This window comes from Leptodactylus fuscus, chromosome 1 (assembly GCF_031893055.1).
Source record: "Leptodactylus fuscus isolate aLepFus1 chromosome 1, aLepFus1.hap2, whole genome shotgun sequence".
In the NCBI taxonomy this organism is placed as follows: domain Eukaryota; kingdom Metazoa; phylum Chordata; class Amphibia; order Anura; family Leptodactylidae; genus Leptodactylus; species Leptodactylus fuscus.
This window is the reverse complement of record NC_134265.1, coordinates 218,373,086-218,517,264: the sequence shown is the minus strand read 5'-3', so window position 1 is coordinate 218,517,264 and position 144,179 is coordinate 218,373,086. Positions and strand designations below refer to the sequence as shown.

The 144,179-nt window shown below is 44.6% G+C and overlaps 2 protein-coding genes across 2 annotated transcripts; both read left to right on the top strand.

The window, feature by feature from the left end:
- Positions 1-59,079: 59,079 nt before the first annotated feature.
- IFI30 (IFI30 lysosomal thiol reductase) lies at positions 59,080-97,831 on the top strand. Its single transcript, XM_075283667.1, has 7 exons — positions 59,080-59,210; positions 72,477-72,671; positions 74,951-75,025; positions 79,988-80,083; positions 81,423-81,575; positions 94,388-94,456; positions 96,686-97,831. The coding sequence occupies exons 1-7, from the start codon at positions 59,094-59,096 to the stop codon at positions 96,755-96,757; spliced, it is 777 nt and encodes a 258-aa protein (XP_075139768.1). The 5' UTR covers positions 59,080-59,093; the 3' UTR covers positions 96,758-97,831.
- Positions 97,832-109,987: 12,156 nt separating this feature from the next.
- MPV17L2 (MPV17 mitochondrial inner membrane protein like 2) lies at positions 109,988-141,052 on the top strand. The gene is made up of 6 exons (XM_075283673.1): positions 109,988-110,058; positions 121,391-121,647; positions 128,749-128,910; positions 132,631-132,707; positions 132,793-132,921; positions 140,302-141,052. The coding sequence occupies exons 2-6, from the start codon at positions 121,461-121,463 to the stop codon at positions 140,410-140,412; spliced, it is 666 nt and encodes a 221-aa protein (XP_075139774.1). The 5' UTR covers positions 109,988-110,058; positions 121,391-121,460; the 3' UTR covers positions 140,413-141,052.
- Positions 141,053-144,179: the final 3,127 nt, after the last annotated feature.

The window sequence follows — 144,179 nt, the reverse complement described above, 5'->3', positions numbered from 1 at the left end:
CCTCTTTTCTCTCTCCTTATCACCTTCTTTCTCCTCCTTCCCCCCTCTTGTACTGCTCCCTATTGTCGTTTCCGCTTTATGATGGTATATTTCCTGTGTTTAACTAAGTATCCTGATGTTCTCGGGACATTTGTTAGTCCTGTTACTGTCTGTTTTATTTTCCCCTTGCAAATTCTTTAATAAAAAAATATTAAAAAAACAAACAAACAAAAAAATAGACACACAGAAATCACTCCAATAACTGCTAAGGGTATATTGGTGTATTTATTAACCGATCACTAGCACTAACACACCTTTTATAAAAAAGAAAAAAAGATTTTCTGCCCCTTTAGCCCGGGGCCCTATGGGCCGAAAACGCCGTGATTTGGCCACAGCGGAAATACTTAGGTAAAAATTGCGGTGTTTTACATTACTTGCAAAGTGGATGGGATTCATGTGAATCCCATGCCCACTTTGTGGAAAAAATCGCAGTGTGGACACTGTCGCGGTTTTGAAAATTGCAGCATGTCAGTTATATCTACAGAAACGCCGGCGGCTTTCCCATAGATATAATTGTAACAAAGTCCGCGGAGGAAAACTGTTCAAACTTTCTGTTCAAAGCGCTGTGGGAAGAATCATGCTGCGCTTTAGCGCGGCGGTTCCGGCCGGTGGGGCCTTAGGCTAAGGCCCCATGTTTTGGAAGCTCAGCTTTTTTTTGTTTCAGATTTTGTTGCAGTTTTTTTGTGCCAAAGCCAGGAGTGGATTGAGCAGAAGGTAGACTTATAAGTACTTTATATATTTCCCATTCCTATTGTAGCCATTCTTGTCTTTAGCTAAAAAAAAAACCTCAACAAAAATCTGTGTTTCCGCATCACGGGGCCTTAGCCTTAATGAGTTTTAAAGATGACTGCTGGGAAGCCGTCTCCTGTCCAGTTTTGCCAGAGCTGAGGACCGAAACCTGGCAGAATGACACAGGGCGGACACAGGCACAAGTTTTTTAGACCAGCATTGTCCCAAAATGGTTTGTGTAAGCCCAGCTTTACACATGAGATGGCTATTTGCTCACAGCTATTTTAGACACCTGGACCAGAAACAAGGACATGTTGTTCGTTTCTATGGGAATGGAGAAGAGAGGCCTTTTACACAAGCATTTGTAGGAATGCTTTTTACCCATCAATGGGTCATACAAGGCTGGATTCACGAGGCGTTTGTTTTGTGGAAGAACAGCATGTAGTTATTAATTGCAGTAATGTCTATTATATGATGTTATGCAATGAAAGTCTGCCATGAGATTTTGCAGCAACGGCCTCTAAGCTCACTGGGATACATTCAATGCACATTAATATACATTGCAGCCCTATAGCAATGACCAGAATGTCTGCCTCTCTGTTGTGCAAAGCCAGCTAAGGCGACCGTTCATTCCAATTTTCAGCAGGACCAAGAGTTGACATGGACAGTAAAAAATGTCTGCAAAACTCCCAGCACTAGAATGAACATTTATAGTGTTACCCCTTGTCTATATATAATGCCCAAGTCCCACCACACCAACCAGCATCAGTTCTTACTGTATTTGCATCTTAAACTGTAACACAAATGAGTTATATATGAGCAGTATAACAGGAGGGAAAAGGAATGCACTTAGACTTGGTTCACATCTGCGTTCGGTATTCCATTCGGGGAGTCTGCTTGGGAACCCCCCAAACGGAATACCAAACGCATTAAAAAGTGGTGAGCAATGAAAGCACACGGTTCCCATAGACTATAATTAGAGATGAGCGAACAGTGTTCTATCGAACTCATGTTCGATCGGATATTAGGCTGTTCGGCATGTTCGAATCGAATCGAACACCGCGTGGTAAAGTGCGCCATTACTCGATTCCCCTCCCACCTTCCCTGGCGCCTTTTTTGCTCCAATAACAGCGCAGGGTAGGTGGGACAGGAACTACGACACCGGTGACGTTGAGAAAAGTAGGCAAAACCCATTGGCTGCCGAAAACATGTGACCTCTAATTTAAAAGAACAGCGCCGCCCAGGTTCGCGTCATTCTGAGCTTGCAATTCACCGAGGACGGAGGTTTCCGTCCAGCTAGCTAGGGCTTAGATTCTGGGTAGGCAGGGACAGGCTAGGATAGGAAGGAGAAGACAACCACAACAGCTCTTATAAGAGCTAAATTCCAGGGAGAAGCTTGTCAGTGTAACGTGGCACTGACGGGCTCAATCGCCGCAACCCAGCTTTCCCAGGATCCTGAATGGAATACACTGTCAGTGTATTCCCGTATACCCGATATATACCCCGATACCCGTTCCAACGGTGTGCCCCCCCACCTTCACCCCAGAAATACCCTGCAAGTCCCCTAGCAATAGAATTGGGGCTATATACACCCACAATTTTTACTACTGGTATACAGTGCCATTGTCTGACTGGGAATTCAAAGAATATATTGGGGTTATAAATACCCTCATTTCTTGCTACTGCCATATAGTGCCAGTTTCTGACTGGTAATTCAAAGAATATATTGGGGTTACGTGCACCCACAATTTTTACTACTGGTATACAGTGCCATTGTCTGACTGGGAATTCAAAGAATATATTGGGAATACAAATACCCTCATTTCTTGCTACTGCCATATAGTGCCAGTGTCTGACTGGGAATTCAAAGAATATATTGGGGTTACGTGCACCCACAATTTTTACTACTGGTATACAGTGCCATTGTCTGACTGGAAATTCAAAGAATATATTGGGAATACAAATACCCTCATTTCTTGCTACTGCCATATAGTGCCAGTTTCTGACTGGTAATTCAAAGAATATATTGGGGTTACGTGCACCCACAATTTTTACTACTGGTATACAGTGCCATTGTCTGACTGGGAATTCAAAGAATATATTGGGGTTATAAATACCCTCATTTCTTGCTACTGCCATATAGTGCCAGTTTCTGACTGGTAATTCAAAGAATATATTGGGGTTACGTGCACCCACAATTTTTACTACTGGTATACAGTGCCATTGTCTGACTGGGAATTCAAAGAATATATTGGGGTTATAAATACCCTCATTTCTTGCTACTGGTATATAGTGCCATTGTCTGACTGGGAATTCAAAGAATATATTGGGAATACAAATACCCTCATTTCTTGCTACTGCCATATAGTGCCAGTGTCTGACTGGGAATTCAAAGAATATATTGGGGTTACGTGCACCCACAATTTTTACTACTGGTATACAGTGCCATTGTCTGACTGGGAATTCAAAGAATATATTGGGAATACAAATACCCTCATTTCTTGCTACTGCCATATAGTGCCAGTTTCTGACTGGTAATTCAAAGAATATATTGGGGTTACGTGCACCCACAATTTTTACTACTGGTATACAGTGCCATTGTCTGACTGGGAATTCAAAGAATATATTGGGAATACAAATACCCTCATTTCTTGCTACTGCCATATAGTGCCAGTGTCTGACTGGTAATTCAAAGAATATATTGGGGTTACGTGCACCCACAATTTTTACTACTGGTATACAGTGCCATTGTCTGACTGGGAATTCAAAGAATATATTGGGGTTACGTGCACCCACAATTTTTACTACTGGTATACAGTGCCATTGTCTGACTGGGAATTCAAAGAATATATTGGGAATACAAATACCCTCATTTCTTGCTACTGCCATATAGTGCCAGTGTCTGACTGGGAATTCAAAGAATATATTGGGGTTACGTGCACCCACAATTTTTACTACTGGTATACAGTGCCATTGTCTGACTGGGAATTCAAAGAATATATTGGGAATACAAATACCCTCATTTCTTGCTACTGCCATATAGTGCCAGTTTCTGACTGGTAATTCAAAGAATATATTGGGGTTACGTGCACCCACAATTTTTACTACTGGTATACAGTGCCATTGTCTGACTGGGAATTCAAAGAATATATTGGGAATACAAATACCCTCATTTCTTGCTACTGCCATATAGTGCCAGTTTCTGACTGGTAATTCAAAGAATATATTGGGGTTACGTGCACCCACAATTTTTACTACTGGTATACAGTGCCATTGTCTGACTGGGAATTCAAAGAATATATTGGGAATACAAATACCCTCGTTTCTTGCTACTGCCATATAGTGCCAGTGTCTGACTGGGAATTCAAAGAATATATTGGGGTTACGTGCACCCACAATTTTTACTACTGGTATACAGTGCCATTGTCTGACTGGGAATTCAAAGAATATATTGGGGTTATAAATACCCTCATTTCTTGCTACTGCCATATAGTGCCAGTTTCTGACTGGTAATTCAAAGAATATATTGGGGTTACGTGCACCCACAATTTTTACTACTGGTATACAGTGCCATTGTCTGACTGGGAATTCAAAGAATATATTGGGAATACAAATACCCTCATTTCTTGCTACTGCCATATAGTGCCAGTGTCTGACTGGGAATTCAAAGAATATATTGGGGTTACGTGCACCCACAATTTTTACTACTGGTATACAGTGCCATTGTCTGACTGGGAATTCAAAGAATATATTGGGAATACAAATACCCTCATTTCTTGCTACTGCCATATAGTGCCAGTTTCTGACTGGTAATTCAAAGAATATATTGGGGTTACGTGCACCCACAATTTTTACTACTGGTATACAGTGCCATTGTCTGACTGGGAATTCAAAGAATATATTGGGAATACAAATACCCTTATTTCTTGCTACTGCCATATAGTGCCAGTTTCTGACTGGTAATTCAAAGAATATATTGGGGTTACGTGCACCCACAATTTTTACTACTGGTATACAGTGCCATTGTCTGACTGGGAATTCAAAGAATATATTGGGAATACAAATACCCTCATTTCTTGCTACTGCCATATAGTGCCAGTTTCTGACTGGTAATTCAAAGAATATATTGGGGTTACGTGCACCCACAATTTTTACTACTGGTATACAGTGCCAATTTCTAACTAGGAATTCAAAATGCGCAAGGCTCCCGGAAAGGGACGTGGACGAGGCCGTGGGCGAGGTCGGGGGAATGGTTCTGGGGAGCAAGGTAGCAGTGAAGCCACAGGGCGTCCCGTGCCTACTCCTGTGGGGCAGCAAGCATTGCGCCACTCCACAGTGCCAGGGTTGCTTGCCACATTAACTAAACTGCAGGGTACAAACCTTAGTAGGCCCGAGAACCAGGAACAGGTCTTGCAATGGCTGTCAGAGAACGCTTACAGCACATTGTCCAGCAGCCAGTCAGACTCTGCCTCCTCTCCTCCTATTACCCAACAGTCTTGTCTTCCTTCCTCCCAAAATTCCGAAGCTTTACAGAACAATAACCCAAACTGGCCCTGCTCCCCAGAGCTGTTCTCCGCTCCTTTCATTGTCCCTCAACCTGCCTCTCCACGTCACGATTCCACGAACCTAACAGAGGAGCATCTGTGTCCAGATGCTCAAACACTAGAGTCTCCTCCATCTCCGTTCGATTTGGTGGTGGATGACCAGCAACCCACCCTCATCGACGATGATGTGACGCAGTTGCCGTCAGGGCATCCAGTTGACCGGCGCATTGTGCGGGAGGAGGAGATGAGACAGGAGTTGGAAGAGGAAGTGGTGGATGATGAGGACACTGACCCGACCTGGACAGGGGGGATGTCAAGCGGGGAAAGTAGTGTGGATGTTGAGGCAGGTGCAGCACCAAAAAGGGTAGCTAGAGGCAGAGGCAGAGGTCAGCAGCTTAGGCGAAGCCAGGCCACACCCGGAATCTCCCAAGATGTTCCAGTTCGTACCCAGCCCCGAAAAACTCCCACCTCGAGGGCACGTTTCTCGAAGGTGTGGAGTTTTTTCAAGGAATGCGCCGAGGACAGATATAGTGTTGTCTGCACAATTTGCCTCTCGAAATTGATTAGGGGCTCTGAGAAGAGCAACCTGTCCACCACTTCAATGCGCCGTCATTTGGAATCCAAGCACTGGAATCAGTGGCAGGCAGCAACGGCAGGACAAAGGCCGCCTGCCGTTCACGCCACTGCCACTGCCTCTGCCACTGCCTCTGCCTCTGCCACTGCCACTGCTGACTGTGCTGGCGATGCACTCCAGAGGACGAGCCAGGACACCACTTCATCTGCCTCCGCCACTTTGTTGACTTCTACCTCATCCTCCCCTGGTCCTGTCTTATCTCCTTCTCCTGCACCATCAAAGGCACCATCAGGCGTTTCTTTACAACAACCCACCATCTCTCAGACATTGGAGCGGCGGCAGAAATACACTGCTAACCACCCACACGCGCAAGCCTTGAACGCCAACATCGCTAAACTGCTGGCCCAGGAGATGTTGGCGTTCCGGCTTGTTGAAACTCCCGCCTTCCTGGACCTGATGGCAACTGCGGCACCTCGCTATGCCGTCCCTAGCCGTCACTACTTCTCCCGGTGTGCCGTCCCCGCCTTGCACCAGCACGTGTCACTCAACATCAGGCGGGCCCTTAGTTCCGCGCTTTGCACAAAAGTCCACTTGACCACCGACGCGTGGACAAGTGCATGCGGACAGGGACGCTACATTTCACTGACGGCACACTGGGTGAATGTAGTTGAGGCTGGGACTGCTTCCCAATCTGGCCCGGTGTACCTCGTCTCCCCGCCTAACATTCCTGGCAGGGACACGAGAAGAACACCCCCCTCCTCCTCCTCCTCTACCGCCTCCTCCTCCGCCACCGCCTCCTCCTCCGCCACCGCCTCCTCCTCCGCTGTTAGATTGACCCCAGCTACGAGTTGGAAACGTTGCAGCACTGGCGTTGGTAGACGTCAGCAGGCTGTGCTGAAGCTGATCAGCTTGGGGGACAGACAGCACACTGCCTCCGAGGTGAGGGATGCCCTCCTCGATGAGACGGCAATATGGTTTGAGCCGCTGCACCTGGGCCCAGGCATGGTCGTTTGTGATAACGGCCGGAACCTGGTAGCAGCTCTGGAGCTTGCCGGACTCCAACATGTTCCATGCCTGGCCCACGTCTTCAACCTAGTGGTGCAACGTTTCCTAAAGAGCTACCCCAATGTTCCAGAGCTACTGGTGAAAGTGCGGCGCATGTGCGCCCACTTTCGCAAGTCGACAGTAGCCGCTGCTAGCTTAAAATCTCTCCAGCAACGCCTGCATGTGCCACAACACCGGCTTTTGTGCGACGTCCCCACACGCTGGAACTCAACGTTTCAGATGTTGAATAGAGTGGTTGAGCAGCAGAGACCTTTGATGGAATACCAGCTACAAAACCCTAGGGTGCCACAAAGTCAGCTGCCTCAGTTTCACATCCATGAGTGGCCATGGATGAGAGACCTTTGTGACATCCTACGGGTCTTTGAGGAGTCCACAAGGAGGGTGAGCTCTGAGGATGCGATGGTGAGCCTTACAATCCCGCTCTTGTGTGTTCTGAGAGAATCCCTGATTGACATCAGGGATAACTCAGATCACACAGAGGAGTCAGGGATAGCATCCGATCCGTCACAGCTGGAGAGTAGGTCCACACATCTGTCCGCTTCACTGCGTTTAATGGAGGAGGAGGAGGAGGAGGAGGAGGAAGAAGAGTTGTCCGATGATGTGATGGTGATACAGGAGGCTTCCGGGCAACTTCGAATCGTCCCATTGTTGCAGCGCGGATGGGTAGACATGGAGGATGAGGAGGAAATGGAGATTGAACTTTCCGGTGGGGCCAGAGGAGTCATGCCAACTAACACTGTGGCAGACATGGCTGAGTTCATGTTGGGGTGCTTTACAACCGACAAGCGTATTGTCAAAATCATGGAGGACAACCAGTACTGGATCTTTGCTATCCTTGACCCCCGGTATAAAAACAACATCTCGTCTTTTATTCCGGTAGAGGGGAGGGCCAATCGCATCAATGCTTGCCACAGGCAATTGGTGCAGAATATGATGGAGATGTTTCCAGCATGTGACGTTGGCGGCAGGGAGGGCAGTTCCTCCAGTAGGCAACCAAGTTCTCACCGGTCCACACAAACGAGGGGCACACTGTCTAAGGTCTGGGACACCTTGATGGCACCCCCTCGCCAAAGTGCCGCCACGGAGGGTCCTAGTGTCACCAGGCGTGAGAAGTATAGGCGCATGTTGCGGGAATACCTTTCGACCACAGCCCTGTCCTCTCCGACCCCTCTGCGCCCTACACGTATTGGGTGTCGAAGTTGGACCTGTGGCTTGAACTTGCCCTATATGCCTTGGAGGTGCTGTCCTGTCCTGCCGCCAGCGTCCTATCTGAGAGGGTGTTCAGTGCAGCCGGTGGCATCATCACTGACAAGCGCACCCGTCTGTCAGCTGAGAGTGCCGACCGGCTCACTTTGATAAAAATGAACCACCACTGGGTAGAGCCGTCATTTTTGTGCCCACCTGTGTAAAGCACCCCAACATGAAACTCCATGTCTGTACTCAACCTCTCCAATTCCTCCGCATCCTCATACTCATCCACCATAAGCGTTGCACAATTCTGCTAATACTAGGCTCCCTCCACCCTGATTTCCCCCAACTCTGCTGGTTAGAGGCTCCCTCCACCCTGATTTCCACCAACTCTGCTGGTTAGAGGCTCCCTCCACCATGAATTTGCCCAAACTGGGCTGTTTAGAGGCTCCCTCCACCATGAATTGGTCCAAACTGGGGTTTTTAGAGGCTCCCTCCACCATGAATTGGTCCAAACTGGGCTGTTTAGCGGCTCCCTCCACCATTAATTGGTCCAAACTGGGCTGGTTAGAGGCTCCCTCCACCATGAATTTGCCCAAACTGGGCTGTTTAGAGGCTCCCTCCACCATGAATTTGCCCAAACTGGGCTGGTTAGAGGCTCCCTCCACCATGAATTGGTCCAAACTGGGGTTTTTAGAGGCTCCCTCCACCATGAATTGGTCCAAACTTGGCTGTTTAGAGGCTCCCTCCACCATTAATTGGTCCAAACTGGGCTGGTTAGAGGCTCCCTCCACCATGAATTGGTCCAAACTGGGTTTTTTAGAGGCTCCCTCCACCATGAATTGGTCCAAACTGGGGTTTTTAGAGGCTCCCTCCACCATGAATTGGTCCAAACTGGGCTGTTTAGCGGCTCCCTCCACCATTAATTGGTCCAAACTGGGCTGGTTAGAGGCTCCCTCTACCATGAATTTGCCCAAACTGGGCTGTTTAGAGGCTCCCTCCACCATGAATTTGCCCAAACTGGGCTGGTTAGAGGCTCCCTCCACCATGAATTGGTCCAAACTGGGGTTTTTAGAGGCTCCCTCCACCATGAATTGGTCCAAACTTGGCTGTTTAGAGGCTCCCTCCACCATTAATTGGTCCAAACTGGGCTGGTTAGAGGCTCCCTCCACCATGAATTGGTCCAAACTGTGTTTTTTAGAGGCTCCCTCCACCATGAATTTGCCCAAACTGGGCTGTTTAGAGGCTCCCTCCACCATGAATTGGTCCAAACTGGGCTGGTTAGAGGCTCCCTCCACCATGAATTTCCCAAAACTTGGCTGTTTAGAGGCTCCCTCCACCATTAATTGGTCCAAACTGGGCTGGTTAGAGGCTCCCTCCACCATGAATTTGCCCAAACTGGGCTGTTTAGAGGCTCCCTCCACCATGAATTGGTCCAAACTGGGTTTTTTAGAGGCTCCCTCCACCATGAATTGGTCCAAACTGGGCTGTTTAGAGGCTCCCTCCACCATGAATTTGCCCAAACTGGGCTGGTTAGAGGCTCCCTCCACCATGAATTGGTCCAAACTGGGCTGGTTAGAGGCTCCCTCCACCATGAATTTGCCCAAACTGGGCTGTTTAGAGGCTCCCTCCACCATGAATTGGTCCAAACTGGGTTTTTTAGAGGCTCCCTCCACCATGAATTGGTCCAAACTGGGCTGTTTAGCGGCTCCCTCCACCATTAATTGGTCCAAACTGGGCTGGTTAGAGGCTCCCTCCACCATGAATTTGCCCAAACTGGGCTGTTTAGAGGCTCCCTCCACCATGAATTTGCCCAAACTGGGCTGGTTAGAGGCTCCCTCCACCATGAATTGGTCCAAACTGGGGTTTTTAGAGGCTCCCTCCACCATGAATTGGTCCAAACTTGGCTGTTTAGAGGCTCCCTCCACCATTAATTGGTCCAAACTGGGCTGGTTAGAGGCTCCCTCCACCATGAATTGGTCCAAACTGGGTTTTTTTAGAGGCTCCCTCCACCATGAATTGGTCCAAACTGGGGTTTTTAGAGGCTCCCTCCACCATGAATTGGTCCAAACTGGGCTGTTTAGCGGCTCCCTCCACCATTAATTGGTCCAAACTGGGCTGGTTAGAGGCTCCCTCCACCATGAATTTGCCCAAACTGGGCTGTTTAGAGGCTCCCTCCACCATGAATTTGCCCAAACTGGGCTGGTTAGAGGCTCCCTCCACCATGAATTGGTCCAAACTGGGGTTTTTAGAGGCTCCCTCCACCATGAATTGGTCCAAACTTGGCTGTTTAGAGGCTCCCTCCACCATTAATTGGTCCAAACTGGGCTGGTTAGAGGCTCCCTCCACCATGAATTGGTCCAAACTGGGTTTTTTAGAGGCTCCCTCCACCATGAATTGGTCCAAACTGGGGTTTTTAGAGGCTCCCTCCACCATGAATTGGTCCAAACTGGGCTGTTTAGCGGCTCCCTCCACCATTAATTGGTCCAAACTGGGCTGGTTAGAGGCTCCCTCCACCATGAATTTGCCCAAACTGGGCTGTTTAGAGGCTCCCTTCACCATGAATTTGCCCAAACTGGGCTGGTTAGAGGCTCCCTCCACCATGAATTGGTCCAAACTGGGGTTTTTAGAGGCTCCCTCCACCATGAATTGGTCCAAACTTGGCTGTTTAGAGGCTCCCTCCACCATTAATTGGTCCAAACTGGGCTGGTTAGAGGCTCCCTCCACCATGAATTGGTCCAAACTGGGTTTTTTAGAGGCTCCCTCCACCATGAATTTGCCCAAACTGGGCTGTTTAGAGGCTCCCTCCACCATTAATTGGTCCAAACTGGGCTGGTTAGAGGCTCCCTCCACCATGAATTGGTCCAAACTGGGCTGGTTAGAGGCTCCCTCCACCATGAATTTCCCAAAACTTGGCTGTTTAGAGGCTCCCTCCACCATTAATTGGTCCAAACTGGGCTGGTTAGAGGCTCCCTCCACCATGAATTTGCCCAAACTGGGCTGTTTAGAGGCTCCCTGCACCATGAATTGGTCCAAACTGGGTTTTTTAGAGGCTCCCTCCACCATGAATTGGTCCAAACTGGGCTGTTTAGAGGCTCCCTCCACCATGAATTTGCCCAAACTGGGCTGGTTAGAGGCTCCCTCCACCATGAATTGGTCCAAACTGGGTTTTTTAGAGGCTCCCTCCACCATGAATTTGCCCAAACTGGGCTGGTTAGAGGCTCCCTCCACCATGAATTGGTCCAAACTGGGTTTTTTAGAGGCTCCCTCCACCATGAATTTGCCCAAACTGGGCTGGTTAGAGGCTCCCTCCACCATGAATTGGTCCAAACTGGGGTTTTTAGAGGCTCCCTCCACCATGAATTGGTCCAAACTTGGCTGTTTAGAGGCTCCCTCCACCATGAATTGGTCCAAACTGGGCTGGTTAGAGGCTCCCTCCACCATGAATTGGTCCAAACTGGGTTTTTTTAGAGGCTCCCTCCACCATGAATTGGTCCAAACTGGGGTTTTTAGAGGCTCCCTCCACCATGAATTGGTCCAAACTGGGCTGTTTAGCGGCTCCCTCCACCATTAATTGGTCCAAACTGGGCTGGTTAGAGGCTCCCTCCACCATGAATTTGCCCAAACTGGGCTGTTTAGAGGCTCCCTCCACCATGAATTTGCCCAAACTGGGCTGGTTAGAGGCTCCCTCCACCATGAATTGGTCCAAACTGGGGTTTTTAGAGGCTCCCTCCACCATGAATTGGTCCAAACTTGGCTGTTTAGAGGCTCCCTCCACCATTAATTGGTCCAAACTGGGCTGGTTAGAGGCTCCCTCCACCATGAATTGGTCCAAACTGGGTTTTTTAGAGGCTCCCTCCACCATGAATTGGTCCAAACTGGGGTTTTTAGAGGCTCCCTCCACCATGAATTGGTCCAAACTGGGCTGTTTAGCGGCTCCCTCCACCATTAATTGGTCCAAACTGGGCTGGTTAGAGGCTCCCTCCACCATGAATTTGCCCAAACTGGGCTGTTTAGAGGCTCCCTCCACCATGAATTTGCCCAAACTGGGCTGGTTAGAGGCTCCCTCCACCATGAATTGGTCCAAACTGGGGTTTTTAGAGGCTCCCTCCACCATGAATTGGTCCAAACTTGGCTGTTTAGAGGCTCCCTCCACCATTAATTGGTCCAAACTGGGCTGGTTAGAGGCTCCCTCCACCATGAATTGGTCCAAACTGGGTTTTTTAGAGGCTCCCTCCACCATGAATTTGCCCAAACTGGGCTGTTTAGAGGCTCCCTCCACCATGAATTGGTCCAAACTGGGCTGGTTAGAGGCTCCCTCCACCATGAATTTCCCAAAACTTGGCTGTTTAGAGGCTCCCTCCACCATTAATTGGTCCAAACTGGGCTGGTTAGAGGCTCCCTCCACCATGAATTTGCCCAAACTGGGCTGTTTAGAGGCTCCCTCCACCATGAATTGGTCCAAACTGGGTTTTTTAGAGGCTCCCTCCACCATGAATTGGTCCAAACTGGGCTGTTTAGAGGCTCCCTCCACCATGAATTTGCCCAAACTGGGCTGGTTAGAGGCTCCCTCCACCATGAATTGGTCCAAACTGGGCTGGTTAGAGGCTCCCTCCACCATGAATTTGCCCAAACTGGGCTGTTTAGAGGCTCCCTCCACCATGAATTGGTCCAAACTGGGTTTTTTAGAGGCTCCCTCCACCATGAATTGGTCCAAACTGGGCTGTTTAGAGGCTCCCTCCACCATGAATTTGCCCAAACTGGGCTGGTTAGAGGCTCCCTCCACCATTAATTGGTCCAAACTGGGCTGGTTAGAGGCTCCCTCCACCATGAATTTGCCCAAACTGGGCAGTTTAGAGGCTCCCTCCACCATGAATTTGCCCAAACTGGGCTGTTTAGAGGCTCCCTCCACCATGAATTTGCCCAAACTGGGCTGGTTAGAGGCTCCCTCCACCATGAATTGGTCCAAACTGGGTTTTTTAGAGGCTCCCTCCACCATGAATTTGCCCAAACTGGGCTGGTTAGAGGCTCCCTCCACCATGAATTGGTCCAAACTGGGTTTTTTAGAGGCTCCCTCCACCATGAATTTGCCCACACTGGGCTGGTTAGAGGCTCCCTCCACCATGAATTGGTCCAAACTGGGGTTTTTAGAGGCTCCCTCCACCATGAATTTGCCCAAACTGGGGTGTTTAGAGGCTCCCTCCACCATGAATTTGCCCAAACTCTGCTGGTTAGAGGCTCAATCCACCCTGATTTTCAAAACAAATGTTGGTGCCAACCTCAACTTACTACAAGGGCCAAATTCACTGCTGGTGACAAGCTCTCCTCACTGCAAGTGCCAAATACACATGTTTCAAGGTGTTTTCCTACTGTCTGAGAGGTGGTATTGAGTGTGTAAAGTGTGTAGTTGTTAGGCTGTGATGTTGGGGTAATAGAGGGTCTTTGGTGTGTTAGATGCCCCCAGACATGCTTCCCCTGCTGTCCCAGTGTCATTCCAGAGGTGTTGGCATCATTTCCTGGGGTGTCATAGTGGACTTGGTGACCCTCCAGACACGGATTTGGGTTTCCCCCTTAACGAGTATCTGTTCCCCATAGACTATAATGGGGTTCGAAACCCATTCGAACACACGAACATTGAGCGGCTGTTCGAATCGAATTTCGAACCTCGAACATTTTAGTGTTCGCTCATCTCTAACTATAATTGGTCCGTGTGTTTGTCATTGTCAACCTGATCCTTTCTTCAGTGAGCAGGAAATGACATTATCATCTCTGTCCAAAAATCCACTAAATCCAGCACTGTGCCCAAATGCAGGTAACAGGTGAGTCTTGTGCCACATTGTGTGTCTTCTCCTTACAGAAAAATCTGAATGTCAATGAAACAATAGTGAAAATAAGTGAATAAAAACAGAAATAGAATAATGATAATAGTAATAATAAAATAATGAGACCAAGGCGTTATCATAAAACCAGTATATCAAGCTGCTTGTAGCTGGCATACAGTTCATGCATTATTTATATCAGAAAACTGGCGTTAGAAATCCGCATGTCTCACCACACCCTCATGTCAGAAAGTGGCGAGGACTGTGTAGAAAAGCCGGTTGCAAACGTTTTGTCAGAGATGATATTTAGAACGTGTCAGATTCTTGCTTTGCAGCTTTTTTTACACCACAAAACTGTCACTAATGAAATAGGTATTGCAGAATCGATTATTGGTACATATCAATTGCCTGCCACTAAAGTCTCACATGCCTACAATAGAAATGTCTGTATATGGGTTCTTTCTGCCCATTTACAGACCCCCATACCAACAAATGACAGGTGATGTGCGACTAAGCAAAATGGTGACACTTGTTTTCAGGTGTTAGGGCCCCTTCACACAACGTAAGCGCGCCGCTCATTTAGACACATATACACGTGTCCAAGCGCGGTGCTTCAAAACAGAGCCCATTGATTTCAATGAGAAGTGCGCGTATATCGGCATATACGCACACTTCCCATTGAAATCAATGGGCTCTGTTTTGAAGCGCCGCGCTCGGACACGTGTATACGTGTCTAAATGAGCGGCGCGCTTACGTTGTGTGAAGGGGCCCTTATAGTGGTGATGTAAGTCAGGCAAAGTGCACATATTTACTATTATCATACATCGGAACATGCAGGGATTATATTGTAACTACATACGGGGTGAACCTGGCCTCTCGGATGCCTGAGGTAACCTATACAAAGATGCCTCCCCCCCTTCCCCCGATGATCTTTGGTTCCATGATGGAGCCTCCTAATTAGAATTGTAGGCCATGCCTTCTGTTTGCATATAAAAAAAATCCCCTTATTTGGGACACGTTCAGTATATCACCTCCTTTACTGGCCCACATAGTATACTATCCCCTTTACTGGACCTCACAGTGTTTTACACACTTTATTGGCCCACACAGTATATTGTCCACTTCACTGGTCATCACACAATATATTGCCCTCTTTCCTGCCCCCATAGTACTGTGTATTGTCCCCTCTACTGGTCCCTACACAGGTGAGTCGAGGAAAAATAACACACATACTTACCTTGCCTCATCTCTCCTGGCCTCCTTAAAGAGGACCTTTCACCGATTTGGGCACAGGCGGTTCTATATACTACTGAATTCGGCACACTGTCAGCTTTCCCGATCTGTGCCCCGGGTAAAGAGCTATCGGTCCTGGTACTGTAGCTCTTTACAGTCAGAAGGGCGTTTCTAACAGTCTGTCAGGTACGTCCTTCTCCACAGCAGCGCCTATCGCGCTGTACAGTGTGTGCGGGGAGGAACGCCCCCTCCCTCTGCTCACAGTGCTCATCCATAGACTAGTATTATCAGGAGGGGAGGGTGGAGTTTCTCCCTGCTCACACAGTACAGCGCGATAGGCGCTGCTGTGGAGAAGGACGTACAGTCCTATGAAAAAGTTTGGGCACCCCTATTAATCTTAATCATTTTTAGTTCTAAATATTTTGGTGTTTGCAACAGCCATTTCAGTTTGATATATCTAATAACTGATGGACACAGTAATATTTCAGGATTGAAATGAGGTTTATTGTACTAACAGAAAATGCGCAATATGCATTAAACCAAAATTTGACCGGTGCAAAAATATGGGCACCTCAACAGAAAAGTGACATTAATATTTAGTACATCCTCCTTTTGCAAAGATAACAGCCTCTAGTTGCTTCCTGTAGCTTTTAATCAGTTCCTTGATCCTGGATGAAGGTATTTTGGACCATTTCTTTCTACAAAACAATTCAAGTTCAGTTAAGTTTGATGGTCGCCGAACATGGACAGCCCGCTCTCAAATGATCTGAAAACAAAGATTGTTCAACATAGTTGTTCAGGGGAAGGATACAAAACGTTGTCTCAGAGATTTAACCTGTCAGTTTCCACTGTGAGGAACATAGTAAGGAAATGGAAGACCACAGGGACAGTTCTTGTTAAGCCCAGAAGTGGCAGGCCAAGAAAAATATCAGAAAGGCAGAGAAGAAGAATGGTGAGAACAGTCAAGGACAATCCACAGACCACCTCCAAAGAGCTGCAGCATCATCTTGCTGCAGATGGTGTCACTGTGCATCGGTCAACTATACAGCGCACTTTGCACAAATAGAAGCTGTATGGGAGAGTGATGAGAAAGAAGCCGTTTCTGCACGTACGCCACAAATAGAGTTGCCTGAGGTATGAAAACACATTTGGACAAGGCAGCTTCATTTTGGAAACAAAAATTGAGTTGTTTGGTTATAAAAAAAAAGGCGTTATGCATGGCGTCCAAAAAGAAACAGCATTCCAAGAAAAACACATGCTACCCACTGTAAAATTTGGTGGAGGTTCCATCATGCTTTGGGGCTGTGTGGCCAATGCCGGCATCGGGAATCTTGTTAAAGTTGAGGGTCGCATGGATTCCACTCAGTATCAGCAGATTCTTGAGAATAATGTTCAAGAATCAGTGACGAAGTTGAAGTTACGCCGGGGATGGATATTTCAGCAAGACAATGATCCAAAACACCGCTCCAAATCCTCAGGCATTCATGCAGAGGAACAATTACAATGTTCTGGAATGGCCATCCCAGTCCCCAGACCTGAATATCATTGAACATCTGTGGGATGATTTGAAGCGGGCTGTCCATGCTCGGCGACCATCTAACTTAACTGAACTTGAATTGTTTGTCCAAAATACCTTTATCCAGGATCCAGGAACTGATTAAAAGCTACAGGAAGCGACTAGAGGCTGTTATCTTTGCAAAAGGAGGATCTACTAAATATTAATGTCACTTTTCTGTTGAGGTGCCCATACTTTTGCACCGGTCAAATTTTGGTTTAATGCATATTGCGCATTTTCTGTTAGTACAATAAACCTCATTTCAATCCTGAAATATTACTGTGTCCATCAGTTATTAGATATATCAAACTGAAATGGCTGTTGCAAATACCAAAATATTTAGAACTAAAAATGATTAAGATTAATAGGGGTGCCCAAACTTTTTCATAGGACTGTACCTGAGTGACTGTCAGGAACGCCCTTCTGACTGTAAAGAGCTACAATACCGGGACCGATAGCTCTTTATCCGGGGCACAGATCGGGAAAGCCGGCTTTCCAGCAGTATATAGAACTGTCTGTGCCCCAAACCATGAAAGGTCCTCTTTAACAGCATCCTATGTCCTCTTCAGGCCACCGTACAACATGACTGGGTGACCACTGATGCCTGTAATGGGGCCTTAGTGGTGACATAGGGGCCCTGGAAGAGACCTGAATAGGACACCTGAGGACCCCCACATGCCAAGGAGCTGTGAGTGTAACAGTTGTTGCTTTTACTCACCTTCCCTGGTGCCGCAAAACTTCTGCCGCTACTACTATTATATACTATATTATATACTACAACTACTATTTGATTATAGGTAGCGGGTGATAACCAAATTACCAATACCTGCTCCTTTGGCATCTGGTGGCTATGGAGACCAGATCGGACAGAAGTGGGGATCACTGAAAAAATATCAGCCACTATCTGTTGGAATAAACCGATAAGTAGTGGTTGATTAGAAAAATGACAACCCTCAGTTTGTGCCGCTTGAGGCTGTTGCCTCAAGTTGCCTCATGACAGATTGAGCCCTGCCTACATAAAATGTAGAAAAATTAAGAGAACTACCCTGTCTCATATAACAATAAAGCATCTATGCTCCAAAAAAAGAAAAAAATGAGCTACTAGCCTAATACATTAAAAAAAAAATCACCTTATAGAATTTCCACAAAAAGATTTGTTTTGTATTCCGTCCATAGATTTATTTCTGGTTGAATAAGTTTGACATGAAACAGAGTTTAAAGAGGACCTTTCACCATTTTTCCCACCGGCAGTTCTATATACTGCCGGAAAGCTGACAGTGCGCTGAGTTCAGCGCACTGTCGGCTTTCCCGATCTGTGCCCGGTGTGAAGAGCTTACGGTCCGGTACCGTAGCTCTTCTATGGTCAGAAGGGCGTTTCTGACACTTAGCCAGAGACATCCTTCTTCACAGCACAGCCAATCGCGCTGTGCTGTGTGAGCCGGGAGGAACGCCCCCTCCATCTGCTCGCAGTACTCGTCTATAGACGAGCATTATCAGGGAGGGGGAGTTCCTCCCGGCTCTCACAGCACAGCGCGATTGGCTGTGCTGTGAAGAAGGACGTCTCTGGCTAACTGTCAGGAACGCCCTTCTGACCATAGAAGAGCTACGGTACCGGACCGTAAGCTCTTCACACCGGGCACAGATCGGGAAAGCCGACAGTGCGCTGAACTCAGCGCACTGTCAGCTTTCCGGCAGTATATAGAACTGCCTGTCGGCAAAATGGTGAAAGGTCCTCTTTAAATTGGCTTAATATATATTGTAGAACTGTCAGGGCTCCTAGGACTCTATTTAGCCCATTTCTGGGAAAATGGATGGTAAGCAGTCGATACAACCATACACTGCGCTTTTGTTTTTTTTTTTGTTTTTTTTTTTAAACACTTCATAGCATTTAACCGGTTAAGGACCAGGTCTAAAAGTGCATTAAGGACACAAACTCATTTTTCAAAACTGACGTGTCATTTTATATGGAAATAACTTTGAGACACTATAACTTACACAAGTGATTTTGAGATTGTTTTTTCATGACACATTATACTTCATGTTAGTGGTAAACATTGATCAAAATTTTTGTATTTATTTTTAAAAAATTGGGAAATTTGATGGTAAATTGCAATTTTCAAAATGTGAAATTCTCTGCTTTTCAGGCCGATAGTCATACCTCCCAAATACATGAATAAATATTATCTCCCATATCTCTACTTTTAATTGTCTTTTAATTTATTTTGGATGTTAGAAGGCTTTGAAGTGTAACAGCGATTTTCCAGATTTACAAGAAAATTTCCCAAACTCTTTTTTTAGGGACACTTCAGTTCTGAAGGGGATTATAAAGGCCTATATAATAGAAACCCCCCATAAGGCACCATATTTTTAAAACTGCACATTTTTAAAACTGTACCCCTCAAATAATTCAAAACAGCGTTTGGGAAGTTTGTTAACCCTTTAAGCATTTCACAAGAATTAAAAGAATATAGAGATGAAATTTAGGGGTTTCATTTTTATCCAATAATATATTCATTTATGCCTAAAATTAACACATTCACAAAGGGTTAAAGGAGAAAATGCATCTCACAGTTTGTTATGCAATTTCTCCCGGGCACAGAAATACCCCACATGTGAGTGTAAACTGATTTTTGGACACACGGCAGCGCATGGAAGAGAAGGAGCGACACTTGGCATATGAAAAGCAGAATTTGTGGGAATAGTTTTCAGGTGCCATGTCTCATTTGCAAAGCCCCTAAAGTACCAAAACAATAAAAAACCGTAAAAAGTGACCCCATTTTGGAAACTACACCCCTCACAGAATTTATCAGGATGTGTAATGAGCATTCCTTATCATCACACCAGCAGCACAATGTGGGGCTATTTCTGCCCCTGTGTGAGGGTAGGACAGGCAGAATTTTTAATTAGCAATTAAATATACAATGCTTGACTAGGCCCTATATGAGGGCAAGATACACCCCCCCCCCCCCCCGTGTGTTTTTTTCTGTCTTGTGAACTAAGGGCAGGTGGGGAGGACTCTTGTCCTCCTAGGGGCCGGGGTCAAGGCTAGGTACTTTTCCTTACCTTTTTACCCATTCCTGATTGCAGGGGTCCGGCCTCTTCTACTTTCTCTACAGATTCTTCTCTCTCCTGTGGAAGAGAGGAGGTTGGTTTAGGCCCTCTAGGTGGGCTTTATCGCTTACTTACCCTAGGTTTGGCCTAGTCGGTCCTGATGCGGGTGCTCTTCCACGCCCCCTTCGGCCATGATGTTGTGGCTGGCTGGTGGGCGGGTGCCCTCTGTCGGTTTGGCTTCGCCCCTTCCAGCCGGGCCATGTTTGTGTGACCTGGCCGGCTTACAAGGGGCGGGTGCGCTCTGGTGCTAACCCCGCCCCTCCCAGCCGCTCCATCTTACGGTGGCCGGCCTTTGTTCTGGGCGGGTGTGCACTGTCATCATAGCCCCGCCCCGTCTGGCCACGCCATGTTTGTGTGGCCTGGCCGGCTTACAAGGGGCAGGTGCGCTCTGGCGCTAATCCCCGCCTCTCCCAGCCGCGCCATCTTGCGGTGGCCAGCCTTTGTTCTGGACGGGTGTGCTCTGTCAGCGTAGTAACGCCCCTTCCGGCCACCCCATATTGGTGTGGCCTGGCTGGCCTTACTCTGGGCGGGTGAGCCTTTATGCCTCGCCCCCCCCCCCCCCCAGAATGTCTGGCCGGAACTTGCATCCTTCTTCCCTGTGTCGGGGGGGGAGATTTGCAGGTTGCGCACTTCTGGTTTTCTGGGAAAGTGTGTTTTTCTGCGTTTTTCGACGGATTATTGGGCCCCTAGAGGCGAGCTCCACTCCACCAACCTCTTGGAGGTAAGCAGGGCTGGTGCTCCTTTGTGTCTTAAGAGTAGAGGAGTTTTGTCCTGCGGCAGCGGTAGTCCAGCCCACTTCCGGGCAGGCTGTTTAAAAGGGGCAGAGTCTGGTCACTCTGGGCCTTACTAGCCTGCTAGTGAGGTTCCTAGTGGTTTTGGTTTCTAGATGTTATACCTGTTACCACAGCTATTGGTTTGTGTTTCCACCAAATTTCCTGTTATTGCCGCAGAAGTCTGCTGTTCGATTCATTCCGTAAGTAAGGTCTTACAGTCGTTTTGTTGCCTGTGGTCTAGACCTAAGGTCTTATTTTCTCCGTAGAGTCGAGTGGCACTAGCGACTTCCTAATGTCGTCTACTACCCCTGTGGACGACCACAGAGGACCGAAATCATCTTCTAAGAGGAGACATTTATCTTGCGCAGATTGCGATGTACCTCTTCCTGATGGTAAGATGTGTTTTCATCCTCTGCAGTATTAGGTGATGGCGAGGAACATGGAAACTGAGTTTTCTTTATGTTTCAGAATACCAGTGGTCCCGCTGCTGCAGTTTCAGAGGTCCTCCTCCTGAGGATGTGTCCTCTCGAGACGTTATGCTCTGGGTGAAGGACATTGTGGTGAGTTCACCTGAGGTTTTTATTCGTTCCTCTACAAAAAACAAAACAAAAAAAATAATAAAAAATAACGGATAATGGTATCCTCCCCTTTGTTTTTTCCTAGGAGGATTCTCTGAAGGGCTTTAAGGAGTCCTTTTCTCGGAGAGGAATTCATTATCCCTGCCACCCCTTGAGCGACTGCAGGTGGAGGATCTGTCTCTTCAGATGAAGAGGATTCAAATTGCAGCAGACCGTTGTTCCCCACGGACAAAATGGGACGGCTGCTGAAGTCCATCCGGTCAGGCGACCAGGATGTTGAAGGGGAAGCCTCCCCATCCACCTCTGGAGGTCTGAGGGCCTTTCATGTGGATGCAGCTTTGGTCAAGCTGATGCAAGCTGAATGGAGACTTCCCAAGAGAGTTCACCTCAACACCAGAGTGTTCAAGACCCTGTACCCTATTCCTCCAGCCCAGATGGATCTCTGGGGATTCCCTCCTAAAGTGGATCTGGCAGTCGCCAAGCTCTCTCGGCGTATAGTGGTACCTCTGGACCGACATGTGGGCGGGACCCTGAAGAAATGCTATTCTGCGGCCTCTGTCCAAGCCTCCGTGGCTATAGCCTCTACATCAGTAGCAGATAGCATTCGCTCTCGCCTTGCCAAACTCGAGTGGGACATTGACTCCGGGGTCCCTAGCAACGTCTTGCTATTGTCCATGTCCTCCCTGTTTCTGGATGCTGACTTCATGGGCGAAGCATCCCGCCAACAGCTTAGTATTGCCTCCAAGACCATGGCTCTCTCCACAGCAGCGAGAATACCCCTCTGGCTCAAGCCCTGTAGGGCGGACTCATCATCCAAGTTCGTGCTATGTGCACTGCCGTTTGAGCCTGGAAGGCTGTTTGGGCGTGGATTGGATGAATTGATGGAGGGCCTCGCAGATATCCAGGGGAAGTCCTTACCTCAGGCTTCCAGAAGTAGATGGCCCTCTGGTAGGGGGCATGGGTCCACTCGCCCAAGGACCCAATCCCAGTGGCGCACAAGAACCCATCAGCGAGGCTAAGGTCGTGGTCGCTCCAGAGAGAACCCCAAAAAGAAGTCAAGTTTTTGACAGGAGGCCGCTCCCTGTGGCCGATGGTCCTGTGAGAGGTCGTGTCTCTCAGTTCCTGTCCGTGTGGCGCACTCATACTCAAGACCAGTGGGTGCTGCAAGTCGTAGAGCAAGGGTATGCGATCAAATTTTTCCAGCTTCCTCCCGATCGCTTCATTTCGACTTGCCCCTTGCCTATGGAGCGTCAGACTATCTTGGAAACATCTATCCTCAAGTACATCAAGAAAGGAGCCTTAGAAAAGGTCACTGCTTCGGAGGAAGGAGTAGTGGTCTACTCTCCAGTTTTCCTTGTGCCAAAAGCATCAGGAGGCTGGAGAATAATCATAGATCTCAGATACTTGAACCACTTCATAAGAAAAAAGCGCTTCAGGATGGAGTCTATCGACTTGGTAACCTCCTTTCTCCAGCGAGGCGAGGTCATGGCTACTCTAGACCTCAAAGACGCATACTTGCATATACCCATCTTCCGGCCACACAGGAAGTATCTTCAGATTACCATCCAGATTTCTGGTCACAGGGAGCATTAACAGTTTGCCGCCCTACCTTTCAGCATATCTTCCACTCCTCACACCTTTACCAAGGTGGTGGCTCCCGTCGCTGCCGCCCTCAGACTCCAAGGTCTGTTCATCGTTCCCTATCTAGACGACTGACTCATAAAAGCTCAGTCACCTCAAGTCCTCCTGCAGCATCTGCAGTTAGCCATCTCCTTCCTCAGAGGTTAGGCTGGCTAATCAATTGGGAAAAGTCTGAGGTAATTCCCTCCGCCCGGAGGAAGTTTCTAGGGTTCCTGCTGGACTCAGAGACCCTACAGATCTCTCTATCCATCCATCGTAGGCTGAGGATAGATTTTGTTGGGGTATTACCGTATCAGGAGAATGGTCCCTCAATCCAGAGGTGTTCCAGCAGATTGTCCAGAGATGGGGTCTCCCAGAGGTCGACCTCATTGCGACCCGACTCAATGCCAAGGTGGAGAAATTCTGTTTGCTGTAGGAGGTTCAGGCTGGTTTACATATTCCCTCCAATTCCCATCGTACCCAGGGTATTGATGAAGATAAGACAGGACCAAGTCCAGGCGATTGCCATAATACCATTCTGGCCGAAAAGGACTTGGTTTGCCCAGCTCATACAGATGAGTCGCGGTGACTACTGGAGGCTTCCCCCTCTCCCAGACCTGGTCACTCAAGGAGGTCTGAGATGCCAGGATCTGGTGAGATTCAACCTCACAGCCTGGAGGTTGACCGTCCCTATTGCTAGATAGTGGACTGTCAGAGGCCGTTTGGAACATTCTTGCCTATGTCAATGCAGAGTCCACAAACAAGAATTACCAAAGGATCTGGATGATCTTCAGAGTTTGGTGTAATGGACGGGACGTCTCCCTTTCCAACCCTCCTGTTGAAGTCATCTTGGAGTTTTTGCAGAACGGCCTCCTTCCACTCTGAAGGTACGTGTGGCCACTTTGTCCGCCTATCTGAGGAGGCGTCTATCTCAACACCCTTTGGTATCTGCATTCCTAAAGGGAGCCATGAGAATCAAACCCTTGGTGTCAGCCCCTGTTCAACAGTGGGACCTCGGAACTGTCCTTTCAGCCCTTTGCAACTCTCCATTTGCTAAGTTGATTTAAAATTTCTGGCCTACAAAACTGCCTTCCTATTGGCGATTACCTCGGCCAAGCGAGTTGGTGAACTCCAGGCCCTGTAATCAGAGGAGCCTTACACCTCTTTTTTCGAGGACAGGGTCCAATTGCGGGTTTTACCCAAGTTGCCTTCTGTCTCAAACTTAAACCAACTAATTTCATTACCGATCTTTTTTCTGGCCCTTTCCTCTCCTGAGGACCAGAGGCTCCATACTTTGGATGTGGTCCGTTGCCTGCGGATCTATTTGGAACGAACAAAGTCATTTAGAAGGTCAGAGAACCTTCTTTGTGAACTTCGCTGGGAGGTTCAGAGGTCTTAAAGCCTCTAAACCCTCTATCTCCCGGTGGGTAAGGGAGGACATTAAAATGGCTTTTTCTTCTCAAGCATGCCTTAGGGCACACTCCACGAGGGCAGACGCGACATCATGGGCAGAGCAAAGGTCAGTGCCCTTGGAACATATATCTGTGTGGCGGCCTCCTGGTCCTCCCATTCCACGTTTGTAAAGCACTACAGACTTAGCTCACGTGCTTCGGACACTGCTGCCTTCAGGCGGTCGGTCTTGGGCGCTGTAAGTTGAGGAAACCCTCCCTAAGGGGATTACTTGACATCTCCCCACTTTGTGCTGCTGGTGTGACGATAGGGAATCGTTGATTATGTAGATAATCTGTTTTCCCTTAGTCATAACAGCAGCACAAGGCTTCCCTCCCTATAATTGTTGTTATCGTTATTGTACTTTTGTATTAACAGACGGGGGAAGGGGGAGGTCTCTTGTCCTCTTATAGGGCCTAGTCAAGCATTGTATAATTAATTGCTAATTAAAAAATTCTGCCTGTCCTACCAGCACACAGGGGCAGAAATACCCCACTTTGTGCTGCTGTTATGACTAAGAGAAAACAGATTATCTACATAATCAACGATTAGTATGCGAAGTGGGATTGCACAGTGGATGGTGAAAAGTGAATACAAAGCTGTGTGGGGTACATTGGGTACACAAATTCCCTACTATGTCCCCAATAGCTCCTATGACTAGGGAGGGTCACTCTGGGGTCATTTTTAGTTTATTTTTCCTTATAAGCTGTAAATCTGGAGTGTCCCATGATATACGCTCACACAGTTTATAGATTCTCTTTCTGCTGCAGCCAGTTGTGTTTTAATGATTTTGCGATTTTTGAGGGGTTTTGTCTTCACATTGCTAGATGCTATATTTTCTTTATTTTTCTGGTGACGTGGCCATATAAGGGCTTGTTGTTTGTGGGATGAGATGTATTTTGTAATGACACCATTTTTGGGTGCCTACATCTTATTGAATACATTTTATTAACTTTTTTTTAGCTGGATTTAAAAAAAAATAACCAATTCTGGTATTGCGTTGTAGCTTTTAAATTTTTCTCCATTCAGTGTACAGTATAAGTAACATGTGACCTTTATTCTGCGGGTCGCTACAATTACGGTGATACCTCATTTATATTATTTTTTTATGCGAAACAAATTCTGCAGAACAAAAACACATTTGGGGACATAAATCAATGTTTTTTGCATCGCCATCTTCTGAGAGGCGTAATATTTATATTTTTTGGTTGACAGTGTTGTTTGAGGGCTTATTTTTTGCGGGACAATCTGTTCTTTTTATTGGTACTGTTGTGGGGTACATATGACTTTTTGATTATTTTTATAGCATATTTTTTAAGGTGAGATGGCTAAAAATCACTACTTCTGGCGTTTTTTTTCTGGGTTTTCTTTACGACGTTCACCATGTACATTAAATATTAGTTCAATTTTATTGTACAGGTTGTTATAGACGTGGCAATACCAAATTTGCATTGTTTTTAATAATTTTTTGTGCTTTTTTTATATAATTCATTTTCTATACGAAAAAGGGATTTTTAGGGCTTTATAACATTATTAAATTTTTTCATACACTTTTTTTTCACTTTTTTTTTTTTTTTTACTTTTTCATGTGTCCCTATTATAGATTACAAGACACAAGCCTGCTCATGTCCTGTAATCTATAGAGGAAGTGAGCTGATGCAGACGCTTCGGCTCACTTCCTCTTCTCACTGGCAAGATCAAACAGGTACTGGGATAGGGGCATCAGGCAGCCTGGGGTCACTAGCCATCTTACTGATACTGGCACCCCCTGATCTCACCATGGGGGGTGCCGGGGGGGGGGGGGACGACACATTTACTTGGTGGAACCGTTTGGATCCCGCAGTCATGTTTAACATCACCATCCAAGGGGTTAAAACGTTATCGAGGCCAGTGTTGGGTGTTAGTAACTTTTTTATTTTTATGTGTATGGAGCTGGATAAGGCGTCTTCTTATATGGGACAATATGATTTTTTTATTGAGGTCATTTTGGGGAAGGTCTGATTTGACCACTTTTTATTCCATTTTTGTGTAGTAGACAAAAACTTTTTTAAAAAAAAAAAAAACCCCAAAAACCAGCTATTTGGCCAATTAGTTTTTTTCCCCCCTGCTACACTGTTCACCGTATGGGATAGATATTTTAATAATTTGGGCATTTTTGTGCATGGGGGATACCTAATGTGTTTATGTTTATTATTGTTTGTTTATTTTTATATGTGATCTAGGGAAAGGGGGTGATTTATTTGTTTGTTTGTTTGTTTTTTTAAATACTTTTAAAAACTTTTTTTTCTTCTTTTACTTTTATTATCAGACCCTTTAGATGCCACAGACAAACACAACCACGACAACTTAAGTGCATAAGTGCAATGGGCGTCAACTTTGTTTGGTCACCACTCTCCAGAATGTCATCAGAGGGTGGCGATTGGTTGTCATGACAGTCGGGAGCAAAGTGAAGCCTAGGCTTGTCAGCCTGTGATTAGGCCTCAATTGTCACACAGGTCATATTGGCGTCATTCTGCACCAATGAAACTGGTGTGACCCTTGTAATCACTTTAGGTCCAATCACAAACCTCAGTGGTCTCTGATGTCATTTGTGACCTCTTTGAGACCAGAAAAGGTCTGAATATTGGCACGGAAGCCCAGGAGAGATGAATACCACGGTTTTTAATATTTAATCATCACCCCTGGGCTTCCGCTCATTATACTCTGGGGTGTAAAGAGACCCCAAAGTGCAAGGTTAGGCACGGAGGTATGGATGATTTGAAATAACAGTTACACACTCATTTTTCAACGAAACTCAAATTTTATTTTTTCCATGTGTAGCTTGGATGTTGCCATTACAAAAATCAAAGAAAAAAAAAAAAAAGAAATTAAAACATTGATTATGTACGAAAAATTACATATCTTAAATGGCGACCGTTTTTGTCCATACACTCCTGTAGATGTTGTGAGAAGATGTCCAATATCCTCTGAATCGGTCCAACATGCGAAGAGCACGAGCATGTCGTATGGCTGAATGTTGAGTGCTGCAGTTCCGGGTCTCAAAGAACCTGTTCGTTTAAAGTTATTCACCCACTTCATTATCATGTCAAATTTCGGAACACAACCATGACGGCCAACATTGAAATGATTCCGGAAACGTCTCTGTGTTTGAATGACAGAACGGCCCGTTTCAATAAAGATGTTGTACACGAACACACGATGCTCTATCGACCATGTCTCCATTGCTACTAAAATGGCAGCTCCTGACGAGCAGATACCCCCACTGTTTATCCATCAAGGTTATCCCCACCTTGCGTGGCGCCCCGTTCAAATCATCCATACCTCCCTGCCTAACCCTGTATAATAATGGCTTGTTTGCACTGATGTGCAGTAATAGAGAAGCTTGAGACTCCCAGAGAGCATTATACTGTGTTATGCTAGGTTCACACCTGCGTTCATCTGTCCGTTCTGAGCTTTCCGTCTTCTGCATGCCAGAAGTCGGAAAGCTCAGACTGGGTCCGGCCGTGAGCGGCGGTGAGCGTTTTAGGCTCTCCGCCGCGAAACCGGATTTTTTAATCCGGACACAGAGTACTGCATGTCCGACTCTGTGTCCGGATTATAAAACCCGGTTTCACGGCGGGGAGCCTAAAACGCTCACCGCCGCTCACGGCCGGACAGCTTTCTCACCCATTCCAATGAATGGGTGAGAGACTCCTGCAGGTTTCCGTCTCCTGCCTCTGTTTTAGGCAGGAAACGGAAACCTGAACTACGGAGTGCACAACGCAGATGTGAACGAGCCCTTAGAGGGGGCCACTAGGGAGCATTATACTGTTTGTGTGTGTATGTAGCACAGGAAGAATTAACTTGTGTGGGAACCAAGGGACAGGAAACTGTAATATATGCTGGGAAAAGGGGAGTGGGCACAAATGTATAACTTTGCGCATTCAGTCAGCTTTACCATTGTGCTTATTATCACATCACTGCATTACCTATCCCAGTACAGTGAAATCTGTGCGTTATTATTTATTATTATATTTCATTCTTATGATTCTATATTTATTGTGCATGTGCAATATCCCTATTTATTATCGCTTTCCTTTGCCATTACTGTATGAATTTATTCTTGCACAACAATGCTATTTTTATTTATCCATTGATATGACTCTGCTGTAACCTGTGACATTAAGATATATATATTCTTCTGTGACATGATTGTTACCATAAAGAAAGTAACTGTCAATTTAGTTGCTCTAATGCTTGAGCTTTATTACATTATAAATGATGAAACGTTTCGGTCAGTACATTCTGGCCTTCATCAGTCATCTGAAATATCACATAATGATAGCAAAATCAGAACAATGAGCTGAAAATTATCCAAGCAAAAGAAATCACAGAAATTTATAACAAGACTAGAAACCAATTATACATAATAGAAATAAGACTTTTTTTAACCTCTTCATGCAAAATCACATACATGTACTGTATGTGATTGGGTGTGAAGGGGGGTGTGGAGAGAGCTAATAGAGCTAAGCTCTCGCCATACACAGCGGGTATCAGCTGCTATATTCATTATAGAGAATAAGTCATTATAGAGTTCCAGTTTCAACGTGTTTGGTCCAAAAAATAAATTGATGAGCAAAATTTGCGAGGTTCACCCAACAAATATTCTCAATGCCAAACCCTCAGGTACTTGGCAATCTGCTGCCTGATGCGAGATACTCTTCTCGCCTGACGACATGTATGACCCTGCATACACTCCATGTATCTATTGGTTACCGTAAAAGCAGAGATGTTCTCAACTCGCAAGCACCAATATGGAGTCTGACAAGGCATGTTTTTTCTTTCTGTGTGAACAAAGTTTCATCAGAAATCAGTATCATACTGACGTACAATAAAGGATTTTGAACTTAGATTTATCCAATGTATTCTCATGGCAAATGAATGAAATGATACTTAAACCGACTCTTCAGCGTTTGTTCTTTTTGTTTTTACTTTTAGCTATACAAGGTAGACATCGAAGTAAGTTGAGGAAGAAGAATTGGGGGAGCGGAAACTTTGATGAGGTCACTAGAGATGGGCGAAACTCTCAAGACTCATTTCATATTCGTGTTCGGCAGCTTGGGTCCCTGATTCTTTTTGGGTCAAACAAGTTTACCACTAAACACACCTTAAATTGGCTGTACATATTGTAGAACACTCTTAGGGCGCAGTCACATGGAGGAAAATGGCGCTGAATTTGGTGTGGAAGCTGCGTCAGATTCAGCACACAAAAATAAAGCTTCCCATTGACTTCAATGGGTTCCTTTTTCTGGTAAACTCTGTTGGGGACATCAAAGGGTCCTCATTAATAAAATATGTTGCAGGGTTCCAAATTAAATAATTAACAGGCCTAGATGGACTACAGTCATTCTTCTAGGCCTGGAGAACTGATTAAGACACAAGATGGTGGTGTATCAAAAGAGTTCTGATTTATTGTTACAGATAGGCGATATTTATACAGACAAAAGCAGGTTGGACTTAGAACATACCAGGATTGGATGTGGAGTGTTGACATATTACACTCCAACAGGAAGCTACCCCCCTACAGTCACTGTATACAGTATGTGTATCTCAAGGCTCAGAAGATAATTACACATCAAAGGCTTTTTTGTCACTTCTTGGGTCTAACTTTCAGTGTTCTATAGACATCCTGTTTTACATACTCTTGACACAAAGGTGCAGCTCTGAAGTCGATCAGCTAGATAAGGATTCATTAGCATTCCATTTCCTGGTAGCCCATAGCATCTCCATGTTAATTAGTCTAACCAATTCCTTTTTGAGACAACCCACTTATCTTTGCTAGAGAAAGAGTTATGACAAAATACAAGATAGAGGATATGATTTTAACAACTCTATTGGGAGACTTTTTTTTGGAGGCTGATTTTGAGGTGGATTCAGCCTCAAAATCAGCACCAAAAAACTCAGTGTGCACTGACTCTGGTTTCTAGGAACCTATTTATGTACTTTCTAGCTCTAAAGGACAAACACAGCCAAAGTTATATCAATGTGAACGTGACATTACTATACTCTGGGGTCTCCTCATTCCATCTCAAAATCTGCCTCAAAAAAGGCCTCCCTATTTTACCATACATTTTGATAGGAGTCAGGAGCAGATTTTTGACCAGGGGCGGATCCAGGGCCGGGCGAGCGGCCCCGCGGCGCTGCCGGGACCTAACAAAATGGTCCCGGTCGGCATGTCCCGATTCCAACTGAGGTCAGCGTTAAAGCAGGAGCTGACAGCTCCTGCTTTAAACGCCTATGTATTCAGCGCATCGGCGGTAGGACGCCGATGAGCTGAATGCATAGGCGTTTAAAGCCGGAGCTGTCACAGCTCAGCTCCTGCTTTAACGCTGAGCTCCGGCCTCCGTCATTTGTAGCCGCGATGTGATGACGTCATCACATCGCAGCTACAATATGTGTATGAGGGAGAGAGCTGCGAGGGAACGAGGAATGGTGAGTGTGTGTGTGTGTTTGTTTGAGAACAGCATGACACTGGGGCAGATGGAGGGGGAGAACGGCATGACACTGGGACAGATAGAGGGGGGGAACAGCATGACACTGGGGCAGATGGAGGGGGGGAACAGCATGACACTGGGGCAGATGGAGGGGGGGGAGAACAGCATGACACTGGGGCAGATGGAGGGGGAGAACGGCATGACACTGGGGCAGATGGAGGGGGAGAACGGCATGACACTGGGGCAGATGAAGGGGGGGAATGGCATGACACTGGGGCAGATGAAGGGGGGAGAACAGCATGGCACTGGGACAGATAGAGGGGGAGAATGGCATGACACTGGGGCAGATGGAGGGGAGAACGGCATGGCATGGGACAGATAGAGGGGGAGAATGGCATGACACTGGGGCAGATGGAGGGGGAGAACGGCATGGCACTGGGACAGATAGAGGGGGAGAATGGCATGACACTGGGGCAGATGGAGGGGGAGAACAGCATGACACTGGGGCAGATGAAGGGGGGAATGGCATGACACTGGGGCAGATGAAGGGGGGGGAACGGCATGACACTGGGACAGATGGAGGGGGGAGAACAGCATGACACTGGGGCAGATGGAGGGGGAGAACAGCATGACACTGGGGCAGATGGAGTGGGGAGAACGGCATGACACTGGGGCAAATGAAGCGGGGGAGAACAGCATGACACTTGGGCAAATGAAGGGGGGGAGAACAGCATGACTCTGGGGCAGATGAAGGGGGGGAGAACAGCATGACACTGGGGCAGATGAAGGGGGGAGAACGGCATGACACTGGGGCAGATGGAGGGGAGAATGGCATGACACTGGGGCAAATGAAGGGGGGGGAACGGCATGACACTGAAACAGATGAAGGGGGGATGGCATGACACTGGGGCAGATGAAGGGGGGGAGAATGGCATGACATTGGGGCAGATGAAGGGGGAGAACGGCATGACACTGGGGCAGAGACGGGGGGAAATGAAACTATGGGCAGATAAAGGGGGAGAATGGCATGAAACTGGGGACAGAGATAGAGGGGGGGGACATGAAACTAGGGGTAGATGAAGGGTGTATATGAAAATGGGGGAGAGATGGAGGGGGGGACATATAATTTATGGGTGACTGTAGGAGGATTATACTGTGTGGAATCACATGAAAATTGAATTAGAATGGGTGGAGTCAACATAAAAGTGGGCGGGGCCTAATTTGCTGTGGCGCGCTGAGCGCGCCACACGTTTTGTTCCCTCTATCTAGTCTTCAACAGTTGGGAAGTACAGGTTAGAAGTGCGAGACCCCCCCAGTAAGTAGGGCCCCGCCAAAGTCAATTGCCCAGGGCCCCACAAACCCTGGATCCGCCACTGTTTTTGACTCTTGCTGATTTTTCAGCTAGAGGTAAAAAGAAGCGTAATGACCGATCTTCAGGTGAATTCTGCCTTGGATTCAAACCCAATTCAAATTAATGGGAGGCAGAACAAAACATTTGTTTGTTTTTTGGGTTTTTTTTTGCAGTGGTATTCTGCTGCTGTTTTTGCAAAAACCGCTGCAAAATACCTTTAGCATTTTTTTCCTGCCTCCCAATAATCTTTGCAAGGTGAAATCTGCTGTAATATACAGTCCTATGAAAAAGTTTGGGCACCCCTATTAATCTTAATCATTTTTAGTTCTAAATATTTTGGTGTTTGCAACAGCCATTTCAGTTTGATATATCTAATAACTGATGGACACAGTAATATTTCAGGATTGAAATGAGGTTTATTGTACTAACAGAAAATGCGCAATATGCATTAAACCAAAATTTGACCGGTGCAAAAATATGGGCACCTCAACAGAAAAGTGACATTAATATTTAGTACATCCTCCTTTTGCAAAGATAACAGCCTCTAGTCGCTTCCTGTAGCTTTTAATCAGTTCCTGGATCCTGGATGAAGGTATTTTGGACCATTTCTTTCTACAAAACAATTCAAGTTCAGTTAAGTTTGATGGTCGCCGAACATGGACAGCCCGCTCTCAAATGATCTGAAAACAAAGATTGTTCAACATAGTTGTTCAGGGGAAGGATACAAAACGTTGTCTCAGAGATTTAACCTGTCAGTTTCCACTGTGAGGAACATAGTAAGGAAATGGAAGACCACAGGGACAGTTCTTGTTAAGCCCAGAAGTGGCAGGCCAAGAAAAATATCAGAAAGGCAGAAAAGAATTGTGAGAACAGTCAAGGACAATCCACAGACCACCTCCAAAGAGCTGCAGCATCATCTTGCTGCAGATGGTGTCACTGTGCATCGGTCAACTATACAGCGCACTTTGCACAAATAGAAGCTGTATGGGAGAGTGATGAGAAAGAAGCCGTTTCTGCACGTACGCCACAAATAGAGTTGCCTGAGGTATGAAAAAGCACATTTGGACAAGGCAGCTTCATTTTGGAAACAAAAATTGAGTTGTTTGGTTATAAAAAAAGGCGTTATGCATGGCGTCCAAAAAGAAACAGCATTCCAAGAAAAACACATGCTACCCACTGTAAAATTTGGTGGAGGTTCCATCATGCTTTGGGGCTGTGTGGCCAATGCCGGCATCGGGAATCTTGTTAAAGTTGAGGGTCGCATGGATTCCACTCAGTATCAGCAGATTCTTGAGAATAATGTTCAAGAATCAGTGACGAAGTTGAAGTTACGCCGGGGATGGATATTTCAGCAAGACAATGATCCAAAACACTGCTCCAAATCCTCAGGCATTCATGCAGAGGAACAATTACAATGTTCTGGAATGGCCATCCCAGTCCCCAGACCTGAATATCATTGAACATCTGTGGGATGATTTGAAGCGGGCTGTCCATGCTCGGCGACCATCAAACTTAACTGAACTTGAATTGTTTGTCCAAAATACCTTTATCCAGGATCCAGGAACTGATTAAAAGCTACAGGAAGCGACTAGAGGCTGTTATCTTTGCAAAAGGAGGATCTACTAAATATTAATGTCACTTTTCTGTTGAGGTGCCCATACTTTTGCACCGGTCAAATTTTGGTTTAATGCATATTGCGCATTTTCTGTTAGTACAATAAACCTCATTTCAATCCTGAAATATTACTGTGTCCATCAGTTATTAGATATATCAAACTGAAATGGCTGTTGCAAATACCAAAATATTTAGAACTAAAAATGATTAAGATTAATAGGGGTGCCCAAACTTTTTCATAGGACTGTAGATTATGACACTTCTTTTTTCCTCTACTTTTTTCAGTTACTGGCTCCTATTAAAATGAATGGGAAAATGTGGAGGTGTTTTTTTAAAAATGCGGAATACACCTTAAAAATCAGCCTGCAAAAATCCTTGTGTGAACTTACACTAAGGTCTTCTTATGTCTGAACATGTGTCCTGTGGTTTGTTCTACAGAATATGCTGCCAATATACAAATAAAAAAAACGGATGTATATAGATTATGTCATAAGAAAAAAAAGGGATGGAAGCTATTTTTATTTTGCGTTTTTTGTAATATTTACTGTGGAAATAGATAACCTAGCCAACAATTTGCATTTTTTTTGTTGCATCTACTAAATAGTTAAAAATGTGATGTGACTGAGCCCTAATAATTAACTTCACTTGAAGGCTCCACGTTGCAGAAACGCAGATTTTTTTTTTTTTGCAGTTTTTTGAACCAAAGCTAAGACTGACTACAAAAAGGAATGGGAAATATATAGGATGCTCTTACACTTCTCCCTTCTGTTCAATCCATCCAAAATCTGGAACAAAAAAAAGCTGCATTTTCACAACGTGGGGCCTTAGCCTAGCATACAAGGAAAAACCTTACATGTAAGGTTTGGCTTTGGTCTCCCACTTTGACCACAGGTCTATTTAGATAAGCATGTATTACATCACATGACCTACTATCTGAAAATGTTCTGCAATTGAGTTTGTTCACTGCTGTTTTTATCTTAAGACTAACACAAACACCTTACAGTTTGTTACTAGAGACATCCTCTATTTCACAATAATACACGTGAAGTTTCGATCTTTCATTTGTAAATGTTCCCACAAACAGATACTGATGAACCAAGAAGGTATCATATTTATTTTTTCACTTTTTGTAATGCTTGATCTGTAGTATCTGGTCATCCATTGCTTTCCAAAGCTACTGACAGGTAAACTTGTATAATATTGCAAGAACATAGGAAGGAGGGAATTATCAAAGCATAACTACACATATTTACCATTCAGCAGTTTGGGTGAATTTTACCTGAGGAATTGTACGCTTTTCAGTGTGAGCCTATGAAATACGACTAGCTGGTGTCACTGTGTGCATACTACTGCCAGTACTGTTATTGTATCGATTTCATAAGTCATTTACAGCAACCGGGTGGGGGAACCATGGCTGCTGTTCTAGAGAAGAACTGCATTTCTCATTTATTTTTCATGCTCTGTGTAAGGGCCATGCACACAATGTAACGTGGCGCTGATTCTGACATGTAAACTCGAGTCAGAGTCAGCGCTGCAAATCAGAATCCCATTGAGTTCAATGGGTTCCATCTTACGCGCGCTACACATTGAAATCAATGGGATTCTGATTTGCAGCGCTGACTCTGACACGAGTTTACATGTCATAATCAGCGCCGCATTACACCGTGTGCACGGGCCCTAACAGACCATGGTATGTGGACCCACGGTGCCACCTAATCGATTTAGCGTTGGGCCACTGCTAAGGCCTTTATCTCAGTAGCTTCCTCAGTTTTCACCCTATAACACCTGTATGGGAATCCAGCCTTCACTGTCAGGAGGTTACCAGGTTGCTACATCTTTATGTGGCTTGGTAGTTGTTGGAGGTGCATGAACATCAGGCAGAGCATGATCAGATACAAGGCCAAGGTCTCTGGTAAGCAGGAGGCCAAAATTCCCAAGTGGGCTGGACCAAGAGCAGCAGCAGGAATAAATATACATAATCTTGGAACCGCACAGTGTGAACCAGAGATAAGTCACTGAGTATGCCGAAGGACATGGTATGCCAGCGAGCGCAGAGCGCCAGCATTCCACTTTGTATGATATAACAGAAAGAAGGGCAAGAAATATTATGGACGGTGTCATATAGAGAATTATTTATTATTTATTGGTTTCTTTTTTTGTTTGGATTCTGGCTTTAGTGCTCCTTTAACCCTTTTCTTGCCAAGCACGTAGCTCTACGTCCTCCCAGGGTGTTCCCTGTCGTCCGTACCAGCGGCACAATGTGGGGTATTTCTGCCCCTGTGTGCTGGTAGGACAGGCGGATTTTTAATTAGCCAATCAAAATGCGTGGCTGGCCCTATAAGAGGGCACAAGAACCTCCCCTCTGCGTGTTTTTTTCTGTCCTGTGTGGACAGAGGACAGGTGGGAGGACTTGTGTCCTCTTATTGGGCTCTATAGAGTTACTTACCCTTTTGAGCTCAGTTCTTAGTTTTTCCCTTCAGGGCCCTTCTTGATTGGAGTCTATCCTCTGGCCCTGTTGAAGGAAATGGTGTTATTAGCCTGCGTTGGCTTTTTTACCCTACTCTCCCTCCCCCCCTCCCTTCTTCCTCCCTCCTCCCCTCCTCTAGGCTTACCTGTCAGCCTGCTTGCGAACCTGCGAGGTTCGTCTCACGCCGCATCCCCGTCCTCCGGCTGCTCCGCTGACACTTAGCTGCTTCAGGGGCGCAGCGGCAGCCGGAACTAAGTTCCCGGCATTGTGTTGCTGCGTCCGCGCTGGCCGGGTGCACACTTCCGGTTGGAAGCCGGAAGTCTAGCGGCACCATTACAAATGCTGGCGCTGACACATGCAGGCCCCGGCAGCGCTTTGGCAGCGTATTCGGGCCAGGAATTGGCCTCAGGAGGTGGAAGTAGGTGCCCCTTGTTGGGGCTTGCTAAGGAGGGGGACTCTTTTCTTGCCAAACCCCTTTGGGATTTAACTTGGGGTTAAACTTTGGGAGCTGTAGCTCCTCCCATTTCCGGCCGGCGGGGTTAAAAGTCTGGCCGGCCAGTTATTTGATACCTTCGGTTCCTAAGTGCACTGAAGGCTGTGCATTGTGGTTGCTTAACCCCGAAAGCTCCAGTTTTTGCGCTTCTAACCTTGGTTTGTCACCTTGCTGTCCGGTCTCTGGACCTGGTAAGATCTACCCTTTTATATTTGGTAGGATGTCTTGGTGACAAGGTTGCATGGTCTGTTGTCTCTCTCTAGGATATGTCATCCTCTACTACCCCCCCGGGGGATTATAGGAGGAAAACTACCGCTAAAAGGAAGCATCTTTCCTGTTTTGACTGCGACACGCCGCTCCCTGATGGTAGGTAGCGGCTTAAAGGGTTATCCCCTTCGGGGTACTACCGGTCCTATAACCCGCCTATTATTTTTAGGCTACGAATGGGCCCGTTGTCGCGGTTGCAGAGGCCCTCCACCTGAGGAGCCCTCTCCTAGAGATATGATGGCCTGGGTCAAGGAGATGGTGAGTTTGGGCATTGCTCGGGTAAAAATAATTCCCTTGCTTGTACTCTCCTTTTATTTTTTGCAGGATGATTCCCTTAAAGGCATACAGTCTACCTTGTCTCAGCTCACCAAGAGACCATGCACTGAGCATCGTTCCTCGTCCCTCCCTCCCCTGGAACATCTACGGGTGGCAGAGGATGATTCCTCCGAGGACGACTCAGTAGTTTCCAGCAGACCTGTGTTCCACTATGAACAAACAGGCAGGCTGCTGAAGTTCATCCGGTCTACAGTGGGCCGAGATGTTGACGGGGAAGCCTCCACGTCTGCCTCTGGGGGACATATTGCCTTCCATGCGGACGCCACGCTGACCGACCTCATGGGGCAGCAGTGGAAGCAGCCAGAAAAGGGACATTCACTGTCCAGGATCTTTAAGACCTTGTTCCCTATGGATTCGGCTCAATGGGATTCCTGGGGGCCTCCCCCGAAGGTGGATCTAGCTGTGGCGAAGTTGTCTCGTAGAACCTTGGTGCCCCTTGAAGATGAATCAAATCTTCAGGATCCTCTGGATCGTAGGGCTGACGCCACATTGAAGAAGGTTTACTCTGCTTCCTCTGCCCAAGCTTCTGTAGCCATAGCCTCTACCACTGTGGGCGATTTTCTACGTAACCGCCTAGCCACCTTGGAGCGGGATATTGATTCCGGCGTGGACAGGGATGACATCTTGGCTTCCATGAAGAATATTCATAGGGCTGCAGATTTTTTGGCAGAGTCTTCCCGCCATCAGTTAAAAATTTCAGCCAAATCGATGGCATTGTCTACTGCGGCCCGTAGACCCCTGTGGCTAAAGCCTTGGCGGGCAGACTTCGCATCCAAAGCTGCTCTCTGCGCTCTCCCCTTTGAGCCAGGAAGAGTGTTTGGCCAAGGCTTAGATACCATCATGGAGGGATTAGCAGAAGGTAAGGGGAAGTCCTTACCTCAAGCATCCAGGGGCAGACGTGCCCCCTCTAGAGGCAGAGGTTCTGCCTCTAATTATAGACGCCCGGCTCAGCAAAGGCGTCCCAGATATCGTCCTAGGGGAACTGGACGAGGCGCTTCCAGGGAAGACGCCAAGAGGAAGCCGGACGCGGGGCAGCTCCCTGTGGCCCCCCTTCCTGTGGGAGGACGTCTGTCTGCTTTCTTCAGAGCATGGGTCACCCATATTCAAGATCCATGGGTGTTAAAAATTATACAGCACGGGTATCTTATCGATTTTCACCTTCCACCTCCAGATCGGTTTGTTGCCACCAGAACCCTTCCACCTTCTCAACAGGCCAGTCTAGAGGCCTCGGTCGCCGAGTATGTTATCAAAGGCGCCCTAGAGAAGGTCCCAGCCTCAGACCTCGGTCGGGGAGTTTACTCCCCCGTCTTTCTGGTCCCCAAAGTCACCGGGGGCTGGAGAATGATAATAGACCTGAGGTACCTCAATCGCTTTATCAGGAAGAGGTCATTTCGTATGGAAACCGTGGATTCCGTGACTGCTTTTCTCCAGCCAGGAGATGTGATGGTTACCCTCGACCTGAAGGACGCCTACCTTCATGTCCCTATTGCTCGTTCCCACAGAAGATTCCTCAGGATTGCCGTTTCTATGGCTGGCCACAGGGAGCACTTTCAATTTACAGCTCTGCCGTTCGGGATCACATCCGCCCCCCTGGTATTTACCAAGGTGATCGCTCCGGTCGCCGCGGCCCTAAGACTGCAGGGTCTCTTCATCATTCCTTACCTAGACGACTGGCTACTGAAAGCTCAGTCTCCTGCTGCTCTCCTCCAGCAGCTCAACCTTGCCATCAGCTTCCTACAAGAGTTAGGATGGATCATCAACTGGGAGAAGTCCGAAATCGTTCCATCCACACGGAGGAAATTCCTCGGGTTCATAGTGGATTCAGAAGCGATGCAGATCTTCCTCTCCAGCCCAAGGAGGGAAAGGATCCAGGCCAGTGCACGTTTTCTATTGCACACCCGGCAGGTAACTATCCGCACCGCCATGAGAGTCCTCGGCCTAATGTCATCCTCGGCCAGAGCAGTCCCTTGGGCTTTAGGGCATTTGCGTCCCCTGCAGATGGAAGTGTTGAGAACCTGGAACCGGTCTCCACGGGGACTGCACAAGAAGATCTGCCTTTCTCCCGCTACCCGTCTTTCCCTCAGATGGTGGATACACCTGAAAGACGGAAGGTCCACGGTCCCGACATTGTGGACCCTGTTGACAACAGATGCATCCCAGTGAGGATGGGGAGCCCATTGCCAGGACAAGACTGTACAAGGACGATGGAGATGTCCGGAGCTGGGGTCTTCCAATCTCAAGGAACTCAGAGCTGTGTACCTGGTCCTAGTACACTTTGCCCCGGAATTGAAAGGCAAGTCTGTCAAGATCAGGTCAGACAACATGACGGTGGTAGTCTACATAAACAAGCAAGGGGGCACCAGGTCACCAACCTTACTGAGAGAGACGAATCTCATATTCACCTGGGCAGAGAAGAATCTGGTCCAGTTATCCGCTGTTCACATAAAGGGCTCCCTGAACATAGTAGCGGATCATCTGAGTCGGGGTATTACCGTATCAGGAGAATGGTCTCTCAATCCAGACGTATTCCAACAGATTGTCCAGAGATGGGGTCTCCCGGAGGTCGATCTTATGGCTACCCGACTCAATGCCAAGGTAGGGACCTTCTGCTCTCTATACCAGGAGGACAATCCCTTGGCAGTGGATGCCCTGTCCATCCCATGGAGGTTCAGGCTGTTTTACATATTCCCTCCAATTCCAATCATACCGAAGGTATTGATCAAAATAAGACAGGACCAAGCCTCGGGAATAGCCATAATCCCGTTCTGGCCAAAAAGGGCTTGGTTTGCTCAGCTCATACAAATGAGTCAGGGCATATATTGGAGGCTTCCCCCTCTCCCAGACCTGGTAACCCAAGGAGAGCTGAGATGCCAGGATCTGAGGAGACTCAACCTGACAGCCTGGAGGTTGACCAGTCCCTATTGAGGAATAGAGGACTGTCACAAGCCGTCTTGAAGACCCTATCCAGTGCCAGAGCGGATTCGACTAACAGGAATTACCGTCGAATTGGTAACATCTTTAATGCCTGGTGTCTGCAGCATCAAGTGGACTCCACTGATCCCCCGACGGAGGCGATCCTGGACTTCCTTCAAGACGGACTAGACAGAGGTCTTGCTGCGGCCACACTCAAAGTACACGTAGCGGCCCTGTCCGCCTATCTGGGGAGGCGTTTGTCTCAGGATCCTTTAGTGAGCACCTTTATTAAAGGAGCAACTAGGCTGAGACTGGTGGTGAACACCCCTGTCCACCAATGGGACCTTATTCCGGTCCTGAACGCTCTTTGTGACCAACCATTCGAACCCCTGGAGGAAATCTCCCTTAAGTTACTGACCGGCAAAATGGCACTGCTATTGGCAGTTACGACTGCCAAAAGAGTTAGTGAACTACAGGCCTTATCTGCTGAAGAGCCATATACTATTTTCTTTTCGGACCATGTGCAGCTTAGGTTCCTCCCAGGGTTTCGTCCCAAGATTCCATCCGCTGCAAATAGGAACCAAACAATTTCCCTTTCAGTATTTTGTCCTTCCCCCTCTTCACCTGAAGAGGAAAGATGGCACAAGCTGGATGTAGTCAGATGCCTGCAAATTTACCTGCAGCGCACTCGCCCTTTTAGGCAGGCCGAAAACCTGTTAATCAGCTATACAGGGAAAAATAAGGGCGCCAAAGCCGCTAAGGCTACGATATCCCGCTGGGTTTCCGAGACTATAAAGGTCACCTACACCGCCCAAGGGCTGCTGGCCCCATCTTTTCTTCATGCCCACTCAACCAGGGCAGTGTCCACCTCTCGGGCAGAGAGGTCTGCGTTGTCTTTAGATCAAATATGTGCAGCTGCCTCCTGGGCATCTGAGTCCACCTTCATTCGGCATTACCGCCTGAAGGACCGGGTGGCAGATTCCTCTGCCTTTGCCCAGACCATTTTAAGCTCGGTCATGGAATAATCCCGCCCATCTTGGGGCCTACTTGCTATATCCCCACATTGTGCCGCTGGTACGGACGACAGGGAACAAGTGATTATGAAGATAATCTTGTTTCCCTTAGTCCTAACAGCGGCACAAGATTTCCCACCCTGGGAATCATATCTTATGTATAAAATTGTGTATAAATATGGAGGTACTTTTGTATCAACACGCAGAGGGGAGGTTCTTGTGCCCTCTTATAGGGCCAGCCACGCATTTTGATTGGCTAATTAAAAATCCGCCTGTCCTACCAGCACACAGGGCAAGAAATACCCCACATTGTGCCGCTGTTAGGACTAAGGGAAACAAGATTATCTTCATAATCACTTGTTACTTTCCTAACCGAGGACGTAGCTGCTACATCCTTACTTCTAATGCCCATATCTCTGGACTCATTTGGCCTATGAAGATAATTTTAGATTAATTTTAAAGATGATAATCTCATCTTTAAAATTATACCAAGTTCTTCACGTTAACCATTACTGTGCCAAAGCGATTCACTGTTGAAAATGCTATTGGGGATTTAGATGTCATTGAAGATCTCAATTCCTGACAGCATTTTTAACAGCAATTCGCTAAAAATCTGTAAGGGCTATTATGAAGATCTTGGTGTAATTTTAAAGATGAGATTCTCATCTTTAAAATGAATCTAAAATTATCTTCATAGGCCAAACGAGTCCAGAGATACAGGACTTTAAAATGTCCCCCCACCTCCTGTCTCGAGAAGCATTAGTGAAACAGGAAGGGGGGAGGAGGAGCATCTGCAGCTGGCACAGATACACAGACAGAGAAGCATTTTCTATGATCTTTGCACTACCTGTATGTGACCCTAGGAGGGGGGGAGAAGGGATTCAGTCCCTATTTCCCCCCTCCTGTCAATCAGAGCGCATACTATACTTTTGCTGTCTGTTTGTCACATACAGGTATTATATAATTCCCCCTGAGCTTTACTAGTGGGGGTATTCTTATGTTATACCTCCTGAACACAACCAGGAAGGTTATTGGCGCTGTGAGCCAGACATTTACCATTGTCCAGGTCGTAGTGCCAAAAAAAAAAGTCGCACCAAACACTTGCACATCACATACAAAGTCATGAATAAAGTTTACGTTTCACCCAATCCCTGTCCTGTCTTTACCTGAGCTTTCTAGAGTAACATACACTCACTGGCCACTTTATTAGGTACACCATGCTAGTAACGGGTTGGACCCCCTTTTGCCTTCAGAACTGCCTCAATTCTTCATGGCATAGATTCAACAAGGTGCTGGAAGCATTCCTCAGAGATTTTGGTCCATATTGACATGATGGCATCACACAGTTGCCGCAGATTTGTCGGGGCTGCACATCCATGATGCGAATCCCCCGTTCCACCACATCCCAAAGATGCTCTATTGGATTGAGATCTGGTGACTGTGGAGGCCATTGGAGTACAGTGAACTCATTGTCATGTTCAAGAAACCAGTCTGAGATGATTCCAGCTTTATGACATGGCGCATTATCCTGCTGAAAGTAGCCATCAGATGTTGGGTACATTGTGGTCATAAAGGGATGGACATGGTCAGCAACAATACTCAGGTAGACTTTGGCGTTGCAACGATGCTCAATTGGTACCAAGGGGCCCAAAGAGTGCCAAGAAAATATTCCCCACACCATGACACCACCACCACCAGCCTGAACCGTTGATACAAGGCAGGATGGATCCATGCTTTCATGTTGTTGACGCCAAATTCCGACCCTACCATCCGAATGTCGCAGCAGAAATCGAGACTCATCAGACCAGGCAACGTTTTTCCAATCTTCAATTGTCCAATTTCGATGAGCTTGTGCAAATTGTAGCCTCAGTTTCCTGTTCTTAGCTGAAAGGAGTGGCACCCGGTGTGGTCTTCTGCTGCTGTAGCCCATCTGCCTCAAAGTTCGACGTACTGTGCGTTCAGAGATGCTCTTCTGGCTACCTTGGTTGTAACGGGTGGCTATTTGAGTCACTGTTGCCTTTCTATCAGCTCGAACCAGTCTGGCCATTCTCCTCTGACCTCTGGCATCAACAACGCATTTCCGCCCACAGAACTGCCGCTCACTGGATGTTTTTTCTTTTTCGGACCATTCTCTGTAAACCCTAGAGATGGTTGTGCGTGAAAATCCCAGTAGATCAGCAGTTTCTGAAATACTCAGACCAGCCCTTCTGGCACCAACAACCATGCCACGTTCAAAGGCACTCAAATCACCTTTCTTCCCCATACTGATGCTCGGTTTGAACTGCAGGAGATTGTCTTGACCATGTCTACATGCCTAAATGCACTGAGTTGCCGCCATGTGATTGGCTGATTAGAAATTAAGTGTTAACGAGCAGTTGGACAGGTGTACCTAATAAAGTGGCCGGTGAGTGTACGTCTCTAGTGATGTCCATTACACACTAAAATAATAGTAATAATGATTATCACTAGAGATGAACGTATAGATTGCTAAAATTTTTATAGGGGGATGGAAAATAATATTTTTATGTAAAGTCCTATTTAATTTGCATGCACAAAATGGGTTGGCACATTTCTGTGATTTTGTCGTTTCTTTAACACCCGCCCCTGTAAACATATACATGTGTGGTATGTATGAACTCCTCATATCTTGCAGTTTTTTGGACAGTACATTGTGTTTGCAGAAAGGGATTGCTTGAGCTGCACTTTAGTGGCAAATTTGAATTTTTGTGCAATTCTTGCTAGCAATCTCTGTTTGCCGCAACATTGCATGAAGGTGGTTGTATATATGAACTATTAAATTGTGTTTTTATATACGGTATGCTGTGCAATCTCAAAAAAGTTAGATTTTGGTATCACAGTCACAGTTTGGTAGGTGCAGTATAGCTTTTTAACATATTAGTGAATAACAGCAAAATCCTGCCTTTCTTCTGTATTAGTGTTTTTGAGAGTCCGAGCTCTTGTTATAGTTGATGTTTGCGGTACACATAGTATATATATATATATATATATATCTATATATATATTATGTCTACACCTTAAGCTAGTATTTTAAATGTATTTTGTATGTGAATCTGAGATTGAACATGAGTTTTAGGTGCAAATATGTGTTTTAGTTCATTTTTTCAAAAAATGTTTTGTGTGTGTCACAAAGTTGCATGAAGGTGGATGTGGCTATTGATGACCCATTGAGACATATGTAATCTTCAGGTTGTCTACTTTCAAAAAATATATAGGGTTTAGGGGTCCACTTGCTTTTCATGGTGTGTAATCCCTACATTTTATAGGATGATACTTTTTTTAGCATTTCCAGTTGCAAAGCAGATTTTTGTTCCTTCCAGTTCTGGTGATTTTCTGAAGACACGTGCATGGGGGTGCAAGCCATAGTGATATGAATTAACTTTGCACATGTTGAATTCTTATTTTTAGGAGGTTTTGTGCATATAATTTATTGTTTGGTTTCCACTTTTAACAGCTAATATAAATTTATTTGCATTTTTTCATAAAACATTCACTTTAAGTCAAAATTGCATGAAGGTGCCTGTTCGTATACAGTACCAAGTGGCATTCTGGCAATGCTGCAGGTGTCTACTTTAAGAAAAATATAGGTATGGGGGGTTGGATGCTTTTTTTAATTTGCAATTTAGCCTTGATTTATCCATCTCAAAATTGTCAAAATTGCTCTGGCTACTGGAGGTGCAAAATTTCCAGAGACCCTTGGCAGTGAAAAGGTTAAGGTGTTTCTATTAAAGGGATTTTCCAGGCAAAAAATGAATTTTAAAAAAGGTCAGTTAGTGCTATTAATAAGTTAGAAAGAGGAGAGTAAGGGTCCATTCACAAGGAGGAAAATGCAGAGGGATTTGGTGTGGAATTTCACACGCTGAAAAAAAGCCTCCCATTGACTTGAGTGGATTACTTGCTAGCAGAAAAAGGAACCCATTAAAGTCAATGGGAGGCTTTTTTTTCAGCGCTGAAATTCCACACCAAATTCCTCTGCATTTTCCTCCGTGTGAATGGACCCTCAAAGAGTCAAACACAGTAATACCTTATCACAATAGTCAAGCCACTTCTAGAAGACTAAAGTCTATAAATCAAAAGGCTGCGAACAAAAATTTCCCTATAAGTCTGAACTTCTTTAAAAACATCAGCAAATATATGCAGGGTGCAGGAAGCAAAGAGAAAAAAAAATGGGGGACTGGGGAGGGGTGGACATGTAGACTTAATCCACTTCCAAATAGGCATCTCTAGACTGATAAATTGAAATATATGTGCAGGTGAATGTGAATATCACACAGGGCATTACTGACTGTAATTACTCCAGAAACCAAGTAGTTAGCGGGAAATAGTTTTGAACTCTCTGTTTGATGTGAGAAGGAAGTAATTGTGTAAATGAAGACAAATTGTTAAAAAAAAGCATTTGATTGCAATTTCTTTCTAAAAGATGTGTCCATCCGATCCATTATTAACCAAAAATTATTAATGAGTGGGAATATTGGTAGCTAGCTTTGTAATGCAGTGTTGCAGGCTGCTGCTGAGATATTGAAAAGTAGCTTTTTACTACTAATATGGTACTAATGGGTGCCGTTGTGAGAGATGTGTCCAAAGAGGGCCCAGGCAAGGGTGGGCTCAATGGCGTATACATCCTGCAATAGTGTGGACCCATTTCCAAAACACTTGTAGGACAGGCCCATAAGCAATGGGAATGGTCAGCCTCAGCCTCTCCACATCTGGTACAGGAAGACGTAGGATAATAATGTACAATTAACATTTGTTAAGTATTTTTTGAAATTTTTCATAGTAGGCGACTAAAGAGGGTTGGCCTTAAAGGGGTTGTCCCATCACAAGGATCCTATCTATACTGCTAGTTTATGTGGATTTAAGACTTTTCCTATATACACTGCTTTTTCAAAACTGCTTTGTTTGGCCGCTATCTTAATTTATTCACTTCATTGTTTACACTCCGTTTCTATAGCCCTTGGGATTATCTTCTCATTTGTCAAGTGATGTAGCTGCCTGCTCTCAGGGGGGGAGGGAGGGGCTGGGAGCAGCTCTGAGCTGTTTGTGTCTTTTAAGTAGCGGAGTTTCTCAAATAGGGGAGGTGAAAGCTTTGGGATTTCTGTGCTCTTTTCAGTTGGTTTAATTGGATTTGGCTGATAAGGGCTGAGATAGGGAGTCCGTTACCTCTGTATGTAATGCAAACTGACTCAAATCCAGCTCTGCTACATCAGCTTCACACTGTGGTAATTCATTTACAACCAATCCCATGCAAGTGAAACCCCGCCCACCTATGTGCCGAGAAAAGCAGGAAGTGAAGAGAGAACAACAGCCTGCAGGTAAGTGAACAAGCGTCATGGGAATACCCCTTTAAATTCCATCATAGACCACAAGGTAAGTTGGTGGTACTCCACCGATACACATCATCCACACCCTTAAACTACCACCATTACTCTGGCTCCAGCAGTAATACTTCAACAGACAGTAGACCCAGTCGTATTTATAAAATATTAATGAAGAAAATCAGGGTGGGAAGATATATTTTCCCCAGTGGAAAGCTCCAATTCCTAGTCCATTTCTGTCCTTAGGACTAAGGTGCTGATTAATCACAGCACCTGCAGCATCTTCACAAAAAGATGCTTTCTTGGGCGTTGAAGGGTACTCAGAGTTGAACAGGATTGTGGAGGAGTACAGTCTGGGACTCAATACAGGAAAATCTATGTTAGTTAGAGCTATTAAAGCTGAAGAAGGCTGTTGTTTTCTGTTGGTTTTGGACTGTGAAATTGTTTCTATCAGTTGTGAACCTGCTTTGCCTACCACTACTGATGCTAATCCCCACAGTCTCCCAACGAAGACATGCACCACCAGATAGGTGGGTTCCAGGCACAAGAAGACCTCCAGACACCGGTATCCAGATGAAGTCCCAAGTAGTTCCCACAACCTGGTGATCTAAGTTTACTTGTGTTTAAAAATTTAACAATTAAAGGGGTATTCCTAACTCACCTGTTCACCAACTTGCAGGCTATGTGCTTTGTTCACTTCCTGTTTTTTTTTTTTTGGTAAATTGGTGGGTGGGGTTTCACTTACTGTCTCACAGGCAAAGCCAGCTCTGCTTAGCTCTCTTCATAGCAGTTCATGTTTGCAGTCAGTAATAAAGGATGGTTGTAAATAAATTAGCACAGTATCACTGGAAGATGCACAATATGAAGCTGATGTAGCAGAGCTGGATTTGATAGGTGATGAGAATCCCAAATTTACATACTACAGGACCAAGAGTCAGCTTGCAATAAACTCAGTTTTAGGTTTGTGTTACATACAGAGGTAACAGACTCCCTGTCTCAGCCCTTATCAGCAAAATTCAATTAGCCGACCTGATAACTGGAAGAGGGAGATAAACTGCTCAGAAATACAAGCTCGCTCCCAAGTCCCGAGCACTCAGCTCCCCCTTCCCTCCTGAGAGCAGGGAGCTACGTCACTTGTCCTGGGCGGGGAGATAAGACTGTCCCCAGGTCCGTGGTTATGGAAACACAGTGTAAACAATGAAGTGAATAATCTCAGATAGCGGCCAAACAAAGCAGTTTTGCTGAAGCAATGTATTTAGGAAAAGTCTTAAATCCACATAAGCTAGTAGTATAGGTAGGATCCTTGAGATGGGACATCCCCTTTAATAAAATACCTTCTTCAAGAACATTTTTTCTATTGTTTTGAGTGCTGTAATAATTCTCTATATAAATTTAAATATGGTAACTTAAAACCTTAAACTCTTCCTGCAGAGATCCTGAGGAGAACTGCAGGTTTATAGTGTACTTTTTGAAGGGTTTCCTAGTGATTTGCATCCCCAGCCAGGTGATATAGTGAGTTTGCAGTTGGTTGACGTGGACCAGTTAGTTATAGGGCTTTTGATTTGTCAACACTTAAATTGGACATCATAGAGCAGAGATATTAGACAAGCCTGTGGCCTAGAGACAAAGATTGAAAGTCATCCATGAAGGCCATAATCCAGACTTCCTGTGGACCAAATAAAATGCCTTTACACCTGACGATTGCTTTGCACGCTCGTTCAGATGTCCTAGGCCCCTTGGAGCCCAGATTTGGTTGGCCCTCTATACCGACAATTTGCTTCTGTACGTTACTCAACCCCGTGTCTCTTTTCCAGCTATCCTGGATGAGTTTCGCCGTTTTGGCGACGTCTTTAATTCTAAAGTCAACCTGACGAAAAGTGAGGCCTTTAATGTATCGCTTCCGCAATCAGTGGTGGCGCACCTCGCTGCGAGCTTTCCCTTTAAATGGCAATCCTGCTGTATTACATATTTGGGTGTTCAGGTTCCCTCCGATCCATCTGACCTGGTTGCCCTGAACTACCTTCCTTTGCTTGAAAGAACTAAGGCTGACCTGAAGACCTACGGGTCCCTTGACTTGTCTTGATTTGGCCATATTAATGCCCTGAAAATGGACGTGCTCCCTAGGCTCCTTTATCTGTTCCAAACACTTCCAGTCCCGGTCCCCTGGCGTTACTTTATGACTTTGCAGTTGATGTTCAGTAGGTTCGTTTGGGGGCCCTCCTGAACTAGGCTTAAGTTTCGCTCTCTTACTCGTCGTAAGGTTTGTGGGGGGGGGGGGGGGGGGGACTCCCTGATCCTTTCTTGTATTACCATTCCGCAGTCCTGCTCCGTCTTTTCAATTGGCGGTTCAGGGCCACTGACAAGCAGTGGGTCTTGATAGAGGTGGAACTTCTGTCTGCCACCCTTGCTTCCTTACCGTGGATTCCCTCTCACTGCCGGCCTTCTCCTGCCCTTCCTTCCTTGCTCTCTTCACACTTCCTAGCGATTTGGGATAGGCTTCATCAGTTGTCGTCTTTGGCTAGGGTTCCTGGTCCCCTGACCCCTCTTTTTCGGAATGCCATATTCCCTCCTGGTCAGTTGGCCCGTCGCTTTCTTTGCTGGTCTGTTGACGATGACATTAATAATAATAATAATAATAATACATTTTATTTATATAGCGCCAACATATTCCGCAGCGCTGTACATCAGGCTCGGCTCTATCTCAGGGTCCTCCCCATTCCCATCTCTCGAGCAATTTGGTGCTTCCTCTTCGGGGTCTCATCCTTTCTCCGCAAGTTTTCCTTGCAATCTGTTCTCGCCGCTGCCCTAACTGCCTTAGAGACAGCATTGCGCCAGCCGGAAGCGCCCCCTAGGGCTCTTTCGCTTCTTTACGATGTTCTCTTGACTGCCTTTACCCCAGGTCTTCCCCCTTTACTAGAGCTTGGGATTCCGATTTAGGTCTGCATCTGTCTGCTGATGATTGGGCCCGCTCCTTCCTGTTCGTCCATAAACTGTCGCTGCCATGTAGCGCCCAAGAGAAGAACTTCAAACTTCTGTCTCAATGGTACCACTGTCCGACCCTCTTGCATCGTATCTACCCCTCCATCCCGGACGTGTGTTGGCGCTGTGGTTCTGCAGTGGGATCCTTCCTCCATATCTGTTGGGAATGTAGTAGGGGGCCAGGCATTCTGGTCTTCAGTCTTTTCTGTCTATTCGAAGGTCAGTGGTCGTTCTATGTCTCCCTCTCCCCAAGCGGCTCTCCTTTCTTTGATTCCCGGGAAAATATCCAAAGTCAAGGGGCGACTTGTTGCGCCATTTTCTCATGGCCGCTAGGACGGTCATACCCTGCCATTGGCGCAGCCCCGTGGTGCCTTCCCTAATAGAGTGGCTACAGGAGCTCCTTCTCATCCGATGAATGGAGGCTCTGGTTGCTGAGGACTCTGCGGATTCCTCTAAATTTGAAGCCCTCTGGCGGCCGTGGGTCATATTTCAGGAAACTCTGGAATTTGCTTCCCTGTTTGGCCTCTGACGGCGCTCCGTCTGTCTTTCAGCTCTTGCCTACCCTGGTCCCTCGTCCCTCTTCCCTTTGTGTTCTGTCTTCTTTTCTTTGTGTCCCCCTCCTTGTCCTGCTCTCTTCTGCTGGTCCTTTTTCTATTCCCTGTTCTCATTTTGTCTTTCCATGTGTTTTCTTTATTTGACTTGGTTACTCCTGTTTCTGTGCTTGAGGGTCTCTGTGTATATTGTCGGTTTGGACGCTATTGGCCTCCAGCCTTCACTCTGTTTATATTTTGGCCTTTGCCTCTCATGCGTCTGTTATGTTTTACTTTGTTCTAAAAATTTCCATTAAAACCTGATTACACCTAAAATGCCTTTAACCCCTTAGCGACCCTTGACGTAACTGTACGTCATGGGTCGCATGGGGATGTATAGAGCGAGCTCACACGCTGAGCTCGCTCCATACACGGCAGATGCCGGCTGTATCATACAGCCAGGACCTGCCAATAACAGCAGCGGTCGGTGCCCGAGCCGATCGCTGCTGTTAACCCTTTACACACTGCGGTCAAACGCGACCGCAGCGTGTAAACAGCGCAGGCGGCATGGGCGCCGCCATGTTTCCCCGATCGCCGCCCTCCTGAACGTCACATGAGGGCGGTGATCGGTTGCTATGACAGCCGGAAGCCTATTGAAGGCTTCCAGGCTTGTCTCTGCATGAGATCTATTAGACGATGCCAGAGGCATCGTCTAATAGAAGTGCTGGGATTCTGCTATTCACTGCAGTACTGTAGTATTGCAGTGAATAGTATGAGCAATCAGACCCCCTAGGTTTCAAGGTACCTAAGGGGTCTGATCATAAATGTAACAGAAGAAAAAAAAAAGTTTTTAAAAGTATTAAAAAAATAAAAAAAATATAAAAGTTCAAATCACCCCCCTTTCCCTAGATTAGCTATAAAAGTAATTAAAGAACATTAAACATAAACATATTAGGTATCCCCGCGCTCCAAAATGCCCAAACTATTAGAATATTAAAACATTTATCCCGTACTGCGAACGGCGTAGCGGCAAAAAAAATAAAAACAGCCAAAAAGCGTTTTTTTCAACACTTTGCCTCCTATAAAAAATTGAATAAAAAGTGATCAAACCATCAGATCTTTCCCCAAATGGTATCAATAGAAACGTCATCTTGTCCCGCATAAAAAGACACCACAACCAGCTCCATACATGGAAATATGAAAAAGTTACAGGTGTTAGAACATGATGACACAAAAAAATTTTTCTATTTTGCAAAGTTTATCATTTTTTTAAAAGTATCAAAACATTTCAAATACTATATAAATTTGGTATCACCGCGTTCGTACTGACACGTAGAACACAGGTAACATGTCATTTGTACCAAACAGTGAACGCTGTAAAAATTAAACCCATAAGAAAATGGCGCAAATGCATTTTTTCTCCAATTGCACCTCATTCTGAATTTTTTTCCAGCTTCCCAGTACATTGCACAGCATATTGAATGATGCCATTACAAAGTACAATTTGTCCCGCAAACAATAAGCCATCATGTGACTCTGTGAACTGAAAAATGAAAAAGTTATGGCTCTTGAAATGTGAGGAGGGAAAAACGAAAATGCGAAACCAAAAAATGGCCTGGTCCTTAAGGGGTTAAAGCTTCCTAAAGGTGGAGCTGCCATATCCATGGTTAGAAGACTAAGGTGAAGAGGAGGGAGGATAGAGGGCAACCCTGGAATTTCCCCCTCCTAAGACTGTTGACCAACAATTTATTCATAGGGTGACACAGTAAGTATGCATTTAGTGCAAAAAGGTATCCTTATATTCCATACTTCTTAGGAAAGTGTTCAACAACTGGTAAGAAATGGATTCAAACGCTTTCTCAGCATCTAAACTAAGAAACATGGTGGTTGGGAATTTACGTTGTTTGGGCTGAACTGTCGTTTGAGCCCCAATTGTGGAGTGTTGACTAAAAATGTGAGGGTTCAGTAGCCTAGACAGGAATGTATGCTATCTATCTATCTATCTATCTATCTATCTATCTATCTATCTATCTATGTATCCATCTATCTCCTATCTATCTATCTCCTATCTATCTATCTATCTATCTATCTATCCATCTATCTCCTATCTATCTATCTATCCATCTATCTATCTATCTATCTATCTATCTACTATCTATCTATCTATCTATCTATCTATCTATCTCCTATCTATCTATCTATCTATCTATCTATCTATCTATCTATCTATCTCCTATCTATCTATCTATCATCTCCTCTATCTATCTATCTATCTATCTATCTATCTATGTATCTCCTATCTATCTACCTATCTATCTATCTCCTACCTATCTATCTATCTATCTATCTATCTATCTATCTATCTATCTCCTATCAATCTATCCATCTACCTATCTCCTATCTATCTAATCTATCATCTATCTATCTATCTCCTATCTATCTATCTATCTATCTATCTCCTATCTATCTATCTATCTATCTATCTATCTATCTATCTATCTCTTATCTATCTATCTATCTATCTATCCATCCATCCATCCATCTATCTATATATCTATCTCCTATCTATCTATCTATCTATCTATCTATCTATCTATCTATCTATCTATCTCCTATCTATCTATCTATCTATCTATATCCTATCTATCTATATCCTATCTATCTATCTATATCCTATCTATCTATCTATCTATCTATCTATCTATCTATCTATCTATCTATATACTAGCTGGTACCCGCGACTTCGTCTGCGGTGATTGTAGAAGTGGGTAAATACAGGGGCGGGTAAGGTTTTCGTAGTGTGTATAAGGTAAGGGATATGAAATGTAACTTTGTATCTTGTTTTTGCTGTAATTCTGAGAATATGTGAGACTTTTGTGTTGAAGTTAATTTGTATTTCAGCTGTTATACGGTGTTCTGAGAAACTGTACATAGTGTCTTTGGGACAGAGGTATTTTAAGTGAATATACTTCGATATACGCCATTGTATGATTTGTTATTTTCCGCCAGTACATGTAAGTTTTAGGCACAGGATACTCTTGAGCAAGCCACATAAAGTTGTCCATGTGAGAAGCATGGTGTGGCTAAATGTATCCCTGCTACTTTCAGCGTTTGTCCTTGGGATTTATTAATGGTCATTGTAAAAGCCAATTTAAGGGGAAATTGTAGTCGTTTGAATTGAAATGGGAAATTGGAATGCGTGGGGTTAACACACTGTCACCTTTAGCTGCTCCTGTAAGAATAGTGGCTTCAATCATATTTGTTCCTAGTTGTGTGACACGTAGCCTCGTGCCATTACACAATCGGGGTGCATCCAGATTACGCATGAGTAGAACAGGGATGCCAATCTTCAGTTCTAGTTTATGTGAAGGCACGCCGGGTAATTCTAAGGTGGGCAGTAAGGCAGATTGGTGACATTATTATCGACCGTTACGTGTTCGTGGTGTGTTGAAACGGTACATCGGTGACTTTGGCTCATAAAACTGCAGCAGAATTTGCAACCAAAATGCTGTGTTAACGCAATGTGGTGCTTCAGCCTCAGGCCTCCTGCAAACAAATGGCACGGATATGGTTTTCACTGACCTATAGATGAAAAATAAATTGACAGGGCTGCAAATATGTAAAGGTGTAGGGAAGGTATAGGACATATATAGGACCTGCTCTATATTTTACAGCTCAATTTGTCCCGGACACACAGCCGCAAAAACAGGATCTATGTGTATGGGCCCATTGAAATGTACAGGACCAATTGTAGATAAAAGTCTGGCCCTGTGCATGACAGTTTAGTAACTCCATGCGCCTCTTATTAATAGCAATTAACCCCATCATGTCCCTCACATTAACCCTTGTGTAAGAGTTACTGATATGTGAGAGACTTGGAGGTAATAATTAAGTATCTTCATTATTGAGGTTTTTTATTAGTACCTCCATATGTCTCACATATTAGTAACCTTTATATGGGGCACACAGGGATAAATATAAGGGACATGATGGGGTTTATTCCTATTAATGTGAGGCACATGGAGTTACTAACACTAAACTAATAACCCCAAATGCCTGACATTAATGAGAATAGGAACTAAAGGAAGGGACCTTTGTGTTTCTTGCTTTCACTTTGCTAGCAGCTTTCTCTCCTCCTCAGGGAACCTTTGCAGGGTGCAGATGGCAGGAGCTATCACTATAGCAGGCAGAGACCTGAGCGATTAAGCTCCACCCCCTGGGTTTCCTGCACCCCTCTCATTGGAGGGCAGTGAGAGAAGGGGAGTGTCCTTATGCCTCATCTCTAGCAGAGCACTGAAGGGACACTCCGACTTTATTTAACTCTTGCAGGTCCTGTGCTGCTGGCGTGCCAGTGAAATATGGCAGGAGTGCCACTCTTGGTACGTGTGCCAGGGGTTGCAGACCTCTGCTGTAGAGGGTAATATGAATTTTGTGGCTTGCTATGGTCCAAAGTGTGTGAGATTGCAGAGATAGTGATGTGAGTTTGGGTTTTGTGGGAGTCCTGGGAAAAACGTATGTGCGCTATTGTGACGAAAAGTAGCCTATTGCGCAATCCAGTGTAGTAACTATGTTTGTGGAAAATTTCAGCCAAATCGGTGGAGCGGGTTTTGCGTGATTGACCGCCAAACATCCGAACATCCAAAATCACAAACCCACAAACATTTCACATTTATAATATTAATAGGATATCTATCTATCTATCTATCTATCTATCTATCTATCTATCTATCTATCTATCTATATCCTATCTATCTATCTATCTATCATCTCCTATCTATCTATCTATCTATCTATCTATCTATCTATCTATCTCCTATCTATCTATTTATCTATCTATCTATCTATCTATCTATCTATCTATCTCCTATCTATCTATCTATCTATCTATCTATCTCCTATCTATCTATCTATCTATCTATCTATCTCCTATCTATCTATCTATCTATCTATCTATCTCCTATCTATCTATCTATCTATCTATCTATCTATCTATCTATCTATCCATTTATCTCCTATCTATCCATCTATCTGCTATCTATCTATCTATCTATCTATCTATCTATCTATCTATCTATCTAGAATCTTGGTAAGATTTTTTTTATAATCCATGTTAGAAGGGATATGGGGTACTATTAACACTTGTATCTTTTAGAACATTTTTACTTTGCGGCATTATTCAACACCTGCTTAAAACTATTGCACAGTACTGTATTTTGAGTAATTTACTATAAAACTCACTCCCCAGACAATAAAGGGACTTCCACATTAAAATAACATGCAGGAAATTTCAGTTCTGCATACTTATTTAAAGAGGAACTGAATGTTATATTTCTACTGAAGTTTACGTGGTGTTTTTTTTTACCACATTAGGCAGATGTTAGCATGATTTTACAATAATTCAATTTACAGGATGTTCACAATGTTGCAAAATTTTAGACTGGGCTTATTTTTTCAGATCAATGGTGTTTTGGAGATTTTGACTCTTATCTTTCAGGCTGCATTGTAGTCTCTGTAGGAGAATCTGTCCCATATTCTGCCTAAAATCGTTGAAGAGAAAGTACTGCAAGGAGGACTTTTCTCTCAGTCGGCTTCAGTATAAAACTGGCAGAAACCAGGCGGACCCCATTATGGGGTCCAGGGGTGTCTGCAGGTAACCGTTTTTTAAGCGAACAGTCTCAGCCTTTCGGGTCCACAAGCAGACTTGAATGATGGAAAGCTCAACAATAGTTGAACCTAGTGTAAGGGGAATACTTGAAGCCAGGAAGACTGCATCTACAACCATAACTGCATTGAATATAGCTCCAGGATAAGGCAATGCAGCCCACAGATGAATGTAAGCAATGAAAATTGAAATTGAAGTTTTAGTGCCTTTCATTCTTTTGATCATGGCAGAAGAATTTTTGAAGCATTTTTTATAAAAGTTTATCAAAATCATGTGAAAATTGTAAACAGCAGATGTGCATGATTTTTGATAACATCATGGTCACATGACAAAAGGTTATAGGGAGAGCATAGCAAAGGGGTACAGTGTAGTTATTTCTGGTAGGGCCCATAGTTTTGAAGTCACATGGCCACATTGAAAGAGGAGGGAACCCCTTACCCCTATGGCAGCACTAAAGCACTATGGAAGGCTACTGCCATGGAGAAAAATAATTAGACTGAGAAGTCTGAGAAAGAGGGGTCGGCATGGAGAGCAGTCAAGGTGTGAAAGAGAAGCTTCCTCCAAGAAAGAAAGCACCTGATAAATGAGCAAGGGACTATTATTGGGAGCAAACTTTTCTAGAAGCACTTGTTGTTGCTGATAATATTCTTTATTATATGTCTGTCTAATAGGGCTTTAACCCTTTCCAACATCTGCTGTAATAATACAGTGGATGTTGGGTCTTTAAATATGGTGGCTGCTCAGGAGCTGATATTATACAGGCACATTGTCAATAGTGATAATGGCATCTACAGAGTTGTTTACTATTGTGACTCCTCTCATCGGTTCCCTGTGGCACAATCAAAGAAGCCAATATGCTACTGAGGCAACCCAAGACCTGATCAAGGTTCCCAGATGCTCTGTCCTTACTTGTCCATCAGGTCCTGCCTTGAGCCACATGCTGACAGCCAGAATACACTATTCTATCAGGGATCAAAAGATCCCAAGATCTAATCCCCTAATGAGACTTAAAAAAAAAAAAAAATTAAGATTTTGTGTAAATACAGCCATATTCTTTATTATGCAAAGAAAATTATAAGATTGAAATGTTCAACATTTCAGCTGTAATCAATTTTTATTAATTTTTCAGAAAAACAGGATAAGCGCACAACTCAAAGAGAAAACGGTGCGTATCACATAACAAGACGTGCAAATAGATGTGAAAGTCCAATACGGGTAAAAAAAAAAAAAAAAAAAAAAGGAGGTGGAAGAAAGACAAAACAAAGAAAAAAAAAAGGGGGGGGGGAACGACCAACTTTACCCATATTGGGTAAGATGAGTAAACCACTACATTTCTTCAAAATCTGCAATAGCCGCTCAGATCCAAGTTCTCAATCACACATTAGACATATGCAATTTTCCTCCACGTATGTAATAAGTCCTCAGACACAAGACATTCTCCTTGAATTTTGCAAGACTTGAGCAATTCTCCACCAAGTATGCAATAACCTCTCAATCAAAAGCGACAACATTCCAAGTATGTGATAATTGCTTAGAAATTCTCTTCCAAGTATGCAGTTACCTTTCAAGCAAGCGATTTTTTTCCATGTACATTTACCTGAGGGGTAATCACCTACTTGGAGAAGGTACACGAGTGTCTAAGGAGTTATTGCATATTTGGTGGGTTTACCTGGAGTACTCTTGTATAAGTGGTTATTACATAGCTGGAATAATATCACTTGTAACTGAAAACTTGTCACATGCTTGGCAGAGCACTGCATGTATCTGAGGAGTTGTGAGTAGTTCATACTTGGAGGAAAATCATTCATGTCTGAGGAATTATGGCATAGTTGGTGGGAAATATCTTGTATCTGTATGGTTATTGCATACTTGAATTGCTTCTGGCTGAGGGCTTATCACATACTTGGAGGATAATTCCTTGTGATTCAGGATATTCTTGAGGCGATATGGCATAATTGGTGAAGAATCACTTCTGTGGGTGAGTTTATGGTGTACTTGGTGAAGAATTTTAGCAGAAACGTGAGTAGTGTTTTCACTATATATTTAAAGAGGTTGTCCAGGCAACAGTTATATATTTTGCAAAAAAGTAGAAAAAGGTGGCATTGCTAATTCTCGAACCAATGGCTCACCATTGTCTGTAATATATCAAACAACAAACCTTAATATGGGACTTGACAATTGTCTTTGCCACTAGTGTGGTGGTGCTCAGCAACCCAAAGTATAAGTAGACACAGCAGGAAAAAGAACAAAAACAGGAGGGCACTCACCACATGGCAGAGAAGGCACACAAGGCTTGAGAAAGCGCTTTGGAGAGCGTGAAACGGCTGTTGCCTTTTTGCCTATGATGCTATTGCTCCCTCCCTGGAAATATTTTTAATGCACTTTAAATAAAGGACTGTGTTTTTAAGAAGATATTCTGCCATGTGGTGAGTGCCCTCCCATTTGTGTTCTTTTTTCCTGCTATAGTTATATATTTTGTAAAAGCTCGGGGGAGGTGAAATTTTTTTTAAAAAAATCATACTCTCCTTTCCCGGGTGCTCCGTTGTCCTCCCAGCGTAGTCCAATCCTGCTGCTCTAACATCATTTCAAAGTGAAACTGTTTGCCATCTTTGACATCCCGTATCCCTTCCACTGAAGTCGCTGATCGGCCTCATCGGTCACGTGACTGTTTTACAGTTTCAGACTGAGGCCTCACATCGTGAAAATTCAGCTTTTTTTTGTTGCCGATGCGTTTTTTTGTTGCTGCGGGGTTTTTTTTTTTTTTAGCCAAAGCTAAGAATGACTGCAAAAGGAATGGGAAATAAATAGGAAGTTCTTATACTTCTACCTTCTGGTCAATACACTCCTGGCTTTGGCTCAAAAAAACACAACAAAAGAAGCTGTGTTTTTGCAACGTGGGGCATCAGCCTCACTGCGTTTTTTTCTGCTGTTATTTTAGCTGCGGTTTGCTACAAGGAGCCTTATTCACATGCCTGTGAAAATCATGGACAGCGTTCCATTCTGCTTATTTTCTGGTTGTGTTCTAGCCATGGTAATAGAGTTTCTTCAGATGATCAAATATGCGCGCCCAAAAACAGATGTGTAAATAAGGTCTTAGGTTGTACTACTTGAGACTGTTATAGTAAAACAAACTGTATGATTCCTATTTAGCATGAGTGAACTGTTTAGTATGGCTAAATTCTGGTGAAGCGTCACAAGTGGAACATAAATCCCTGTTATCTCCATAGAATGAGATGAGCCTCTTTCATTCTGGATACAGACTGTATTTTTTACAAAGTGTAACGTGGGAGGATCAGGAAGTGACTGAGATTGCAGGGAGTGGTCTTGTGTGTATAAGTAAGTTACTTCTAGTTTCCTCAGCAGACGCTGCAGTTTACAGAACACAATGAAATCCGCTGTCATTCTCTTGACTTTGTACTTTGCAGGTGCTTACTCTCAGCAGTCATGCGACCACCCTCCAAAAGACTGGTGCAGCTCCTGGGAGATTGCTAAAGCCTGTAAGGTGAGACAAATACCTTGACTTTAATACTACTTAGTACTTGCTTTACTTGTTCCTCTCAGCTACATTTACTTTCACATTACTGTTTAACTTTCCATATACATTGCTACTGCACACTACATGGAGAGTCATATACAGGACATTCCCCATACGTCCAACACAGCAGCACAACAGATGGGGTATTCCTGCCCCTGCGTGCAATCAGGACAGGTGGAACTTTTACTCAATCAAAGAACCTCCCCTATAAGAGGTCACCAGACCTCCCCCTCCTCGTGTTTTTTTCTGTCCTGCGGACAGGGACAGGTGGTGAGGAGGCCTGTGGCCTCCTCCGGGATCGGAAGAAGGTGGCTGTTAGCTCCTTCTTCTTTCCCTTTCTTTCCTTCTCTTTCTTTCCTTCTGAGAGAAAGATTTAGGTTTTGTCTTACCTGCTTTGCAGGGTGTCTGATGGTTCAGCTGTGCGCAGCTCATTCACTGCCCAATAAGGTAAGCTGAGTCCTAGCTTTCCTCTGTGTTTTCTGAAAACTAAAAGCACTGATACTTTTTGCTATGGGCACTCTATTATGTCGATTGTATGTCTATTGCAATGGCCTGTATGTACCTGTCTGTGTTACAGTCAGGCATGGAATTTTTGTGGGAGCCTTGCTTCCCTTCATGCTTAGTGCATAGTGTAGCACTTATGTCTATTGCAGTAGCCGGTATGTACCTGTCTGTGTTAGTCTGGCATGGAATTTGTGTGGGAGCCTTGCTTCCCTTCATGCTTAGTGCATAGTGTGAGCACTCATTTCTATTGCAATGGCCTGTCTGTGTTACAGTCAGGCATGGAATTTGGGTGGAGCCTTTGCTCCATTCATGCATAGTGCATAGTGTAGCACTTATGTCTATTGCAGTGGTGTGTATGTACCTGTCTGTGTTACAGGCAGGCATGGAATTTGTGTGAGAGCCTTGCTTCCCTTCATGCTTGGTGCATAGTGTGAGCACTCATTTCTATTGCAATGGCCTGTCTGTGTTACAGTCAGGCATGGAATTTGTGTGAAGCCTTTGCTCCCTTCATGCTTAGTGCATAGTGTGAGCACTTATGTCTATTACTGTGGCCTGTAGGTGCCTAGCTGTGTTACAGTTCACAGGCATGGAATTTGTGTGTCAGCTTCTGCTCCCTTTATGCTTAGTGCATAGTTGTGCATGTCTATTGCGATGCCCTGTGCGATTGTTATGGCTTTACCGCACCTATCTGGCCGGATCTTCCCGCTGCCCTAAAGCGCAGCTAATGGGAACTGCAGCCTATGAGATGGCAGTGAGTTATCCAGCAACTCCCACAGCTCTGGTGAGGTAAGCTAAGGTGCACCAAGACTACTTTTGTGAGTGAACAAGTCCCTTTAAAAAAAAAAAAAAAAAGGGGAGTTTTTTTCGTGTTGCTGTCTGTAAGGAAACAGACTTTTATGTTAAGTGCACCGGGTCTAGAGTTCTATACTGTTCGTACTCTACCCGAAGGCTAGATCTGCCTTCTCCATCTGTGCCATCTGCCTGTGGGCTGCCTGACTAACGCCTACTGTGTCGGCGTCACTACAAATTTGATCATTGGGGTCGTCCCCCAAGAGTCGATATGGCTGTCTCTAAATTATCGAGGCGCACGTTAGTGCCATCAGAAGATGGCTCAAATCTCCAGGAGGCGATATACAGGCGTGCAGAGGGTTCCCTGCACCGAATTTATACTGCAGCATCTGCGCAGGCCTCCGTGGGAGTTCAACAGGAGAAGTCGTTCAGTTCCTGCGAGGTAATATATCTATTCTGTGTAGAGATATCTATACAGGTGTTCCCTGTGATGATCTTCTGGCGTTCCTATCCTCCACCTCCGTAGCAGTGGATTATTTGGCAGAAGCAGGTTTGTATCAAGTGAAGATTGCGGCGAAGGCTATCTCATTAGCCACGGCCGCAAAACGCCCCCTGTGGATGAAGCCCTGGAGGGCTGATAGTACTTCCAAATACTACTTGTGCGCACTTCCGTTTGAGCCGGGCAGGCTCTTTTGGAAAGAGCTGGATACCATTATGGAGGTATAAATTGACACACCATCCGAGAGCCTGAGAAGGAGAAAACTACCTTCTGACGTCTACTCCCCCCTCCCCTGGTATCCGCTTTGCCAGTGGAAGGTCGACTTTCCCACTTCTCGGTGGCATGGAGCCGTCACATTCAGGACCCATGGGGCCTCCAGCTCGTGTATTCGAGCTACAAAATAAAGTTCACATCTCACCCACCCGACAAATTTGTGTAAACCCGCGTTTTGTGTTCAAAAGCAGATCCTTCTGGAGAATGCTGTTCAGGGATACCTGGACAAAGGCGCTCTAGAGCCAGTGCCTGGCAGAGCAATCGACCGGATTTTACTCTCCAGTGTTTTTGGGACCCAAAACATCGGGAGTCAGAGAATGGTGGTCGATTAAGATTTCTCAACCAATACGTCCTCAAGACCCGTTTCCGGATGGGAACTATCAGGTCAGTGACACCTTTTCTGCACCGAGGAGACAGGTTTGTCACCCTAGATTTAAGGGACGCATATTTATACGTCCCGATATTTCCGCCACACAGAAGGTTCTTGAGGATCGGGGTTGTGCTGAACGGTACTCTGTGTCATCTGCAGTTCACAGCTCTTCCGTTTGGAATATCCTCGGCCCCCCACACCTTTACAAAGGTCGTGGCCCCGGTCGTTGCAGCTCTTCGGCTCCAAGGTATATTCATCATACCGTACCTAGACGATTGGCTGTTAAAGGCCCACTCAACAGAGGTTCTCGCGGCCCACCTAAGGATCACTATCGCCTTCCTAGAAGAGTTAGGCGGGCTGATCAATGGTCAAAACTCGGCAGTCGTCCCCACCACCAGAATCCAGTTCTTGGGTTCATTGTGGACTCTCAGAAGATGGAGATATCTCTCCCTCACAGTCAGAAGGAGTAGATTTGTCGGGCGTTGCAACATCTGGCGGATACGCGGGAGGTTCGGGTAAGAACCTCAATGAAGGTCCTAGGTTTAATGTCAGCAGCTGCAGATGCAGTTCCATGGGCACTAGAGCATATGCGTCCACTACAGAGCGAGATCCTCAAGGTTTGGAGTCGCAGCCCCTCAGGGCTGAAGAAGCCTATCCAGTTGTCCATCAGTACCCGTCGATCACTGCAATGGTGGTCCCTATTGAAGGACGGGATGTCCACGGTCCAGCCCGACTGGACCCTGTTGACAACGGATGCCTCCTTCCATGGCTGGGGAGCGCATCGGGGGGAGACCCTGGCACAAGGGACATGGAGCCGACTGGAGACTGCTCAGTCATCGAATTGGCGCGAGTCTGCGCAGTGAATTGAACCCTGCTATACTTCACCCAGGATCTACGCGGCAAGGCGGTCAGAGTCAGGACGGACAACGTCACGGTGGTCCTCTACCTGAACAAGCAGGGAGGGATGAGGTCCCCTCCCTCTTCAAGCTAACAGATCAGATTTTTTTCCTGGGCTGAGGAAAATCTAAGCCACCTCAGTGCGGTGCACATAAGGGGACATCTGAACGTGCTGGCAGACCAGCTCAGCAGGGGAGAAGCAGTGTCGGGCGAGTGGTCCCTCAACCAGGAGGTCTTTCGTCAGTTGACTCGGATGAGGGGTCTCCCCGAGGTGGATCTGATGGCCACCCAGTACAATGCCAAGGTGGAGAGGGTCTGTTCCCTCTACCAGGAGGACAACCCCTTGGCAGTAGATGCCCTATCAATACCTTGGAGGTTCAGGCTGGCATACATCTTCCCTCCACTTCCCATGGTTTCGAAGGTATTGGCCAAGATCAGTCAAGACCAGGTATGGGTGATTGCCATCATACCGTTCTGGCCAAAAAGGGCATGATTTACCCACCTCATACAGATGAGTCGAGGGAATTACTGGAGGCTTCCACTTCTTCACAACCTGGTAACCCGAAACAAGTGGCTATGCCAGGACCTGAAGAGGTTCAACCTGACAGCCTGGAGGTTGACCACACCCTATACGGACATGGGGGATTGTCACAGGCCATGCAGACAACACTGGCCTGCTCAAGGGCAGATTCTATGAATAGAAGCTACATGAGGATTGGCAGAATTTACCAGCAATGGTGCACAGAGAATCAACGTGCAATACCAGTTATGGAGACGGTATTGGAGTTTTGGTAAAGCGGGCTGGAGAAAGCCCTCACCCCGGTGACATTAAAAGTGCATGTAGCTGCCCTTTCAGCCGTATTAGGGATAAGATTGTCTCAAGATTCGTTGGTAAGTTAATCCTTAAGAGGGGCCGGTGGCTCCGACCCGCAATCCAAGTCCTAATCCCCCAATGGGATTTAGCTACGGTACTGCAGGGGCTCTGTGGGCCCCCCTTTGAACCACTACAAGACATAGGACTAAAGTTCCTCTTCTGCAAAGTGGAATTCCTCTTAGCCGTCACATCAGCTAAGCGTACTGGAGAACTGCAGGCTTTAGCAGCCTCTGAGCCGTATTTACTATTCTTCCAGACAGGGTACAATTAAGATATCTCCCGGGATTTATTCCAAAAAGTCCCGTCGACCCAGAAAACCTTTCTGGTAAGTCTTTTCAGAAAATACAAGGGGTGTAGAGCCTTGAAGGCAACATTGGCGAGATGGATCAAGGAGGCCATCTCTCAAGCATTCAGTACTCAGGGCCTACTTCCGCCTGAGTTTTAAGGGCACATTCTAGTTGTGCAGTTGCCACGACATGTGGGGAGAGATATTCCATCTCCCTGGACCAGATTTGTGCGGCAGCGACCTGGAGTTCTCGCTTAACTTTTGTGAGACATGATAGGTTGGACGATTTTAGCGCGGAGGCGGCTGCCTTCGGTCGCTCGGTATTGACATCAGTTTGTCAGGAAGTCCCACCCTAGGGGGGGGTTTCTTGCTACCTCCCCATCTGTTGTGCTGCTGTGTTGGACGTATGGGGAATGGAGGATTATGTAGATAATCTGTTTTCCCATAGTCCAAACAGCAGCACAAAGCTCCCTCCCTGTATGTTTGGCTTGTTAATTTTCTGAAGGGTTTGGAAATCTCTACTTTAGAACTAACACGAGGAGGGGGAGGTCTGGTGACCTCTTATAGGGGAGGTTCTTTGATTGAGTAAAAGTTCCACCTGTCCTGATTGCACGCAGGGGCAGGAATACCCCATCTGTTGTGCTGCTGTTTGGACTATGGGAAAACAGATTATCTACATAATCCTCCATTATTATATAGAAAATATAAGACTTTGTAGATTTTCTGAAATTTGCAGTTCAGCAACATGCAGATAACTCTTTTCCTGTGTAATAAACAGTGCCCATAGTTACATTTATTTATCTGTTAAAATCCCATACGCAAAAAAAACAGAAAGGTAATAGGAGTTTTCTTAGTGTCTGTTACTAATCCATCCTAAGAACAATGGGGGTCAATGGGGATATACATGTGTCCATTTTATCTGTTTTGATAGAAAAACAGACCAATACAAGCGAATGGGATTGTCTTTAACAACATAAGTGAGCAAAAGAGAGGTGAGTCCCACTAAATGGACTGTATCCTGATACAAAAAAAAAATTAAAACAAAAATTAAAAAAAAAAAAAAAAAAAGCTGAATTTACCACAAAGGAAAAACTAGATACTCAATTAAAACTTAATTTTTAATAAATTATTATAAAAAACCTAATCTGGGTCTCGACATCTAAGTGAATCTAAAATATAAGGCTATTGTGATCAGACTCCAAATAGGCTACTGTCACTATAGGTTGACAGGGTTCGGGGTTGACAGACGGATATATCCACAGTGTGTGCCAGAAGTCATATGCAAATTTGCAGCCTTTCAAGATGTTGTAACAAGTGGTTGGAGATTAGCGTAGTCTATTGGTCGCTAGTCTCTGACCAATGACCTGTACGGTCCTTCTTATATTATTACTGACCACTGAATCCTTAATGATTGCATCAGTTTGAGAAGGGCGTACTCCTGTCCATTAATGTAAATATATGATCAAGTAAATAGTTCCTATGTCAAAGAGCTAGATCACCAATAGAGAATATAGTTTGTGCCACTATATACAGAATAGGTGAGTCCAACACGTTTTCCCAGGTATTAATATAGCTGAATCATCAGGGGAAGCACAGATGTGAACTGCATGGTAATCCTTACTAAAATGTTCCCACCAGTTTTTAGTTGTGCTAAAGGAGTTACGTAAGCTAAACTTTAACCAGTCTTCCTCATTATGATCCGTCACTCACTAACCAAATTTGTTTATTGGAAATCCCCTGACCTGATTCTGGAGCACTCACTCATGTGACAATACGCTGTTCCAGGTCTTTCTGTGTAATGACAGCACATGTGACTGAAGGTTGTGTTTTCCACTCCCCATTAGTGTTGGGTTGTCAATGATAACCTACTGTGTCTCCACTCTAAGAAGTTATGTGTAAGGAAGGAGATGACAGTGTTACAAGGGAGGATTGTGGATGTGGAACCTTGAAGTTTTCCTGTGTACGCTGCATGACTAACTGCATCCTCCTACCTGTTATTACAGAGGAGGCACCAGTAGCTTAAAGGGGCTCTATCAGCAAAATCATGCTGATAGAGCCCCACATATGCGTGAATAGCCTTTAAAAAGGCTATTCAGGCACCGTAAATGTTATATTAAACTACCCCCCCCCCCCCCGTTTTAAAATAAAACTCGAAAAAAGAATGTGATCTACTTACGGATCGTGCACGCTGGGCGGGCATTCAGGGTGCGCCATCTTCTTCATCCACGCCTCCTCTTCCTCCGATCCTGTCCTCCTCCGGCGCTTGTGAATGGACATTGATAAAAAAAAATGGTCTGGGTGAATGCGCAGTAGCCGTAGTAGAAGCCGCATGCTACTGCGCATGCGCCCAGGCCATTTTTTCATATCAATGTCAGTTCGCGAGCGTCGGAGGAGGACGGGATCGGAGGACATCGGAGGAAGAAGAGGCGTGGATGAAGAAGAAGACACACCCTGAATGCCCGCCCAGCGTGCACGATCCATAAGTAGATCATATTCTTTTTTTAGGGTTTTATTTTAAAACGGTGGTGGTGGGGGGGGTAGTTTAATATAACTTTTACGGTGCCTGAATAGCCTTTTTAAAGGCTATTCACGCATATGTTGGGCTCTATCAGCATGATTTTGCTGATAGAGCCTCTTTAACAGTGTCATATGAGTAAAGCTACATTCACACGGATGTCACGCTACAGTATTAAATTCAATGTCAGTGAATGGGGGCTATTCACATGATTGTTATTTTGATGGTCTGTTGTAATGGACCATCAAAATATAGGTGATGTTTACACTCAAATTTATGGGAGGATCCATGAAAACAGGTGCAGCTGGGGTACAAGACAGCCTTAAAGGGATTCTATCATTAGAATCCCTTTTTCAGGTAATATCACATTGGAATAGCCTTAAGAAGGCTATTCGTCCCCTACCTTTATACTTCTGCTCCGTGCCGCCATTCATGAGCATACTGCGCTTGTAAGAGGCAACAGTAAAATGGCCGAACAGACATGTGCCATCATCTTTGCCCGAAGCCCAATGGAGGAGCCGACCGCGCATGCGCGGAATTTAGATTCCGAATGTAGGCTTGCTGGAAGAAGACTACATGAAGGACGCGGCGGAGAGGTGCGGCTGTAGAAGAAGGAGGCGTCACTGTTGAGTCTTTTGGCAGCACAGGGGGCACCCTCTGTGCTGTTTGAGCACAGGGGAAACGCCTCCTGTGCTGTCTGGAGACTCATTTGCATACTGGGAAAAACTGGAATATCAACGGAATGGCAGCGTGAAGCAGAAATATAAAGGTAGGGGATGAATAGCCTTTCTTAAGGCTATTACACGTGGTACTACCTGAAAAAGGGATTCTAATGATGGAATCCCTTTTAAAAAATGTATATTCTTCAAGGCACCTCAGTAGTCTGAATTTAGTCTAATCTAATCAGACTGCCACACATTTAGCCCAATGGCATGGAAAGGGGGGGGGGGGGGCATGCACCATAGAACTACCTTAGACAAAGGCCCCATATTAAGCAAAACCCATCCACACACTGTAGAAACAAACGCACAGCGCAGTGTCTTTTTGCTGCAGGTTTTGAGCATGTAGCATGTCAATTATTGTTGTGCACAAAGGTTGAAAGCAGAGACCCACCGCTAGCGGTTTGCAATGGACATCCAACAGTGGTTGTGACACGTGGGGCCTTAGCATTAAGATGTTTATAGACCTCCAATAGCTGTGGATGAAAGACTTGTTCATCCAACAGCTATTTTTACTAACTCCTCAGCTCAGCTGAATATGCCTAGAGAATAAGTCCATTCCAAAAACTTCTGGTGGATATGAACCTTCCAGAATGGGTCTGGTAAAATTCAACATGTCTGATCCTTCCTTCTCCAAATACCATCGGTTGATGCAGAAGCTGGAGGCAAACAGACACACAAGATGGGTGGTTGAATTGTGGGATGAGGCGAGGTGTAGATAAGGTAAGAATTCTTGCAGACCCACAAACACATTTTTTAAGATTTTAGTGGAAAGGAGAAGTGGTTAAAAAGAAGGTAGTAAACACTAAGATCTTGACCAGAGGAATAATGTTTCTTCCTCTTTGTGCTATCAGTAAAACATGGGCCGAAGAATAAGTCAAGCTACATTCATACAACTGTGAATAACGGTCGTGTGATGTCTTTTCTTTTTTAACTGATGTCAAACGGCAACATTAAATGCTATGCTATGCTATTGCTGCCTATTCACATGACAATTATTTTGATGCTTCATTGGAATGGACTGTCAAAATATAGGTCATGTTCTATTTACCCCCAAATGTATATAGGATATTTGAAATTGGGTGGCCCTTGGGTGCAAAGTGGCTGTTAAAAATGGAGGTTTTTCACAGCTGTTTTCAGCCTACTCGTGTGACTATAGCCTTGCAACACCGGTTAATTCAACAAACCAATGTGTGTTGCCTCAGTCTTCTAGGAGATTTAGGCATTTAAATAGCCACAAGATATGCCATAGATGTCTAAACGGTCAGGGAAACATCAGGAGACACTACAACATAAAGCGTTATCTCCATCAAAGTCCATAAGAGTTAGAGAAGCAGCAAATACTAATAAAAATGTGATTTGTTGGCTATTACAACCCCGTACTCTTCTCAAATCCAAGCAGGTATGGCTCACTGGAAAATTGTGGCTGCACATGGAGCCAACATACTGTAACTTCCATTGAATGGGGTTCAGTGAAAATGGTAATATTAGAGACCATACTGTGCATTCTGAAGACTGAGATTTTGGACAGTAGATAGTAATGTGCGTGTGAATATGAAAGCAAAGCCCCACTGCCACTATTTTACAATTCGTCTCAGTGTCTCTGCTTCTGGAGGACTTGTACATGACAAACGGCTGTAAGTTAGAGGTAAATGACACAACCATTAGCCAGCAGTTAATGTAATAGTGAACATATCCTTTTTCTGTCAAAATGAAATGTTGTTACCTCTCCCCCCCAAAAAAAAAATCCACTTTTAACCTGTGTACAAGTGTTGAGTACATCCAGTGTGTGGCGGTGCCTGATGAAGCAACCATTTTTATCTTTAGCTGCCACCCAGCACCAGCAGGTTCTGATACCACAGGCAAAAACAGGTGCTCTAAGAGGCACAGGTCATTTACATAGGGATTAAGATTGCACTTTGACTCTAAAAACAGGTATGTCCAGTAAGCCATTATAGCCCCTACAACAGCATTTAAGTAGTTTACCAGTGGTGTTGGTAGATTCTAGAGCTGAGCAAGTACTGTTCGGATCAGCCGATCCGAACAGCACGCTCGCATAGAAATGAATGGACGTAGCCGGCACGCGGGGGGTTAAGCGGCCGGCCGCCGTCAAAGCAGAAGTACCAGGTGCTTCCATTCATTTCTATGGAGCGTGCTGTTCGGATCGGCTGATCCAAACAGTACTCGCTCATCTCTAGTAGATTCCCTTTAAGAATTTAAGAGGATGTTTCAATTCCGTTTCAGCTGACTTGTAAAGTGGCCAAGGTGCTTTCCCAGTAACTGGTTTGGAAAGTCCTTTCATTTCAGCTGGATATTATTTTGTGGTAACAGCAAAACCACTCAGCCAGCAATGATATCCAGCCGAAATAAATCTATAGCTGCATCCAGGCACACATTACATTACTTCCTTCTGTTGGTTTCTGTTTTCCATGGCATTCACCTTGTGGATTAAGTAATGTTTTTATTGGCAATCGTCCAAAAAAGAAGCATGCGCGGCACGCCCTAATTCATCCTTCAGTTATTCAGTAACAACAAAATGGAGGTGTTGAAAAGAACCTAATAGGGGGTGCATACTCCTTTAAGAAATCCATACAACAGTGCAAAAAGAGGAAAGAGGGGGCACTCACCAGGATCTGTAAAAAAGAGTCCACTTTATTCCAAACAATGTATAAAATAGCAAACATAAGAAAAGAGGCACGTAAATAGCGTCAGGCGATGATCGTTTCGCACACTAAGCACTTTTTGTAGCCAGGTCAACTTTTAGTTTTATTATAAATATAAGTATGTTTTGTTTGTTTTTTTTACATAATTATATAGGAATAGAGAATTTGGGCTTTTCTTTTTTAGTCCCTAAACTAGAAGTATAGTGGAAACCTTCTAAAAGTGACCCCTCAAGGAATTTATCAGGGGGTATAGTGAGCATTTTGACCCACAGCTGCTTCACCGATTTTATTAACATTGAAACGTGAAAGCTAAAAATGGCTAAAATATAATTTTATCCCCAACTTCTTAATTTTCACAAGGGGGTAAACGAGAAAAAGCACCACTCAATTTCCCCTGGACACAGAAATACCTCATATGTGGTCATAATCTGTTGTATGGGTACATGGTGGGGCTCAGAATAGAAAGAGTGCTACGGTGTTTCCCCGAAAATAAGAAAGTGTCTTATATAAAATTTTGGTCCTAAAGATGCGCTATGTCTTATTTTCAGGGGATGTCTTATTTTATTTTTGTGTGCTGCTGCCACCACTGCGCTACGCTGAGATGTCTTTGCTGCACAATGTCTTTGCTGTATGATGTCCTTCCTGTATGAAGAAAAATATTGCAGCCGGCTGAACGCTGTGTGCGGTGCTCCGTGTGCACAGGATAACCGGCTGCTGCCTCTGCTGTGATACCGTACGTTGCATCCACTGTTCCTGTGGGATGAGCTGGGAGAGTGGACCCCTCCGCCACATACAATGCTTAGTGCAGTGGTTCTTAACCAGGGTTCGATCGAACCCTAGGCCCTATGCACGGTTCATTTTGTGTACCAGTAAAAAAACCATATACCTATGTCTTGAATTTGGAAATAAATCATATTTGATTTATCACTAAAGAAGGGTTCGGTGAATGTGCATATGAAACTGGTGGGTTCGGTACCTCAAACAAGGTTAAGAACCACTGGCTTAGTGTATGCACAGCGGGCATCTCCCAGCTCATACTACAGCAGCAGGAATAGTGGATACAACGTATCGCAGCATCGTCAGAAGCCGGCATACCTGCGCACACGAACATCGCACAGTGTTCAGCCGGCAATGTTTTTCTTCATACAATCTATGCACAGAAAGATTATTATTATTGGGAGATGTCTTACTTTCAGGGGATGCCTTATATTAGGCAATTCAAAAAAAACTCTACTATGTCTTACTTTTGTAGGATGACTTATTTTCGGGGAAATAGGGTATTTGGCACTTTGAGGGCAGATTTTGCTGGAATGGTTTTTGGGTGCCAAGTCGCATTTCCAGAGCCCCAAGGATACCAGTATCATGGAAATGCTAAAGTGACCTCATTTTGGAAACTACATCCCTCACAGAATTTATCAAGGGGTATTACTATTATTTTGTAGCCCATTCCAGCCTTGTACAGGTCTATGATCTTGTCCCTGACATTCTTAGACATCTCTTTGGTCTTGCCCATATTGAAGAGGTTAGAGTCTGACTGATTAATGGAGTCTGTGGACAGGAGTCTTTTATACGGGTGACAATATAAGACAGCTGTCTTTAATACAGGTAAGGAGATGATTAGGAGCGTCTAACTGGTCTGTAGGAGCCAGAACTCTTAATGGTCGGTAGGGAATCAAAATGCAAAAATATTTATAAAATTTATTCCATTTTCTGGATTTTATTTCTGATATTCTCACTCTCACTGTTAAAATTAACCTACCCTTAAAATTATAGACTGTTGAGGTCTTTGTCAGTGGACAAAATCAGCAAGGGATCAAATTATTGTTTCCTTCACTGTATGTGTTGGGTTCCTATTGGTCCTGAATATAATTGGTGGTGGCAGCATATATGTGAGGTGCATGGTCTGTATTGGGGTGTGATTTATGCTCAATTTGCAGCCTGGAGAAGGATGAAGATAGAGTGTAAAGTAAAGTAAATTAACCCCTAGCAGTGGCACCCAAGTCCTGTGCAGGATGGTACATATGTAAAAGAAATATATAAAGATGTTTATATAAATACATTTTAAGGTAATATTAAACCTAAATTTACAGCAAGCTACTACCCTTAGGACCCTTTTTTTTTTAACAGTGTTAGTCATTTTCATTGGTGTACAAAAAAACAGCACAAGTCAATGCAAGTAAAAACAGCATGTGTAATGAAACCGGCAAGCTCTGATCAAAATGTTTGGTTTCAAGAAAATTAAGTGTTTGGGAAGCCTTCACACGGAGTTTATGCTCCGTTCATTCTGAACGTAAACTCATTCAGAATGAGCAGCGTTAAAACAGATCCCATTGATTTCTATGGGTGCCAGCATACGTGCGCTCCCCATTGAAATCAATGGGAGGCTTTTTTACCTATTGCTTTCAATGTGACACGCGCGTATGACATTGAAAGCAATAGGTTAAAAAAAAATAAAAAAGCCTCCCATTGATTTCAGTGGGGAGCGCGCGTATGCTGGCACCCATAGAAATCAATGGGATCTGTTTTAACGCCGCTCATTCTAAACGAGTTTACGTTCAGAATGAGCGGAGTGTAAACTCTGTGTGAAGGCTCCCTAAATGGGAATAAAAACTAAACTGTGTAAAACCACTCCTGGTCTTGGCTCCAAAAACTTAATCAAGAATTCTGAAAATGTGTTCTAGCCATTGATGTCCTTTGTGCTCACATAGTAAAGTACAGCTTTAAATGAAAGTTATAGTGTATCACTGTAAAGAGGAACAAGACAAGAATGCATTTGTTATTCTAATCAATATCAATGATAACTGTTCATGGGAGTGTGACCAATATGTGTTGTTAAATTTGCAGGTAGAACAACAGTGCATTGACTATTATTCTCACAAGGACCTTAAAAAGAGCAATGAACCACCTGTACAGGTTGAAGTCTACTATGAGAGCTATTGTGGAGGTTGCCGCAAATTTGTTCTTCTTCAACTCTTCCCAACTTGGCTAATGTTGAATGATATTATGAATGTTACACTGGTGCCTTATGGTAATGCACAGGTGAGATCTATACCTATATTTTGGGTTAAATTATGTTTCACAACCAAAGTTTCAATGGAAATCCATATGCTAGAAAAATTTGTATATCATATACAGTATATAAGTCAGTAATACTTTATATTTGCAGTGTTAAAGGGGCTCTATCATTGAGAAAAGTCATTTTTAACTAAACATATACTTGCATAGCCTTTAGAAAGGCTATTTCACACGTACCTTTTGTATGCAAATCGCGTCAGTAGTTTTTGAATGAGCCCATTTTTATTCATATGCTAATTAGCTTCCAGCGAAATTGTTGGCTGTTTGAGCCAACTAATAACACACAACTAAAGTCCACAATGACGTCATTCATATTTGACAGAACATTACCAGATAGATTGTTTGTCCTTTGCAAGATGTTATCTAAAATGTCTGGCCAGATTGAATGACTGTAGTAGTTGATACGGGCTAAAATGTGTATGGTTACCTTTGTAATATGAGGAATCACCACATATGATGGCTTTCTCAACAGCTGCTCAACAATCACTCCAGCAGAGATGTAACTACCGGGGTAGCAGCAGTAGCCGCTACCACAGGGCCCTTTTTTTTTTTTTTAATAGGCCGCTACCTGCTGGAGTAACCCCAGCAGGTAACAGGCTTTATTTACTTACTGAACCTCACTCTTGCTCACAGTTGCCTGCAGGAGCGAGGGTCGGTAAAACCACAGACCAGCAAACCCCACAAACACTGCTATCATTAAACTTGGAGGTCTTTTCAGACCCCCGAGTATAATGATCGGAGGGCCAGGAGAGTTGAGGGAACATAAAAAACACTGTTACTTACCTCTCCTGTGCTCCAGGCCTGTTTGGTGATGTCATGTGGCCCAGAACAGCATCATTATGCATTGCGACGCCGGCCTGGGTCAGGTGATGTCTGGTCCAACATTGAAGAGATCTGCAGGGAGTGCACCGGAGCCCAGGAATGGTAAGAAACATTTTTTTTTATGTTTGTATCCTCCCCTGGGTCTCCGATCATTATACTCCGGGGTCTGAAAAGACCCCGGAGTATAATAAATGTCCATTGGTGGTCCACAATGGGACATAATAGTATGTGCAGGGGCCACTTCAAATGTGCACCTTGGAGCCCCGCCATTTCTAGTTACGCCACTGCACCCCAGGTCTATGTAAGGTATACAGTCTCCTTTAGTTTGTGTATAGGTAGAGAAAGCTGGGCCACACTATCTAAAGGTAACCAGACCCCTGGAAGGACTACTTTGGAGGTGGCTAGGTTGTGGAGATAGAGTTGTTGGAGTCAAGTATGGCACTAGAGCCTTATCATAACTGGGTATCCTCTCAAGTCAAATGCTGGGAATACTACAGAGTTGGAGACTGCTAACTCCATTCGAAAGCTGCAAAATTTAGAGTTTGTTGATTCAATTTTAATTCCCAGCGTTTGACTTGAGAGGATACCCAGTTATGATAAGGCACTAGTGCCATACTTGACTCCAACAACTCTATCTCCACAACCCAGCCTCTGGATCCCTCCATCTGGGCTGCAGCACATATATGATGAGACGCACGCCTCTTCATAAAGGGCGTGCACCGATGTGGGGCTATGCACTGGAGGGGAAATGTACGCTAGCTCATAGCTGATGTACATTTCCCACATCATTTATGCATTGGAAGTTGTTTAAAGGTAGTTGTTTTTGAGGGATTCACTTTATAAAAAAGACAACCAGATACCCTATACCAGGTCTAGATATGGGTGAAATTCACAAATCAAACGAATCAACTAAATAATGTGAACTGTTAAAATGTAATATTTTATTATGGGTACATGGCCCTGTGTTAATTCATTTTATAGCCAGACAGATGGCTGTAAACCACATCACTTACAAAAAAAAAAAAAAAAAAGTTTACTAATTCCTGAAGCAGATTTTTTCAGCCTGCAAAAAACTGAGTTGGGGTTTCCATTCTTCGGGCACGCTTGGAGAGCTGAAAAACGGAAACCCAATCCACTTAAAAAGTGGTTACTCATGGACCCCATAGACTATAATAGGGTCTCCGCCGGGTTTCCGCTCGAAAAATGCGGAGCAGGACTTTTCTTTCTGCATTTTTCAAGTAAAATGAGGGATAGAAACCCCAAACGGAAATCTATCACAGATGTGAACCCAGTCTAAGGAGGACTAGGATACAAACACGTGTGTGTGTGTGTGTGTGTGTGTGTGTGTGTGTGTGTGTGTGTGTGTGTGTGTGTGTATACTTGATTTATATACATGATTTGGATTTGTTTCTATTTCTTAGGAGAAAAACGTTTCTGGAAAATGGGAGTTTACATGTCAGCATGGACCAGATGAATGCTATGTAAACACAGTAGAGGTATGTATATTAGTATAAACATGCCAGCCCATTGGTACAAAACTGGGAGCCATAAGTTGCAGTTACAATTAATTAACATTTTAGTTTTTGGCAGGTTCTTCCGACCCATGCATGTCGTCAACTCTACTAAGTATTAGAATTTGTGAAGTGTAGAAAAGTAGGGAAAAGAAAGTGACATACTGTATGCTATAAGAAGCAGTTGTTGCTGTTTTACACGACAAGTACAATACATACATTTACTAAACAACTAGTATCAAAGATAATGCTTAAAGACATTTAGAAGTATAAGAAACCTGTGTCAGTGCTTTACATTGCTAATAAATTGGATTTATATACCCTATTAAAACATTATTGGCACAATGTTAAATATGCTTTTCTGGTTGTGGTGATGCTTCTGCTGTGAAAATATGTTATTATTAGAGATGAGCGAACACTAAAATGTTCGAGGTTCGAAATTCGATTCGAACAGCCGCTCACTGTTCGAGTGTTCGAACGGGTTTCGAACCCCATTATAGTCTATGGGAAACATATACTCGTTAAGGGGGAAACCCAAATCCGTGTCTGGAGGGTCACCAAGTCCACTATCACACCACAGGAAATGATAACAACACCCTGGAATGACACTGGGACCAGCAGGGGAAGCATGTCTGGGGGCATAAAAGTCACTTTATTTAATGGAAATCCTTGTCAGCTTGCGATTTTCGCAAGCTAACTTTTCCCCATAGAAATGCATTGGCCAGCGCTGATTGGCCAGAGTACGGAATTCGACCAATCAGCGCTGGCTCTGCTGGAGGAGACGGAGTCTAAGATCGCTCCACACCAGTCTCCATTCAGGTCCGACCTTAGACTCCGCCTCCTCCGGCAGAGCCAGCGCTGATTGGCCGAAGGCTGGCCAATGCATTCCTATTGATAGCAGTGCTGAGCCAGTTCTGCTCAACTACACCGTGTGCCGGTCAGCCCATCTGATATAGCAGAGCCGAGTGTGGATTCCTATATCCACACTCGGCTCTGCTACATCACACACTCGGCTCTGCTATATCAGATGGGCTGACCGGCACACGGTGTAGTTGAGCAGAACTGGCTCAGCACTGCTACCAATAGGAATGCATTGGCCAGCCTTCGGCCAATCAGCGCTGGCTCTGCCGGAAGAGGCAGAGTCAAAGGTCGGACCTGAATGGAGACTGGTGTGGAGCGATCTTAGACTCCGCCTCCTCCAGCAGAGCCAGCGCTGATTGGTCGAATTCCGTACTCTGACCAATCAGCGCTGGCCAATGCATTCCTATGGATTCCTATATCCACACTCGGCTCTGCTACATCACACACTCGGCTCTGCTATATCAGATGGGCTGACCGGCACATCAGATGTAGCAGAGCCGAGTGTGCACACTCGGCTCTGCTACATCACACACTCGGCTCTGCCGGTCAGCCCATCTGCTATAGCAGAGCTCTGCCGGTCAGCCCATCTGATATAGCAGAGCCGAGTGTGCACACTCGGCTCTGCTACATCTGATGTAGCAGAGACGAGTGTGCACACTCGGCTCTGCTATATCTGATGTAGCAGAGACGAGTGTGCACACTCGGCTCTGCTACATCTGATGGGCTGACCGGCACACGGTGTAGTTGAGCAGAACTGGCTCAGCACTGCTATCAATAGGAATGCATTGGCCAGCCTTCGGCCAATCAGCGCTGGCTCTGCCGGAGGAGGCGGAGTCTAAGGTCGGACCTGAATGGAGACTGGTGTGGAGCGATCTTAGACTCCGCCTCCTCCAGCAGAGCCAGCGCTGATTGGTCGAGTTCCGTACTCTGGCCAATCAGCGCTGTCCAATGCATTCCTATTGGAAAAAGTTTATGTCACAAAAATCACAATTACACACCCGATAGAGCCCCAAAAAGTTATTTTTAATAACATTCCTACCTAAATAAAGGTTATCCCTAGCTATCCCTGCCTGTACAGCTATCCCTGTCTCTTAGTCACAAAGTTCACATTCTCATATGACCCGGATTTGAAATCCACTATTCGTCTAAAATGGAGGTCATCTGATTTCGGCAGCCAATGACTTTTTCCGATTTTTTTCGATGCCTCCTGTGTCGTAGTTCCTGTCCCACCTCCCCTGCGCTGTTATTGGTGCAAAAAAAGCGCCAGGGAAGGTGGGAGGGGAATCAAATTTTTTTGGAGTTTGCCACGTGATGTTCGATTCGAATCGAACACATCGAACAGCCTGATATCCGATCGAACATGTGTTCGATAGAACACTGTTCGCTCATCTCTAGTTATTATGCAAATTATATTTTTCTCTGATTTAGCCAAAAAGTTGAGGCAATTGACAGTAAGAGGAAAGTTCAAATATTCAACTGTTAGAGTATAAATCAAATAAAAAAAAAAAAAATCAATACCCACTGTTCCAAATTATTATGCACAACAGCGTTTCTAAACATTTTTTAGGTTGTAAGGAACTGAACATGATCATTTATTGAATTAGCAGCATTAAGTGGTCATATTTACTGAAATAAAGAGTGATTTTAATCAAAAACTTAACAGGCCAAGTTACATGTTAACATAAGCCCCTTCTTTGATATCACCTTCGCAAATCTTGCATCCATTAAAGTAGTGAGTTTTTGGATTGTTTCTGCTTAAATTTCTTTGCAGGATGTCAGAATCGCCTCTCAGAACTTCTGTATTGAGATTACATAGTTATATAGTTGATGAGGTTGGATAAAGACATTAGTCCATCAAGTCCAACCTATAACCCTACAATCCCTACAGTGTTGATCCAGGGGAAGGCAAAAAACCCCATGAGGCTCATGATCAGGAGAGGTTGGTGGCAACACCACGAGTTTCTCTCCTTTTATGCCCATAGCAGTCAATGGCTCAGAGGTATTCTTTGCTGCATGAGATGGTGCATAGTCATGTATGAAGATGATTTTGCTACATAAGACACAGTTCTTTCTTCTTTTAGTATCAGAAAAAGAAGAAAGTAGTCAAAAACCCTATATACTTTGCAGAGGCCATTTTCACACCTTTAGAGGTCATTAAAGGGGCCTACCAGCTCTCCCCTATGTGATACCATCTCAAAACATGTCACCACTACCTTCTTTTTGGGGCATGGTGACCATTCACCAACCATCTACTATTTCATCTATCTGGACTATCCAGGGTTGCATAGCACTCAGTAAACAAGACTGTTTCAAAATTAATCTCCATGTATGTCTGCACCCACTGCAACCATTTCTGCTTGTGAGCACAGTTTAGGGTTAGCCAAATGGTAAGTTTTTGCACATCTGCAAGCCTCTGGAGGACCCTACACCTTTACGTTCATTGGACTCCATAGGCACCAGCAGCTTCAAACACCTGTTCGCTGTTTTGTAAGAGTATTTCCAAAATCCAGGGTCCATTCACATGGAGGAAAATGGCGCTTTATTTGATGCTTTATTGTGAATCAGGCAGTATATCAACTGGATCACTACATAAGGTGAAAGTGTAGATAATAACACGGCCAGAAGATAAGTATCTCATATGTCAAGGTGAAAAAAAAGAAAAATACTGCCTGGTTTACAATAGGCTTTTTACTGGGGAAGGTGTTTAGTGAACCAAGTCATTTATGCGCTACCTTACTCTGGTAAGAGTGTCCCTTTCCGCTAATGATTATGTGTTTTGGTTCCCTCCTTTGCTGATGCTATATCCTAGGTTCAAGATTATGTATGTATGTATGTATTAAAATATACACTGTCATCTTATGACCTGTAACGGCATTCCCATTAATATGATCGTGATACTTAGTGCGATCTCTATTTACTATGTACCGAGATGGTAGAGTCCCCATGAGTGTGGGCTCCGCTTTTTTAGTATAGGTCTATAGCGTATAACTGTGTAGATGGTTTCATGCCACCAGCAGGTTAGTGGGCTTGGTTATAGCGGGGGCTTGTCCTGTCCCACTTCCCTATAGGCAGAGAGCCTGCGCTTTGACGTTTGGTGGTTACCCTGCCCTGATGCTTACTGGCCTTATGGATCAGCTGTTTGTGTAGAATGCCAGATTATTCTCCCCTATTCTATATACCTCTGATGACATTTCTGACAGTCATTTTTAGAAACGCATTCGATGATAGAATTTAGCAGTTTCATAGACTCTGCTAGATAGGACTTTTGTCCAGCTATTAAGACACCACCACATATTCTATGCACAGGTTTTGGTGCAGTGTAGCGTCTTAAGGTCAAGGAGTCATCATTCTATTGCCCTGAATATTTATTTATCTCAAGACTCTGTTGGCTGATGTCCCTTGGGGGAATAGAACCCACTTGTCTATTTATCTTGTTGGTGGGTTCTATTTTAGTAGGGTTGATCTATGCTGAATGGAAAGGATGGTTTTCCATTTGTGATTAGGACAGGTGCATGTTTTGACCCTTTGTGTGTCTGTATTTTTTGTGGCCGAGTGACCCTAGTTTTTTCTACATTCTTTTAATTGTATCAATAAAGAATTCTATTTTATACGTACCTTTTGGTTAGGATTTAGCCACCCTATCCCTTCTATTTCGGAAATCAGAGTACTTGGAGAAAACTCATGGAAACTCAGGGAGAACATACAAACTCCTTGCAGATGTTGTCTTTGGTCGAATTCAAACCTAGGACTCCAGTGGTGAAAGGCTGCATTGCTAACCACTGAGCCACCATGCTGGCCTTACTGTAATGGGAATGGGACAGTATGTTGCTAGGAAGGAGGGACTCCTAGCCTCATAGATAACTATACTGATAGGAGTCACACTCCTGGTAGGCCAGAAAATCCGGAAAAGACACTGACCTAGTAAACATTTTTCTCCAATATAAACCTGGAGGACACAATTTCCGTTGTGTAAACTAAAACTTTTTTACACGTGATATTACACAAAATCTACCAACATGTATTTGAACAGTCCGCACCGTTTACATCAATTTTTAACTTTGTAAATGTTGTCCTTTATATTTCTAGGCCTGTGTTATGCATCATCTGAAGAACATAGAAAGCTATTTTTTAGTTATTTCCTGCATTGAATTTTCCTCTAATTTGACAAGTGCTCTGGAGCCAGTAAGTAAAAATTAAATTCTAACCATTCCTTGTTCATTTGATAATAAGTGTGCAAAAACACGTTATTGGGTAAATAAAAAAGACAAACAAAAAGTCTGCATGATGGTTTTGTCTTCAGTGTAATATGTATCAGGTCAATTTTAGTATTTGGAATGTCAGTGCACATTAAAAGGCCTGCCAGACTTTTTTTCTCCTTCTGATGCGCCACTTGCACCCAGTCAATTTCCATTATGAACAATTTTTCCAAAAGTAAACAGATAGAAGGGATGGAGGGGGACTATTCAACTAGATGTGTAGTCATAAAATTCTCGACCCTACTCCAAAACTGCTGTATTCATGGACAGAACCATAAACAACAGTACAAATTTGCCTCAGTTGGTCCACACGTAATCCATTCCTGACATCTGGCAGATGTTGAGTATTTAAATATGGCAGCCACTCAGGAGCTGAGCGGCCACCAGGTATCTGCTGTATTATACAGTAGAGACCAAGCCCTATTTCATTCAATCAGTGCCCTTACTGATTATGGCAACTAAGGCTCCCACCACCTTGGTCAGCTATGCCATAAATTTGCAATGCATTAGCATTGTAATACATTACATTACATTAGTGTGCAGATCCCCAGTAAAAAAAAACCCCACTGTTTGCAAATGTACGGTCTACAAAAATGTTCGCCTCTATTACAAAATTTGAATAAAAAAAAGAGATCAAAGCAAGAGACATTCCACAAAATAATATCTAAAAAGTACATCTAGCCCTGCAAGAAAGATACTCTATGCAGTCTATAAATGGAAATATAAAAGGTCAACTCAAGGAAATGTTTTAATTTTTTATTTTTCTATTAAAAATGTTTGGCTTTTTTTTTAAATTATAGAATCCCTTTAAACGTTCAAATCACCTCCTTTCCCTAGAATACATATAAAAGTAGAATGTTACTGTGAAACACATTATATACATTAGGTATCCCTGTGTCCAAAAATGCCTGGTCTACAAACTTATAAAAATATTTTCCCATATGGTGAATGCATTTTGAGGGGGAAGGGGGGGGGGGGATAAAAAAAAAAAATCAAAAGTGCCAAACCACCATGTTTTTTTCACTGCTTCACCTCTAATAAAAATTTGAATAAAAGTGATCAGAGCAATAGACATTCTCTAAAATATTAAAAACTAAGAAGTAGCCCTGGCCCCGCCCTATGCATCCCCATACACGGAAGTATAAAAAGTTACAGGTGTCAGAATATGGTGGCATTTACAAAAATGTTTTTTTTTTTGCTAGATTTTGGAATTTTGTTAAGGGGTTAAAATGTAAATTCTCTATCTATGATATACTCTGTTACAGTGCCTTGCAGCATATGAACCTGAACTGGCAGTCAAAACTGTAATGGACTGTGTGAACGGTGACCTTGGTAACAAACTTATGCACCAGAATGCCATGAAGACAGATGCGCTAAATCCTCCACATGAGTATGTCCCATGGGTGGTTATTAATGGGGTAAGTGTGAAACTTTTTGGTTTTGTACTGTATATTATAAAAAAGATAAATAAATTAGAAAAAGTGTAATGTAATGTTTGAGTTTGTGCCAGGTATGGCTTAAAGCAAAACTAAGCTTTTGAACAAATTTTGTAATACTTTTTTGTAATACCGTATATATTCGGGTCATTACGGTAATACAGTAGTTACAGACCCGGCATACAGACATGGGGGTTGGTGCCGGGCCGCAGCATTGCCATGCTCCTGGCAGAAGTATCGGGGCCTTCTAGCAGAAGTACCGTAAGTACCTGTAGTTTGAAATGAACAGCATCGTCATGGCGATGCTGCGGCCCGGCACCCGCCCCGGTGTCTGTATGCCGGGTCTGTAACTACGGTAGCTGTAGTCTGCTCCAGAGCAGTCGCCTTTAGAATTGGCACCTCCACTGTAACTCTTACAGTGGTAATGGCGGAGTTACAGTGGAAATGCCCTCCGCTGCGGGGAAGCAGCAGGCGCCGCCATGCCGCTGGAGAGAGGAGAGATCGAACGCGACCGCACTCTCAAATGCGGCCCTGAAGCGCTGAGGGAGATCCCCGGCCTCTGGAGCTGAAGGGGAGATCCCCGGCTGCCAGCAGGAGCACGTACCTGGAGGAAGACCTCGGCTGTCGGATCTGAAGGGGAACTGTCGTCGGCAGAAGCGCTGAGGGGAAATCCAGGCAGCCGAGTCTGCCGGGGATTCCCCTCAGTGCTTTTGCCGGTGGCCGGCCACAGTTCCCCTAGTAGTTTTAACTACCGTATATACTCGAGTATAAGCCAAATTTTTCAGCACAGTTCTTGTGCTGAAAAAGCCCCCCTCGGCTTATACTCGGCTTATACTCGTCAGCAGAAAAACAAAAAAAATTTTTTTTTAGGGGGGGGGGGGGGGGAGTCTATGACCAGCTGCAATATCAATGTATAGAATCTCCCATAAAATAGTGGAGAAAAAAAGAAACTTAAAAAAAAAAATTAAAGTTGTAAATCACTCCTTTCCCTAGAATACATACAAAAGTAGAAAATTACTGTCAAACACATACACATTAGGTATACCTGTGTCTGAGTGCCCGGTCTACTAAATATAAGGTATCTGCAGTGCTTCTCTTCCATCGGGAAGAGGTTAATAGGAGCACTGCAGATACCCTATATTCAGCCAGACTGAATTCCAAGTGGGGGAAAAAAATCCCAGTCCTCAAACTCAGGGTAGGGGCAGACAGACAACCAAAACACCCCCTCCCCTTTCCCAGCATCTACTACACCCAAAAACTCAGACAATTTTAATTTTTGAAATTTTCCAGTAGCTGCTGCATTTCCCCCCTAGGCTTATACTCGAGTCAATAAGTTTTCCCAGTTTTTTGTGGTAAAATTAGGGGCCTCGGTTTATATTCGGGTCGGCTTATACTCGAGTATATATGGTATATTATGAAGAGACCACAGAGTATATGACTGGTTTGTTAGTGACAAACTTCCCAAGTTTTGGGTTTGGGTTGCCCTTGAGAAATTCCTTGGAGGGATGTAGTTAATAATAAATTTTATTTCTATAGCGCAAACATATTCCGCAGCGCTGTACAATTAGTAGGGTTCAAATACAGACAGAAAAATACATTACAAGAAAAGTCATTTCATACAATGGAACTGAGGGCCCTGCTCGCAAGAGCTTACAATATAGGAGGTAGAGGAGGTGACACAAGAGGTAGCAGGGGTGGCATTGCCTATACAGTGGTCAGACAATTTTGTAATAGAGGTTACTGTCATTACACAAACATAAAACTTTGAGCCGTCACCAGTCTTGTCCTTTAACATGTGGATGGTGCTTGGACATATAGAGTTAGCCTGAAATGGCATCATACCGTGGGGTAATGTGGGAGCTGGAACAGAGGAGGGTTAAATTTTGGGGATTCTAATGACAGTACGGAAGGGTTTACACTAAGAATTGTGATAGGCCTGTCTGAAAAGATGTGTTTTTAATTTGCGCTTGAAGCTGTAGAAATTGGGAGTTAATCGGATTGTCTGGGATAGAGCATTCCAGAGAAGTAGTGCAGCTCGGGAGAAGTCTTGTATACGAGCGTGGGAGGTTCTGATGATAGAGGAGGTAAGTTTTAGGTCATTGAGTGAGCGGAGAACACGGGTTGGGCGGCAGACAGAGATGAGGGAGGAAATGTAGGGAGGTGCAGCATTATGGTGAGCCTTGTGGATGAGAGTGATAACTTATATTTTATTCTATAATGAATAGGCAGCCAATGTAGCGACTGGCACAGACCAGAGGCATCGCTGTAGCGTCTAGCCTGATAGATGAGCCTGGCCGCTGCATTCAGAATAGATTGAAGAGGGGAGAGTTTAGTAAGGGGAAGACCAATTAGTAAGGAGTTACAGTAGTCAAGGCGAGAATGAATCAGAGAGACAATAAGTGTCTGGAGGTGACACAAGCATGCAAGTGATTCAATATGGGAAGTGAAGGAAAGGTCTGCGTCAAACATGACCCCGAGGCAGCGGGCATGCTGCCTAGGAGTTATAGTAAGGCCGGAGACTGCAATGGATATATCAGGGACAGATCTATTAGATGGTGGAAACAGCAGTAGTTCAGTTTTAGAGAGATTTAGTTTCAGATAGAGCGAAGACATGATATTTGAGACAGCAGAAAGACAGTCAGTGGTGTTCTGTATTAGTGCAGGGGTGTCATCGCGAGAAGATGTGTATAATTGGGTGTCATCATCATAAAGATGGTACCGGAAGCCAAATCTGGTGATGGTTTGTCCAATGGGGGCTGTGTAGAGAGAGAAGAGCAGGGGGCCTAGGACCGAGCCCTGAGGAACCCCAACAGCAAGGGAAAGAGGGGAAGAAACAGAGCCCGCAAATGATACACTGAAAGTGCTTTCTGAGAGATAAGAGGAGAACCAGGAGAGCGCAGTGTCGTTGAGGCCGACTGAGCAGAGCATAGTGAGGAGAAGTTGATGATCAACAGTGTCAAAAGCTGCAGAGAGGTCCAGAAGAATAAGAAGAGAGAAGTCACTGTTGGATTTAACCATTAGGAAATAATTGGAGACTTTTTTGAGGTCCGTGTCAGTAGAGTGCAGAGCGCAGAAGCCAGATTGTAATGGGTCAAGCAGAGAGTTAGCAGAGAGATAGCGGATTAAACGAGAATAGACCAGGCGTTCCAAGATTTTAGAAATGAAGGGGAGGTTAGAGACGGGTCTATAGTTAGCAGCACAGGACGGGTCCAGGGAGGGTTTTTCAATAGCGGGGTTATAACAGCATGCTTGAAGGAGGATGGGAAGATTCCAGAGGAGAGACAGAGGTTAAATATTTTAGTACGGTAAGTCGTGACTGCAGGCGACAGAGACTGGAGAAGGTGTGAGGGGAAGGGGTCACTACTGCAGGTTGTAGGACGAGATGAAGAAAGTAGCTGAGAGACTTCCTTTTCTGTAACAGTTTCAAAAGATGAGAATGGACAGTCTGAAGTGCGGTTGGTGAGGGGATCATTGCTATGGTAGGTGATGGGATCAATGCCACCTGGGGCTTGGGCAGTAATTTCCTGACGGATCTTATCAATTTTATCATGGAAATAAGTGGCCAGGTCATCAGCACTAAGGTCTGTGAATGGCATTTCCACCTTGGGTGTGAGTAAGGAGTGAAAAGTTTCAAAAAGCCTTTTAGGGTTGCTGGAGAGAGAAGAGATGAGAGCCGTGAAATAGTCTTGTTTGGCAAGGTAAAGGGCAGAACTATTTGTTTTAAGCATATAGTTTTGTAGTTTACAAAATGGGGTAATTTTAGATATTTTAAGGGCTTTTCAAATGAGACATGGCACCCATAAACTATTCCATTTCCCTTCTGAGCCCATACTGCAGTTTACAGACATGTTTTTATTTTGTTTGAATAATAAATTGTGGTGTGCATCTTCTCCTTTAAGCCCTTGTAGAAATGAGAAATTGGGGCTAAAGCAACATTTTATTTCCAAAAATGTAATTTTTAATTTTCACTGCCCAATCTTAATATATTCTATGAAACGTCTGTGTAATTAGTACTAACTATACAACTTTCTAAGTTCTTTGAGGGGTCTAGTTTGCAAAATAAGGTCACTTTTTAGAGGGTTCCAGTGTACTGGAACTTTAGGGGCTCTGTAAATGAGATATGGCATCTGAAAACAATTCCAGCAAAATCGGTCCTCCTTTTGCGCTCTGATGTACAAACATTAGTGTACATCCACCCGTTACCATACCCCAGAGAAATTTAATAACATACTTTGGAATGCTTTTTCTCTTTTAACCTAATATATAGACATTTACAAGTATCTTACCAACAGGTCCATAAAAATGAGGTTTGGAAATTGTCTTCAACGTTTGGAAAATTGCTTTTAAACTCAACAATTTAAAGAACATTTTAAAAATGAAGCAGAAACATACTCATTAAAATTTGTCAACCCCTTCCCAACATCCACCGTACTAGTACTACTAGTACGGCGGATGCCAGGGGGCCGCCTGGGAGCAGGGCATCCACCATAGTCGCCTGGTGTTTGCTGTTTCATACAGCAGACACCATGCGTTAATGCCCACGGTCCGTGACCGCACCGATCATGGGCATTAACCCTTCTGGCGCCTCAGTCAAAGCTGACCGAGGCGCCATTTTCCCAGGGCTCCGTGGCCAACGTCACGTTGCCATGACAGCTGAGATCCTCGGGCTGTCTGCAATGCTTTTCTTTAACAGGTTACTCTACGATTTTTTGCAATGTATTGTAATGCATTAGCATTGTAATACATTGCATTAGTGATCAGACCCCCTGGGAACACATATAAAAGTAGTTAAATACTGTGAAACACATACACATTAGATATCCCTGTGTCTGAAAACGCTCTACAAATCTATAAAAATATTTTTCCTATACGGTAAACGCTGTAGCGGGAAAAAAATTCAAAAGCCATTTCACGGTTTTGCCTCTGATAAAAATTTCAATAAAAAGTGATCAAAGCATTACCCCAAAATGGTATAACTGAAAATAACATCTGGTCCTGCAAAAAGAGACGCTCTATGCATCCCTGTACACAGAAATATAAAAAAGTTACGGGTGTGAGAATATGGCGACTTTTAGGAAAAAAAAATTTTTTTGGAAGTTTTGGATTTTTGTTATAGCTCTGGGAGTGGAAAAATAAAACAGTTATGGGGTTTGGCAGTGGGAGGGGGGAGGAGTCAAAGACGAAAAATGAAAATCGAAAAATACCCTTGGCGGGAAGGGGTTAATTTAGATGAATGAACATCTGAAAAGCAGAGCATTTAAAAAATTTAAATAAATAAATGCAGCCAACATTTACCACTAAAGTGTAACAAAAATCAATCTCAACAATATTTCAACATAAAGTGAGAAAAACAACTGAATTCTTGTGCAAATGAGGCAACAAAGTACAAAGGGGTTGGGCTTTCAACTGCCTGCTTTACCCCATGCAGTGACCTTCTTTGTGGTTATATCAGCAAAACATATTTTGGGAATGGTTTTAACAAGCAGGAGCACAGGGACAGAATTGCCAGGGTGTGCGAGAATCAGAGGGCCATGCTCCTATACTTATCTTTCAGTTCACCACATTTGCAGTCATCCAGATATAGTGGTGCTCAATGTATTGTCAGTGTGACTCAGACTTCTATACTGCCATCCCATTTTAGTATGACTCTCGTAAGTGGAGCTACATTTGCTGCTGCCTTACACTGGAGGAGCAGGGCATCAAGATAAAAACCGAGCATAATAGATAATCCTGCCACTCTCCTCTGGGATCCAGCTGTGAGCATAGTGCTTTACTTTGCCTGCCTAGCTTGGTGGTGATACTCTTGACCAGACCTGGGCAACGTGCGGCCCGCGGGCTACATCCGGCCCTCTGACTACTTTTATCCAACTCGAATAGCTTGTAGAAGTTCGTTCAAGGACCTGATATGATGTCATCACAGCCTATCACCAGGATAGGCTATGACTCGTTAGTGGGCGGAGCCACACGGGACTGTGTGCTTGCTGCCGGCACTGGGGGCTGCTGGATGATAGAGAGACAAGAGACAGCATGTGTGAGCAAGAGGGGGGAACTAGGAGCAGATGTAGGGGGGCAGTTACACTGAATATACATGGAGGGGGGACATTAAACTAGAAGCAAATGGAGGGTGACATTAAACTGGGGCAGCTGGAGGAGGATTTTAAACCATGGGGGGTAGCTGGAGGGGGACGTCTGCATACCTCCCAACTTTTGAAGATCCGAAAGAGGGACAAAATGTGCTACGCGCGCCGTGGAAAATTTAGCCCCACCCACTTTTGTGTTGACTCCGCCCACTCGTTAATTTTTCATGTGCCCGCACACAGTATAATCCTCCTACAGTCACACGTAAATTATATGTCCCCCCTCTATCTCTCCCCCAGTTTCATATACACCCTTCATCTGCCCCCAGTTTCATGTCCCCCTTCCATCTCTGCCCCCAGATTCATGTCCCCACATCTCTGTCCCCAGTGTCATGCCGTCCTCTCCATCTCTGCCCCCAGTGTCATGCCGTCCTCTCCATCTCTGCCCCCAGTGTCATGCCGTCCTCTCCTTCATCTGCCCCCAGTGTCATGCCGTCCTCTCCATCTCTGCCCCCAGTGTCATGCCGTCCTCTCCATCTCTGCCCCCAGTGTCATGCCGTCCTCTCCATCTCTGCCCCCAGTGTCATGCCGTCCTTTCCTTCATCTGCCCCCAGTTCCACATCCACATTAAACTTACCTTCTCCTCTGCTCCCTCGCCGCTCTCTGCGCACCTTTCTCGCTGACACATATGTGGCTGAAGCGAGGAGCTGACCTGCGTCAGCTCCTCGCTTTGCCGCTGCCGCCGGTCTCACTGACATATGCGGCTGAAGCGAGGCTGTCAGCTCCTTGTTTCAGCCGCATATGTGTCAGCGAGACCGGTGGCAGCGGCGAAGCGAGGAGCTGACGCAGGTCAGCTCCTCGCTTCAGCCGCATGTGTCAGCGAGAGAGACGCGCAGCGGCGAAGCGAGGAGCTGACCTGTGTCAGCTCCTTGCTTCAGCCGCATATGTGTTCAACTCAGATCTGCGTCCTCTGGACGCAGATCTGAGTTGAAATCAGGACATACCTCCCTCCAACCGGGACCGCGGGACATGTCACCCAAATCGTGACTTTCCCGCGGAAATCGGGACGGTTGGGAGGTATGCGTCTGCCTCTAGTTGCCTCCAGTTTAATGTCCCCCTACCGCTGCCCCAGATTAATGTCCCCTCTAGTGTCTGCTAGTTTATACTGGGGCACCAGGAGAGGGACTTAATACTGTGGGACATTGGGAGGGGAACATTATAATGTGGGGACATATAATGTACGGGTGACTTTAGGAGGATTATACTTTGTGGGGGCACTTGGAAAGATCATTAAGAATGGGCGGAGTCAGCGTAGAAGTGGGTGGAGCTAAATTTTGCACGGCGCGCATGGCCTTCTAGAACCGTTACAATTTCTTATGTGGCCCCCATGGGAAAATTAATTGCCCACCCCTGCTCTTGACAGTATAAAACTTTTCTCGGTTATCTGTTCAACCATTACATGATACAGATCACTATATTATAATTAATTTCTCTAAACACATCATTTGAGTCCTTCTGGAATCAGTACATTGATACATCACAATTTGTATAGCACAAGACAGGGCTCTATACACATAAACAGACTCCTCTCTGAGTTCATTGGCCAATTATATTGCAGTACTAAACAAAATATATAGGGAATGGAATGCAAAGGAGACTATTTGCTATCAATAGATTCAGTCCTCTTACTATACATGACCCTTGAGGAGATACTGATTATGATACAATTAGCACTGAATTGCAGTCCCTATTGGTGAAACAGTGGGGCAATCTCACCACAGATTCCCACAGCAACCAGGTATATTTCATACCTGCCCTTTTAATTTTACATATACTATTTGGAAATTGAATTTTTATTTATTTATGCATTAAAGGTTACATTTTATTGGCACAACTTCACATCTCACAATACTTTGCTACTGTCCTTTTACATTTCCATCATTATCCTCCCACTGCTATAAAATAACCTATCCTACTTGAGCTGGAAGGGTATGTCCTCTGTAGTGTGGTGGTAACTGTTGAATATGCTTGGAGGAGGTAGTAGACTCCCTTTGCTTTGAATTTTGGTCATGTCCTTAAGGGGTTAAATTATTTATAACAGACTAAATATGAAGTAAAATTGGCAATTTTAAATACTACTGTGCCTTGTATTGCCAAAACCGGGTTGTTGTTTTCCTAGATAAGTGAGTATTAATAGCACCCAAAATTTCCCAAGGTTTTCTCGGCAGCTAGCTGGAATTTCCCTTCTAAATTAGATTAGGCTTCTAGTATCTTCCTGTTTTGTTAAGCTTGCTCTCTAAGGCCTGGTTCACATCTGCGTTCAGTATTCCGTTCGGGGAGTCCACAGGGGATCCCCCAGAACGGAATACAGAATACATAGACAACAGGTGAGCAATGAAAGCACATGGACCCCATGGACCAGGGGTCCTCAAACGTTTCAAACAGGGGGCCAGTTCACTGTACCCTCAAACCACTGAAGGGCCAAAATATAGTTTAAAAAAAAAAAAATTAAGATTATATGCTCCATAGTAGCGCCCCCAACAGTATAATATGCTCCACAGTACGATCCCCACACAAGAGTATTATCTACCCCTCAGTACGCCTCCCCCACACAGTATTATCTGCTCCTCAGTACGCCCCCCCCCCACTGTATTATATGTTCCTCAGTACAACACACACAATCACACACTACTTACCCATGAAGAGCTGCCGCATGACCTCCTCCTTCAGACTGTAGGTGCAATGACGTCATCGCGCCTGCGTCTGGGCAGAGGTCACTCTCTGCAGTCAGTGTAGGCCGCACAACCCCAGCCTACACTGATAGCTTCCAGTTGTATGTGCATTTACACATATAACTGAAAGCAGCGATCCGCTCACTATCGGGGAATCGGATTCCCAGATAGTGAGCGATCCAGGCAACGGCACGCGGGCCAGATAAATGTCCCCGGCGAGCTGCATGTGGCCCGCGGGCCTTAGTTTGAGGACCGCTGCCATAGATTATAATAGGGTCTCTGTGTTTTTCACACGGTGTCCACACTCAACATGCGAAGAGAAAAGTACTTTATGAACTACTTTCCTCTCCACATGACTTGTGCGGAGACTGCGTGGAAAACAAAGGGACCCCATTATATTCTATGGGGTCCGTGTGCTTTCACTACTCCCCGCCTGCCAATGCATTCAGTATTCCATTTGGGGGTCCCATGCGGATTTCTCAAACAGAATATTGAATGCAGATGTGAACAGGGCGTGAGAGTGGTGTCATGATGTACCTAGATGTGGCTGTAGCTTAATAGATTGTTTGTCACATAGTAATCCTTTGGCATACGGAGTAAACCAAATCATTATATCAGTGGTCAAAAGATCATATTGTAATGTCCCTTAAATGTAACATCATTTTTTATTAAGGTGGACATTTCACCACTTCTGCTAAGTCCAGCTCTTTGCATCAATTAAAAGGCTCTGCTCTACAGATTCCAACACATTAGGAATTTTTTTTCTCCCTTCCCCTTCCCGGTACCTGAGCAATATATGCTTATTTATTTATATTACACACACAGTATTCTTGTATATAGGGGTACAGTTTTGGGGTTTGTGGCATTATGTTTTCTCAACAAGCTTTCAGCACACATTATTGTTATTAAAAGGATTGTGCCATCAATATGTAACCTAAGTAACAATAGGATAAGCAATAAGTAAAATAAAATTTTATTTTACAGTAAGTATTGCCATTAAAAACAAGATTCTTCACAGACATACAGTATCAAAATGATCTGCTTGTAATATAAGGCACCCCCGAAAGTAAGGCATGCCCAAAAATCATTGCAGCCGGCTGAACACTGTGTTCCGTGTGCACAGGTATGCCGGCTGCTGCCTCTGCTGTTGTATCCACTGTCCCTGCTGCTGTAGGATGAGCTGGGAGATGTCCGCTGTGCATATGCTGCGGGGAGTCCACTCTCCCAGCTCATCCCAGATGCAGAGGCAGCACCCGGCTTTCCGGTGCACAGCATCCAGCCAGCTGCAATGCCAGTGAAGTGAGTCTCTCCGTCGCAACCGCCGGAAGCCTCGCTAAGCCCCACCCACCACTTCCGCTGCCGGGACAAACAGCAGCACCAGCGCTGCTATGACGATGGGGAAGGTAAGTAGGATACCTCCCCTCCCCCTCCCTACAACCGGCAGTCATGCCGGCGCTCCGCTAAGGAAGTGCTGGCATGACTGTCGGTTGTCATAAGACGTCCCCGGAAAATAAGACAGGTCCTATATTTAGGACGGCAATTTAATATAACACACGGTCTTATTTTCGGGGAAACACGGTAGCACCCCATGGTCTGTACATATCATTCTACTGAGGCTCTGTTAGTTATGCACAGATGATGCTGCCCATGCTTGGCTTTCTTTTGAGAAACAGAAAGAAAGCACATATGGCCTAAAAGATATTTCTGCTTGTTTAATTGAGGTTACAGAAGAAGCTTTTCTGTATTCTACCGAGCATGCATCACTAGTATAATATGCACAGACCTATACATTTTGTACACCTGAAATGCTACAAACAGATAAGCGATATACAGGGTGTCCGGAAAGTAAGCACACAAAATGAAAGGGTGGACTTTAGCCAGTATATGAAGCGTTTTTTTAAATTAATGAACATGTGATCGGAAATGTACCGTTGTGGTGCTGCAGGCAGACCGAGTTGAAATGAAGAAGAGAAAGCGCTTTAATGGGAAAACAGTTTAATCACGGTTACTTATTTACAAGAGTTGCTCGAAGTGTTGGCCACTTACCTCAATGCAAGCAGTGCTATGCCGGGAGATGGACTGACGAACCCGTTCACAGACTCCTGGAATGGCCCTCACTGCAACGAACGTAGCCTGGATGCAGTTCAAGAGCTCTTCGCAAGTTGGCACAGGCGTTGTGTACATAACGGACTTGATATGTCCCCACAAGAAAAAAAATCGAGTGAGGGAGAGAGGGGGCCACAGCACAGGTCCGCCGCATCCAATCCACCGATTTGGCCATCGGTTGTTGAGGTGTTCATGGATGGAGAGGTGCTCCATCCTGCTGGAGCCACATCCTTGCCCTGATGTTCAAAGGCACATCTTCAAGCAACACCGGCAAATCATCCTGCAGAAATGCCAGGTAGTTGTTGGCGTTGAGTCTCAGTGGGCGGAAATAAAGACAATTACACTTACCAGTAACACAATTACACCATTTAAATAGATCCCTCCTAGAACCACCTTCAGTCGTTACCAGAGTACCTTCGCTCAAGCACAATCAAAAAAGAACAGAAAAGAAAAACTGCCTGGGACTACAGTCCTATCAAAAAGTTTGGGCACCCCTATTAATCTTAATCATTTTTAGTTCTAAATATTTTGGTGTTTGCAGCAGCCATTTCAGTTTGATATATCTAATAACTGATGGACACAGTAATATTTCAGGATTGAAATGAGGTTTATTGTACTAACAGAAAATGTGCAATATGCATTAAACCAAAATTTGACCGGTGCAAAAGTATGGGCACCTCAACAGAAAAGTGACATTAATATTTAGTAGATCCTCCTTTTGCAAAGATAACAGCCTCTAGTCGCTTCCTGTAGCTTTTAATCAGTTCCTGGATCCTGGATAAAGGTATTTTGGACAAACAATTCAAGTTCAGTTAAGTTAGATGGTCGCCGAGCATGGACAGCCCGCTTCAAATCATCCCACAGATGTTCAATGATATTCAGGTCTGGGGACTGGGATGGCCATTCCAGAACATTGTAATTGTTCCTCTGCATGAATGCCTGAGGATTTGGAGCAGTGTTTTGGATCATTGTCTTGCTGAAATATCCATCCCCGGCGTAACTTCAACTTCGTCACTGATTCTTGAACATTATTCTCAAGAATCTGCTGATACTGAGTGGAATCTGAGTGGTCTAGCCCCTATACAACGAGCATTAACGCCTATAGCCCCCTAGGCAATGAGCATTAACCCCTATAGCCCCCTAGCAATGAGCATTAACCCCTATAGCCCCCTAGCAATGAGCATTAACCCCTATAGTCCCCTAGGCAATGAGCATTAACCCCTATAGTCCCCTAGGCAATGAGCATTAACCCCTATAGCCCCCTAGCAATGAGCATTAACCCCTATAGTCCCCTAGGCAATGAGCATTAACCCCTATAGCCCCCTAGGGGTTAATGCTCATTGCCTAGGGGCTATAGGGGTTAATGCTCGTTGTATAGGGGCTAGACCTAGGACCACAGGGTGTACAGGGCAGTTATGCTCATTGCTTAGGGGTTTCTTCACTTACCTGTGAAGATGTCACTGAAGTTCTCCTTCATCCACTTCAGTGCTCAGCCTGGATCGCTTCTCTGGGTCTTCTGTGCAGCCCTGTGAAGAGACGTTTGCCTGATCTCACGAGAACTCACGAGATTAGGCAGGAGAAGCAGCTCCGACACTGTCCACTGCTAATTGGACAGTGTCAGACTGACGTAGCTTTTCTTTTTATCGTCAGAAACGCCCTTCTGACACTAAAGCCTTAATTACCATACAGGGCGCCAAAATTTACGGGGCTCACAGCTCCAAAACGAGGGGGGCTAGGGAGGTAATTCAAAGTGCACTACAGTCTATGCAGCTGCATCTATAACATGGGGCAGAAAGCTGCATAGGTTGCAAAGTGGTGAAAGGTCCTCTTTAAGAGCTTTGCATCATTTTAACTGAATATTTCATCTTATTAATTTTAGAAACACACCGATTCTCTTCAAGAAAGAGCAACAAGTGCACTGTTCAACCTTATCTGTGAATATTATTCTGTAAGTACTACACAACTGACAAGATTCATTCTATAAGGGTGCGTTCAGACTGTGCAGTTTAAAGGGGCTCTATCAGTAAAATTATGCTGTATGAGCCCCACATATGCTTGAATAGATTTTAAAAAGGCTATTCAGGCAGCACTAATCTTATTTTAACACCCCCCCCTGTTTTAAAACAAAACTATAAAAACATATACGTAAATTATAATTATACCTATCGTGTACGCTGGGTGGTCCTGCATGGTCCGACGTCATCTTCTGGCACACCTTCCTCTTCTTTCGGCGATGCCCTCCGGTCCTGGCTCTTCCCTGGCTTTATTGTCCTCTTCTTCCGGCAGAATTGGTTTAAATCTGGCGAGTGCGCAGTAGCACTGTGCAGGCTCCGGCGCCATTTTTCTCAATGGCAGTTCGTGAGCGTACTGCGCATGCACAGTACGCTCGCGTCATTCTAAGGGGAACTGAGCATGCTCAGTATCCCATTGAGAACTGCCATTGAGAAAAATGGCATTGGAGCCTGCGCAGTAGCACTCCGGAGGGAGCGCACGTGCCGGATTTGAACTAATCCCACCGGAAGAAGAGGACGATGAAGCCGGGGAAGAGCCAGGAGGGCGTTGCCGAAAGAAGAGGAAGGCGTGCCAGAAGATGATGTTGGACCGTGCAGGACCACCCAGCGTGCACGATAGGTATGTTTAATATATATTTTTTTATATTTTTATTTTAAAATGGGGGGGGGTTAAATAACATTAGCAGTGCCTGAATAGCCTTTTTCACGCATATGTGGGGCTCATACAGCATCATTTTTGCTGATACAGCCCCTTTAAGCCACATTAGATGAAAAAAGGACATTTTTTTGGCAGTTGCATTGATGAAAACACATTTCACTACGAAAATCAAAAACTAGATAAACGTATTCTATTTATACTGTATTACTTGAATGCTTTGTCACAGTGTAAGTATTATATACGGCACATTAACAATTCACAAAGCTAATAGAAAAACTATATCCATGTCATGCACGGTTTTGCACTTGATATGAATATGAAATGGTGTTTCTGAAAAATTTTGTTTAACTTAATGTACAAAAAAAGCAAACTTTTTACGCCAAGTATATATAATGTAGTGATCACTGCATGCAAACATCTAAATGAGCACAAATGACAGTAGATTCAGATAATATGCTGCCAATGAGGAAACTGGAAATGTTAGCATGTAGATGTAGCTAATGTAGCAACCTTGACCGTGACTGAAGGTCACTGTGTCGCCCTGCTGCCCCATCACTAATCAAGCAGTGTTCTTTTTTATTTTGCAACTAAAAGTTGCATTTGCAGCCTCCACTAAGTTACAATTCCACTATATTCACTTACATTAGTGGAGGAGTTGCACAACAACACAGCGAACTTTAGTCACTAGATGAGAGTTTTGGTTAAAATCACAGTGTAGCCCTCACCTTAAGATGTTAAGTAAACGGTTGCTAATCCCTTCAACTTGCAATAAAAGCGATTGAAACCGATGGAAAAAAAATCAGCAAAGATGGAACGTCACACGTCAGATGTGCAAAGTGTAGATTTTTATTGCGTAGAGCTCTACGCAATAAAAATCTACACTTTGCACATCTGACATGTGACGTTCCATCTTTGCTGCAATTTTGGGTTGGGACCCTACGCTCACAACTATTTGTCATCTCCATCTTTGCATCCCTCTTCTGCAATGCAAAAAAAAGTCACCGTGCAGCAAGTTATCAGATTCAAGATAAAGATGGCTAAATCTGTAGATGTACATGTACATGTCCGTTTTGACCGCTGTTTTGCATCCACTTTACTGCCGTTTGGCATCCATTTATAATTGTCCATTAACAAAAAAGAATGAATTTCTTTGGTCTGGTCCGTTTTTAATGGACATAAAACAGGAGTCCATTTTACAGCCATTAAAAACAGAATCATTGATTTCTATTGGGTCCGTTTGGCCATCAAAACAGACAAGAGTATGTCAGGTTTTTTTTGACAGCATACACTGAATATACATATATGAAAGAAAAACAACATATGGAAAATATACTCTAGTAAACTCCCACGTATCATTAGATGCCCTTGGGATTTATACCAGAGCCTAGTTGTAACCACAATAGTAAATCTGTCCCACTGCACACATATCATCATTTGTAACATCTTAATATCCACTTCTTTTTAACTCCCTTCCAATTTATTATGTTTGTTTCTTTTTGGAAACCAGGGGCCGAAACCAGAGGCTTGTTCGGAAAAAGAAGTAACTCCATTAAAGAGGAATAATGTGTGTTTAGCTTAAACTAAATTATTAAAGGGTTGTGCCATGAAGTATGTTAAGATACAAACTAAGTACCAAAATGTACATTTTAAGTTCTCAGAAGGCTATAAAACTGAGGACCTTTGTTATTATCCCTACCTTACCCTCTGACAGATAACCTGGCTACTGCCTAGGCAATGATACTGCCACCCACTCTGCTGTAAATCAAGTCTGGGACAACATAATCTCTTCAGTGCATTCACCTGCATGGATGTGCATTCGCTGTTGTAAAGTTGTCCGTCTGTATGTAGATATATATTCTGCCTGTTAGGGAAACTGATGTGGAACCTGCTTGCAAGCTCCCATGACACACAGAGCACACGCAGGCTGCAGCATTGTACTGCAAAGCAGAGAGACACTGAATCCTCCTAACCTAAGAGAACCCTCCACCTATGATGTGCATCAAGACTCTACAATACACATATGTACGTCCTGGCAAGAAGATTATTGGCGGAGATGAAGTGAACAGACTGCAAATGGTGCTATACAGAGGGATATTACTGTACCCTGGGAATGTTACAGAATTTGTAATGAGTTCCATTTGCAAAAATAGTCATATGCAGTAGCTGGGTAAGATTAAAGAAAATTTTCATGGCACAACAACTTTACATTCAATGAGAGGCAGAAACCACTCAATACAGATGCAAGGAAAAGAGTGAAAAAATGCAGGATGTCACAAAAAGGATCCAAAATTTGTTAATAAAGTATATGACAAAATGTATTAACCCAAATACTGCCAGAAAATCAAAAGTTATCTGAAAGTTTAGTTAAGCTTAATTTCTCTTATATCCCCAATACTTACCACTTGAATTGTACAAAGGAGCTTTCTTGGAGCTGTCTCTGCCACCCAGTCCCCCCTCCACAAAAAAAAAAAAAAAAAAAAAAAAAGATTTTTTTCTCTTTCTTCCCTCTCCCTTTTATGTTGTTTCTTATGTACTCCACATTCATTGTCTTTATGTTCTCGTTCATCATATGTACTTGTTCTAAAATCTGAAGTTATAAAAAAAAAAACCACACAGTATATATGTGTGTGTGTGTGTGTGTTATAGCAATCTTGAGTCAGAGAGTAGGGCTAATAAAAGATTTTTGTTAACAACCCTATCTCTGGTTCATCAATTACTCCAAAAAGACACAAATGGGATAAGGGAGAGAGATTTACAAATCCATACTTACAATTACACCTATGGCTTATATTGATTTGGGTCCGGCAGCATGCTACACTATCATGGCTAGCTACAAGCAACAACTTGATAAAAAAAAAGAACACACTATGGGAAACTGATCAGCTAATCTGTGGAAGTCCCAACAGTCGGACCCCTGCTGATATAAAATTGATGACCTATCTTAACCCGTGAAGGATGTAGCTCAAAAATATATCTTTCACGTCCTCGGACATATGCACTATGGACTCTACTGTCAGGAGGGGCATTCCTCACAGACTGTCAGAAACACCCTTCTGACAATGAAGAGCTACAGTAATGGCACCTATAGCTCTTCAGCAGGGGCACATAACGGGAAAGCCAATAGTGCACTGAATTCAGCGCACTGTCGGCATGAAAGGTCCTCTTTAACCCCTAAACTAAACTCCCTCCCCCCACCTAACTTCCAATTTATATCAATTTAAAAAAAAATCTATAATTACCCATATCATGTGACCACCAGAGACACCTTCTGAATCCGGTGACATTCCATTTCCACTCTTTCCACTCTTCCCCCTCCCCCTCAATACTTATGAAGCCTTCTTGAGTCCGGAGAAGGAACGACTCCTCCCTCTTTCTTTTTTTTTTCTAAACTGTAGTTTTTATTAAGTTTTCAATGGAGAAAAAGTAAAACATTGTACAAAAGAACCACAACAGAAACAGTAAAAGATGAACGAAACAGACAATAAAATAGTACTACAATAGCAGCAATAAACCGAGAGTCCCAAAGACAGAGAAACACAAAGGGGGAGACTAAAGACAAAAAAAGACAAGAAGGAAAAAAAGGGGGATGCTAAAGAATCAGAGGCCATGGATGGTACAATATGTGTCCCATGGCTCCAAGACAGATCGGAACTTCTTCACCGTATCCAGCGTAGCCATGAGATACTACATACATCTAACATCCTTAATGTAAGATCAATAAGGAAGGGCCTGTGGGAGGCTGGGTACTCTTCCAACGAAGGGCAATGAGGGACTTAGTCGCAGTGCAAAGATATAAAAACAGCATAGAAGACCCAGGACCCAAGGAGGGGAGGTGGAGAAGATAGACCAGAGGGTCCAGGGGTACACAGTGACGGAAAATCTTATCCATCATGGACTTCACCTCCGTCCAGAGGTGAGCACAGCTCATTAAAAAGCCGTGGAAATTTAGCCAAATAAAACGAGGAGAAGGAGGAAGAGAGCTGAATGCTAAGTATTTGAGAGAGCGATCCCGCCACTGGAAATCATAGTTTTGACATAGAAGCCAGAGAGCCGGGTCAGGAATGTTCAAGAGGAGGGCCTCAGTCTTGGAAGGGTTAATCTTATAGCCCGACAAGATGCGAAAAGGCAAATTTTAAAGATACGATCACGCACCTTAACCCCCGTGATATCATGATTAGACCAAATCTTAGCAACAAGTTTAGTACAGAGACCACCGTAAGAAACGCCCCAGAGAAGCCAAATCGCTTCAGAGTGGACAACATAAAGGGCCAACTCAGCCGGTAAAAGGTCTTCTCCACGTTGAGACTGAGGGATTCTACCATTAAAATACTTTTTTTTTTTTTTTTAGTTAACAGGTCGGAATAGCCTTAAGAGACTATTAGAGATGAGCAAGAACTATTCGAAACTCCTGTTTCGAATAGCACGCACCCATAGGAATGAATGGACGCAGCTGGCACGCAGGGGGTTAAGCGGCCGGCCGCTTCCATTCATTCCTATGGGTGCGTGCTATTCGAAACAGCCGTTTCGAATAGTACTCGCTCATCTCTAAAGGCTATTTTTCTCCTACCTTTATCAGTCGCCTACAGCCCGCCGTTCGGTAGAAATACCGTTTTTTTACTGGTATGCAAATGAGCTCTCTTGCAGCACTGGGGGCGTCCCCAATGCTGCCAGAGAACTCTTTCCAGCGACGCCTCCATCTTCTTCAGCAACCGCCTCTTCTGCCATCTTCTTCCGGCTGGGGTCACACTCCAGCACCAGCGCAGTCGGCTCTGCCATTGAGATACAGGCAAGAGCCGAGTGCACAGGCCGGCCGGTGGCCATTTTTTGAAGCCCGCTTAGGCGTGCATGCGCAGTACGCTCCTGATCTCCATAGGCGAAGAAGCGAGGCAGGCAAGTGGTCAGTGTGGAAGGAAAAACGATCCACACGCTCAGAAAAGAATAGGTTAAAATCCCCACCAAACAACAAGGCCGTGCCAGCAAACCCCCGCTAGCGAGCCAAGACCCCAAGAAGACCCTCTAATATGATATAACGTCCCTGAGAATTGAGGTGAGATGCAGATACTGAGATAGGGCAGGTGCAAAAAAGCAGAATAGCCACACCAGCCTTACAGCAGTTATGAAAGTTAAATGAGCCTGTATGGTCATAATGCGTCTCCTGCAGAAACGCCACATCTGCCTGGAGAAACCTAAGTTCTCGGAGCACCATACAACGCTTAACATTTGAACCCAGACCCTTGACATTCAATGAAACACAATTAGCTATAAGAAAATGGAATGATCAAATCAGCAAATGAGAAGGCAAAACTCACCCAGAGGATAAAAACAGCAGTGTCACCGAAAGACGTGAGAGGTACAGGAACTTGCACACTCCTGTACCTCTCACTCCTGTGAGAGTCACAGTCTAAAGGGAAGAGAGAAAAAGGAGGAATCAAGAGGGAAGGAGGGAGGGGGGGAAACAACCGGGGGGACAACCATACATAATAAAAATAAAGCAAAATTGGTGAAAGGCCATGACTAAATCTCCCAGCTGGGGGGAGAGAGCACACATCCTAGTAAGGATGGGCCGAAAAACCAATTGGGTCCCAAAAAGGGGCCCACAGCTGGAGGGCACCCCTGAGATATAGGTGGGGTGGGTGACCAACAGTAATAATAGGCCAAAATCAGTGGAGGCAATAGCCAACACAAAACAAACATGTCAAATGGAAAATAAATGGGTGGGCAAGGTACCCTACCCTGCCAGAGCTCAATAGGACCGATAAAATTTAAATACCTCAAAAAAATAACAGTAAGACAAGAACATTAAGCATCAATCACTTAAGAACAATGCAAACCCGCAGGAAGGAAAAAAAGAGACAACACATGAGATAAGAGTCATGGAGTGCAGGATCCACCCTCGGCCTCCGGGCTGAGGAACTTGGCAAAGGCAGATGACGTCTTCTAAGAGTAGGAGAACTCCAGTCTTGGGGGAGAGGTGGGGGAGTCAATTCCCAATCAGACATCTCAGGTGGCGGAATGTCCACGCCATCACAGAAAGGAAGCAAGTCCGCATATGTGCACAAGGTAGCTAAACGTCTATTTGATCTTGCAGTCAAAGAAAATGGAAAACACCAGCGGTGAGAGATTTGGTGCTCACGCAACAATTGGAGTAAAGGACAAAGATGGTGCCTGTTCTGCAGGGTGATCCAGGAGAGATCCTGGTATAGTTGAATCTTCGCCCCAGCGAAGTCAAAGTCCTTAAGATGACTAGCTTTAGTCAGGATGGCGGAATAGGTTAGTCAAGGAGACTGGGAAGGGATCGCTAGTCAGTGAGAGTGGTAGGGGCTAAGCTTAGTGGGACAGTGGGGATGGGAGGAGCTAGTAATGGGCGGTATCGCTAGTCAGTGAGAGTGGGAGGGACTAGGCTTAGTGAGACAGAGGGTTTTGTAATGGAGTGAGAGAGGAGGGGGGGGCTGAGTGAGAGGGAGTTAGTGTAGCAATGACACAGGAAGCTGCACAGCAGGTAGGTAACACCATGTAAACAAACACAGAGGATGCCAGAGGAGGATTGAGCAAAAGGTAAAAGTATAAGAGTTTCCTATATAGTTCCCATTCTTTTTGTGGTCATTCTTTGTTTTGGCTCAAATAAACGCAACAAAATCTGCAACAAAGAAAGCTGCGTTTCTGCAACGTGGGGCCTTAGCCTTAAAGGGGTTGTCCCATCTCAAGGATCCTATCTATACTGCTAGTTTATGTGGATATAAGACTTTTCCTAAACACATTGCTTCAGAAAAACTGCTTTGTTTGGCTCCTATCAGATTATTCACTTCATTGTTTACATCTTGTTTCCATGACGATGGGATGATCTTATCTCTCCGTCCAGGACAAGTGAGGTAGCTCACTAATCTCAGGAGGGAGGGAGGGGGAGCTGAGTGCTCGGGGCCAGCTTGTATTTCTGAGCCGCTTATCTCCCTCTTCCAGCTATCAGTTCGGCTAATTGAATTTTGCTGATAAGGGCTGAGACAGGGAGTCTGTTACCTCTGTATGTAAACACAGACCTAAAACAGAGTTTATTGCAAGCTGACTCTTGGTCCTGTAGCATGTAAATTTGGGATCCTCATCAGCTATCAAATCCAGCTCTGCCACATCTGCTTCATATTGTGCACTTCCAGTGATACTGTGCTAACGTATTTACAACCATCCTTTATTACTGACTTCAAACATGTACTGCTATGAAGAGAGCTAAGCAGAGCAAGTGAAACCCACTGCCCGCCCACCAATTTACTGAGAAAACCAGGAAGTGAACAGAGCAAACAGCCTGCAAGTTGGTGAGCAGGCGAGTTGGGAAAACCCCTTTAAGGTCCAGCCTCATTTTTCAAATCGAACGTGTCACTTTATGTGGTAATAACACTGAGACAAGATATCAAAGTGATTCAGAGAATGTTTTTTTCGTGACACATAGTACTTCATGTCAGCGGTAAATTTTGGTAAGTATGTTTGTTTTTGATTATGAATAAACAGGTAATTTGATTAAAGTTTGGAAAAAATGCAGTTTTCAAACTTTAAAATTGCATGCCTTTCATACTACCATAATTAGTTCATAAACATATTTTACCGTATGTCTGCTTGATGTTACAATCAAACTTTAATCGACCTTTAATTTTTTTCAGATATTATAAATCTTACACGCCAGGCACGAATTTTCAAGAATATTTCCAAAACACATTTTTCAAGGTACCAATTGTTACGATACTGGTGATACAGCTGGAATCCGATAGCCAGGAAGGAGGGCAGACACAGCAGAGTAGGAGACTTGGTCGATGGATAGCCAGAGGTCGGTGCACAGAGCGTGTAGTCGGGTGAAGCCAGGAGTCGGTACACAGAGCGGGTAGTCGGATGAAGCCAGGAGTCGGTACACAGAGCGGGTAGTCGGGTGAAGCCAGGAGTCGGTACACAGAGCGGGTAGTCAGATGAAGCCAGGAGTCGGTACACGGAGCGGGTAAGCAGGAGAAGCCAGGAGTCGGTACACGGAGCGGGTAAGCAGGAGAAGCCAAGGTATACTGAGCAAGAATACCTCAGAGCTAGAGGACTGGGAACAAACACAATACTCAAGCATTGGTTATAATATGCTCTGGGTATATATAGGGCTAGACAGGAAACAAGATGGCCGCAAACAGGAAACAAGATGGCCAGGGTCATGAAGCAATACTCACCACATTAACTGTGGGCAAGAGTCAGGGAGTAGGTGGTAGGAGTAATAATGACACTTGAATAGCGGCCACTAGTGGAGATCCTTGGAACAGTATCTTCACATGATGAAACAGAGGTTCTAACACACAGATTCTGACACCAATTCAATTCCAAAGGGGCCTTGAAAGGTCTCTCTAATAGAAACCCCCATAAATTGCCCCATTCTCAAAACTGCACTCCTGGAAAAATTCAAAACAGCATTTAGGCTAAGGCCCCACGGGCCATATCCGCAGCACTATAGTGCTGCGGGAAGAACTGCTGCGTGAACGCATTGCGGTTCTTACCGCAGCACTTTTAAGAGAAAGTTCAGAGTTTTCCTCTGAGGACCTCCTCTTAACATTATATCTACGGGAAAGCCGCCGGCGTTTCCGAAGATATAATTGACATGCTGCGATTTGCAAAGCCACTGCGATCTTTTCTGTAAAGTGGGGATGGGATTCGCATTAATCCCATCCACTTTGCCTGCACTGTACAACGCCGCGATTTTTCCCGTAGCGTCTCCGCTGCGGGCAAATCACTGCGTTTCCAGTCCGTGGGGCCCCGGCCTTAGAAAGTTTCTTAACCCCTTCAGCATTTCACGGCAATTAAAACAAAATGGAGGTCAAATTTACACTTTGTAATCACTGTCACTGTCTTCTAAGAGTAGGAGAACTCCAGTCTTGGGGGAGAGGTGGGGGAGTCAATTCCCAATCAGACATCTCAGGTGGCGGAATGTCCAGGCCATCACAGAAAGGAAGCAAGTCCGCATATCACTTTTAGCACAACAATAAGAGTCCAGCCTTACCTTCTCCAGGCTCCGGAATGGTGCGATGACTGGGACGCAAGTCTTCCTCCTCGGCCAGGGCTGACCCGCAAATGGCGTGTTTTTTGTTCTCCACGGCCTCCTCTGCCCCGCAGCATGCCGGCTCCAAGATGGCGCCGGCGCGCGCTCCTGCCGACACCTCGGAGGTTCCTCCCCCGCAGCAGCCGGTCCTCTCTCCTGTGGCCCCAGCTGGTCCTCCGGTCTTCCTCTCCTCCGGCGTGGGGACTCCTGGATGTGCTCCTGGCGAGGTACGGCTCTCTCCCACACCCCAAGTTGGTAGCAGCTCCGGCCTCATGGCGGCTCCCCTCCCCCCTTCCTCTGCTGTGGTTGCGGCTCCAGGACCTCCTTTGCTGTCTTCCACCCCTGTGGCATCCTGGCAGGGTGCTCTGACCCGTGATGTGACGGAATCTGGAACCTGCCTCATCCGCTCCCCCTGTGGCCTCTCAGGCTCCCTCGCAGCAGGCCCAGGGCCCCAGGCCAAGCACTGTCCCCCCTCAGCTTGCTGGAACTGTCCTCCCCATGGACGCTGTCTGTCCCCCTGGAGGGTCTCTGCTTCCCCCTCCTATGGCCCGGGACTCTGCGCTTGCCCCTGCTGCTCCCGTTTCTCAAAATGGTGGCCCTCCCCCTGCCTCCCACCATCTGGACATGAATCTGGATTTCTCTGATACGCCCGCGATTCAGCATGCCCCCCCGGCCTCTGATTCCTCCGATTCTTCTCAGGCCTCTCACTCCTCTCGTAGGCCTAAACGCCCTAAGCTCTCTGATATCTGGGAGTTGCTCCAGTCCATGCCTACTAAATCTGACCAGGAGGCCATGGTCCGCCGAGTGGAGGAGAGGCAGGACAAAATTTTCTCTGGCCTCAAGTCTGATCTTCAAACACTGGAGGCCCAGGTCTCCGTCCAGCAGCAGCGTACGGATTCTATTGACCAGCGTCTCCTGTCACTGGAACAAACTCTCTCTCCACTCAAACGCACATTCAACCACCATCTGCTGTTGCAGGTAGACTACCAGGAAAATAGAGGCCGCCGTAACAATATTAAACTGCGTGGGATCAGGGGTGAACTACAGAAAGCCGCCCCCACCGCTGGGAGGAGGGGGCGGAGCGGAGGGGGTGTGGCGAAGTACAGAGGGCGGGGCTTAGCGCAGTTCACCGGCAGAGAGCAGGCACAGAGACTACCTGCTCTCTGCCTGAGCATGAGAGGAGGTTGCTGGAGCAGCGCTGCTCCAGTGGCCTCCCCAAATCACCGCTCAGTGCACAGCTTGTCCTGGACTGGCTTAGGTAACCAAAAATGCCGCCCACCCTGAGGCCCTGGCATAGCGCCGCCTGAAGCGCTCGCTTCAGGTCGCATCATGGGAGGTGCGGCGCTGCGTGGGATTCCAGATGTCGTTCCGCCTGGGGAGCTTCGCTCTGTAGCCTTGTCTGTTTTCAACACCGTCTTCTCTCGCCCAATAGACACTGAGGTACATATTGACAGAATTCACCGTGTTCTGGGGCCCAGGAGGGCCTCTTCTGCTGATCCGCAGGATGTCCTATGCCGGGTACACTTCTACAGAGAGAAGGAGGATATTCTTCAGGCTGCCTGGCGCCACGGTCCAGTTCCCTTCATGGATGGCACGATCTCCCTTCTTCCTGATGTCTCCCGCCGCACGCTGGCGATGCGACGTCTCCTGAAGCCTACTCTCCGGTTGATCCTGGACTCTGGGGCCACGTACAGATGGGGACACCCCTTCCACCTTCGAATACGAAGAAACGGCGCGGTTTTTACTTTACATTCCCCAGATCAGGCGACCGCTTTGGCTCAGTTTCTGGATGCCCCTGACCTTTTGTTGCCGGACTGGCTGGCGTATGCGCTCCCTGATACCTCTCAGGCGGATCAGCCCTCCTCCCCCCCTCTGCCGCGCCAGGGGCGCAGACTGATAGACCCTGCCTTGCTTTCCTCTGGAGGTCCTGTATAGGAGATGTCCTTTTCCTTTGTGGTCTCCTGCCTGAGTCCTTAGGCCTGAGTTGAATCATATTGTGCCTATTCTCTCTGTTTCTTCCATATTTGCACTCTCTCTGTTACCTGTTTGCCATGTCGTTGGGCCATGTTGTGCTTTACTGTTGCAGATTGCTCTTCCTTCTCTTCCATGTCTTCGGTTGGCCCGGCCTGCTGATTCCCCGCGGTGGCTGCCTCAGATCCCTCTGGTGTCAGCCTTCCTGTGTGAACTTTGTATACTCTGTTGGTGCCTGTCCTCCTGCTGTGCTTACAGTTTGTGCCTTTGACTGTTGCCTTACGTTTTCTGCCCTGCTGAAGGCTGTGGCTGGTTCCTACCAGTTGTGGCTTCCAGTGGTGTTTTCCGCCTCCTCTCCTGTCTTCTTGCCCGGTCCTTCATTGCTGTCTCATATTGCTGCTTGGGGTGCGGGTTGTGTGCCATGGTTTATGGCCTCTCCCCCACTTAGTTAAGATTGGCGGCTCTCTGAGGGCATTCTGCGGCGCGTCCTCGAGACCTGCATTAGTGGGTTTTTCCCCACAGTTCTTTTCGTTGTCCGCTCCGGACTAGCCTGGAGCAGTCTCGCTTGTTTGTCCTTCCCGTCTCCCTGCTTTTGTACTTTGTCTTTTGTTTTTTCTCCCTCATCCCCTTCTGTTTCTTCCTATGGAGTCCCGACCTCTGGCCCTCTCAGACATCCTGGTGTGAGGAATAGTTACAATTTGGAGCTCAATCCCGGGGAGATTCTGACTCTCATTTTCACATCCTTTTTTCTCTGCCTGATTCCCCGGGTTTGATTGTTCTCCCATGTTACTGGAGTTCACTCCGGTCTTGATGCCATCGGATGTACTCACTTGGATCTCTACTTGTTATTAGCCTCTTGGCTCGCAGCTGGTCGTCCCTCCTTCCTGTCTTTCAGAGTTCGGGGTCGCCTCTTTGTCCCTCCTCCTCTTCCTCTCTCTCCCTTTCCACCCTTCCGACTCCTTTCTCCCTTTCTCCTGTTTGGTCGTGTCCTTGTGTGTGGTTTAGTTTGTGGGTCCGTTATTTCTGGGCCTACTTTGTTATTGCTTTGCCCTGTGTTTTGCTTTTTTTGTAAAATGTTTATAAATAAAGAATTTATAAAAAAAAACAAAAAAAAAAAAACAATAAGAGTCCAGTCCAGCCAAAGATGGTGCAACTGGAATACGGAATACAAACGCAATTGCATACGGACCCCCATAGGTCATCATTCGTGCAGGCAGTGCACGGCAAGCACACGGATCCCATTATAGTCTATGGGGTCAGTGTGTTTTTACAGCACAGCGCCTGCAATTGCGTTTGTGTTCCGTTCGGGGGTGGGGTGTCTCCATGCGGATTCTCTCCGGATGGAATACAAAAGCAGATATGAACAGGGTATTATATAGATAGATAGTCTCTTTAATAGTCCCACCATGGGGAAATTCAGTGTGTTATAGCAGCATAGATTATATAGTAATTAGAAATGAGCGAGTAATATTCGAAACAGTAGTTTCGAATAGCAGGCTCCCATAGAAATGAATGGACGCAGCCGGAACCGGCGTCCTGCCGTTTAACCCCCCTACGTGCCAGCCGCTCCCATCCTTTCCTATGGGAGCGTGCTATTCGAAACTACCATTTCGAATAGTACTCAAAGTTTGTGAGTTTGGATGTTTGTGGGTTTGTGTGTTTGGATGTTTGTTCCTCAATCACAGCCAAACGGCTGAATGGATTTTGGGGAAATTTCACACACACGCACACATTGCCGAAGAAAAGGTAATAGGCCACCGTTACCTTCCAAAGAATCCTCCGGCACGGCTGTAGCAGTTGTCATTCCGTCAGCGCTGGTCTGTGCATGCACCTCCTATTGGTGCATGGCAGGCTGTGGGCAGGCTCTAGAGCCAGGGCTGCGGCACCATAGGATGGGGGCTGAAGGTGGGTGTGCCAATTCAGCGGGGAAACAGTGAGGAAGATGGCGGCAGCCCACATGGTCCCGGTGCTGCAGCTATCCCAGGCCGCCTACACAGCTCACGGACAGCTGAGGAGGAGGCTGCTGCACCCGACACAGCACAGGTCAGTGCAGCGGGTAAAGGGGGTTGGGGAGGGGGTGTCCCGGGGGAAGGGGGGTGTCCCTAGGTTGTCCCCAGGGATCCAACCATATTCCCCAGCTTCACGTCCCCCCCCCTACATCGGCCCCAGTGTAGTTGGACTGAAATCAATGGGAGATTTTACGACGCTCAAAATCTCACACGCCGTATACGTGCCAGGTCACGTGGCACGTTACTCCGTGTGAATGGACCCTAACTACAGCGGGGTGGAAAGACTTCCGATAGCGCTCCTTCTCACACTTAGGGTGAAGCAGTCAGCCACTGACAATACTGCTCAATGCTATCACGGTCTCATACATGGGATGGGAGTTATTCTCTAGCATGGAACTTACCATGGACAGTATCCTTCTGTCACCGACCACCTGCACTGGATACTGGGGGCTCCCCAGGACAGAGCTGGCCCTTATTAGTGCTGCTAGGCAAACAAAAACAATACAAAATAAAATCCTAGCCATCCAGCCACTACCTACAGCACAGATACCTAACTACTGCCTACTGCACAGTTCCATAAACAGAAATCACAGCAGTATTACTCACAAGTGGTTTTCCTAGGAGCATAGAACCATCTACACGAGTGCTATCTGTTCTTATACACACACCTCAGGACACAAGGAATTAACCCCACTCATACCATATACCTGAATGAAGTAGAGACATACCCAAATCTCCCTACTCCAGCAGCCACATGCATGCATATATATATTATATATGTATACACACACACGTGTACAAAATTATTGGTACCCCTTGTTTAATGATAAAAAACCCAGAATGGTCACAGAAATAACTTGAATCTGATGTAGTATAATCAGAAGAAACAACACATAAAAATCCTATGAAAATGAACAAATGAAAGTCAGACATTGCTTCAGCAGAATTTTTTAAAAATAGTACTCCGGCCTGGACAGAAATGATGGTTCCATTAACGTAATATTTTGTTGCACAACCTTTTGAGGCAATCACTGTAATCGATTCCTGTAACTATCAATGAGACTTCTGCACCTGTCCACAGGTATTTTGGCCCACTCCTCTTGCTTCAACAATAAGGAAATAAAAAAGAAGTTGCCTTGGGTAGTTGTCAGCCAGCGTGTTACTGCTTCACTTCACAACAATGGCCACCTCACGAGTCTGGCAAATGACAAGCTTTACCATTTCAGTAAGGCTGGGTCCACATCTGAGCTCAGGGACCCCGCTTGAGAAATACAAGCAGGTCTTTTCTCTCCACATTTTTTGGGCAGAAACCCAACGGACCCCATTACAGTTTATGAGGGTCAGTGGGTAACCACTTTGTAAGCGGACTGAAAGCCTGAGTGCAAGCCTCAACCTAGAGTAACACACTGTCTATATTGGAGTTTGTTCCAGCAGATCCTATCTGAAGCATTTCCAAGCTAGTTACTTCACTTGAATGGAGTTGCTGGAAGGAGGACCTAACAGGAGAAACTGCATTCTAGACCCAAACTTTTCTTTTGCCTTTCAATAAGAAAACAACCAGCAAAGAACAATAGTGAATACTACTATCTGTATACTATATACAATACCTTAGGTCTTTCCACACATACACATCAAGTGATAATAGAAGACCTAAGAAACTGAACACAATTGATTGTATGACTTTCCCTACGCCACGCCCTCACTAAAGATGGCGGATACAGTTCAACAGTTCACTTCCGGCGCGGTTACGTTTCTTCCGGGCATCTGACACGCCGTGAATCACGTGTTCAGCATGTGCCGCGGCGCGGCACGGAATGAGGGACGTCACATTCAGTGTCCTCCGCTCAGCAGGTGAGTGTCTCTAATAGTTGTGTACGGGGTAACGCTTTACATATCCGAGCAGAGCAGCGAGCTGGTGGAGCTATGACTGGCTGCTGCAATGACATGTAACATGTGGATTTGAAGCAGTCACTGTCCATTGTGGACCGAACCAATGGCATATTTCTACTTCAGTCCGCACAGCCTTGTACTGTTTGATCCTTCCCTAGCTTCTAATTTTCGGGTAAATGACACAAAATCACAATAGAAATGGACATTTGTACAACTTTCTCATAGCTTTCAGCTACTTGGCATTTTCAAGATCTCTATAGTTTCTGAAGAATACTGAAATTCTGTATGAATGTAATCCTGCCATAGTGAGCTTCATATTCCTGGTGGGACTGCACCTCTTCCTAGAAACAAATCAGGTTAGTCTGTACTGAGTAACACTATGTAGTCACTGATCAGCCCCTCAACAAGTGTTAATCTTAGCCACCTTAAAGGGGACCTTTTATATCCACATGCAGTTTTATATAATGCGAGAAAGCTGACAGTGCGCTGAATGCAGCACACTGTTGGCTTTCCCCTTATATGCCTGGGACTGGAGATATTGATGCCAATAAGGGGGCTCTATCAGCAAAATCCTGCTGATAGAGCCCCACATATGCGTGAATAGCCTTTAAAAAGGCTATTCAGGCACCGTAAATATATTATATTAAAATAATACCCTAAAAAAGAATGTTACCTACCGTACTTACGCATCGTGCACGCTGGGCGGGCATTCAGGGTGTGTCTTCTTCTTCATCCACGCCTCTTTTTCCTCCGATGTCCTCTGGTCTCATCCTCCTCCGGCGCTCGCGAACTGACACTGATATAAAAAATGGCCTGCGCGCTTGCGCAGTAGTATGCAGCTTCTACTACGGCTACTGCGTAGGCTCCCAGGCCATTTTTATTTTTTTTTTATCAGTGTCAGTTTGCGAGCGTCGGAGGAAGAAGAGGCGTGGATGAAGAAGACGGCGCACCCTGAATGCCGCCCATCGTGCACGATGCGTAAGTAGATCACATTCTTTTTTCGGGTATTATTTTAAACCGGGGGGAGGGGGGGTAGTTTAATATAACATTTACGGTGCCTGAATAGCCTTTTTAAAGGCTATTCACGCATATGTTGGGCTCTATCAGCATGATTTTGCTGATAGAGCCCCTTTAATTTCAGCACCGACATCTCCCAGATCATATATATATGAGTGTGCATGTACAGATATATACACACACGTACACGCGTATGTGCAAAGCTAAAGAATCCATTTAACCATATAATAACTCTGCTTTTTCTTGGTCCCCAGGTATCATTATTAAACGGACATACACTCTAATGGGATGATTCAAGAGTAAAACATAGTTGTCCTAGACTGACGACTAAGAATAACGTAGTTCGAAACGCGTCAGTCTTGGACAACTATGTTTTACTCTTGAATTATCCCATTGGAGTGTATGTCCTTTTAAAATGATTTAAAAATAGAAAAGAAATAGTTTTTATTCAGAAGAAAGTTTGCTGGATTCTCCTGCGTTTTTTGTCGAATATAAGTATTTTAGGCAGCCTACGGTCTGATAACACAATGTGTTTAAAATAAACGAATAAAGTTCCAAAACTGCCCCTTTCCCATTGTCAGGGTGGTCTCAATGGGACCATTTAAGTATATTGGATGGTAGTCAGATTTAAAGATTGACTCGAGTCAACATTGAACCTGGGTAGAAGCATAAGTTTATTGTATACATCATCTCTTCTTATAGCAATTTTCAGTAGGCATATATGGGTGTATTATAGAATAATAGAATAATCATTAACTCAGTAGGCGTATATGGCTGTGTCATTGAGTAATCATTAACCGTTAGGATTCAGCAATTTCTATACATGAGTATTACAAGAATATCCCGCCCCTAATATGAATATTCTATGAATATTCTAACTATTCCTCTTACTAGATGACCAGAGGTTACATCAGTTTGCGGCCATCTTTACTGCGTGGCATAACAAAGTCTATTTTGACATGGGTTTTTCCATTAGTCTCATCTTAAGCTATTTTAATAACCGCCTTATCACTTTATTATGATCTGGTTTATTATGGGGTGTGGCATTCTCTCTGCAAATATTCTGATTAATATGAAAGATGGGTCAGGCTGACCCGGAGATGCATGCTACAAGCTTAAGTATTATTGAAAGAATGTATACACATATAGGAAATATATATGAATGTATTCATTTCCCTATCACATTGAATTCTATTAAAAAAAAAATCCTAAAAATTATTAAAAACCATACATATTTGGTATCACCGCGTTTCACAATGAAACTGAAACGTTATTTAAACTGCACAGTGAACATCGGACAAAAAGCCCCTAGAAATAATAATATTTTGCCTCACGAAAAATAGCCATCAATCAACTCTATCAATTGAAAAATGAAAATGTTACGCATCTCAGATGGTGGTGATGCAAAATAATTGATTTATGTCCACAAATGGGTTTTTGTTCTGCAAAATTAGTAACTCATAAAAAAACAAGATGTTGGGTATCGCTGTAATTGTACCAATAAAAATGGTACCGTATATACTCGAGTATAAGCCGACCCAAATATAAGCCGAGACCCCTAATTTTACTGCAAGAAACTGGGAAAACTTATTGATCCACCATTGCAGATAAAAAGTCTGGTCATGTGCATTGCAGCTTAGTAACTATGTGTCTCATAGTAATAGCAGTTAGCCCCATCATGTCCCTCACATTAACCCCCTGTGTGCCTCACATAAGAGTTACTGGTATGTGGGACATATGGAGGTAATAATGAGGTATCTTCATAATTAAGGTACTTCATTAGTACCCTCATGTGTCTCACATATTAGTAACCCTTATATGGGGCACACAGGGGTTAATATGAGGGACATGATGGGGTTAACTGTTATTAATGTAAGGCACATGGAGTTACTGAAACTAAATTATTAACCCCAAATGCCTGACAGTAATAGGCAGAGTAACTAAAGGAAGGTACCTGTGTGTGTCGCGTTACTGTAGCTTCCTCTCCTCCATACAACAGACATCTTCCATAAGACACAATGAATCCTGGCCACTCATCTGCAGGATAGATGCTAAATCCTAGTGTGCCTCTGGTGACGTCATGACCATGTGATCGGACTCTGGTGTGGGCGGAGCTACTAGGATTTAGACTCAACCTTATCTGCAGATGTTACATACCAGTGGCTACAGAACCTTTGATGATATCACAGTCACGTGACCTCATGACAAGCCAATCACAGAGCAGTAGCACTAAAGGACCTCCCCCTTGCAGGTCCTTCCAGTTTTCTGTGCTCTGTGGACCCTGACTCGTGTATAAGCCGAGGAGAGCTTTTTCAGCATGAAAAATGTGCTGAAAATGTTGGCTTATACTCGAGTATACACGGTATTCATTTTTTAATCCTGCAACATGCTTCAATAGTTATAGAGAATTACTGTATTGTTTGGATGATTAGATGCACGGGACTATAAGACGCACCTAGATTTTAGAGGAGAAAAATAGGGGTAAAAAATTTTTGAACCAAAAAAATGACGTAAAATATTTAAAGAGGACCTTTCATGGGTTTGGGCACATGCGGTGTTATATACCGCTGGAAAGCCAACAGTGCGCTAAATTCAGTACACTGTCTGCTTTCACGATCTGTGCCCCGGGTGTAGAGCTAGCGGTACAGTCTGTCAGGAACGTCCTTCTGCACAGCAGCGCCTATAGCGCTGTACAGTGTGAGCGGGGAGGAACGCCTCTTCCCCTCCTGATGATACTTGTCTATGGACGAACACTGTGAGCAGAGGGAGGGGGCGTTCCTCTCTGCTCACACAGTGCAGCTCTATAGGCGCTGCTGTGCAGAAGGACGTTCTTGACAGACTGTCAGGAACGCCCTTCTGACTGTGAAAAGCTACAGTACCGGTACCGATAGCTCTTCACCCGGGGCACAGATTGGGAAAGCCGACAGCACGCTGAATTCACCACACTGTCGGCTTTCCAGCGGTATATAGAACTGCCTGTGCCCAAACCCATGAAAGGTCCTTTTTAATACAGTGGGGCAAAAAAGTATTTAGTCAGTCACCAATAGAAGATCAATCAAAAGATGAGAGGCGTCTGTAATTTACATCATAGGTAGACCTCAACTATGAGAGACAAAATGAGAAAACAAATCCAGAAAATCACATTGTCTGATTTTGTAAGAATTTATTTGCAAATTATGGTGGAAAATAAGTATTTGGTCAGTAACAAAATTTCATCTCAATACTTTATATATCCTTTGTTGGCAATGACAGAGGTCAAACGTTTTCTGTAAGTCTTCACAAGGTTGGCACACACTGTTGTTGGTATGTTGGCCCATTCCTCCATGCAGATCTCCTCTAGAGCAGTGATGTTTTGGGGCTGTCGCTTAGCAACACGGACTTTCAACTCCCTCCAAAGGTTTTCTATAGGGTTGGGATCTGGAGACTGGCTAGGCCACTCCAGGACCTTGAAATGCTTCTTACAAAGCCACTCCTTCGTTACCCTGGCGGTGTGCTTTGGATCATTGTCATGTTGAAAGACCCAGCCACGTTTCATCTTCAATGCCCTTGCTGATGGAAGGAGGTTTGCACTCAAAATCTCACGATACATGGCCCCATTCATTCTTTCATGTACCCGGATCAGTCGTCCTGGCCCCTTTGCAGAGAAACAGCCCCAAAGCATGATGTTTCCACCCCCATGCTTTACAGTAGGTATGGTGTTTGATGGATGCAACTCAGTATTCTTTTTCCTCCAAACACGAAAAGTTGTGTTTCTACCAAACAGTTCGTTTGGTTTCATCAGACCATAGGACATTCTCCCAATACTCTTCTGGATCATCCAAATGCTCTCTAGCAAACTTCAGACGGGCCCGGACATGTACTGGCTTAAGCAGTGGGACACGTCTTGCACTGCAGGATCTGAGTCCCTGGCGGCGTAGTGTGTTACTGATGGTAGGCTTTGTTACATTGGTCCCAGCTCTCTGCAGTTCATTCACTAGGTCCCCCCGCGTGGTTCTGGGATTTTTGCTGTTCTTGTGATCAATTTGACCCCACGGGGTGAGATTTTGCATGGAGCCCCAGATCGAGGGAGATTATCAGTGGTCTTCCATTTTCTAATTATTGCTCCCATAGTTGATTTCTTCAATCCAAGCTGGTTGCCTATTGCAGATTCAGTCTTCCCAGCCTGGTGCAGGGCTACAATTTTGTTTCTGGTGTCCTTTGACAGCTCTTTTGTCTACACCATAGTGGAGTTTGGAGTCTGACTGTTTGAGGGTGTGCACAGGTGTCTTTTTATACTGATAAGTTTAAACAAGTGCCATTACTACAGGTACTTTTATACTTTTTTAAACTTTTTTTTTTTTTTTCTATTTCATTAGCCTTTCCTTCAGGGGGCTTGAACTTGCAATCATTTGATTGCAAATCCTATAGACTACAAAACTGCGATCTTGATGTGCAGGAGCCGGCCTGCAACTAACAACTATACCATTAGGTTATAATACCTGCGATTAGAGTGGACTCTAATCATGGGTATTAGCTTTGTGTCTCCGTTGTACATTACAGCAGGGACCTGGTAGCTATGGTAACTGCTCTGCAGCAGAGCGGCTGCCGTTATCCTTACAAACCCAACATCTGCTGCAATAGCATGGTGGATAATGGGAAGGGTTCGCGCTGCCTGGACAAGCCCAAGGCCCGCAGCATCGCCCAACTCCATCTGCTGCAGGAAGCCCTGCTGCTGGAACCTGGAGGCGGCAGGAGTGCGGTGATGCATTTGGATTTGTAGTCCAAAAAATACAGTATCTTTAGACTGAAATGCAATCATATTGCAGTCTATGGCACAGGTGCCCTGAAGATCACATTTTCAAGTCCTCGGGGGCGAGGGGTGGGCTTAAAAAAACGAAAAAAAAATCTGTAAATCAACCCACTTACCCTAAGTTTCAGATAAATGTAAACGAATATATAGTAAAGTAGTAAATATAGTATATGTAAACACATCAGGCATCCCGAAGTCCAAAAAATGTTAAACTATTAAAATATAAATACATTTTCCAATACCAAAAATGCTGTAGCAGTATTACGATATACAGTCCTATGAAAAAGTTTGGGCACCCCTATTAATCTTAATCATTTTTAGTTCTAAATATTTTGGTGTTTGCAACAGCCATTTCAGTTTGATATATCTAATAACTGATGGACACAGTAATATTTCAGGATTGAAATGAGGTTTATTGTACTAACAGAAAATGTGCAATATGCATTAAACCAAAATGTGACCGGTGCAAAAGTATGGGCACCTCAATAGAAAAGTGACATTAATATTTAGTAGATCCTCCTTTTGCAAAGATAACAGCCTCTAGTCGCTTCCTGTAGCTTTTAATCAGTTCCTGGATCCTGGATGAAGGTATTTTGGACCATTTCTTTCTACAAAACAATTCAAGTTCAGTTAAGTTTGATGGTCGCCGAACATGGACAGCCTGCTCTCAAATGATCTGAAAACAAAGATTGTTCAACATAGTTGTTCAGGGGAAGGATACAAAACGTTGTCTCAGAGATTTAACCTGTCAGTTTCCACTGTGAGGAACATAGTAAGGAAATGGAAGACCACAGGGACAGTTCTTGTTAAGCCCAGAAGTGGCAGGCCAAGAAAAATATCAGAAAGGCAGAGAAGAAGAATGGTGAGAACAGTCAAGGACAATCCACAGACCACCTCCAAAGAGCTGCAGCATCATCTTGCTGCAGATGGTGTCACTGTGCATCGGTCAACAATACAGCGCACTTTGCACAAGGAGAAGCTGTATGGGAGAGTGATGAGAAAGAAGCCGTTTCTGCACGTACGCCACAAATAGAGTTGCCTGAGGTATGAAAAAGCACATTTGGACAAGGCAGCTTCATTTTGGAAACAAAAATTGAGTTGTTTGGTTATAAAAAAAAGGTGTTATGCATGGCGTCCAAAAAGAAACAGCATTCCAAGAAAAACACATGCTACCCACTGTAAAATTTGGTGGAGGTTCCATCATGCTTTGGGGCTGTGTGGCCAATGCCGGCATCGGGAATCTTGTTAAAGTTGAGGGTCGCATGGATTCCACTCAGTATCAGCAGATTCTTGAGAATAATGTTCAAGAATCAGTGACGAAGTTGAAGTTACGCCGGGGATGGATATTTCAGCAAGACAATGATCCAAAACACCGCTCCAAATCCTCAGGCATTCATGCAGAGGAACAATTACAATGTTCTGGAATGGCCATCCCAGTCCCCAGACCTGAATATCATTGAACATCTGTGGGATGATTTGAAGCGGGCTGTCCATGCTCGGCGACCATCTAACTTAACTGAACTTGAATTGTTTGTCCAAAATACCTTTATCCAGGATCCAGGAACTGATTAAAAGCTACAGGAAGCGACTAGAGGCTGTTATCTTTGCAAAAGGAGGATCTACTAAATATTAATGTCACTTTTCTGTTGAGGTGCCCATACTTTTGCACCGGTCAAATTTTGGTTTAACCCCTTCCCGACATGCGCCGTAATAGTACGGCGCGTGTCGGGTCTGTAACTATGGCGACCGCCCGGGAGCCGGGCGGCCGTCATAGCCGCCGGGTGTCTACTGCTTCAAGCAGTAGACAACCGGCTCTAATGCCTCCGATCGGTCCCCGAACCGATCGGAGGCATTAACCCCTCCGGCGCTGCTGTCAAAGGAGCCGGAGGCGCCATCTTCCCGGCGGCGCATGGGCGCCGCCATTTTGGCAGGGATCGCCGGCTCCTGGAGCATGCTCCAGGGCCGACCCCCCCGTTGCCATGACAGCCGGGAGCCTTGTTAAGGGCTCCCAGCCAGTCTGCAAATTCTCTCTTTTGCAGGCTGGTGTATACAGCCTGCAAAAGAGATGATGCTTTTTTGCAATGCATTGCAATGCATTAGCATTGTAATGCATTGCATTAGTGATCAGACCCCCTGGGGTTCAACACCCCTAGGGGGTCTAATAAATGCAAAAAAAAAATAAAAAAAAAAAGTAAAAAAAAAATATAAAAAGTATTAAAAGTTCAAATCACCCCCCTTTCCCTAGAACAGATATAAAAGTAGTTAAAAACTGTGAAACATATACATGTTAGGTATCCCCGCGTCCGAAATCGCCCGCTCTACAAATCTATACAAATATTTTTCCTGTTCGGTAAACGCCGTAGCAGGAAAAATAGTCAAAAGTGGCAATCCGCCGTTTTTTCACTGTTTTAATTCTGCTAAAAATTTGAATAAAAAGTGATCAAAGCAATAACATTTCCCGAAAATGGTAGAACTAAAAAGTACACCCGGCCCCGCAAAAAAAGACGCCCTATGCATCCCCGTACACCTATGTATAAAAAAGTTACGGCCGTCGGAATATGGCGACTTTTAGAAAAAAAAAATTTTAACACCGTTTTGGAATTTTTTTTAGGGGTCAAAATGTAAATAAAACCATATAAATTTGGTATCCCTGGAACCGTACCGAAACACAGAATATAGGGGACATGTCATTTTGGCTGCACAGTGAACGCCGTAAAACCAAAGCCCGTAAGAAAGTCGCAGAAATGCATTTTTTCTTCAAATCCACCCCATTCTGAATTTTTTTCCTGCTTCCCAGTACATTATATAGAATAATTAATGGTGGCATCATGAAGAAAAAATTGTCCCGCAAAAATTAAGACCTCATATGACTCTGGGAGCGGAGAAGTAAAAAAGTTATGGGGTTTAGAAGGAGGGGAGTCAAAAACGAAAAACGAAAATCAAAAAATGCCATTGGCGGGAAGGGGTTAATGCATATTGCACATTTTCTGTTAGTACAATAAACCTCATTTCAATCCTGAAATATTACTGTGTCCATCAGTTATTAGATATATCAAACTGAAATGGCTGTTGCAAATACCAAAATATTTAGAACGAAAAATGATTAAGATTAATAGGGGTGCCCAAACTTTTTCATAGGACTGTATGCTCGAGTATAAGCCGACCAGAATATAAGCCGAGGCCCCTAATTTTACCACAAAAAACTGGGAAAACTTATTGACTTGAGTATAAGCCTAGGGGAGGAAATGCAGCAGCTACTGGAAAATTTCAAAAATTAAAATAGCCGGAATTTTTGGTGCAGTAGATGCTGGGGAAGGGGAGGGGGTGTTTTGGTTGTCTGTCTGCTCCTTCCCTGAGCTTGAGGACTGGGTTTTTTTCCCCCACTTGGAATTCAGTCTGGCTGAATCATCTGCAGTGCTCCTAGTAACCCCTTCCCGACGCACCAGGAGCACTGCAGGTACCCTATATTCAGTACACCGGGCACTTTCAGACACAGGTATACCTAATGTGTTTGCGTTTCACAGTCATTTTCTACTTTTATATGAATTCTAGGGAAAGGAGGGATTTAGAACTTTTATTTACTTGATTTTTGTATTATATTTCTCTAAAGCTTTTTTTTTCGCACTATTTTATGGGAGATTCTATACATTACTATTGTGGCTGGTCATAGACACCCCCCCAAAAAAAAAAATATATATATATATATATATACTTTTTTTTTTGCTTGACTCGAGGGGGGCTTTTTCAGCACAAAAATGGTGCTGAAATATTCGACATATACTCGAGTATATACGGTACTTTTTTTTTTTTTTCCCTCCATTCCACCTCATTCACGTTTATTCCCCCCCCCCTTTCCTAGTACATACACAGAATAATTTGCCAAATGGTACAATTTATCACACAAAAACCAAGCCCTAATATGACTACGTAAACAGAAAAATGAGAAAGTTATGACTTTTGGAATGCAGGAAGTAAAAAAAAATAAATAACAAAAACTCATTAATGAAAAATTTCACATAAGGGCTAGTTCACACAGAGTTTTTTGCAGGTGGATTTTGACGCGGAATCCGCCTGCAAAAATGGCTCCTATTGACTTCAATGGTTTGTGCCACCTTTTCCAACGTGTGAACATACCCTAAGGATAATGGGTTAATAGCTACGGGCTTACAACCTATAATTGTGGAGTGTAGCGGTTGATTTTTGGTGTAAGTCAACTAGCCCTCCGTTTTTTGTTTTTTTTTTATAGACCTCCTATAGAGCACCAGATTAGGGTCAAAACGCATTCGGATGGGTTTGTCTAGGGGCAGTTTCCTGGATACAGGGTTGGTGGTCACTCAGGAATATACAGGGTGGCCATAATATAACCTCAGGTGTTTGGAGTCGTGTGCAGGCTGACCCAATGGACGGAACTGCCTGAAAATTTGTATGCGTGCTAATCAAGGCATGGGGAAACGGATGGGATGAAAAAAATAAATAAATAAAAAAAATTTTTTATATGAAAACTCCCCACCAGGGGATAATGTGGCGCTGTACAGTGAGCGCGCGGCGCAAAACCCGTCTGTCGATATTTGGGGATGTCCCATTTGGACCCCCTCGAGCGCACGCGGGTTTTTGGTGGCCCATATGCGACAGTTCTGTGTGTTGACTGTTCCATTCAGGTAAAAATGTGCTTCGTCGCTCCACAGGATATTCCATGGCCAATTAGTACCTACTTCCTCTCTGGCCAGAAACATTAATGCAAATGTCATGCGGGTGTCATTGTCACGAGGAAGCAGTTGGTGATGATTTTTAGAGCTTTGTTTTTTTTTTTTCATGCCGTCCGTTTTCCCATGCCTTGATTAGCACACATACAAATTTTCAGGCAATTCCGTCCATTGGGTCAGCCTGCACCCGACTCCAAACACCTGAGGTTATATTATTGCCACCCTGTATATCTATTTTCTCTACACATTGGACCCACGATCCACTGTGAAGACATACATTTTTGTCCTCCCTGACCACTGTTTACCGAATAATTGGTAAGACTTTTCTAATTTTATTCACTACATCGTATTTTATTTACACTGCTTTTGTTGACTTTTTTCTTAAGATGTTTAAAAAGTAAGTTTTAATAAATACCGTATAAATTATTTGCAAGGACAAGATTCTTTTTCATTTTGGCACTTACCTCTTTGTAGCACTTAACTCTTTGTAGCAATGCCCTTGTTGCTCCAAACAGCTCATTTACGTATTGAAAACATTGATATTTCTGCAACTTAAACACTGTTTCACAAGCGGAAAACACAGTTTGCCCAGATGACAGATAAATTGGGGTCATTTGAACAAGAGTTGATATACTAGGTTTTGATCAAAGTGTCCCTTTAAGACTAGTTTAAATTTGTGCTACAAGACCATGTTAGTAAATCTTCACCACTATCATTAGAATATATATATATTCATATACATATTGTTACTTATATAAATTATATGATGTTCTTCATTTTACAGGTGATCCTCAGCATTTACTGTTCCACGTCCATGTGGGACTGTGTCCAGCAGTTGGTGAAATTCAGACAGGATGATTCCCCACGGTAGGATGCTGCTAGCTCAAGTATCGGGCTATTGGAAGCCTTTCTTTAGAGGACGATTGCTGTTTGTCACTAACACAGTTAGTTGTGGTGCATTGCTGGTCATTGGTGATACCATCCAGCAGACTCGAGAATTGAGAAAAAAACCAAACAAACAGCGAGACTGGATGCGCACAGGTAAGCGAGTGAAGAATCCCTGCATTGCTATATTCTCTAAGTACAGACTTTCTAGAATCTAAGGACCTGAAGACTTTCAGGGGTACTCAGCTACATGTTTATTTTTTCTTTTACATTTTTCCCTGCCCTCATTCCAAGAGCTATAACTTTTTCATTTTTCAGCTCACAGAGTCACATGATGACTTCTTGTCTGTGGGATCAAATTGTACTTTGTAATGACACCATTAAAGGGGTTGTCCAGGCAAAAATGGACAACCCGTTTAAGTTTTAAATCGTCCGGGGGCAGTTAATAAAATGTAGTCAATAATTTATAGGCACTCTAAAATGTTGTCATTAAAAATTGCATCTTAAGCCACAACAAATACTGGTATGACTACATCAACGAAAAAAAAAAATGATAGCTTCTACACTGCAGCAGAGAAAAGCCTAAAAATTTGCACATCCTCTAGTGCAAAACTGGATGTGGCAGAAAGGGAAATGCTCAGCTTTTACAGCAGAGTATACCTACAGTTGAGGGAAAAGACAACCGAATCCCCCCCCCCCCCCCCCCCGCTTTCCTCCAAATCCTATGAGCTAGTGGGAAATTAAGTTATCCAATATACTCTGCATCGCTTATATATTCACTTTCACTCTCTGCTGTGAATTCATATCTATGAAAACTAATGCTCTCTACACTCCTTGATACAGTCTTTGAGAGTTGCAGTTTAATTTACGAGGGGATTCTCCTTTATTGGCATCTTAGGGCAGGGGTAGACAACCCTTTTTGTACAGTGTGCAGAATTTAAAAGTAAAGTGAAGAGGGGCGTGGCCGAGATGCTGATGGAGTAGGATGCGTGTGAGTCGAGCTCCTCCTCCACCTGCCTGATGGTAGGGACCTACTGCCGCTCTGACTTGCTCCATGGGGAGAAAATCTGGCCGGTCTGCCTCTCCTGCTGCTGCTGGCCGCTCCGGGCAAACCACGCTGTCCGTGTACCTCCTCTCGAAGCCCTCCACTACCCGGTCTTCCACGAGGCGGCGGCCATCTTGCCAGCTAGAACTGCCGGCCTCGTCCACTTTGGCTGCTGCCGCTCCTGCGTCCTGCCCTTCAGACTCAGAGCCCGTCTGCTTCTCTTCGCCGGCACCATCCTCCGCCACCATGGCTTCTCCACTTCACGGAGTCTGACATCGGGGGCAGCTCCTCCACCACAGGTACTGGGTATGGGGAGCGCGGGCCTGGTTCCATCTTCCGCCCCTCCTCCGCTTTCCCAACATGTCTCCTCTGGCCCCGGCCGACCACCTGATGCCTTGGCAGCCCTGGTGAGCTCTGTCTCCCTCCAGGCTCCTGCTGACAACTCCTCGGCTGTGGGGGAACCCCCCCTCCTGCCCTCTGTCCTTTTCTCCTGGACTCGTTTCTGCCACATCAGCACCTGCCATTGACAAGCACACTGACCTAGGGGCGACCCCATCCATGTCCCCCTTTGCAGCTCATGTCCAGGCCTCCCCTCCCCCACTGTCGCAACTTCACTCTGCGCCATCTTTGCCTCATTTTTGGATTGATTACCTTACCCACCTTCCCTCTAAAGAGGACCTTGACTTTATGGTTGCTAGAGTCACAGATGCCTGTCGCACGGACATCCGCTCTGAAATCTCTGCTCTGAGACAGGACTTTCAGCATATTGCGCATAGAGTTGAAACCCTGAAAGATGACCATGACCAGACCTGCTCCTATATCTCTCAGCTCCAGGACACTGTTCTCTCCCAGTCCCAGGCTGTCTGTGACATGCAATGCCATTTGGAGGATCTGGACAATCGTGGCAGGCGCAATAACATAAGAGTCAAGGGTCTTCCTGAGGCTACAAGGGAGGAGGACCCCCACGTCACCTTGGAGGTTATTTTTAATTCAGTCCTTCAGAAACCCTCTTCTCACAAGATAAAGTTGGACAGAGCACACCGGGCTCTCTGCCCAAAGGGCTCGGGCCCTATGCCGCGCGATGTGATCTGCTGTGTACATGATTTCACTCTGAAGGAGACTATTTTGGCTTGGAGATCTGGACTTTGACGGACAAAATTCAACTCTATCAAGACCTCTCGCTGATTACCCTCCAGAAAAGGAGACATCTCAGACCCTTACTGCAACTTCGAGATCGCCAGATCCCGTATCGCTGAGGCTTCCCCTTCGCCTTGACAGCTAGATATGAGTGTCACTCTGCTACACTTAGTCTGTGCAGTTCTTGAACCTTTCTGCTCTGCCTTGGATATTCTGCTACCGGACTTGCCCACCTGGGAGCTTCCGGCTCCCCCTCCGCCTCAAGTCTGGACTGTCCAGAAACCCAAAAGGCACCAACTACCTTCTCCCACTGCTTCTTCCAGGAGGCAGAGAATGGACCCTCCTCCCCCTTGAGGAACTACCCGGACTGTTTCTTTCTCCCACATAATTGTTGGAATGCTATTTCTGCTCTTACATATGTTTTTGTCTTCCTTTTAGCGTTCTATAGGTCCTGTACTTTTTCTGTTTAGTGTTTTCATTATTGCAGGTTGGGTGGGCTCGCCCCTCCTTGTGTACACACTTTTCCTTTTTGATCGACCTACTGGTGATTCTCTCATGTCTCTCCCCGCTACCGTCCCTGAGGGGGCTGAGTCCAGCTGTGGGTCTGCACTGTGTACCCACGTAGTGTTGTCGTCAACCCTTACATGGACGTTGGTCCTTTGCCCCTTGTCAGGGACTCTAGCCCTGACTGCTCACTACGGTTACATTATTCACCTGTTGATTGCCTGTTCTTGTTCATGTGCTTGTCTATTCTGCCCCTGTGTGTCCTCCCCCCTCCATCCCTCCAATTATTTGTTTTTGTTGACAGGATGCACCGCCAGACCCTCGATATGACCATTGTGCCTGCTTTGGGTTTGGTGGGTGAGTGCACCTTCAATCTGCCTCTGTCCCCTTATTTTGAATCCCAATGGTTAGATGTGTGACGATTAATGTTAAGGGCCTGGGCTCCGACGCCAAGCAGCATTTCATCCCCAGAGAACCGTTCTCTGCATGCTGATGTTGCGTTTCTCCAAGAGAGCCACTTTGACCATACAGGGACCTTTAATTTTGCTAAACACCGCCTACTCCGCTTTCCAGGACCGCTGTAGGGCAGGGGTTGTTATCCTCCTTGCCCCTACATGCCCGATCTCGGTTACGGCCTCTCACCTTGACCCTGGGTGTTATCCTGAAGAGTCTTCTTCATCGGGCCCCGATAGTTATTTGCAACCTCTACGCTTCTAACTCAGCCCAACTCCCCTTCCTACGCCGGGTCTTTTTTCGTTTGCGTTCCTTTCGTCGGCAGCCTGCCTAATTGGCGGCGACTTTAACATGATTTTCTCTGAGCATGCTGATCGTCTCTCTGTTCCCCAGACTCCTGCCCACCATCCTCAAGCCCAGCTAGCTCAGGAATTCCGTAAACTGATTTGCTCCCACTTGCTGTATGACCTCTGGCGTGTTGATAACCCAACTACTATTGGCCTACCCATCTGCGTTGTATTCTGTTTTGGGCTGCTCCCCCAGCTTGTCCCCCGATCTGGTCAGGGTATGGTCCAAAGCTTGGTATATTCCGTATAGCTGACATGGTGGATCCTGTATCGTTGGAGCTCAGGCCCTTTGACTACTTTGTGGCCAATGTAGGCCTTCCTCAGGCTGAATAGTTTCACTACTCGCAAGTTGCACACTTCGTCCGATCTCTCCATTTCTCTTCCAAGGTGTCCATTCCTACGGCCTTTGAGAGGATCTGCCGTGCAGGCAAGTCCATCAAAGGCTTTATCTCCTCAGTTTACCAGCTTCTTTCTTGTCAAACGCTTGGCTCCCCCGTTCGGCATCGTTATATGTCTAAATAGGAGGAGGCTTTAGGTGCTCCTCTCTCATCGGGACAGTGGCAGATTGTTTGGTCTCAAGCTCAGAAATCCTCTCCGTGCATTACCTTCAGGGAAATTCAGTACAAATTACTGATGCATTGGTACCATACCCCCGCCCTTCTCCATGCTTTGAGTCCTGCACTTCCTATGATGTGTTGGCGTTGCAATGCTGCGGTGGGTACTCTGTACCACATATTTTGGACCTGTCCCCTCATCCTTTGCTTTTGGCAAGAGGTTAGAGCACTGATGGACTCCCTTTTCCTTCAAGGGGTCCCGCTAGACCCCCTTACTCACATTTTCAACCTTCCCTCAAGGCACTTGGGTCGCAAGACCTCCAGACTATTTCTCTATCTGCACAGCTAAGACCCTCATCGCTAGACATTGGAAAAGCCCAAATCCCCCCTCTGGTACGGAGCTCCTGGCTCGCATTAAGGACGTACGGAGCCTCAAGTTCCTTACTGCCAGTCTTAACAACACTCTAGATGGCTTCCTCTCCATTTGGTTTTCCTGGGACGCCTATTGCGTCCAGCAGGGCCTGTGACCTGGTTCTCCCCTTCCTTCTCCCCCCCCCCCCCCCCCCCCGAGTATTTTTGTCAATTATATGGTTTGATGTGAGTTATGGGATTGGCAATGTGCCTCTCCCCCCCCATTTCCGTTTTTGTGTTTGGATTTGTTTTATCTCTTATGTTAAAACCTTCAATAAAAATTAGTTGGGAAAAAAAAAAAGTAAAGTGAAAGATGAGGTGTTCCGTGTACCATGGTATAGCTGAAAGGTCCCCTAAATGAAAGTTATACTGTATAATGGGACTTACAGCTATAATACACAGCGTCAATACATCAGTATAACAACACTGTGAAGCTGGCCTAATGCTGCCTTCATATGTTCACTGAATGCTATTAAAATATTGGTTAAAAAAAAAAAATCTGACAAAATAGTGTCATGTTGCACTATTTTGTGTGATAAAATGGAGTGCATTCCTATGATGCACCGCACTCTTCCATCTCCTACATAGGACCACTGTACAGTAGTATACAGCAGTGCTGTGGAAAAATAACGAGAAGCAGGTTGCAGCAGTTCTATGTAAGGAAAGAAGGGGGTCTGAGCTCCTGGATACAGCAGTCCTGTGCAAATATCTTTTACACAAGGCTGATGTAGCCTGGAGTTAAGATCACCTTCTTTTCCAGGACTGTTGGTTTGTTACCCAAACCAAGAAAAAAAAATTAAAAAAAAAAAAAAAAAAAATCACTTACCTGCTGTAGCTGTATTCAGACTGGGCCAGGAAGAAGCAAGTAAATTCCATCAAGGGTTAACTCCATTGAGTCAGGGATCGTTCACATCTGCGCTTGGGACTTCGTTTTGCAGGTTTCCGTTTCCTGCACAAAACAGGGCAGGAGACGGAAACCTGCTGGCATCTTTCAAACCCATTCATTTGAATGGGTTTGAAAAGTGTCCGGCCGTGAGCGCCGATGAGCGTTTTATGCTCTCCGCGGCGAGCATAAAATCCGTGAAACAGCTGTGTGCATGCAGAAGACGGAAACCTGATAACTGAGTCCAGACGCTGCTGTGAACTCAGCGTTAACGAGTTATTTGAAGATAATCGCGCTGTGTCAGGGCAGGGGCCGATGGTTTATTATATGGTTTGCTCCTTCCCTGACCTGCTGTAGCTTGTATGAGGATGTTCTCTTCAGATAACTCATCGTCCACTTGCTCGTTCCCTGCCTGGCTGTTGTCAGTTGTACATTAAATGTAGCAAATATTACAACATCGGTGGCGTCCTCAGAGGTATTGGGCCTAACAATAAACCATGTACAACTCCGGAGAATATATAACCTCCCTAATACTTCACAGCGGGGAGGTAGGGTGTATATGTCCAACTACTGTGCTATTACGGCGGAAGCCTCCTACCCTCTAAAAGTCTGAATGGGCAGCTGATAGCTGTAGGTTACAGCTATCCCCTGCTTCAGCACCCCTGATCGGACTTGCACTCTGGCGGTTTTAACCCTTTAATGCAGCTGTCAACCATGACCATGGCACCTTAGAGGTTCCCCATCGCAACCCTTCTTAAACACACCTCTGCAGTGACTTTCATTATGTATTTTTGTATTTGTTTGTTAAATAATTAAATCTGTCCTCCAAAAGCCAAATAGTGCCCTTTCCATCCTAAGTCCCACCATATACCCATAAGACAGTTTATGAACAACTATGGGGTATTTCCGTGTTCAGGACAAACTGTATAATGAACTATGGGGTGCTTTTTCTCCTTTATCCTCTCATGAAAATGAAAAATTTGGGGCTAAAAAGTGATTTTTTTTATTTTTTTTTTCATTTTCTTGTCCAAATATTAATAAAATCTGTGAAACAGCTGTAGGGTCAAAATGTACACTGTAGTTTTTAAAACGGGGACACTTTTTTAGGGGGTTTCCATTGTATTGGTACCTTAGGGGATCTGCAAATGCAACATGACACCTGAAAACTATTCCAGCAAAATCTGCCCTCCAAAAGCTAAATTTGTGCTTTTTCCATTCTGAGCCCCACCATGTACCCCATACAGCAGATTACGACCACATATCGAGTATAGCTATGTTTATGACCAATTGTTTAACAAATTGTGGGGGGCTTTTTTTCCTCCTGTAACACGTTATAAAATTTAAAATTTCCGGGATAAAGTGACATTTGTGTCATTTTTCATTAACACATCCCAACGTTAATAAAATCCGTGAAACAGCTGTGGGGTCAAAATGCTCACTCTACCCCTTGATAAATTCCTTGAGGGGTGTAGTTTCTGAAATTGGATCACTTTGGTGGGTTTCCATTGTAGTGGAACCCTACCTTTTGTAGGCTGCTGTGTCCAAACATGAGTTCACATCCACATGTGGGAGAGGGGCTATGAAAGAAAAAAAAAAAAAAAAAAAGGTCAGAGTATTAATGTACAAAATACCCTGCCTCCTTAAGGGGTTAAACTATGAGGAAGAGGCATTCGCTAGACTTTCCTCCATTCTCCAACATGACATGTTGAATATGATTTATTTATTTTTTTTTTTACTCTTTTGAACATGGTCTTGTGGCCATTTTTGACATGATCTGCCTTTTGTAGAGTCATGCTGCTTATTGGTGACTGTATAGTTTACAAGTATAATTGTCCATAATTTTAATGATTTGCTGGTTTGCCGTGGATTACCATTGTGACATATTTCATCCAAGCCTCACCTGTAATCTGGTTTTCTTGGCAGGTCGTATGTTCGCTATAGGTTGCTCCATGGGACCCATCATGCATTTCTGGTATTCATGGCTCGATCGGACTTTTCCTGGCCGAGGGATCAAACTTGTTTTGCGAAAGGTTCTTATTGACCAACTAGTGGCCTCTCCTTTCTTTGGAATATGGTATTTCTTGGGTAAGTTTTCATAGAAGACAAAAGTTACAGAGTGTTGTATTATCTCAGAGCTCTCTGCTTCCTGTTATGGCCCAAATCCTAGGCTGTATGGTCCTACAGTCTTCGCAACATCCTGCGTTTCTGCTTGCCTGACACTTGGGTCTTCTCAGCTACATAAGGAGATGCTGTGTGGCTACTTCATGCTTTTCTCTGGCTTGGAGTATGCTGACATGGCAAATTTTACTGACTTTATGCTGCTTTTTTGTATATTTCTTTTTTCAGCCTCATTTTGTGTAAATTTCTTCAAAACGCCTACTAACCAAATAGGGAACAAGCAAATTTGAAGTTTATTTTCTGCTAACTTTTACACCAGGTTCACACTAGTGTTTGAGTCTCAGTATGAGACTCCATCCCCATAGGTGTAGAGAAAAATCCTGCAAGTATAATCTTTATTTTTGCTGTTTTCAGTGGGAACCCGGCATACCCCATTATAGACTATGGAAAGGGTCCTCAAACTTTTTAAACAGGGGGCCAGTTCACTGTCCCTCAGACCATTGAAGGGTCGAAATATAGTTTAAAAAAAACTATGAACAAATTCCTCCCCATACAGTATTAAATGCCACACACACACACACAATTATACTTACCTGAAGAGCCGCTGTGCGTACTCCTCCTTCAGACTGAAGGCGCTGATGACTTGCATCATTGCGCCGGGGCAGAGGTCACACTCTGCAGTCAGTGTACACTGACAGCTTTCAGCTGTATGTGCATTTGCACATACAGCTGAAAGAAGGGATCGCTCACTAACTGGGAATCTTACTGGATTCCCCATTAGTGAGCGATCTGGGCGTCGGCCATCACGGCCCTAGGAGCTTCATTATAGGTGTGCCTCTGCCAGCGGGCTGGAAAAATGTCCTCGGCGGGCCGCAGTTTTAGGAACCCTGCAGGTTCAGCAGTTGATGCTCCCGCAGAACAGACAATAAGGGCTGCAGAGATCTCTGTCTTTGGAGTTCTAAGCCAGGAGAGGACCGGGTATACCTGGATGGAGGCTCTGTCAAAGTCCTACTTGGTACATGGCTAAGCCATAATAGCCTCAGGGAAGATGGTGCCATGTCTTCCCCTCACGGCTGGAACTTCAGAGCAATGGAGTTTAAGGTAGAGAAGACCAGGACACACACCCCTGAAGGAGTTTTCTGTGACTAAAGGCAGGAAATTCTAGTTCTTGGTTGTGGGAGTGTCGGAGCTTTTCTAGACAGCCCCTTCCAGCTTCAATCGCTCACTGATCCTCCTAGCAGTTTTTCATCCATGCGCAGTATACTTATGTATGTATAGTTTTTAAGAATATGTATCTGTGTGTGTATGCCCAGCTATCTGTTCCTTTTGGTCTGATATGAACATGCTGATCTGTGAAGTATTTTGAGGCATCTCCCCCTTTAGATGCAGTAATGTACTTAATGTCCCACTGCAAACCTTCTCTAAGTCCAAATCAAGACCCCTCCTAAGTATTCTGACTTCAGTTAAATGTTTTATTTCCGGATTTTGAACACTTTCAAATCCTCTCTCCAAGTCTGCCCTGATCCAACAGATTAAGCATGTCTGAAAAGTAAAGAAAAAAAGTCCCTTACGGCCCCATGAATAATCACAAGGATCATTTTACTGTTACCTGGTCCCCATGGGACACACATGATTCCTTGAGATTTCCCCCTTAAAGCCATGCCAATCTTGGTTATTCCCTGTCTAGAAAACGGAAAAACTGCAAGAAATACTCAGCATATATGAACAATAAAATCATAAAATATTAAAATGGAAGGAATATCCACCAACAGATGTCCTGTTGGTAGATATTCCTTCCGTTTTAACATTTCATGAATAAAGTTATGTTTTATTGTTCATATATGCTGAGTATTTCTTGCAGCTTTTCCTTTTTCTAGTTTTGCCTATTGTCCTGCTTTAGGAATACACTTTGTACTCTGTGACCCATATAGAAAGAACCTGGTATGTTTTTTGACTGTGTTGTTCTTTTGACTTTATGCTTGTTGTTAATCTTATTCCCTGTCTGATTGATCCGTTATCCCCCGTGCTCCGGGGTTTTCCTTTCCTTGTCTGTACATCTCCACCCTGTTTTATCCTAATCCTACTATTGGTTTGTATTGGCAGAGTAGAAACCTGGTATGTGCATATTTGTGTGAACCTTAGCCACTGTAGATGCTGTTAGCAGAATAAAAACAATACCTTTCTTATGTTTCAGAGCCCCAGGCATGCGGAGAAAAAGAACTTTTATTCTTTAATCAAATGAGGATCTTGGCGCACACGGGGAGTTTTCTTGTATTACTGAGCACAGCTGCATCGTCGCTAAATGCTCCCATCCTGAATTCAGCTCAGTGGGAGGATCAATTCACACTGCCCAGAGGGAAAACACCCCCTGTGCTCCAAGATCCTCATTTGAATTAAGGACAAGGCTAAGGCCCCACTGGGTTGAAATGCAGCAAGAAAATCAGCGTAAAAAAAACCAAGAGAAAATGCTGCGTTTTCTGTCGTGTTTTGTGCTGTGGAAATTCATATGAGTTTTCTGTTGAGTTTTTCATTGCGTTTTTGCTCGAGTTTCTCATGTGCAATAAAGGTAATTGAAAGGCTATGGTCCTCTGCTATTTAGGCCAGGGGCCCCAGAGGCCAGAAACACTGCAATTTGGCCATGGTGGAAACGCCACGGGGAAAATCGTGGCGTTTTACAGTACTTGCAAAGTGGATGGGATTCATGCGAATCCCATGTACACTTTACGGGAAAAATCGCAGCATGTCAATTATATCTACGGAAACGCCACCAGCTTTCCCATAGATATAATTGTAAAAGAAGGTCCATGGAGGGAAAACTCGGTGAACTTTCTGTTCAAAGAACTGCAATGCGTTCACGCCGCGGTTATTCCCGCAGTGCTTTAGCGGTTCCGGCCCGTGGGGCCTTAGTCTCAACCAAGCAAAACAGTAAGTTTTTGTCTGCGGATTGCGATGCTTTTCCGCGGAGTTTCTGCAACACATTTATCATGCTGTGGTTTTCACACTCTCCATAGAAATCTATGGAGGGAAAAACTCAGCGTTTCTGCAACTATAATTGATGTGCTGCGTTTTTGAAAAACGCGGCTTTTCCGCAGCGTTTTTTTTTTCCGCAGTGTGGGGCTAGGATTAGACAAAATTGCATTCACTATGCTGGTACTGTAAAACGCAGCATTTTTTCTGCTGCATTTCTGCCCAATGGGGCCTTAGCCTAAGAACCGCTGCGTGATTGCATTGTGTTTTTTTCCGCAGCGCTTTGAAGAGAAAGTTGAGTTTTCCTCCGCGGTCTTTCTCTTCCCGTTATATCTATGGGAAAGCTGCTGATGTTTCCGTAGATATAATTGACATGCTGTGATTTACAAAGCCGCCACTGTTTTGCAAATCGCAGCATGTCCGCACTGCATTTTTTTTCCGCATAGTGGGCATGGGATTCGCATGAATCCCAGCCCCATTGCTTGCACTTTAAAGCGCTGCGATTTTTCCCGCAGCGTTTCCGCCTGTAGCATACAAAGAAGGCAGTCTAAATATTCTGTTGCATGAATAACAGTACTGTTCTGCAGTTCATAAGACCTCCATTTGAGACCGATCTGTGGCAGACAATTATTCATTGATGTCCAGATTAGTTGCAGTTTGTTTGCTACCATATTTTCTATCCACTATATTTAGTTTATTCATCCATTGTTGTCTGTACAGGTATGGGCTTAATGGAAGGACAGAACTTGGAGGACAGCTGGGCTGAGTTTCAAGACAAATTCTGGGAGTTCTATAAGGTGAGGAGCCACAATGATTCATGTCATGTATTCATTTATTTGTGGCAATTTAATGACTAACGCTATACATTTATTTTTCTTTTAGGCTGACTGGACTGTATGGCCTGCTGCACAAATGATCAACTTTTACTTCCTATCACCTAAGTATCGTGTTATTTATATTAACTTGATCACAGTAGGCTGGGACACTTACCTATCATACCTTAAACACAGGGTGAGACTTACATTTTTAAAGTTCTGCTTTTCATCATGTCGTCTTTTTTTTTTTTTTAATTTAAAAAATAAATGAATAAAAGTTTGCACCCGGCACACACAAACCCACATCATATGCCTTCAGCACAGCAAAATGGCATTGGTAACAGCTGTACTTCAAGACTACAGACACCAGAATACCGCCTTATAGTCCGGTGCGCCTTATATATGGATGGAAGTGGCGGCAAAGTCTGCGTGCCGCTTCCATACATACATAAAAGGCACCGTAAGGGTGCATTCACACTACGGAATGCCAGCGTGTATCACAGCCGTACACGCCGGCGTTACAGCAGGGCTGCCGGACACTTCCCATTCATTTCTATGGGAGCCGGCATGCGAGCGCTCCCCATAGAAATGAATGGAAAAAAGCAGTCCATTCATTTCTATGGGGAGCGCTCGCATGCCGGCTCCCATAGAAATGAATGGGAAGTGTCCGGCAGCCCTGCAAAACCCTGAAACAGAATGTGAAACTTACCGAGCGGTGCAGGGCGGGCGGGCATTCAGGCCTCCTCTTCCTCCGATGTCCTGACCACTTCCTCCAGCGCTCACGAATTGATAATGGCCTGGGCGCATGCGCAATATCATAATGCTTCTACTACGGCTACTGCGCATGCGCCCAGGCCATTATCAGTTAGCGAGCGCCGGAGGAGGAGGACGGAACATCGGAGGAAGAGGAGGCCTGAATGCCCGCCCACCCTGCACCGCTCGGTAAGTTTCACATTCTGTTTCAGGGTTTTATTTTAAAACGGGGGGGGGGGGGGGGGGCTGGTAGTTTAATGTAACTTTTACGGTTGGGCTCTATCAGCATGATTTTGCTGATAGAGCCCCTTTAACTCCTCGCCTGCCGAGCGCTTCCAATAGAAGCGGCTGGCACGCGGGGGGTTAAGCGGCCGCTGGCAAAGTCTGCGTGCCGCCGCTTTCAATAACATATAATGCGCACCGGACTGCGCCTTATAGTCCGGTGCGCCTTATATATGAACCGAGACGGACTATAAGGCGCTCATGGGCAATGCGCCTTATAGTCCAGTGCGCCTTATAGTCCGTAAAATACGGTAGCTTGTCTTGTGCATCCACACTTTTAACTTCCTGACATTATCTCCTCAATATAACTTTGTCACGGTAGGCAATAGAGATGAGCGAGTATATTGGATCGAATACCTCCGCCGCATAGTTCTTGGTGTAAAAAAGTGCCAAAGAAGGTGGGAGGGGCATCACATTTTGACTGCCCTTCCCACCTTCCCTGGCGCTTTTTTACACCAAGAACTATGCGGTGGAGGTATTCGATCGAATATACTCGCTCATCTCAAGTAGGCAGAAGTAATGACGTCAATTGACGTCAGAGGCACCATGACCTTACAATCGCAAATTCTCGAGTGCATCATCCCAGATGCATTTCAAGGTTCCCCATGGCACCCTATTGGACAGTCATATTAAAGATTTGCTACCTAGCAACCACTTAAACATAAGAATATCCAAACAAGAAATATTCTTCTTTTATATAACCAATATAGGGAACATCGTTCAATATAACTTCCAAAAGAATACCAGAACAGGAAGTTTTTTTTTGCAATATATATATTTTATATTAAGACATATTGTCTGACTACCTCATGTAGAAGGTTATGGCTATTTTATGTACCAAGTTTAACAGTAGAGAATAGCGAGTAGTATTCGATTGAGTAGGTATTCGAAATACTCATACTTGGTCGAATACCATGCGGTAAACGCAGTAAAAATTTGATTCCCCTCCCACCTTCCCTGGCGCTTTTTTTTTACACCAATAACTATGCAGAGGAGGTGGGACAGGAAGTAGGACAACGTAAGCATTGGAAAAAAACGTATACAGTCATTGGCTGAATAAATCAGTGGTAGCAGCAGCAATAATAATACTGTGACTTGGGCGTGATAGATGCACCCAGGCTTTCCTTCCCTGCTGTCCCAGTTGCATTCCAGGTGTTGGCATCATTTTCTCAGGTGTCATTGTGGAGTTGGTGACTCCAATTGGTCGAATTTTGTTTTTCCCATAGACTATAATGGAATTCGATATTCGAACGAATAGTCGAATATTGAGGTGTACTCGAATCGAATTTTCAAATCATCTCTATTTAACAGCATTGCCTGTATTATTTTACTAATATTGATAAAAGGCAGGAAATGGTACAAAATTAAGAAGGAAAAAAAACTGCCGTACCAGCAGCACGTCAGACCACAAATGATGCAGTCACATGTATGGGATATCATCACTGATCTGATGGATGTGCCTTACTTTGCAAAACAGTAATTGATTATTGCTCAGTATCACGAATAAACAAATGTAGTTCTAGCAAACAAGATAAAGATCTAAGGCTTGGTTCACCCATGCTTATGTGATCAGTCCGTTTGAATTCAGTTTGAGACTAAAAACGGACTGATTGCATACTATCGCTAGGTTCACACTAGTGTTCGGGTCTCCGTTCTCAGCTTTCCGTCTTCTGCATGCAGAAGATGGAAACCTGTCAGACCGGGTCCGGCAGTGAGCGCCGGTGAGCATTTTATGCTCTCCGCTGCAAAACCGATTTTTTTAAAACCGGACACAGACTACTGCATGTCCGACTCTGTGTCTGATTTTAAAAAACCGGTTTCGCGGCGGCGAGCATAAAACACCACCGCTCACGGCCGGACATCTTTCAAACCCATTCAAATTAATGGGTATGAAAGAGTCTTGCAGGTTTCCGTCTCCTGCCTCTGTTTTGTGCAGGAAATGGAAACCTGCAAAACGGAGACCGGGCGCAGATGTGAACGAGCCCTGACACCTTTTTATGCTGTCCGTTTAAAATGTGTCAGTTTACTTTAGATAATTTCTTTTAATCTAGGAGAAGACTTGACTTGAGGACAGATAAGGGGATTAAAAGTAGAAAATTGTAAACAGAGTAGAGATAAGTACACTTATTATATGTACGTACGCTGGATTCACACCAGCATTTGGACTCTGTTCTGCATTCAGAAAACGGAAACCTGTCAGACCGTGTCTGGCCATGAGCGACGGTGAGCGTTTTATGCTCTCCGCGGCAAAACTTTTTTTTTTTTTTAAACCGGACACAGAGTCCTGCATGTCCAATTCTGTGTACGGTTAAAAAAAAAAACCTGTTTTGCCGCACAGAGCATAAAATTCTCATCGGCGCTCAAAGCCAGACACCTTTTAAACCCATTCAAGTGAATGGGTTTGAAAAATGCCTGCCGGTTTCTGTCTCCTGCCCAATTTCGGGCAGGAAACTGAAAGCGGAGAGCCCGGGCGCAGATATCAACGAGCCCTTATCTCTAAAATTTTCTACTTTTATTCTTCCCCTTATCTGTCCTCCAGTCAAATCTTCTAGATTAAAAGAAAAAAAATTATCTAAAGTAAACTGACACATTTTAAACGGACAGCATTTGCTATCAGCATAAAAAGGTGTCCGTATACAATCAATATGTGCATCAGTCCGTTTTAGTCTCAAACTGAATTCAAACGGACTGATCACATAAGCATGTGAATCAAGCCTAAACTTGGCAAACCCCATGCTTTTGACTTTTGTTTTATAAATTGCATGTTGTAATTTAATCTATGATCTACAAGGTTGCATGCAGATTATTTTTACCCAGATGCATAACTTTACATTTACATCCTCCATAGACTGCATTGTACTATATTGCTTGGCATCATGGCATCATCTGAAAAAAATAGAGACAATGTTATTAATCTCATCCTTCTTCTATATCATAAATTTGTTACATAACGGTGGACCCAGCACTGAGCCCTTGGGCACACCACTTTTAACAGAGGACCAGCCTGAGCTGCAGTCATTGACCACAACGCTTTGGATACAATCCCTTAACTGTTTTTCAGTCCAATTAAGAACTATATTTTACAAGCTAATGAACCCGATTTTACTGATTCGATGTCAAACACCTTTGCAAAGTCCAGAAAAACTATATCCACAGCCTCCACTCTGTCCAGACTTCTACTCACCTCTTCATAAAAGCAAATCAATTTAGCCTGACAGCTTCTATTCTTGGTAAAACCATGCTATCTCACTTTAATATAATATTATGTACAGTCACATACTCCTGTACATAGTCCCTTTAAAGGATTCTCATTTAGAATCCCCTTTTTCAGTACTTAAGAAAGGCTATTCCTCCCCTACCTTTAGAATTCTTCACCGTGCCACCATTCCTGTGATATTCCCGGTTTCCTGCATATGCAAATGAGTCTCCAGACAGCACAGGGGGAGGTTTCCCTGTGCTGAAACGGTATGAGAAGCCACAGGAAAATGGCCGATGGACATTCGCAGTTGGCGCTTTCGGATGAAGAGGCAATCTCGAGAAGAAGGGCGTCACTAGAGAGTCTTCAGGCAGTACAGGGCACCCCTGTTCTGTTTGAGCACAGGGGGACTGTCTCCTGTGCTGTCTGGAGACTCCTTTGCATACAGAGAAAATTGGGCATGTCACTGGAATGGCAGTGCGGGGAAGAATTTCTTTTCTTAAGGCTATTCTGATGTGGTAGTACTGAAAAAGGGATTCTAATGATAGAATCCCTTTAAGAAACCCTTTACCGTTTCTCCACAATGGATGTTAAACTCGCTGGTCTGTAACTACCTGGGGAAGACCTTAGAGCCCTATTTGAAAATTGGAACCAAATTTGCTTTGTGCCAGTCCCTTGGCACTGTATCAGTCACTAGAAAATCCCTAAAAATTAAGAACAGGGTACAGGAATGAGTGGACTGAGTTCAAGTACTCAGAGGTTTAATCTATCGGGATGCGGAGCCTTGCTCACGTTTAATTTGTTTAGCATGACTTGGACAATTTCTATGTTTATCCAGTTTAGTATACGGTATTGTTTGATGTATTACCAGCATTGGTGATACCGACTTCAACTGCTCCCTTTTCTTCTGTATGTACAGATCCAAAGAATTAATTTAGTAGCTCTGCTTTTTCTTGGACCCTGGTGATAACTCTCCTTTACCATTATTTGACCTTGTGTTATTTTCTTTTTTTTTTTTCTTTTTTTTTTTTTTTTTTTTTTTTGAGGGGGGGGGGGTAGTTTTGCTTTTATTAGTCTGCCCTTCACTATGTTTTTTAGCTGGTTTAAGGCCCCACATAGCGAGCCACAGCAAAAAAAGAAAAAAAAGAAAACTGAAACAAATCGCTTACTTTTCCACAGTGCTTTTGACAGTCTGAAGTTTTCCTTTGCTGACTTTCTGCCCCTATTATACTTTTATGTAAAACTCCAGCGTTTCCACGGGTATAATTAAAATGCTGCAATCTTCCGCTGCAGATTTTTTTTCTGCAATGTGTACATGGGATTAGCCAGAATCCCATCCATTATGCACGTAATGTAAAACACAGTGTTTTCACGACGTGGGGCTCTAGAGCTTAAGTGCTTTGTAATTCTCAAAGGCTACAGCCGTGTTTTTTGGAGTTTTTTTTTTTAAGTCACCCATTTAACCATAGCTGTAAGCCATGGGAGGGTTAATTTAAGGCATTCATACTTTTTCCCTCTGGATATACATTTTGCTAAACACTCAATGTATATTTGGATTTCTCCCCCTTAAAGGGATTCTATCATTTAAATACTTTTTTTTTTTTTTCTAGTTGACACGTCGGAATACCCTTAAGAAAGGCTATTCGTCTCCTACCTTTATCAGTCGCCTCCAGCCCGCCGTTCGGTTGAAATACCTTTTTTTTACCGGTATGCAAATTAGTTCTTTCGCAGCACTGGGGGCGTCCCCAATGCTGCCAGAGAACTCTCCAGTGACTCCTCCATCTTCAATTCCACCCACAAGGATTTCACATCCTCACAATCTTCACCCATATTTGCCTCTTTCACACTCACTTTTCATGCCACTTCTGACACAAATATACCGTATTTTTCGGACTATAAGACGCACTTTTTTCCCCCCAAATTTGGGGAGAAAAGAAGGGTGCGTCTTATAGTCCGAATGTGGCGCCTGGCATCCGCTGTACTAGAGAGACGGATGCCGGCAAGGGATAGGTGCCGGGGCCTGAGACATCGCTGCGTTCCTCTGAACTGCAGGAAGCCAGCAGCGGGAGGAGTGATGCTATTCCGCGCCTCTATCCCCCCGCCGCTGGCTTCATGCAGGACAGTGGAGCGCAGCGATGTCTCAGGCCCGGCACCTGTGCCAGCGTCTATCCCTCCCCGGCATCCGCCTCTCTAGTACAGCGGATGCCGGGTCAGTATCAGCGGCCCCTTCTCCCCCGGGGCCGGTCCCCACCGGCCCCGTACCTGTGAAGTTGCAGGCCGGCTCCTGCGCGGCGATATCGCAGGAGCCGACCTGTTCGGGTGAGAGCCGGGAGCCTAATGAGGCTCCCAGGCCTGTCACTGCTGTATTAGTATTGCGGCTGGTCTCTATGACCAGCCGTAATACTAATAGACAGAATGTCCCATAGACGCAATACAGTTGTATTGCCGTCTATGGGACTTGCAATCAAGTGACCGCAGGTTCAAGCCCCGGGGGGGAATAAAATAGTGAAAAAAAAAAAAAAAAAAAAAAGCTTTAAAAATATAAATAAAAGTTCTAAATCACCTCCTGTCCCTAGAAAAAAAAAAATAAAAAAAAAAATATATATATATATATATATATAATCATAAACGATCGGTTTTTTTTTTCAATACAAGGTGATCTAAGCAATAGATATTCCCCAAAATGGTATAACTAAAAAGTACAGCTGGCCCCGCAAAAAAAAAACACTCTATGCGTCCCCGTACAACTGCAGGGTCACCTGTCAATGTGGCCTTGCAGCTGTTGCAAAACTACAACTCCCATATATTAAATATTTTACCATTTTTTGCTTCAAAATTTTTTTTCCCTATTTTCCTCCTCTAAAACCTAGGTGCGTCTTATAGACCAAAAAATACGGTACACTTCTCATTCATTCCTTTTTAACACGGTTTGCAAAAGCATGTAAAACCCAGAATATTAACAACCAAATCATGTGAGGAACACAACCACATCTCAGCCACAGCAACTACATCAAAGTGTTTAAGGCACACGACTCTCTGGAGCCCTGGTAACTTGTTTTCCATTGTGATGCTGTGCTTATGACTGATAAATACGCTTAGTAATGACATATTTACAAGTGGCTGCCACAGTTGGTTTCCTGGTGCTTAGGAGCTTCAGGAAGGTATCCACATGGGATACAGAGATCTCTATCAGAATAATGACTGGGCAAGGATGCCTTTGATGGAAAACAGAACTGGTTTCTGATACTTCTTACTATCCACTTTCCTGCATGGAAAGCAGCAGAGTGGTGTATGTGTTCTGCATCTTAATGATTAAAAAGTTATTCTCTTTTACTTGTGTTGCAGAGTGAAGAGCCACCATCCATCCTTGATGTGGATGCTAGAAATGTATGTACATCAGAGCAGCTCGCCAGTGCTTCCTCACATGTGCCAAAGACCAGAAGTGAAGAACTTTAAATATAAAGGAATGTCTATTTTTACCAATTGTGCTTGCATAGTAACCATTGTGCCATTCTCAAATGTTGTACAGTATAGCCTTAAGACATTGGGTGTAAAGAGGTTGTCCAAGGGGTTGGAATTGATTTTCCTGGTCTAGGAATGCTGATGATAGACCATATGATCAAAAGCAGAATTCCACCCCCTTTTTCCTCGCTCACAGATTACTAATTACCATTAATACAGCTGCTATAGCCCATGGAAATAAATTCCTGTGAGATCAGGAAAGAGGTGGAACGACTTTGGCGGTGGAGCACTGCTTCCAGTCGTGTGATCCAGGGGTCATAACATGGCCAAAACCCCCTGGGGTCTATCATTGGCATCCCCGGAGCAGTTAAGTTAATTCAAATTCCCTGGACAACCCCTTAGTATTTATTACAGCACTGTATTCTGGTACAGAGATAATTTTAGGAAAGTGGGATTAATATGCAGAATAAGCATATTTGCCTATAAACAGGAGTGGTGGCATAATGCAGTCATTTTCAGATATTTAATTTCTATATATTTTTGTAAATTTTTGTATATAATTGATTCTAATTTATCTACATGAAGCTGGAAATTATTGTCTAAATACTGATTAGAGAATGCTTATTTAAGAAAATGTTTCCATGAAATATCACGTAGCATAATACTAGGATAGAGATATACTGTAGATGTCTTTAAAAATTAGGATTCCTTATTGGGATTGATTTTAGTCACAATCAAGTGGTTATAGGATAGCGTGTTGGACACTCACAAATCTAATATTGATGGCCTATGCTAAGGAGAGTCCATCAAATATAAAAAGAGGATTATGATCATTGGTGGTTTACACAGCTTCCTGATATGTGCAAGAATTATGAATAATTCAGGCATATCTTGTACCACTGGGGAAAGGGTTGAGAGTTCTATGCACTTTTTAGTATTGATCACCTATACTTTCAATAGGCTATCACTAGGAGACTAGTGGGGGACCCCTGCAGATCTCCAGTAATGGGACAGCACAGCACTGTTGTGGCGAGTGTGGGTACTGCAGCACTGTCCCATTGAAGTGTATGGTACAGAGCTGCAGTATTTACACACGCTGCCACAGTTTGTATGGTGAGTGAGCAGCGTGTTGGACACCCGCAAATCTAATATTGATGACCTATCCAAGGCTAGAAAGTGGACAACTGCTTTAAGCCTAGTGGAGGTATTGGCGCTTTTAAGAAGTCCCCCCTTCCCTCTCCCCACCATTATGTTGAAATAACAAAATGACCAATACTCACCCTGCCTTTGCAGTGCTAGTGTTCCTAATGGTTCTCTGATATTCTGTATTTACATACCAGGAGCAATGATGTGCCATAAAGTCAACTACCATCTGCAGGAAACCGTAACAGCAGTAACACATTGTACATACTAGTTTCACCTTTGTGCCCAGTGACTGGCTGAAGCAGCCTCTCATGTTACATCAGATTTATTTTTAGTGGCTGCTAAAAAAAGGAATTCAGTTTCTAAAATTCATGTTTTTCAAATTTTTTTGCACTACTGTGGTTCACATTCACAACTGTCTTCAAACTGCCTTTCTAGACATTACCATTGCTTGTCTGACTTCGCATACAGTCTAATTTGTATCAGATTACTTTTGTAAGGTTATTTTAAATTGTAATACATCTTATGTACAAATAATAATAATGGAAGAACATATAATATGTGTCTGGTCTTCTTTTGTTTGTTTTTTTTGTTTTTTCATGAGTGTGAGTGATATAATATGTTATATCGATTTGGGCGATGCAATTTAATTTGGATTATTATCTACGCTGCCTAATGCAAGTCCTATGTAGTTGAATATTTATCTCCCTATGCTACAGATATGCCATCTGTCAGCTTATTAAATAACTGATATGCTAACACTCATTTGACTGGTGCCTTGCAGCGCTGGAATCCTAGGTTTGAATTCAGCCAACAACACTCCTTGCAGGCAACATTGTATGTTTTACCAGTGTTTGTGTGTGTTTTCACCCAAACTACAAAGACATACTGATAAGGAATGTAGATTGTGAGCATTTTTGGGACACTGACAGTATCTTTAAAGCGCTGTGGAATATGATGCAGTTATACTATATAGGTATGCAAAATAAATAAATGTGACTTGTATAGACCCCTTTAAATGTCATGAGAAAAAGAAGCCAGGTAGTGCTTTGAGATGTGTCCAAAAAGCGAGCCTCTATTCTAATTTCTTATATTATTAGCCAAGGGAGATGATATGGCTGCATCCACAGTTCCTTGGATACTTAAAAGTGTCTAGAATTAGGAAATGGATCTGGTTTGTTTTTTGTTTTTTTTTGTTCCAAAGAAACCTAATCCGACAGACCTCAACAGCTACAGACCTGTAGCACTGAAATGTCACATGATGAAGGTTGTAAAGAGACTGGTCCTGACACATCTATTCCCTCTAGTGAGTTCTGCTATGGAACCCCTCCAGTTTGTCTATAGGCCGGGCATTGGGGTGGATGATGCTGATCATCCAACTTCTTCAGAGCTCTTTCTCACCTTGAGAAACCAGGGAACACCGTGAGAATAATGTTCTTTGATTTCTCCAGTGCGTTCAACACCATTCAGCCAGGGCTACTGAGGGAGAAGCTGGACCTTGTTGGAGTGGGCCCTCACCTGTCCAAATAGATCCTAGACTACCTCACAAACCCACCTCAGTATGTGAGAGCCTGGGACTGTGTGTCTGACACTGATCTGTAGTACAGGAGCACCACAAGGTACAGCTCTTGCAACTCATCTAGCTGTTACTTTCAAAAGTATTCCGATGACTCTAATAGTAGGCCTCATCAAAGACAGAGACGACGGGGGGTGCATAGACAAACTGAGATTTAGTGGATTGGTGCTAGCTGAACCACCTTGAGATTAATGCTTGTAAGACCAAAGAGATTGTGATGGACTTCAGTAAGCGGAGAAGTGCTTCTGTTCCGGTTGCTTCAGACATCATCTTCGCTGTGGCCTGCTAGATGAGTAGTATACCTGCCAGGAACAAAAATAGACTTGACAGGCTGATTAGAAGGGCCAGCTCTGTCCTGAGGAGCCCCCTGGACCCAGTACAGGTGGTGGGTGACAGAAGGATACTGTCTGTGGTGACCTCCATGCTGGAGAATAAATCACACCCCATGTATGAGACCTTGGCAGCACTGTAAGTGACTGACTGCTTCACCCCAATTGTCCTATTAAGGACACAGCCCAAAAGTGCGTTAAGGACCATGCCTGAAATGTGTCACTTTGTATAGTATTAGCTTTTAGACTGTTTTATCGTGACACATTATAGTTCATGTTAGTGGTAAACATTGATCAATAATTTTGTATTTATTAAAAAAAAAAAAAAAGGAAATCTGGAAAAAAAAAAATTGCAATTTTCAAATCTTTTCAGAAAGATAGTCATTCCACCCAAATCCTATCCTACTAATATTATAAATGTGAAAGTTTGGATGTTTGTTCCTCAATCACGCAAAAACGGCTGAACGGATTTGAATGTAATTCGGCACATAGTTTGTAACCTTGATTAAAACATAGGCTACTTTTTATCCCAGTAAATGACATTGCTTCACAGCTGTTATGAATTTATGTTCACATACTATATTAAGCAGCTCTAGACAACACCTTATCTCAGCTTCTGAGAAAGCCAGGGCTGTTATCTCTGTGTAAACACACACTAACCCTCAGTGGATTATGTACACACATTTGCATATTATCTGATCTGCTCCATGCAG

Bases quoted from the DNA above. Each gene is read 5' to 3' on its own strand.
- IFI30 (XM_075283667.1), top strand. From the start codon at position 59,094: ATGAAATCCGCTGTCATTCTCTTGACTTTGTACTTTGCAGGTGCTTAC. The intron at 59,211-72,476 runs GTGAGACAAATA...TTAAATTTGCAG, and splicing joins AGATTGCTAAAGCCTGTAAG to GTAGAACAACAGTGCATTGA. The intron at 80,084-81,422 runs GTAAGTAAAAAT...ACTCTGTTACAG, and splicing joins TGACAAGTGCTCTGGAGCCA to TGCCTTGCAGCATATGAACC.
- MPV17L2 (XM_075283673.1), top strand. From the start codon at position 121,461: ATGATTCCCCACGGTAGGATGCTGCTAGCTCAAGTATCGGGCTATTGG. The intron at 128,911-132,630 runs GTAAGTTTTCAT...TTGTCTGTACAG, and splicing joins TGGAATATGGTATTTCTTGG to GTATGGGCTTAATGGAAGGA. The intron at 132,708-132,792 runs GTGAGGAGCCAC...TTTTTCTTTTAG, and splicing joins AATTCTGGGAGTTCTATAAG to GCTGACTGGACTGTATGGCC.